The 144179-nt window shown below is 38.2% G+C and overlaps 1 protein-coding gene across 6 annotated transcripts; it reads left to right on the top strand.

The window, feature by feature from the left end:
- The first annotated feature begins 27396 nt into the window (after nt 1–27396).
- GOLGA4 (golgin A4) lies at nt 27397–141609 on the top strand. Of its 6 annotated transcripts, XM_044383295.3 has the most exons (26): nt 27397–27839; nt 43270–43359; nt 48367–48465; nt 53217–53282; nt 62424–62738; nt 66166–66213; nt 67709–67765; nt 73759–73857; nt 74640–74769; nt 76095–76282; nt 76572–76655; nt 78503–78650; nt 89051–89229; nt 91768–91896; nt 94528–94683; nt 96025–100268; nt 101255–101376; nt 101750–101880; nt 116187–116300; nt 116447–116467; nt 116832–116900; nt 119369–119444; nt 126346–126449; nt 131073–131159; nt 138280–138342; nt 140917–141609. In XM_044383295.3, exons 1-25 carry the CDS (start codon nt 27768–27770, stop codon nt 138307–138309), a joined length of 6858 nt encoding a protein of 2285 aa, XP_044239230.1. In that variant the 5' UTR covers nt 27397–27767; the 3' UTR covers nt 138310–138342; nt 140917–141609. The 6 variants fall into 6 exon arrangements, with proteins under 6 accessions (XP_044239230.1, XP_026352498.1, XP_026352499.1 ...); XM_026496713.4 differs by lacking the exon at nt 48367–48465; XM_044383297.3 differs by lacking the exon at nt 76572–76655 and having other exon boundaries at nt 27446–27839.
- The last annotated feature ends 2570 nt before the right edge of the window (nt 141610–144179 follow it).

Here is a 144179-nt window from a genome sequence, read left to right as displayed (position 1 = left end):
AGTCAGTGCTGGCTGTTGGCAGGAGGTCTCAGTTCTTCCTTGTGAGGAACCCTCCATAGGGTTGCTTGAATGTTCTAACAATATGGCAGCTGGTTTCCTCCAGAGTGAGTGATCCCAAAACAGTATGGTAGAAATGCAACGTCTTTCACCATCTAGCCTCAGAAGGCACACACCTTCACTTCTGTAACATCCTATTGGTCACACAGACCAGCCATAATTCAATGTGGATGGGAGTGACACAAGGGCACATATATCAAGACGAGAGAATCTCTAGGGGGCCATCTTGAAGGTCAGCTACCACAGATGGAGACCAGACATGGAGGGTTGTGAGGCCTGGTGAGATTAATTGGCCTCAGGGGTGCAGACAGAACGCTGATGTAAATTGGCTTCATGGACTCACAGGTGCATTTGGATTCCCCAATAGAGTTGGGTCAGGCCCTCAGCACCAGTACATCTTCCTGCAGACTTTGAGGTGGATGCAGGAAGAGGCCTAGCAACGCGGAGAATTTTTTCTGGAGGACCATGAGCTAGGACAGGTTGAGGCCTGCCATATAGCCCCATTGTTAAGCCTATTTCAAACACAGACCCCCTTCCCTGGAAGGTACGCAAAGACTGGACCTAGAAACCTGTGTGACAAGATAAAAGTAGCATCATTATCAGAAGGTAAGAAGTGTGCTTACCCTGATTCAGTGTGACCTTAATGATTAAGGTTTACCTACTTTGACCTCTGAGGTTTTGTTTTTTCCAATAGTAAAAATACGCAATTTGGGGGAAATGTTTTTACTTTTCAATTTTGTGTGTCATAAATCTATAAGGGCTTAAAATGGTATATACAATACCTCCTATAATGTCTGAAGATCTGAATTAAATTTGTGGAAACAACTAGAATTTTCTGGTTAATCATCTTTTGAGGAATTCTCCACTGCTGCCATCTTGTGGCCACTTAGAATAATAACAATTAGAGTGTTGACTTTGGTCTTACCAATCACCCACCAGACAATGCCCAGAGTTCCTCCTCCTACACCTCATCCAATGCTCTTTGGATTCTGAATGAACATTTCCTGTGCAGGTTGCCAATTTGCAAGGCAGTCTATACCTGTGTTGTAAATATTTGAGTATTAGAAAGTTCTGTCTGATACTGAGCCAAACTCTGCCTTGGTCTCATCTCCATCTAATCTGTCCTTTTTCTATTGTCTGTTTCTTTTTCTCATATTCGAAGGTAGTTGCTTATCATATTTCCACATTTTTTATTCCTAGACTGACTATTTCAGCTCCTTTATCCCTCCTTACATGATACGATTTCCAGAGGCCTCATCATCCTGTGCTTCTTTCTCAGGTCAGTTTCCCTAGACGCAGAATCTGAGACAGGGGTTTTAGTGCAAGTGATTTACTGGAGGCGAGCCCTCAGGGTACACCTGTAGGGATACGAGGGATGCTGGATGGAACAAGGGACAGAGCTGAGTAAGTATGTGGTCTCAGCTGGAGACGAGGCTGAGGGTGATCCTCAGGGCAGATCTGGAGCATGACTGTTACCAAAGAGATGTCACCAGGAGATGTGTGGTTCAGCCTTTTGTATTCTACACCTCTCCGTCATTGGCTCTGGGAGTATGGGGAGTTAGGAGCAACCTTCCTAAGGAAAGTGATTCCTGTTCCCGTTGTAAGGGGTTCTCAGGAGCAAGGTACAGCTGGGCGCTGTTAGCAGCCAACAGTCATGGCATCTGGGGAATGGGTGCCTAGGAAAGGGGATCTGTCAACCTTCTGCTAAGATACCAGACCAAGACCCACATATTCCAGATGTGGTCTGACCTGTAGAATTCGAGAGGGCCATTAAATCCCATTCTTCGTAGCCCAGGATCCATAGTCCGGGCTCACATTGGGGCTGTGCTAATCTAACCCCCAAGATGTTTTCCACGTAAAATTGTTCCCAAGCCAAGTGTCTTCCATCAGTGCGTATGGCATGGTGATACCAAAAGCAAAAGTACTTTTACTACTTTAAAATATCATGTTGATGTTTTAAGTTCACATTCTAGCCAACTGAGTTCTTTTTGAACCTAGATTTTATCACCTAACCCAGCACTGCCTGCTGTAACCCACATATATGACAAATATATCTCTTTGATGACTTTCAACGTTCTTGTCCATTCTTGACACTTAATGGTTGGTCATCTCTCAATATCTGGCTCTTCTGAGGTCTGGCTCATTGCCCCTGCCTGAACATTCCTGTTCTGTTGCTGCAACCCATTCAGCATCCCCTTTTAACTTTGGTTAAAAATGGACAGGAGCAGGCCTGAAGCCAGGGCTCAAGACAGTCTGCCAAGGTCTAACAGAAACCTGAGTCTGAGATAAGCAAACAGCCAGGAACCCAACCAAGTTTCAAGGCCATACTAAGTGACCAACACTGAAAACTCAGGGATACCAGCACAGGAGCCCTGAGCCTTTTGGTAGCTTGACAGGAGATGGAGAGGTGTCTGAGAATAACTTAGGGAATGTATTCAACTAATATTAAACTTACTTAAGTGCATTGCAGAGTGGTGTATGATTGCCTTGAATTTTACAATATGTAGAGAATTATCCTTGATAATTGGCCTCCTTCATTGTCTAGGACAATGTTTTCCATGTATCCAACTGCAGCATCAATTTCTGTATCAGATCCAGAGAATGTAGCAGCATGATGCTTTCTCCTTCCCTCTATCCATGAACTAGGATAGAGAGGTCACCCTCATCCGTGGCCTTGGTTGAGGTGTCGGTCATAGCCTCCTCTGCCCAGGCCTCCATCAGTGGAAGGAACATGTGCTGTCAGCAGTCCTGCTACTCTCTCTGCCAGCCTTGTTCAGAACTAATAAATCCTTTCCCCCAGAAGGCACATACGAAATGAGTCACCGTGAAAGGCAGATCAGTTAGGAAAGGCCAGGGACCACCTAAAATCACCTCCTGTACCCTAGAGATTTGTGTGTCCCATCCACCCTTTGAGAAACACCTACTTGCAGTGTATATTCTGAAAAATCATCTAACTATTCCTTGGTAATTCCGTCCTCCAGGCCCTGAGTCACTTCCAGACCAAAGACCTAAAAACCTTGAGGGTAATGGAACTGCACAGTGGAAGCCACAGTAGAAACTTTTTGTATTAATTACTTTGAATTGTGAAATACATTTTTTTTTCCTAGTTAGAGCCATGGAGCTTTACATACGACAAATCCTCTCTTATTTGCTACCCTGTTCACCAAATTCAGTAGGTCTTTACATACTTGGACTCTCCTTACAAAGCAACTTAAACCAATTGTGGTTATCACAAAAACAGAGATTCCAGGAACAAGGAATACACTCCCCAAATGCTGATACAAGGCAAATTCCATACTGGGGTGATTCAATCCAGGCCCTTGATTTCAGAGTTGCTATGTCTGTCCACATTTAAAACAGGTAATTATTTTTAACTAGGCAAAAGCATTCAAGTTAGAAAAGGTCACAGTGAAGACTAAGGTCCCTTTTCATTCCTTCCCTTGGTTCCAGTTCCTTTCTGCAGACGTAAATGTTATTGCCAGTTTCTTGCGCATCTTTAATAGTGGCTATTAAAGTGGCTGTATGCATCCTATATTCATAATTCTTTGAAATAATGTTCCAGTATTGTCTTAAGAAACCTGTGTTCTTTTCATGTCACCTGTCTTAGTTGGGGTTTCTTCAAAAGCACAGACTGAAGCAAGAAAGGGTTTGGGCAAAGCACTGAATTAGGGAGGTGCCGGGTTACAGAATGAAGGAGTGGTGACAGACAAGAAGGGAGAAGAACTAAGACAGGAACATCTGCAGTGAAGCTAGAATCAATAATTTTATTTTGGAAGGGCGCCTGGGTGGCTCAGTCAGTTGAGCATTTGCCTTCAGCTCAGGTCATGACCTCAGGGTCCTGAGATGGAGTCCCGCATTGGGCTCCCTGCCTGGGGGGGGGGGGGGGGGACCTGCTTCTCCCTCTGCCTCTCCCTCTGCTGCTCCCCCTCTCCCCCTGCTTGTGCTCTCTCTCTCTCTCATACACAAATAAAATCCTTAAAAAAGAATTTTATTTTGGGTATATTAAATTTTGAAATGATTTTTAGACATCCGATGAAGAATTGAAGCAGGCATTTGGTAAAATGGTCAAATTATTCCCATGGAGCTGATCACTGTCTAGTTGCTCCAGCAACAAGTCCCTCCTCTGACGTAATCTCCGTCACTACCCAGGCTTTCTTTCCCTGGGATTGATGTCGGTTAACTCGAGACTGAGCATTATAGCTGACTCCATTTAGCGGTACTGAGAACGTAAACGGCTCGGCTTTACTGTTGGTGGCAGATGCTCCCCAGATGCCATTATCACCCCTGAGACCTTTTATTGCATTAAAAAATGGTCCCAGGTGCTGCTTTCCACAAACTTCATACTTATGTCTTCTTAGATGTTTTTCAATATATTAACTAGTAAAGTGGAAGCCATTACCACACTCATTTATTTTTCAAAAGTGTTGTAACAGGAATCGTGGATTCAGCAAGTGAAGCTGAAAGTCATATTAATAATGCATGTTAAGTACAACTGATAGGCACTCTTGTCGTCTTAACATCACTGAGAGTGTGAGACCAAAGAGGCGTACATGTGGCAACATGGTCACGTGCTGCATCCTTTCGCAGGGAGCCTAGTAGTGAACGGACCGGGGAGTCTTTAGCTTTCAGCTTAAGTTAGTGGTTTCTTTAGCATTAACGAGCAGAACAACCATCCGAGGGTGACTCTAACTCAGTAGGCCGCTTTTTCACCCTCCCTTCCATCCCAGTGTATAAGACAATGACCGAGCCCTAGAATCTGCATATTATCAAGCCTCCTAATTGATTTTCGTGTAGGTGGTTCACAGAACATTGTAGGAGAAGCAGGCCTAGAGAAACCTATAACTGATCCTACGGTTGTCTCGCTAACATCCATTTTATCCTGCTCCCAGCCCGTACACGCAGAAGGTAAGTTGTATTTGGTATCCATACTTGTCTGCTCAGCCAGGTGCTCCGGAAGAGGCAGGCCACCCACCCACGGGGCAGGCCCGATTGGTCTCTGGCAGTCACGGTTTTCCCGTCCCCCTTTTCAGGGATTGGCTTAGACATGGCCATGTGATACAGTTCTGACCAATGAAACTGAGGAGACGTCTGCAGGAGGCTTCTGGGAAAGATTTTCTTGCTCTTAATAAAAGACACACTGGAGAAGATAGTCCTCCCCCCCCCCCCCCCCCCCGCCCCGTGGGAATGGCTGTATCCAGGTGTGGAGGCTGGCACTGGGATAGCCGCCTTGTGACAATAAGAAGGAGGCTAGTGCAAAGATGAAGCCTGCCCACGAAGGTGGCAGAGTGGCAAGATGTCACTGAGTCATGGAATTATCCTGGAGCTGTCCTATCCTTGGACTTCCAGGTATCTCCTTGTTGTTTAGCCGGATGAGTTTTTTTTATGTTTTCTGCTAAAATAATTCTGACTGGTCCTCCTGAATTCGAATGTGCACTTTTGATTCAGGGTTTAAGCTTTCTCTAATCTACTGTTGAATAATTGTAACATAGTGTCTCCGTGGGGTCCCTAGAAGCAGAATCTGAGATAGAAGTTCGAGTGTATGTGATTTATCGAGGTTGTGATCTCAGGACAAGCCAGTAAAGGAGAAGGGAGTGAGAGAGGATAGGAAAAGGGAAGAGACAAGTAGTCTCAGGCAAAGTCTGTCCTCGGCCTGATCCATGAGAAGTTCTGGATCTGCGCAGTTTTATATGGTAACTACCACCTACGTGAAGCTATTTACATTTATATTAGTTAAAAGGAATTAAAATTTAAAATTCAGTTCCTTAGTCTCCTGTCAAGTGCTCAGTAGCCACATGGGAGCCAATGGCTCCCCTACTGAGCATAGCAGACAGAAGCATTTCCATCATCACGGAAAATCCTACTGGATAGCTCTGTGGAATGTAAATGATAACACACAATTGCCCCACCTTGATGCTTTTGCATTGCAGTGTTGGTCAGTCATGGCTGTCCTGTGGGGAGTGGTGACATAACCCCTCCAGGGAGACCTGAGGAGGTGGCTCCAATCAGCCAAGGGCAATTCCCCCAGGCAGAGCATGGAAAGTCACAGTACCCGCAGCAGCAGCACCCACAGCAGCTCCAGACTGGCCATTACGTAAAGGGACCTAAGCGAAGTACCAATGATGACTACCACCCTGGTGTCAAGTGGGCATGAGCTGGGATGCAATACTTTTGGCAGAGTGATTAGACAACACTGCTTCCCTGCTAATCCAGAATCTGGGAATTCATCATCTCCTGGGATTACTACTAGGGAGCACCTTTGGTCCATATCCATCCCTGTTTCAGATGTGTACCAACTCGAGATACTCAGATTTCAGGGGGGGCAATGGAGGCTCAGAGAGCAGCCTCTAAGGGAGAGAGGCACACGGCCCAGTGAGTAAGACCTAGAAAAAGTGCCCGAGTGTCAAAGAGGGGTGATGACTCTGCACAGAACATGGATCTGCTCCCAGAACTGCCTCATCTAGCCTCTGTGGCCTACTAGAAAGAACGTGAGGATATAAGTTATGAAGTGCTCACTATGCTTCTGTAACACATTTTCCTATGTTTTTTGTCTGTCTAGTCTTTGCTTACCTCTTCATAGCACACCAGTTTTGTAATGCCATCTTTTTTTTAATGTTTTTTTATTATATTATGTTAGTCACCATACAGTACATCCCTGGTTTCCTATGTAAAGTTCGATGATTCATTAGTTGCGTATAACACCCAGTGCACCATGCAATACGTGCCCTCCTTACTCCGCATCACCAGTCTATCCCATTCCCCCACCCCTCTCCCCTCTGAGGCCCTCAGTTTGTTTCTCATAGTCCATCGTCTCTCATGCTTCATTCCCCCTTCTGATTACCCCCCTTTCTTTATCCCTTTCTTCCCCTACCGATCTTCCTAGTTCTTATGTTCCATAGATGAGAGAAATCATATGATAGTTGTCTTTCTCTGCTTGACTTATTTCACTTAGCATTATCTCCTCCAGTGCCGTCCATGTTGCTGCAAATGTTGAGAACTCGTTCTTTCTGATGGCTGAGTAATATTCCATTGTATATATGGACCACAACTTCTTAATCCAGTCATCTGTTGAAGGGCATCTTGGTTCCTTCCACGCTTTGGCTATTGTGGACAATGCTGCTATGAACATTGGGGTGCATATGGCCCTTCTCTTCACTACGTCTGTATCTTTGGGGTAAATACCCAGTAGTGCAATGGCTGGATCATAGGGTAGCTCAATTTTCAACTTTTTAAGGGACCTCCACACTGTTTTCCAGAGTGGCTGTACCAACTTGCATTCCCACCAACAATGTAGGAGGGATCCCCTTTCTCCACATCCTCTCCAACAATTGTTGTTTCTTGCCTTGTCTATTTTTGCCATTCTAACTGGTGTAAGGTGGTATCTTAGTGTGGTTTTGATTTGAATTTCCCTGATGGCTAATGATTTTGAACATTTTTCATGTGTCTGTTAGCCATGTAATGCCATCTTCTATAAAGAGAAGAGCAGATAATTCAGTCTTTTATCTTGCATGGTTTATTAAAATGTTTTATTATTGCTGCTTTAGAAACATTGCTTTCAGCTCCACCGTTTGCTAGGGAAAGTGACACATCCTTTTCTTCTTCCTCGGCTCCTTGATCAGGAGTTAATTCTTCTCTAGGGAAAAGTCCTCAGATAACACAAGTATGTGATTTCACTCTCCGTGACCTCCCAATACCTGCTGCTGCCAGAGTGGCTGGTCCAGCTCATGTCAGGGCTTCACTGCCCTGAGGACCTGTTCCATCACTGGTTTGGTCTGTGGTGGTGGTGGGTGGGGGTGCAGGAGGAGGTGGCATGAGCCTAAGTCATAGTCATCCCTGAGCAGGAAGCAGAAGAGCTGCTTATTCAGATTCTTCTCCTTGGGTCAAGGATAGAATCCAGAGACTACATGATCTTAGTGGTGTTCTATTCACTCACATTCCCTCGGTGCACACCAGCCCAACTTCCAACTGTGGGCACCCGCAACTTTGTCTGAGGGCTGTTCTCTGGCCACTGAAGCCCGTTTTGCTTACCCGTGTGGTAGGCTGCAGGTGTCCAGGAATTGCTGTCCCTCCCCTCATCCGACACCCACTTCCCACTAGTCTTCAACCAATGATTAATGGAAGTTAGCGTATAAATACCAAAGCTCCTCATCCCTTGGATAGGATATTGAGCGTGAATCTACACTGGCTCTGAGTGCCCCATCGTGATTGCGCTCCAGTTGTCATCATGGTAATTGGCTTGACAGTGTCGGAGCTCCCTTTATTTGACTGCCTTTCCCATACTGTCTCACTTCCCCCTCTTACTGGTGTTTTTTTTAGCTCCTAAATGAACTACTTGCACTTGAGTCATTGTCTCAGCATCTGCTTCTGGAGGGAACCCAATAATGATCCTAGGTAAATTCCACCAGGCCAGTTGTTCCTGGGGACTGCTGCCCAGCCTGAGCCCTAGGACCATTGTCAGGGCACAGGGGCTGGAGCAGAATGCTTTGACTCCATATCTGCCGAATAGTTAGTTTTATTCTGGAGTGAAGATTATTAGCAAGTGCATGAGGCATACAACATACCAGTTGCTCCGTATCACTTTTCCCCCTATCACTCTTATTAGTTATAAAGCTGAAACTTTGTTCTCCAACTCCTGCTGTTTATCTTTCGGCTGGCTCACAACTTGAAAGGAGAGTAGGAGGTTATTAATTGAGTCTCCTGAAACTGTTGCAATAAGCATGGTAGAAAGGTAGCAGTTCAGGATGAGCAAAATTCAGGCAGATGGGTCAGAGGGTGGCTAGATGCTGGCCACTGGCCTGAGGGGAGGAGCAAATCTACATCGCACAGAGGAGGCAGAATGACGTAGGAGGGGGCATACCGGAATAGAAATTCAGGAACAGAGGCAAGGCGAAAGCCAAATAATCAGAGCACTTAGGGATGCTGGGGATGTGATCCTGTTGGTGAGACCAGAACTCATTGATCAGAACTGGATTTCTGCAACCAGAGTGGGGTAACATCATCCATGCTGATGCGGAGCTTATGGGGCCCGAGCTGGTCAGATGCCTCCTTTATCAGGCTATGATTAGGTCTGGGCGCAGGAGGCTGGGCTGCGGCTGTGGGCAGAGGAGAAACAACAAGTAAGGAACAGGATGGTACTCATCCATTCTGCAACTGGATATTTAAAAGACTAGCTCAATTCTATCCTTCTTGTCTGTAAAGGGGTGATACCGTGCTTTGGTAAGCCGCAGAGAGGAAAATGCCATTCTTTAAGATCTTTTCTCAGATTTTGCAGATGTTGATCTTAGAAAGCTCTCTTGCTTAGCTTTTATCTCTCATCTTCTCTGTCAAGGTTCATGAATCATGAGGGGACCTCAGCTGCTCTTAATGACTTCAAATCTGTCCTGTTCCAGACAAGTTAGAGAGCAGGTATGCAGATCAGGGCTCTGTCAGTTTCAAGGGGTAGAACCTAGGGTCTCATGAAATGGAACTGTGGGCTTGTTGCCAGTAGGACTCTCTCTCCATCCAGTTTTCGACACTCTTTGTCCTGCTTTTCTTTGCATGTTCATGTTATTCTCTCTGCAGGCAGACGTTTATGACACTTTTAATCCCCAACTTTACCAATGTCAGCAGAAAGAGGTCTGTGTATCACTTCCCAGGAAGGACACTGATAGGTGCTGACTAGACCTTATGTCCATTTCATGGCCCAGCATATAACAGGCAATCAGTAAATATTCTTTTTTTTTTTTTTTAAAGATTTTATTTATTTATGTGACAGAGAGACAGCCAGCGAGAGAGGGAACACAGCAGGGGGAGTGGGAGAGGAAGAAGCAGGCTCATAGCGGAAGAGCCTGATGTGGGACTCGATCCCAGATCGCCAGGATCACGCCCTGAGCCGAAGGCAGACGCTTTAACGACTGCGCTACCCAGGCGCCCCGATCAGTAAATATTCTTGAATGAATGAATGAAGTTATCATGGCCCATGTGGCAGATACAGCCCCATTGTTATATATTAATAAATTGTAGTTGATGTTTCTTTCTCAAGAGACTGGTTCATGCTCACGCACTTGCATCCCAGAGATGTCTGCTCTCAGTGTGTTGGGGAAACAGTCTCTGAGCCTGCAAGACTGAGAGTTTTGCCAAATTCAGCACGATAAGTAAATGCCAACCTGGGAGGTCTCCTGGACCACAGTCTGCTCTACTTTCTCGGATATCAACCCGGACTATACTGTTGATGGAATTTATACCTGTTGCTGTTTGAATCTCCTCCACACTGAGAACTTAACTATGGAACATAGTTTTCAAACTTATCTTCACAATATCATTGTGAAGTCATTGTCAGATAAGTTCTTATTGTCTCTATTCAATAACTAGGAATGTCTAAGCAGGTCGGTGTTTTGCTAGGATTTCTTTTCCAGAATGTGAGCTCCTTGAGTATTCATGAAGAGGGGTTCCCGTAGTCAGTTATGGTTAGGAAACCTTTGATTGATTCACAATGCATGTTAGTATGTTAAAGGTTCTGGAAGAAACTACAGTTATAAAACCTATATGAACTGAGCTCTTTTTAACGTTGAACAAAAAGATTTTGCAAAACTATTGGATGCTAAACCTTCCGCTTCCGCATCCATCTTCTCTTGTTCCCTCCTGTTTTCCCAGATGATCTCTTTCCACCTAAAACCAGTCCCTTCATCAATGCCCAGCATCTTATTCCCTCCCCCAGCCTCAGGAGTCTTCTTCTTCTTTTTTTTTTTCTGCAAGAAAACCTTTATGTTTCCATTAGGTCCAGGGCTTGGGAGAGGGCTCCAGGGTGGTTAAAAATCTCCTTCGGAACTGCAGGGAGAAGCTCAGGCAGAAGCCCTGACACCGGGGGAATGCCAAAGGGGCCACTGAGCTCCCAAAGCACCCAGTTGTGCTTGCAGGTGAGCCTTCTAGAAGGGATACTCACCCGCCCAGCATGGAGGCCCGCCAGCCCGCGGAGATTTGTCAAGCGGTTGACTATCTTCTTGAGTTTCACCTCCTCATCTAGGAAGCGGTTCTCTAGGAAGTTAAAGAGATGAGGGTCTGCCTGGCCAGAACCTATGGCATGCAGATCCAAAAGGGCCTGGTTCAAGTTCTCCTCCCATATCATAGCAGGTTCCCTGGCATCCGGGGTTTTACCCCACATATCCTGGGACGGCTTCTGTATGTCCTGGAAGAGGGCATGGACCCTGCCCTTGTGGTTCTCCTTGGCCAGCTCCAGGAATAAGCGGCCCACCTACTCCAGAGCCACATCATTGGGTCGAAATAGAAGCCCAGAGAGAGAGATAAGGATGGGAGGGCCACAGATGCATGTTGACAGGTGGCTGACAGTGGCCTCCACCTTGGTGGAATAATTCTGACAAATCTGGGAGTTCACAGTTGGTTGGCAATGAAAAACTATGCGTGCGCACACACACACATGCACACACACACACACCACACAACAGTGTTCACTGATCCCAGAGGCAGAGGATGGCTGAGATGATGGGACAGCTGGAAGAGAGGTTGGAAGGTGGTTGGAGGCTGAAAGAAGGCATGTCCCTGGGTCCTGTCCAAACACTTGAAGCAAGAGATAGATCTGGGGGACTGTCAGGGTGCATCCCTTTATCTTTTTCTGGATTAACACCTCCTTCCTGGATCTTTCCAATCAGCATTTACACAAACTCAAGAGACTAAATCCTTAGCTTTCAATGTGGTCAACGAACCAGCATCCTCAACATCACCTAGGAGCCTGCTACAAATGCAGAATCTCAAGCTCCACCCCAGCCTGCTAATTGCAGTTTCACAAAATCTCCAGGAGATCTGTATGCACATTAATGTGCTCTAAACCACAACCAAGATTCTCCGGTAAAAATGCAAATCAGATCTTATCTCATCTCCACTAGAAACATCCTGTTCTCCCAGATTCCTTCCCACCCTCCCTCCCTTCCACAACTGCTAATTTCCTAAATCGAGTTTTCCAAGGACCCTCTTTGGTAAACACTGGGCAGTCATCGGTCCCAGCTTTGTGACAGCATGTCGCTCTTTGCCCTGTGCATTTTGCACTATGTGATCAGAGTACAGAGTCCACTTGAGGATTTTGAGCTCTGATTAGTTGCAGAAATGACATTCTCAGAGTCAGTCATTTTCCAGTTTGTTCTCAGGTCTACTCTCCACTCTTGAGATTGCAAGGGGCTGACCCTACAACTGTATTTTCAGGCTCCCTTGCCAACTGGGTGCTGCCAGTGGGAAGCACTGGTGGAAGATTGAGGGTGGGAGGAGAGGAGTGTCTCCATGGAGGCAGCACCACTTTCGTGGTTCTGGTCCCGCTCCTGGACTCTGTTAACACCGCCTCCTGCCCTTGGTCCTCCAGTCCCCAGGGATGGTAAGAGCTCCCTGCTTTTGCTAATCTCTCGGTGGCCTCACTATCCCTTGTTTGGCTTTTTGACTTTCCCAATACTTATGTAACTAGTTCCCCACACCTGAGATGGGTTATGCTTTCCTGAGTGGATACTCTGACTGACTGATACATGGAAGTATCAGAAAATGGAGGTTGGGGGAGGGAGAACATTTGAGAAATAGGCACATTCCTTTTTTCTTTTTTTAAAAGATTTTATTTATTTGAGAGAGAGAGAGGAGGCGCAGAGAGAGAGAGGGAGAATTCCAAGCAGATGCTGGCCAAGCACGGAGCTCGATGTGGGGCTGGATCCCATGACCCCAAGCCCACGATCTGAGCTGAAATCAAGAGTTGGACACTCAACCAATTGAACCACGCATGATCCCTAAAGAAATAGGCAAATTCTACTTGACTCGATAGACAACCTTGAAGTCCAGGCCCAGGTAATGGGGCCCAGGAGGCAATGACAGCATATTTGTGTCATGAGTTCTTTTTTTTTTTTTAAAGAATTTATTTATTTATTCGACAGAGATAGAGACAGCCAGCGAGAGAGGGAACACAAGCAGGGGGAGTGGGAGAGGAAGAAGCAGGCTCCTAGAGGAGGAGCCTGATGTGGGGCTTGATCCCATAACACCGGGATCACGCCCTGAGCCGAAGGCAGACGCTTAACCGCTGTGCCACCCAGGCGCCCCTGTGTCATGAGTTCTTACCTACCATCACTCCAATAGCACTTCCCTTTGAAAGCTAATGTCTTCCACTCTGTGGGAGTTGTGGGAAAGTTTTATGAATAGGGAAAAGGGTAGTTACAGAGGACAATCCATCTCCCTGCACGAGTGACTCTGTCTGGTTTTAAGTCACAAATAAATCAGTGCTGTTGTGTAGTTGTTTGGGGTGGGGTCAGAGGAATTGTCCAGCAGAAACCTCTTCATCTGGGAACAGGTTGGGGACAACTTCTTTTGGCTGCATGCATAACCGGTCTGGGTTGGACCAGCTGCTGAGTTGTCATAGTTGGTGGTTAGGGCCTATTGTCAAGTGTCAATATTTTCACAGTCATCCCACATTGCTGAGCTACAGCTCACCCTGGCATCTGTCCCTGGGCCCTGAGAGGACAGGCAATTCTTTCATACATAATGGAAAAAGATACAAGAGAGACTGTCTTTTACTCTCAAAGACCATTCAAGTAGAAGGCCAGTGCATTCTGAATAATGCCCTTTCAAATGGAGGAAGAATAGAATTCTAGAATCACATACTCCTGGAACAGTTAGCGATGGCAGTTTACTGAGTATGATTTTTGCAAGAAGATTCCGTAATGAAATGTAAGCCTCAAGGTCAGAAATAGTGTATTTACTCAGAATATTGCATGTTTGTATATGTATATATATGTATGTTATCATCCTTCAAGTGTTCCATGATCAAGATGACAACTATACTGTGCCTGGAAGTATAGAGCTCAGGCTGAGAGTACAGGGCAGGTAGGAATTGCACACGTAAGGACACTCATCAGCCAAGGTGCTTTCTCCAATCCTTTTCCTCTGGAGGTTAAACCAGGAACTGCCGGTCCTTGGGCACTCCCCTTGGGGCGCTGCTGAACACTCCCCTTGGGGCGTGGTCTAGGGTGAGAGCGCTCTCTGAGAAGGAGTGCTCCTTTATCTTTTCTGAGCCAAGCACACAGCTTGACCTGGAGGTGGGGCCAGTAGAGCTTTTGGCTGAGACTAGAGGCCCCAACTTTTTTTTTTTTTTAAGATCTAATTGGTTTTATTAAGCAATTCATGAATCGGGCAGCACCCCATCTAGCCAATAGAGAGATGCTCCCTAGCTCTGATTTTCTTAAATTACAAGTGTGATCTTTTAAAAACTGATGACAGAAAAAGCCTTATTGTTTACAATTCCCTTCCTTCTTCCTAAGGAGGCAGTCCCTAGTAACCAGAAGTTCTTCTGTTTGCCAAGTGTAAAATCAACTTCCCTGTAACAATGGCCTTTCCCGCCCATGAGGACAGAGTTAAGTGATCAATGTGGGAATGCAAGATTAGAGAGGTGGGGCAGAGGAGGCTCTGCTTGAGGAATGAGGCAGAAATGGCTAGAGGCCCAGGTAGAGGAAGCCGAGCCAAACGGAGCTGACCCATGCCTGGGGAGATGAAGACATCCACCCAGAGGGCCGCAGGTAGGGTGGTTTGGGGAGAAAAGACATGTTTAAGAAAATGAGTAAAATAGTCTGCACTAGAATGTGTAAACCAGAATCTGTTTTCTCCTTAGAAAATTTAGATCCTGGAAATTGTAGATTCTGAACTGAAATACCCAGTTTTTGCTATTGCATAGAGAGGAGTCTGTTTTCCTTTGGAGAGTCAGTTGAAGTCGTATCCTGTTCTGAGACGCAGGCAGGAAGGGGACAGCGCCTGCCTCTGCGGCTCATCCACATGGTTATATAAAAGTATTATACGTACATTTTAAATATTCAAAACATACAGAAACACACAAAGTAAAAAGTGACATTTGCACTCCTCCCATTTTGATTAATTATACTGTTCAGGATTAACCCACCCACAACTAATAGTTTGGTGTGTATCCTTCAATATTTTTCCTAAGCATTTGTGGACACATACATGATTAATAAATTATTTGGTTCAAAAAGAATTCGAGTTTGAAAACAATTTCTCTTTAAAATTATAAAGGTAATGTTCCATTGACTACCTCTTCTTGAACGTGTTAAAATCAATTTTGAATAGTTAACACATGCTTGGGCATGAGTTCAAAAGGTAGAAAAGCACGTGAAAGTAAATGTCCCCACCATTGATACTTAGCTGCTTCGTTTCCTTCACTGGTAATAACCACTGTCATTGGCTTTTTATGCATCGTTTGAGATGTATTTTGTGATATCTATGCCTTTATAAATATATATACACGCACATATGCTGAACCATACGAAATTACCATTTTTGGAGTTAAAAAATCAGCAATTTCATGAGGCTCAACAAAACACATATGTATACACTAATACAATTTTTCGAAGATTTTATCTATTTATGAGAGAGAGAGAAAGAGACAGATCATGAACAGGGGGAAGGGCAGAGGGAGAGGGAGAAGCAGACTCCCCACTGAGCAGGAAGCTTGATGTGGGACTCAACCCAAGGACCCCGACACCATGACCTGAAGTGAAGTCAGCCGCTTAACTGATGGAACCACCCAGGTGCCCCAAGAATACAATTTTTAATGGCACTAAAGGTAGCATGCTGTACAAGGTGTCGTGTACTTTGATATCTCACTTAAAAAATCTTGAGATCTTCCCACATTTGTATGCATAGAGCTGCCTCACTCTTTTTAAACTTTGTGCCTATTATTTTCATGGTAAACTATTATTATTTGAAAACTTACATACAGTAAAACTGAATTTTACTTTTGGTATACAGTTTTCTGAGTTTTAACATATGTGTAGATCTGTATACCCACCACCACCATCAGGAAACACGTATTTCAAGCATATCCATGTAATCACTAGCAACAGCAAAGATAGAGTGTTACCCTCAGCTGCCCTAGGATCTGCCCTCAATCTCCCCTCCTTGTCGCAGTGCCTTCCCTACACCCCAAGACAATAGTTTCTTTGACTGCTGAAGCCATAGGTTAGTTTTGCCTGCATGAAATCACATAGTATACATTCATTTCTTTGCCTTCTTTTGCCCAGCATTATATAAGATTCATTCATGTTGCCACGTGATTACGACAGAGCAAGGCACTCCACAACATTTCATTATATTATGGCATTTTTTGACATGCAGAATTAAGAAAAAACATTTATATAGATTGATCATTTCAACTTTGTTTATTGTAGTGGTTTCTGGGTTTGTGTTATACTTAGAAAGGTCTTTACCACTCCAAGATTATAGAATAAACCAGCCCATATTTTCTTCTAGTGCTTTCATACTTTCATTTTGTAGGTGTGAGGAAGGAATCCAACTTTTTTTTTTCTTCTTCAAGATACTGACTTATTATCCAACTACTTCTTTAATCCTCACAGGAAAGTTATGATAGATATAATAATGTGTCTTCATTTTGCAGATGAAAAAACTGAAATGGAGCGCCTGCGTGACTCAGTTGGTTAAGCGTCTGCCTTTGACTCAGGTCATGATTTCAGGGTCCTGGGATGGAGCCTCACATCAGGTTCCCTGCTCAGTGGGGAGTCTGCTTCTCCCTAACCCTCTGCCCCTTCCCCCACACATGCTCTCCCTCCCTTTCTTTCTTTCTTTCAAATAAATAAATAAAATCTTAAAAAAAACCAAACAAACAGAGAAGCTAACTTAACTTCCCCCGTCACAGAATAATAAATGGCAAAGCTGGGATTTGAACCCAGCCAGTTGAGTTTAATGTCTGTGTGCCTATTCCTTAATGCTACCCAGCCTTTCCATATGGAAGGACTCTACCAACATGATATCTTGTGTACGAGGGGAGGGCTCTTTTTGTTTTTCCTGCAACACAAACACAGTATCCAAATGTTTGCAAGAGTGAATTTGTTTACTTAAGAATCTGATTGTCCATATATACAATGGAATATTACTCAGCTATCAGAAAGAACGAGTTCTCAACATTTGCTGCAACATGGACGGCACTGGAGGAGATAATGCTAAGTGAAATAAGTCAAGCAGAGAAAGACAACTATCATGATTTCTCTCATCTATGGAACATAAGAACTAGGATGATCAGTAGGGGAAGAAAGGGATAAAGAAAGGGGGGGTAATCAGAAGGGGGAATGAAACATGAGAGACTATGGACTATGAGAAACAAACTGAGGGCCTCAGAGGGGAGGGGGGTGGGGGAATGGGATGGACCGGTGATGGGTAGTAAGGAGGGCACATATTGCATGGTGCACTGGGTGTTATACGCAACTAATGAACCATCAAGCCTTACATCGGAAACCGGGGGTTTCCGGGGATGTACTGTATGGTGACTAACATAATATAATAAAAAATCGTTAAAAAAAAAAGAATCTGATTATCAAATGGTTACTTAGTAAGGAGCAAGGAATTTGCCACTTCTCACCTTTATTCCCTCAACCCTTGTCTTTGTTACCAAGACCTCATTCTTGAAATGATTTTTTTCTCAGCTCATTGTTGGGCTTTCCCTTCAAAAGATTTTTCTCATTTAATTGTTACCATCAGCTGTGTAAACAGTGCCAGGACATGTCACGTAAACAATGATAAAACTGCTAAAGCTGACATTGAAGTTTTAAAAATTGAGCAGGGTGTGTCTCAGAGAAGAGAAGGAAGTGTTAAATTTATGACAGTTGGGAGGCCGGGATAAAGAGCAAGAAGGCCTGAGGTCACTTTCCAGTTCTGTCACCGAGATCATATGACTTCAGGAGAGTAATTTTTTTGCTCTTCTTTGTGCCTATTTGTCAAACAGGGGCTATAGCAATGACAATGTAACTCTTCATTTTTCTCTAGTTTACTTACTTTCTGCCTCCAATAGGGATTAAATTAAAAACAAAGATATCCCCCCAAAATTATTTTTAAAAAGGTAAAAAAAAGGCCGTAGGCAGAAAAGTAGGCTAAATTCCTGACAGAGTCATAGCCTAAGTTTAGACGAAGATACGGAGACCTTTCTTTCATGGGCGGCTTTCCAACTGTTTTACGACTATACTTTACATAGACGTATAATGTTCTTTTGCAAAAGTAAATATTAAAAACATAATATGTTTTAAACTGCTCTCATGAAGTGCATTAAAACAGTGTAATGAAGTATTTCAAAGTGCTCCAGATCTGTTTCTTGCTACAACCAAACTGTGTGTGTGTACATATATACAGACCCATCCCTCTCTCTATATCTATACATACACATCCCCCTCCCCCATACCAGTCTGGTGTGTGAAGCTGTACCACTTTCACATTTGAGGACAGTGCTCTGAATGTACAAAAGTAAAACATTTCTTTTCTGACAACCAAGAAATAATATGTATTTAATGAGCACACTTCAGTATCAATCAGTACATCATTTTGGAGCAGAGTTAGAGAACACAGAGAAATCAAGGTCAAGGAAAGTCTGCGCCTCAACAGTAAAGGATCCAGGTGTAGTATGGGTGGTGGTGTGCCGTGGGCTTTAGAGTCACGAGAGCCTTGGGTTCGAATGCTGCTCTACCATGTCTGGGCTGTGTTACTTTGGGTGAGATTCTTAACCTCTCTGAGCTTTGGGTTTTTAATTTTTATCTTAAAAATTTCATACAGTGAAATTCAGTGTTTGTAGTGTATAGGTTTTTTGGGGTTTTGAGAAGTGCACAGAGTTGTATATCTACCACCATAGTTCTGAAATGAGTTCTTTCATCATCCCAAAGTTTCCCTCACTATGCCCTTTTAATACCTCTCCCACCTCACCCCCACCGCTTGCCCTACTCAAGTCCTAGAAAATAGTGATTTGTTCTCTCTCCCTATCATTTTGTCTTTCCAGAATGTCATATAAATGGAATCATATATATGTATGGCTTCTTTTGAGTCTGACTTCTTTCACTTAGCAAAACTTACTTGAGATCCATTTAAGTGGTTGTGGGGATCAGTAGTTGGTTCTTTATATTGTAGAGTAAGTAATATTCATGGTATGGATATACCACACTTTGTTTATCCATTCACTGGCTGAGAAACATCAGAGTTGGGATCATTTGTGTCTTTCGAGGAATAGGTCCATTTTTCTACATTGTTGAATTTGTTGGCCTGAGCCTCTTTGTGATACTCCTCATACTACCTGTAGAATCTGCGGTGATAGCCCCTCTTTAATACTAATAATTAGTGTTTTTCTTCCTCTCAATGAGTCTTACTAGGGGCTTATCAATGTTATTAATCTTTTCTAAAAACCAAAATTTAGCTTTGTTGTTTTTTCTTTACTGTTTCTCTGTTTTCTATTTCATGGATTTTTGCTCTTATCTTTATTGTTTAATGCCTTCTACTTACTTTGGTTTTAATTTTCTCTTCTTTTTTCTAACTTCTTAAGAGTTGGAGTCTTAGATTATTGATTTTTAATCTTTTCCTTTTCTAATATAAACATGCAATACTATAAATTTCCTTCTAAGCACTGCTTTAGTTGCACCTCACAAATTTTGATTTGTTTATTTTCATTTTCATTCATTTAAAACATTTTCTGATTTCCTTCAAGCTTTGTTCTTTGACCCATCGCTTATTTGGAAGTTAGCTGCCTACAAAATATTTGGGGATTTTCTAGATATCTTTTTGTTATTGATTTCTAATTTAATTCCTTTGTGGTCAGAGTACATGCTATATGATATTAATTCCTTGAAATTTATTGACAGTTGTATTATGAATTAGCATATGGTCTATCTTGGTGAATGTTCCATGTGTACTCAAAAAAAAAATGTGTATTCTGCAGTTGGTGGTGGTAGTTTTCAAAAAAGATCAATTAGGCAAAGTTAGCTGACCCAGGTCCTCTATATCCTTACCTACTTTTTTGTCTACTTGTTTTATCAAGGACTAAGAGAGGTATCAAAATCTCCAACTGTAATTCAGGATTTAAAATTTTGTCCTTTCATTTTAGTCAGTTTTTGCTTCATGATTTTGAAGATATGTTACTATGTAGATACATATTTAGGATTATGTCTTCCTGATGAGTTGACCTTTTTGTTATTTTGAAATGTTCTTTAGGGGCGCCTGGGTGGCTGAGTGGGTTAAGTGTCCAACTCTTGGTTTTGGCTCAGGTCAAGATCTCATAGTTGTGGGCTCAAGCCCTGCATCTGCCTCTGCACTCAGCATGGAGTCTGCTTCAGATCCTTTCTCCCTCTGCCCCTCCGCCTCCCTCTCTCAAATAAATAAAATCTTAAAAAAAAAAGTTCTCTATGGGGGTGTCTGGATAGCTCAGTCGGTTTAGTGTCTGCCTGCCGCTCAGGTCATGATCCCAGGGTCCTGAGTCTCACATCAGGCTCCTTGCTCAGCAGGGAGCCTGCTTCTTCTTTTGCCTCTGCCTGACACTACCCCTGCTTGTGTTCTTTCTTTCTCTCTCTGACAAATAAATAAAATCTTTTAAGAAAAAGTTCTTTATTTTTGTAATACTCCTTGTCTGGAAGTCTACTTTATTTGATATTAATATAGTCATACCAGCTTTCCTATGATTCAGTTTTGCATAGTATATTGGTATCTCTGGTGCATTGCTCAGATGTGCTTTCAGCACTGAGGCATTCATTTCACTAGCAGCTAGTAGTGTGGCTCACAATTGTCTTTATTGCCCCCCCCCACCAAATCCTTTCCCCTCTAACAAGTTCTAACAAATCTCTTGTAAGTAAATCTCAGAGTCTGTTACCAGGGGATCTTGATGTGTGATATATGGTATATTCTTTTCCATGTTTTTATTATTAACTAATCTGTGTCTTTTTTTTTAAAGATTTTATTTATTTATTTGACACAGAGAGCGAGAGAGAGAGCACAAGGGAGAAGGAAGGAGAGTGGCAAAGGGAGAAGGAGAAGCAGACTTCCCCGCTGAGCAGGGAGCCAGATGCGGGACTTGATCCTAGGACCCTGGGATCATGACCCAAGCAGAAGGCAGACACTTAATCAACTGAGCCACCCAGGCACCCTTATCTGTGTCTTTATATTGAAACCGCATGCCTTAAAAACAACATATAGTTGGATCTTATTTTTCTATTCATCATGACCATCTCTGCTTCTCACCAAAGTATTTAATCAATTTATATTGAGTGTAATTTTGATATGATTGGGTTTAAGTCTACCATCTTGCTCCTTGTTTTCTATTTGTCACATTTGTTCTTTGTTCTCTTTTCTTTTCATTGCTGTCTTCTTTTTGATTACTTGAGTTTTTAGGATTGTATTTTATATCTTCTATGGGACTTTAAATCTTTTGTTTTATTGTTTCTTTTTTTAGTGGTTGTTCTAGGTATTACAATATGCTTCCTGAACTTATCACAGTCTAAATTAATGTTATACTACACATATAATGTGAGAACCTTATAGCAGTATACTTCCATTTACCAACTTTTTGTCCTTTGTGCTATTATTATCATACATTTTACTTCTTTGTACAATTTATGGTCATGATATTTGTTTTAAGTGGTCAATTTGATTTTTTAAAAAAAGATTTTATTTATTTCAGAGAGAGAGAGAGAATGTGCAAGCAGGGAGAGGAGCAGAGAGAAAGGGAGAGAGAGAATCCCAAGCAGACTCTGTGTTGAATGCACAATGCGGGGCTCAATCCCATAACCCTGAGATCATGACCTGAGCTGAAATCAAGAGTCAGACGCTCAAATGACTGAGCCACTCAGGTGCCCCAACAGTCAATTTGATTTTAAAGAAATTAAGAAAGGAGAAAAAATAGTCTTTCATATTTATCTGCATATTTTTCATTTGGGGAGCTTTTCCTTCCCTCTTGTATATCCATCTGGTATCATTTCTTGAGCACTTCTTATAGTACAAGTTTGTGGGTAAAGAATTTTCTCAGCTGTTCTTTTTCAGAAAATGTCTTTGTTTTGCTTTCATTATAGATGAATGCTTTCTCTGCATTTTTTAGTTTGTTTCAACATTTTTTTTAAAGATTTTATTTATTTATTCGGCAGAGATAGAGACAGCCAGCGAGAGAAGGGAACACAAGCAGGGGGAGTGGGAGAGGAAGAAGCAGGCTCATAGCAGAGGAGCCTGATGTGGGGCTCAATCCCCTAACGCGGGGATCACGCCCTGAGCCGAAGGCAGACGCTTAACCTCTGTGCCACCCAGGCACCCCTGTTTCAACATTTTAAAGATGCTATTCCATGAAGTCATTATTTTTGTTTTCTGAATATAACATGTCTTTTTTTCTCTGGCTGCTTTTTAGGTCTTCCATGCTGTTGGGAAGCATAAAGTGGCATACTTTCAATTCTCAAGGGACACTTTGAAGAGGATGGGCTGGAGTGCCGCAGTCTACCATGGGATCTACTATTGGAAGCTCAGTCCCCTTCCCATGTGGTGTTATTTTAGTCTGAATAGCTCAGGGTGGGATCCATGTGAAGTTAAGGAGTACTGAGTCTCCAAGACTACCTGGATGGTGAAGGAGCATGGGTCAACTTCTGTGGGTAAAGGTAAGAGTTTTCCTAAAGGTTGGTAGAGATTTGCAACGTAGAAGCCAGAAGAGGATGCTCCAGCAGAGGGGTCCTTATGGACAGAGACAAGGGAATAAGATTAAAGTCTGGGAATGGATCGTTTTAAGTTATATCCTATTAAGGATATAATATTTAAAAAACTCCCTTTCTTTCTTTCTTCCTTTCTTTCTTTCTTTCTTTCTTTCTTTCTTTCTTTCTTTCTTTCCCTTTAAAGTAATCTCTACACCCAACCTGGGGCTCAGACTCACAACCCTGAGATCAAGAGTCATTTGCTCTTCTGATTGAGCCAGCCAAGGTTATAACTCTTGAAGAGCTTTTTTTTCCCCTTCAACTATGGGAAAAGTTGTATTTAGCATATAGTTTTTTTGTTTTTATTTGAATATAGTTGGCATACAGTGTTACATTAGTTTCAGGTGTACAACTTGGTGATATGACAAATTTATATGTTACCTATGTTTAGCACAAGTGTAGTTACCATCTGTCCCATTAAATCGCTACTACATTGTCATTGACTGGATTCCTTATGCTGTGCCTTTAATTCCAATGACTTATTTATTTCATAACTGGAAGTCTGTATCTCCCACTCCCCTTCACCTATTTTGCCCAATCCCCCACCCCTTATTTAGCATATAGTTTAAATTTCTTCCTTTAATGTGCCATAATTCCTTTAGTGTTTTTCAGTCTGCTAATAAATTTGATAAGTCTACATGTCTTGAGCAGGGCTGTATGGAAGGAAATGAGAGCTGGGTCCATAAGGATATTTGATATCCCCTCCAAATGCAACTTGTTTTTCTCCTCCCTCCTGATTCTCATCCTACAAAGTCCCTTAGAGGTATAGTACCAAGTACCCAGGGAGACTGCAGTCATGATTTCCAGACTGAGACCAATAACAAATGAAGAGGTTCATGGTGGAATGGGATTTAGTAGAGACTTTTAGAAGAACCTTGGAAGATCAAGGAACACTCCATTTCCCCAAATTTACTTAGAGGGGTTGTCCCTTAGGGGAAAAGGAAAAGCTAATATCTGGGTTACATGAGTTTTATAATATAATCTGAAAGATTTATAATAACTTATATAGTTGTGACTGAATTTTAACTTTACTTATAATTAAATGGAAATCAAAACAAAATGCCATTTGTCATCTTTTTACTGTCAAAACACTTTTAAAAGTATGGAAATGGGGGGTGGGCACCTGGGTGGCTCAGTCAGTTAAGCATCTGCCTTTGGCTCAGATCATGATCCCAGGGTCCTGGGATGGAGCCCTCCATTGGGGTCCCTACTCAGTTGTGAGTCTACTTCTTCCTCTCCCTCTGCCCCTCCCCCTGCTTGTGTACTCACTCTCTCTGTCTCAAATAAATAAAATCTTTTTAAAAAATGGAACTGGGCATTTCCACTGTTGGTAGAAACAAAAATTGGTATTGGGGTGCCTGGGTGGCTCAGTCAGTTAAGGGTGTTGGGATCGAGCCCCACATCGGGCTCCCTGCTTAGTGGGGAGTCTGCTTCTCCTTCTCCCTCTGCCCCTCCCCTCCGCTCGTGTTCTCTCTCCCACTCTCTCTCAAATAAATAAATAAAATCTTTAAAAAAAGAAAAAAAGAAACATAAATTGGTATTCATTTTGGAGGTCAAGTTGACATTAACTATACATAATGAATGGATTCTTCAATTACCTTTCTGGAAATCCACTATTTTCCACAGAACTATACACACAAGTACACAAACATATTTATAAAGTTGTTCACTTTAATATTGTTTAATAGCAAAAACTGGGGAGAAGTGAAATATCCATTAATACGTGGACACTGACACATCAATCATAAATCCTTTATCCATAGTATAAGATACTATGCAGTCATTAAGGAGACTGAAATACAGGTACTGATTAGAAATTATATTCATGGTATACTAATTGAGAAAAGCAAGATGGAGAAGAATATGTATGATCCATTTTTAATAAAACATTTAAATTAAATTAATTAAAATGAAATAAAATAAATTAAAACTACAAATACATAATTACATTTACACATCTCTATATTTTCATTAATAGAGAAACAAAATGGAAAGAATACAAATGATATTATTAATAGAGCTTATTTGGGGGGATAAGATTATACAGTTGACCCTTGAGTGATGTGGGAGTTAAGGGTGCCAACCTCCTGCACAGTTGAAAAATCTGTGTGTAACTTTTGTCTCCCCCAAAACTTAACCACTGATGACCGGTCTACTGTTGACCAAAAGCCTTATTGATAACATAAACAGTTGACTAACACATATTTTGTATGTTATGTGTATTTATAGACTGTATTCATATAATAAAGAATGCTAGAAAAAAGAAAAAAATCATAAGGAAAATACATTTACAGTACTGTATTGTATTTACTGAAAACAAAATCCATGTATAATTTCACCTGTGCAGTTCAAATCTGTGTTGTTCAAGGGTCAACTGAACTTTTGTTTTTGTTACAGTGAGTTATACTACTTTTGAAATAAAAGATAAAAATACAGTGTGATACATACATTAACAGCTTGTGAGACTGAAGTTGTAAAGAGGGGAGCATGATTATGTCCACTGATGTGTGTGTGTTTTTAAGGCTGGTGTTAGGAAATGCTCGAAAGGGAAGATGGCATGTGGGTAGCATTATCAAGGATAGATAAGAAACGTGGAAAAAGAAGAAATGTACAAAGTCACAGAAGATAATAAGTATACTGGATTCATTAAGGTGTTCAAAACTACTATGCATAACCTGGGGACTAAAAAAAGAACGGCAAGGAGGTATACAAAAGCCGGATGTGCAAGGGAACTACCAGCTAATTTGAAATTTCTGGAGGTTTCAAGTGTGAAGTATGGAGAGGGTGTAATGAGAGAGAAAGCAGGAACCAGGCTGCTAAGGGTTTCTTGTACTCCCTGGGAATTTGAATAGTGTCCTGCAGGACAAGGAGGTCACTGATGGGGTTTCAGCAGGAGAGTAACATCAGCTATATAGAAGATTGACTGGAGAGAAGCCAATCTGGAAACTGGGAGATCATTTAAGTGGTGAAATGTAATGAAGATTGAAACTAACTAGTGGCAGGGTGAATAGGAAAGAGAATGAATTTGAGAACTATTTCAGAGTAAAAGAGGGCTTGGTGATTTGCTGGATGTGGGTGAAGAATGAGAGGAATGTTTTGACTAACTTCAACAGTTTTCACTTGGCTAACTGGGCAGATGGAGATGACACCAGCCAAGGCAGAAAATACAGATGGCAAAGCAAGCTTGTGAAGAGGAGAAGATGCAAGAGGGTGAGAAGAAACACAGAAGGGGCAAATTGGGATGGTGATCGTAGGGGGTGTAGTAGCAGATGATTCCAGTTTCAGACATGTTGAATTGCGGTGCCTATGCAGTATTAAGAGAAATTGTTCGGTAGGCAGCTGGGTGTATTACGACTAAGTAATTCTGTGGAAATTTAGTGTCAGGCCCTCTACTAGGCACTGGTTGATTTGTATAACAGTCGTGGTTTTTGCCCTCCCGAACTGGACAGCCTAACGAAGATGCAGTAATCTGCAGTTCAGGGGAGAGGTCTAGGCTAGAGCTCTCAACACAGCGAGGGGGAGTGTCAGAAGTAAGAAGAGAACGAAACTCTTAGAATTTTTAAGTGTCACTTACTATGAGCTATACCCTCTGCACACAAACTTCACAACATCCCTATGAAATACTATTAAAGTGTTATAGATGAGGAAAACGAGGGGCAGAGAATTGAGACTCAGAGGTCACAATCTGGCCTTTGGGCTGAATTTTATTCTAAGAGCTGTTTTGCTGCAGTGATTTAAAATACCTCTGGGTGGATTTGCACTATCCAGTTTGGTACTTTCCTTCATTCTCCATTGTCTTATACCATATGTGTGTCACTCATAATCTTTCTGTCCCTTCAGGCATTTCACTTTGTACTATGTGGCCAAAGGTCACAGTGCTACAACTTTCTTGGTAAATATATAGGTGTTCACTATTAGATAAGAGAGGACTTGGCCCAGCTGTCAATGCGGGGTTCAGACTAGGCCCTGTTCTGGCTCTACTGCATTTAGGGATCAGGCTTTGGAATCTAGCAGAATTTGCTAGTAAATAAAATTTGCTGAAATGTGAAGATCAGCCCATATTCTCTCAGGTTCCTACGAGGCAGTGTGAAGCAATTTGGTATAGCATGCAGAGGTAGTTGCTGAGATGGATATGGGGGTTCACAGATTGCCCAAGTTCAGGGTGCTGGAAGAATTAGGCACATAAACATTAAACTTTCTCAGGATGATTGCAGATGCTAGGGGGAAACTTGGACCCTTTGGAAATCTGTGTATTCCACCAGCTGTGAATTCTTTTCACATTCCAAAGGACCTGGCACTTAGAATGATAAAGATTTTGGAATGAATACATGAAAATATACGACTTCGGTTAAATAAAAAATAAAGACGGATGTCCAAACGGCTGAGATTTTACAATATCGTCCTGAAACGTTTGGACCCTGGGAGTCTGTGTCAGGCACTTCTTGACCTCTGGGAGAGTCCAGGGAAGGAAAGACGGCCCCTCTGGGGAGCAGTAGGAGTTCCAGGCACTGAAGATACAGACTCTTAACTACAAATACTGAACAAAAGTACACCATCCTTCAGAGCGCAAGGCAGGTTCCCTGGATTCCCCGCTTCACCCACCCCAGGCGCTCACACACGCGGCTCTTCGCGGTGGGCCTGTCTACCCTGCCGTCCTTAATAGACGCAGCACCCTCCGTGCGGGACTCTGCAGTGCCGAAGTCCGGGTGTGCGTCACTGCAGTGCTCAGACCAGCCTTGGCCCCAGCTCGGAGGGCATCCCTGCACGCAATGAATTGGAGCAGCGAAGAACACGGCGTATTACTCCCCGCTGCCGCTTTCGGGAGCGACAGCCCGAGCGCGCATGTGCCGGCGCGACTTCGTGCTTGGCCCCTCCGGCGCTCCGTAGAGCTCCCCTGGCGAGCTCCACGTAGGCCGCGCAGGCGTCTTTGGCACACCGTTCACCTGCTGCCGTTGTCGCCGCCGCCGCTGCCGGGGCTGGATGGGGGGCATAGGCCAACCAGTGGCACCCAGAAGAAAGAGACGCGGCGGCGGCGACGCCGACACCCGCAGGACGAGTGTCCCGATCCGCCCGCGAGCCCAAGGAGGAGGTGGTGAGGCCCGGCCCCCACGGTCCCTGGTGTAGAGAAGCCGCCGTCGCCGCCGCGGCCGGGTCTCCCTGGGCACTCGCTCCTCAGGTCTCACACTCAGGACCCCGCGCTGCACCATGTTCAAGAAACTGAAGCAAAAGATAAGCGAGGAGCAACAGCAGCTCCAGCAGGCGCTGGCCTCGACTCAGGTACTATGGCCGCTGCTCTTGTTTAGTTCCCGACACCCCTTGACACAGGTTCGGGGGCCAGGAGGAGGGAAGGTTCTTCCGTGACCTTTGATCTCTAACCTGAGAATCTCCCCCAAACTCCGGACTGAGAACGAGTCCAGGGTGGCCCGGGTCCTGTGTGTTGGGGACCCTCAGCCCCTATCCCAAACTCCATGCAGGGGAGTGGGAGGGGGTGGCCGGATCTCTTGGGACGTCTGACCTCTAGCCTTTCCCCAACGCACGACCCTGGCCTGAGAATAAGTTAGAAGGCTCCTATCTTGCATGACTTTTGACCCCTGTCGAAGGTTCCCCTAGTTCCCCTACCCATCCGAGACCCCAACCCAGGAGTGAGGGTGGGATGGGAAAACCTGGGTCTTTTGTAATATCTGACTTCTTGGTTGAAGTTGCTCTCCCATCACCGACCCGAGATTGAGTACCGAGGGGACTGGATCCCACTAGACTCCCGACCCGTAGTCCAGACGTGAGGGCCGAGGGTCGAGCTATTCCAGGCCAGGCTGCTTGCACGAGCGTTGGACCTGAAAGAGGTGGCAGTGTGGCCGGCGTCCAACGCCCGAGGCTGTCACGAGTTAGTCACTTCGCATAACTTGGTTGATCCCGGACAGGCGTAGGAACAGACATTCGGAGGCCAGGCCGGGGTTCTGCTTATCCCCAGCCGGGCTTCTGCTTCTTCAAGAGTCTTGTTCCCTTTGTTTTTTCATGACTGCTATTGCTTCAGGAAATGACAGTTTCTAGGAAAAAGGGGGCGTGTTAGCAGTGTTAACTTTAAAGAAACAGTCTCCTAGACACCAATGAGAATGTGTTTTGGTGCTAGCAGCACTTGTCTCTTGAGCAAAGATGAGGGCTTCTGCTAAATTTTCCCCAGGCTTTCTCAGTCTCAACAGATTGAGCAATTCTCTCTCCTCAAATTTTAGAGTTTCTATAAGAAAGGCTGAATTTTGATTTATTTGGAGACATTTAAAGATAGTTTTAAAAATACATTTGTCTTATACAACTTTTAAACAACTGTTAAACTAACAATTATTAAATCAACTTGCATTAAAACAACCGTCAACTATAAATTGAAGTTCTCTTTAAAGCTCATGTAGAGTAAAAGTGCTTGAAATGCATTGGAATATGACACTGAACGCTTGTTCATTCTCCTAAGTAAAATGTAAATAGTGATTAAAATTTAGATAGTAAATACCTTACTTTGCATACTATTTACTGCAAGCTTTTCTAACTTTACAAAACACATTTATTTAGAAACAAAAAAATCAAGAGTGAGGTAGAGATGAGATATATGGGGAAACACCGTGTTAGTGAATGTAAAGTAGTTACATTTGGGAATGTATAAAATATCATTGATCCAAGATTCCACCTCTAAATTTATTCTAAGAAAGTTTAGGATGGGGCACCTGGGTGGCTCAGTCAGTTACGTGTCTGCCTTTGGCTCAGGTCATGATCCCAGTGTCCTGGGTTCAAATGTGACATAGGGCTCCCTGCTCAGCCAGGAGTCCGCTTGTCCTTCTCCCTCTGCCCCTCCCTGTTGCTAATGCACTCTCTCTCGCTCTCTCCTGCTCTGTCTCTCAAATAAATAAATATTTTTAAAAAAAGCTTAGGATGTATTAATGATTTAATCTCACGGATTTTTATTTCAGTATTGTGCTAATAGGTAAAAACTGGCTAAAAATAGAAAATTGATTAACAGGTTGTTTTAGGTAGTCTGTTATTATGCAGCTTTTAACAAAAGCCAACATTTATTGGGGCTCTTACTGTGTGACAGGTATTTTGTTTTGTATTTTACACAGATCATTTTATTTAATTCTTACATACACCAAAGAGGTAGATACTCTTACAGATGAAGGAGTGAGGTTCAAAGAGATTAACTGGCCTAACACCCCTATTGTTAGAGCCTACAGGAAAGTAATAACATGCAAAGATATTTGTGTTAAAGGACAGATTAAGAAGCAGAATGTAAAGTGTGATCCCACTTTTGTGGGGAAAATATGTATATAAAGTATATTTATATACAAGCAATGAAATTAGTTTAAGAAGGAAGTGCTCATGAGATATGATTATTTTTGTTATTCATAATGTTTAGTTTTTCTTCATGAAAATGAATTGCTTTTATGCATTAACAGAGGTCGTTTTTAGAATAGTAAAAAAGCTAACGAGCTAACTAATGTATTAGGTGAGACAGTGTCTCTGGATCAAATAAAAGCACTCTGTGTATGAAAAATGTAAAACAGTCCTCTTTGACAGTATGTATAATATGTATATCAAGAAGGTAAAAGTTAACTAGTGATTATCTGCTCACAGAAACTTAATTCTGTTCTGGTCTCAGATCTTGAGCTATTAAGAACCCTTCGGGATGAGACGGTCTAGATTACTGTTTTCAGAGTTAAAAGATTTTTTTTCAAGGGTGAATTAAAAAAACAAAACACAAAACCTTTTTTGATGCCAGTCCTTTCACAGCATTACACTGTCCCTTGTTTTCTTAAGCAAAGGATCTTGAATTTGTATAATATCATTTCTTCATTTTTGAGTATAAATTATTTTGTGTTGAAGGCACCATGCCCTCAAGAATTTACCTGGGTGTGAAAGGCATTTCCCTTTTACCCACTCAAGAGGATTTGTTTGTTTGTTCTTGGTCTACTTTTTGTAATTTTGTAACCTCGCTCTCTATCTGTCACATGTTTTTCTTCTCTCTGCTTTTGAACTGTTGTGGGCTTTGAATCAAGGTATATAAACAACTTCTTATTTTTTTTTTTTTTAAGATACGCAAACTTCTAAAATTTTGTGTGAAATAAGGGCAAGAACCTGAGGGATTCTTTAGCGCAGTGGAGTATATCAACACAAATTTTGAGTGTTTGGAGGCCTTTATGTGCATACTTCCTGTTTCTTAGCTTGCTTTTCATAGGTGAGGTGGCCTGATAGGTATTTTTCCAATAGATTGAGTTGTCAGGCATAGATACTTCTGGGATAAATGAAGCATTTACATCACAATATTTGTAAAACTTTCTAGCAATAATAATAATGATATAGTATAGGGTTCCTTAAGAGTTTGAAAGCATTCAATAAAAACAAGAAATAGCCTTTTAATGTTCCCTAATCACTTCTGTTTGGTTGCTACTAAGGTTATTTGCACCATTCCTTGTTTGAAGTAATTATTTATTCAACACTGATGATGACTTGCAGCCTTATCACTAGTTAAAAATGAAGTTGAAAAAATTTTAAATCAAGGTTCACTTATATTATTATTATTATTATTTATTTTTTAAAAGTAGGCTCCATGCCCAGTGTGGAGCCCAATGCAGGGCTTGAACTTGCCACCCTGAGATCCAAACCTGAGCTGAGATCAAGAGGGGGATGCTTAACTGACTGAGCCACCCAAGTGCCCGCACTTACATTATTATTATTTTATTTATTTATTTATTTTGAGCATGTATTTTGAGTGTGTGCATGAGGCGTAGCAGGGAGAGGAGGGAGAGAGAGAATCTTAAGCAGGCTCCATACCCAGCACAGAGCCCAATTGATCTCAGGACCCTGAGATGAAATCAAGAGTCCGATGCTTAACCAACTGAGCCACCTAGGCGCCCCACTTACACTATTTTTAAACAATGAATATCTGTTTTGAATTTTTAAATTCCTATGTGGTATCTGTCTTGATTGGATGGGGGCCCCCCAAATGTGGAGTGTCCTGATCAGGTGGGGGCCGGTGGCGTGGGCGGTGAAAGGATTCATACAAGGCAGAACAAAGGAGATCGAAGTTTATTGGATATACCTCAAGGGAGTAGCTGGTAGGACAGCAAAACAGACTGCAATGGGAGGCAGTGAGTGGGGGCTGTATTTAAAGCAAGAAGGTGAGTACAAATGGGGATATACAGAATTTTACCTTTTTTTGGTAACTGTGCCTGGTTGTAAGTAGCGCATTGGTCAGTTAGGGCCTATGGATATTTTGAGGTGGGTTGTCTGATGGGCCTGCCTGTATGTAGCCAGGTGGTCGCTGTGGGCCCTTTTGCCTTGATCAAGTTTCTGTTGCTCAAGCTGTTATCTAAAGGCAACCTTACAGAATGAATTGGATAAAATAAACATTAAAAAATAATATAGAATACATTGTAATTGGGATATATGTAGTTCATAAATAAAAATATATTTTTAAATTTTATTTTATTTAATCACTACACCCAATGTGGGGCTCAAACTCATGACCGTGAGATCAAGAGTTGCATGCCCCTCTGACTGAGCCAGCCAGGCACCCCAACATAAATAAAAAATATTTTTAAACATTTTTAGCCTTTTCCAAATATTACTAAAAGTTAAAAGTACAGACACAAATGGACAAATATTGTATGATTCCACTTAGTGGTACCTGAATTAGTCAAATTCATAGAGACAAAAAATAGAACGGTGGTTGCTAGGGGCTGGATAGAGGAGGAACTGGGGAGTTACTGCTTAATGGGTAGAGTTTTGGCTTGGAAAAATGAAAAAGTTCTGGAGATGGATGATGACGATGGTTGTACAACAGTGTGAATATACTTAACACCACTGGACTATACACCTAAAACTGATTAAAATGGTAACTTTTATGTTATATACATTTCACCACAATAAAAATAATTAAAAACAGTAGGAAGTGGGACTCCAGAATAATAGTTTATGTAATAGAAAATTTTAAAAAATGCCCAGAAAGCAGGGAAAAGAGTCCCTTTCTGAAGGAACATAGCCTTACTGTAAATCCAGGTTTACTAAATAATTACCCTCCACCTTGAACTTGGGGAAACCATAATTCCCAAGGAGAACATTAGTATATAATAATCTGTATTTTGACCAGTAGCATATAGTGGCAGTTGATAATTCTTTAGATAGAATGTGCATTAAGTTCTCATATTTTTTTTTTTTTTAAGATTTTATTTATTTATTTGACAGAGAGAGACAGCCAGTGAGAGAGGGAACACAAGCAGGGGGAGTGGGAGAGGAAGAAGCAGGCTCCCAGCAGAGGAGCCTGATGTGGGGCTCGATCCCATAACGCCAGGATCACGCCCTGAGCCGAAGGCAGACTCCTAACGACTGCGCTACCCAGGCGTCCCAAGTTCTCATATTTTAAATAATAAAACAATCCTAGTTTTATGGGATTAAAAAAAATGTGCCTTGAAACTTGAATAGAGTACTGGCCATACAGAGTTCTTTTGTTTGCTTTTTAGTTTGATAGAGCTAGAGGAAAAAGTTCTAAGAGAAGTTTTGTCTTTCTAGCTTTTGGGATGAATTAACCCAGTTTGTTAAATTGTGAGAGTCAAAGATCCCAAGACATGGGTGTAGTTTTACATACCTCAACTTTACATCCTGTGGAAACTGTAGGAGAATTCAAAGGGCATCATCCAGGGCCCAGGCAAGAGAGCAAGGCTGGAAACTGATGTAGAATTCAGTTAATGTGTTAATAATGAAGGTCAGGGCTCTAAAAGGACAGGATTTTAACCAATAGTGGCTGGTTCCTTCACCTTCTAAATCACAAGGTATTAGTAAGACATTCACATTTATTTGTGGAATTCTAGGTGGGAAATGTTCCCTCAGAGTGTTGAGCATCTTTCTTTCTCCTCATCTTCCAGCATCCTGTGTTGCAGTTGAGAAGTCTAATTCCAAGCCTGTTCTTTCTTCATTGTAGTTAACCTGATCTTTGACTATTCTCTTCTTCCCTGATTTTAGAAAATTCCCAATTTTCTTCTTTTAGTTCTTTGTTGTTGTTTTTTGACCCCACACCCCTTAAAAATCTTATTAATCTTTCTGGACAATTTCTTTGTGTATTCTAACTTTCTTTTTATATATTCCCTTTTTCCTGTTTGTTCTATTGTTTTGAGAGATTTTTTCAATTTTTATTACTAGAATAAATTTAATAATTTATTAAATGATTAAATTTATTCTAGTAACCATATATTTAATTTTTACAAATAACACTAGTAAACATTTATTGAGTAATTATTATCAATCAGGTACTTTTCTTGGTTGTATTGCATGATTTCCAAATTAAAACCTGAAATAATATGACATATGACTTGTATTATCCCCATTTTACAGATAAGAAATTGAGGCTAAGGGAGGTAAAGTAACTTGTCTCTGGTACACAGTTAATCTGTGGTAAAGCTGAGATGAATTTAGGTAGTGTGGCTCAGAAGCCCATTGTTTTTAACCACTGTGCTTATACTTGTTGCTTTATTTTACTTTTTAGTAGCAGCTTATGGTTGTTTAAAGAAACTAGAGTTTATCAAAACTCTGAGAGGATAAGCATTATATAGTATATATATATATACATATCCATGTTTGAGTTCTGTTTCTTGATTTATCTGATTTTTTTGGGTCACTTATATTCTTACTGGTCATCTTGGTTGGTTTTGTTGTTGTTATTAAGAAAAATGTCTTGTGATTGTTGGATGTTCATTTGTATTTATGAAGTCCTGGCAGGTGATTTGTTTTGACAGCTGACATGGGTTTTCTCTGCTCTTATGTGCCTCTGCCCTGTGTGGAGAGTGTTTAGGAAAGGGAACAATCAGAGGATCCCTTCTCTGCCAGCCCAAACAAAGAGGGTCTACCTACTTTGAAAGGTGACCATATAATTTATCATGCAAACATTCTTGAGAATGAAAGGGGACACTACTTCTAATAATGATTTTGGAACATAAACTGGCATAAACTGGGTGGGACTGGGGTTGCAGTGGGCAAACTCAGGTGTATTGGTACCCTGCTACTTTGTGGTACCAGCCCCCACTGTTGAAGAGCTAACTCCTACAAGGTAGGTTGCTCATTATATTTTGCAGTTACCTTTGTCTGGAAATATGTTTGGGTTGAAGGAGGCTGACCTCAAGTACCTGTTTGTCACACAAACCCTTAATTAATCCCTGAGAACAATAATCTCCCATTCTAATACTCTAAACCTGTGCTTGCTTCCCCCCCCCTCCCCCATTGGAAGAATTTGCTTCTGCCTCTTCTTCAGCCTTCTGTGCAAATTTGGAGTTACGGCTACCTTTGTCCTGATTTCTCCACCAATTTGAATCCTTTTGCTTTCGATTCTTCAGAAATTTGTCATTATCTTTTCACTGTTGATATTCTCTGTTTTATTCTTGAGTTTTAATTAATCTATGTTTTTCTACCCCCTTTTTTTTTTTAAGATTTTATTTATTTATGTGACAGAGAGACAGCCAGCGAGAGAGGGAACACAGCAGGGGAGTGGGAGAGGAAGAAGCAGGCTCTCAGCGGAGGAGCCCGATGTGGGACTCGATCCGGGAACGCCGGGATCACGCCCTGAGCCAAAGGCAGACACTTAACGACTGCGCTACCCAGGCGCCCCTCTACCTTTTTTTTTTTTTTAACTTTCATTTCAGTGGGTTTTTAGGAGGGAGAGGAGGTAAATGATAGTATTCAGTTTTCACTCATATTAGAAACCTAATCATCATGATGTATTTAAACATAAGTTCAGGGGCGCCTGGGTGGCTCAGTCGGTTAAGCATCTGCCTTTGACTCAGGTCATGATCCCAGAGTCTTGGGATCAAGTCCCACATCCGGCTCTCTGCTCAGCAGGGAGCCTCTTCTCCTTCTCCCTCTGCCAGCGGCTCCTCCTGCTTGTGCTCTCTTTCTGTCAAATAAATATAAATAAATAAAATCTTTAAAAAAATAAATAAAAGTTAGATATGTTAGAAGATGAACTTATGTGTATTTTTTTTTAAGATTTTATTTTTATTTATTTATTTGACAGAGAGACAGCCAGTGAGAGAGGGAACACAGCAGGGGGAATGTGAGAGGAAGAAGCAGGCTCCCAGCAGTGGAGCCTGATGTGGGGCTCGATCCCAGAACGCCGGAATCACGCCCTGAGCCAGAATCACGCCCTGAGCCGAAGGCAGACGCTTAATGACTGCGCCACCCAGGCGCCCCTATGTGTTTTTTTTTTTTTTTTTTTTAAGATTTTATTTATTCATTTGAGAGAGCGAGAGTGAGAGAGCACAAGCAGGGGGGAACAACAGAGGGAGACTTTTAAATTACAAATTCTCAACAAGTGTATATTCCTTCGATTGTAAGGATATTACCTGATTTTTCTATCTTATTTATTTTGTAGACTCAGTTAAGTTAGCATAAACCATGTGATTGGCCTTGAAATATGCTGTTAACAATAGCTAGTATCTGAAGTGTTGAGAATATCAGTCCACTTATTATTCATTATCAACTATTGGATGAGATTTAAGCTGAGAAATAGATCTTTTAATCTGTATGTTTTAAATTTTATTGGGTATCTTGTATTGAACACACTAAATACTTATGATTTTAATTAAAATTTTAAAATAAAATTTTGCTTTTATTTTTATCAAACTAATATGCTACATGGTTTTAAAAGGTGAGGTACTACTGAAAGGATATTATGCAAAAAACCATTGTCTGCTCCAACCCTCCAGTCCTATTCTCCATGTTCTCAATATTTTGTTTGCTCAGATATTTAACTTCATATTTCTAATAATAACCTTTTGTTGCTTTGCTCTTTGTTGAGTTGTGCATTGTAAACCATATTTACTGATTTCCTGCCAAGGAGGAGGATTTTGGGAGCATTGATCCATTGTTTTCTGTTTGCCCTGTTGCTGTTGAGAAGTCCGTTGTCATTCTGCTGCTTTTTTTTTTTTCTGGAGACTTTAGGATCTTCCCTTTACATCTTGTTGTCTGAAATTTCATGGTAAATATGCCTGTGTATGGATTTCTTTATGTATTGTGCTGGACACTCAGTGGGCATTGTATGGTGCCACTCCTGTGCTTACATTCTTGGAAACTTTTACATATTTTTTCTTTGATAATTCCCTCTCCTTTATTTTTTCTCTTCTCTTTTGAGCTGCAGTTTGGTAGCTTTTGTGCCTTCAAGGTAGATTCTCTTTTTTCTTTTTTTTACCATTTATGTTCTATTTTGGGTTTTTTGATTTTGTGTCTTGTGTTTTGTCTTGCTCTACTTTTGAGAGATTTCTTCAACTTATTTAACTCTTCAATTGAATTTTTAATTTTGGCTATCTTATTTTAGAATTTCTAAGGGCTGTTTCTTACTGTCTTTTCCTTTTTCATAGCATTGTTCTTGTTATACAGATATGCTATTTCTCAGAATAATGGTGATTTTTTTTTTTTAAGTTTTCTTTTAATCTTTATTGTTTTGTTTTTTTCTAGTTGCTGTGTTTTTGCTTGTTTCTGGCTCACTTTTTTACTTTGGAAACTTTATTGAGTGCTCTGGGCTTTCCATTCATATTTAAGGGTGAGACACTAAAAGTCTGATGCTGTTTGGAGGTAGCATGTGACAGAGACACTGGGGTTCTCTGCTGGGTTATTATTGTGGGAAATATCTTCATGCTGGTAACCACAGGTCTGGAGGTCATTTGGTTTCTCCAGAGGAGAAAAGGTGAGGGGGTTATAAGCCAAGCTGCCAACCTTCTGGAAGCAGGGCTGATTCACTGCACAGATACCGCTTAATCCCACTAAGGTTAGTCGTATACTTTGCCCTTCACTCCTATCTTACGGTGCTTGGTTTCACCAGTTTGGAGCCTTATTGGCTCCCACAAATAAACCTCTCGTTCTTCAGAGGCTCTGTAAGGTAGAACAGGGACCTGGGGATCTTTCAACCAGTGTTCCTGTTTTTGGTCTTGTCTCTTCACTTTTGCATCTTGTGTTATATTTTTGCTTTAAGTTCTAAGTCTTTTCATGGTTTTGGGGATGAAAATAGGCTTGCTTCTCATTACTATTCTCTTTTGTAGCTCCTTGGGGTTGTAGTGTTCTCAGTTGTGTTAAATCTTTACTGTTCTTTCATTCATATATATTTTTTAAGATTTTATTTATTTATTTGAGAGAGAATGAGCAGTGGGGATGGGCAGAGGGAGAGGGACAAGCAAATTCCCCACTTAGCAGGGAGCCCGATGTCTGGCTCGATCTCAGGACCCTGAGATCATGACCCGAGCTGAAGGCAGATGCTTAACTGATTGAGCCACCCAAGCACCTCTGGTTGAAATTTCTTAACTCTTTGGGAGGCAGAGAAAATAGGAGCCTATACTCCATCTGCTGTGTTTAATTGGAAGTTTCCTTAAATTACTTTTGGGTGAGTGGATTTGACTATATTAAAGGGCTGGTTTTGAGGTAAGCATTTATAACATGAGCAGCAATATTTCATTTCTGGCACTTCTATTTTAGATGTCAGGATGCAGAAGGTGCTTTACGAAGGACATGGTGAAAGCTCTAATACTTTTGGTAATTAGAATATAAAAGTTTATGTGAAGAATTAACTCCAAGTTACTTTGGCCATTCCTGTGGAGCTGGGATATCAAATAGATTGGGGAGAGACTTTCAGCAGGGCGTGATGGGAAAGATTCTGTGGTGTGTCCTTGCCATGATTGATTGTCAGTGGGTGTGGGAGGGAGAAATGAAGCCAGATTTTTTTATGCATGAATAAGGATAACATCTTATCTCTTTGGGGCATAACTTGAGAACCAGGAAATAAGTCAGAAGGCGTCCCAGATTTTAGTGTCACCAACTTCACATTCCACAGCTAATCTAAGTTATTCATAAGGAAGCTTAAAAAAACCCTCATTTAGAGTTTCCTTATACTTATTTTGTCTACAGTTCCAATAAATGTAGTGATCCAGTTTCTAAACTAGTAGCAGGCTAAAATGAGTAGCGAAGACTTACTACAAGTAGCGTATTTACAAGAGTGACAACGTATTTAACTCTTCAATTGAATTTTTAATTTTGGCTATCTTATTTTAGAGTTTCTAAGGGCTGTTTCTTACTGTCTTTTCCTTTTTCATAGCATTATTCTTGTTAAATAAAGAGAAAAAATGTTAAATGTTAAATTATGTTGTTTCCTTTTTTTTTTTTTTTTAAAGATTTTATTTATTTATTTGAGAGAGAGAGAGAGAGCACGAGTGTAAGCAGGCGGAGTGGCAGGGAGAGGGAGAGGCAGGCAGCCTGATGCGGGACTCCATCCTAGGACCCTGGGATCATGACCTGAGCTGAAGGCAGATGCTTAACCCACTGAGCCACCCAGGCACCCCTATGTTCAGTTTTCTTTTATCTTAAAAACATTTTAGAGATTTTATTTATTTCAGAGAGCGAGAGAGTGCGCGTGTGAGTGCGCCTGCGCTAGTGGTGGGGAGAGGCAGAGGAAGAGGGAGAAGCAGGCTCCCCGCTGAGTGGACGCTTCAGCAGCCAAGCCACCCAGGTGCCTCTCCTTTTATCTTTAGAAACTAGAATTAGTTGATTGATTTCAGAAAGTTATAGATTCAAAATGGTTACAACTCATTGTATCTGCAAAGCCCTTCAGGTATGAATGAGGCGTAACCATTTTGAATCTGTAATTTTAGATATCTATATCTCTACCTATGTCTTTTTTTATATCTATACTTTTCTAAATCTAATAATTCAGCTGTCTTGATTAATTCTTTCCATGAAAACTCCCAGATAGTAGAGCCCCTAATGAATAAACTTTGGTTAACATAGTTTTGACTTTAATATAGACCTTTTCAGTAATACGAATATCCAAAATGTGTGTTTTTGTTATCTTTAGATTATATTGTTCAGCCTAGGGTTAATGCTTTTTAGTTTTTATTTTTCAAGATAAAATATAGTAGATATATTTGAGGTAGTCTAGATTTAAGAGTTAGTGGCTGTGTGTATGTACACTGTTCTTATAAGGACAACATGGTATAGTGAAAGCAGTTAAGAGGGTTGTGGAGTCTTAGTGGGTTGAGATCAGCTTTTTTTTTTTTTTCTTTTTTTTAAGTAAACTCTGCACTACACGTGGGGCTTGAACTCAACCCTGCGATCAAGCCAGCCAGCCACCCCCTGGCTTTTTTTTTTTTTAAATGAAAGAATAAACTGGGTCAGGAAATATAACAACTTCTGTCATAAAGATTAAGGTTCTGTAAAACTTTTGTCTTAGAGGTGTCTGTATGTAAAATGGGTGCTTTGTTTTGTCTTTTTACACCATGGGTCCCAGTGAAAAAAATCTGAGAAACAGTGATCTAAAGAATACCAGGGAAGTGGATGAGGGAATTGGAAGACCTGTGTCCTGACCCATCACACAGATCTTGTATGCAACTTGGGCAAGCTACATAAGCATTTTGACCTTCTTATTTTCTCATCAGAGATGAGAAGTTGGGGATGGTAATATCTGCCCTGCTTATCTTTCAGATTGGTTGTGAGGATCAAAAGAGATTAAGTATTTAAAAACATTTGTTGGAGCACGTAGCTGACTCTGTAAAGTATGCAACTCTTGGTCTCAGGGTTGTGAGTTCAAGCCCCACATTGGGTGTGTGGAGCCTACCAATAAATTAAGTATATACATACAAATAAAAAAAAATGTGTGTGTGTATGTGTGTGTGTGTGTGTGTATACATATATATGTATATATATATCTCCAAATATATATATTTGTAATTTTAGAGCACTTATTTATTGAATAGGGCCTCCTAAGGTGCTTTGCTGGGTGTTGCATTTGCCTTGAAGGGTAGATATAGTCTCTGTGCCATGGGGTTGAGAGACAAGTACGCCTAGTATGGTAGTAGTGTGTAGAGGGTGCTGTGGCTGCACGTAGGAAAGCATTTCTGGAGAGAGTCAGGGTGACATCTGAGCAGAGTCTTGATGGATAATGAAAAGTCATGGTATAGGGACAAGCCACTCAAGGTTTATTATTCCCAAAAGTGATTGTATACATTTTCTTATGTTGCATAACAAAATTACTACAATCTTAGTGCCTAATAACGCAGTTGTTACTTCATAGTCTGTAGGTCAGAAGTCTGGCGTGGGCCACTCACTGGCATCTCTGCGAAGAGTTTCACAAGGTGTCATCCAGACTGTGTTCTTATCTGGAGCTTAGGGTTTTCTTCTGTGCTCATGTGGCTGTAGTAGAATTTAGTCCTCTGTGGTTACAGGACTGAGGCCCTTATTTCTTCCTGGCTGATGAAGGGGGCCACTCAGCTCCTAGAGGCCACCTGCAGTTCCTTGTCACTTGGCCCACATAGGCATTTTGTTTTCTTTCAGGACAGCAGGGGTGCATTTCTTTACCTTCTGTGTCTGCCTTTGCATTCTAGACTCTTACTTGAAGGGCTTTTGTGATTAGGCTAGACCCATCCGGGTAATCTTTTCATTAACTCAAAGACTACTGGTTAGAAACTTTAAATATGCCTGTAGAAATCCTTTACTATGTAATGTGAGATAGTCAGGGGAGTGATCTCATCATATTCACAGGGTGAGGGGTCATTTGGGGTCATCTTAGAATTCTTCCTATCACCGTGACTAAAATAGTTTTTCCTGTACTGAAATTGAGGCCAATGGTTAGTTAATAATCCGTTGGTGGGCAATAAAGATATTAATTGTGAGAAATAGCTTAGAAACCTGTCCAGATTTCTCGTGGCCATGAGAATTAACAAGACGAAGTTTAGTTTGGAGGAATCTAAATCCCTTTATATTTTGAAGTGAGGATAGCCCTTTAAAGATCCAGGACCTTCTGATAAATGGTCAAGTACAGTTAGTTTTCTTATGCATGTTTTATATTTTACTATCATACATAATGTATGTGATTCTTACTCTTGCAACTCCGGGGGAAGACCTGCCAGTCATCAGGCCAAGCCTGCCAGGTGGTACTACTTTTCTGAAGACAGTGTGTTTTATGACCTACCTATTCTTCAACTTTGCAAACTTCAACATTTGATTTTGCTAATTAATCCAGAGTGATGAGGTTCTCAGTTACTGATTAGGCTCGCATGAAGCCAAAGTATAAAGATTGTAAATATTTATAGTAGGGGTATACTTTCCAAGTGATTGGATGGTCACTGTCAAAAAGTAGCCCTTTCCTGGTGTCTGGAAAGCTGAATCAATAATTCCTCTGTACAACTGCATAAAGCTTTGTCTCCATTGCTCACCAGATGATGAACTTTAAATTTGTACGTCTATTTTCTCACATCCCTCACTGAGTCATAAGTGGATATATTCATTGGTGGAGCTCAGGTCACCTGCCCTAGATGAGAGGGAGACTGAGTTAAGTTTTCTGAGTTCTAACTTATGGAGTTACAAGAGCTGTTTAGGAAAAAAAAGGGTTATTAAATTTTTGTCATTGTTTTGTTGATATTTCCCCCCCTCCACCCAATTAAATTGTTCCTTTTGATTCTGGTTTTGACAGAAAAATCTCTTTCCCATTCAGTGATTCTAGAAATAAACTCTCGTATGAGTTAAATAGGTGATGGGGATTAAGGAGTGCATTTGTGATGAGCAGCGGCTGTTGTAATATTACACTGTTTGTTAACTGGCATTTAAATAAAAACTTAAAAATGAAATCTTTAATATAGCTTAAGTATGAAGTAAGCATCTGATTGGTGTCTCTTCCCCTGTATGGATGGCCATTTGTCCCAAAACCATTTATGGAACATCTACCTTAATTTGAAATGTTGTGCTTACTATAACGTAAATATGTATGTGTGTGTATGTGCGTACACTATTCCTAATGACCTCTCTGCTCCAGCCTAGCCGCAACAGTATGTGCCCACTTGACAGATCAGGGTTCCGTTGGTTCATTCATTCAATCATTTATTTAACAAATATTTATTAAAGGCCTTTTACTGATGTAGAGCTTTGCAGACTACAAAAGGGTAAGACGTCAAGACTTCTATGTGTAGATGAGTTCAGATCTATTTTATTATGGGTGAGGGAGGGTTTATACTTTCAGGACTCTTTTTAGTTCACCTTAGAGTAGACTTCAACCTTCTAGTTTAAATTTTGGGCCCTTTCTCCTGAGGGTTTTTGTACTGAAAATTATAGGAGTCAGGCTCTCCTTTACAGAACTAAATGGATTGGCATCTTACGATCTAGCTGTGGTGTGCAAGGTAGACTTAAAGCAAGGCCCTTAACTAGAGAGATGTTTACTTGTGCATTACATAGTATTGAATATTAGAGCTGGAAGGCACTTTAAAGATTGAATTGACAATCTTATTTTTTTTTACTGAACTTTTAATTTTGGAATAATTTTCATTTATAGGAAAGTTGCCAAAATAGTACAGTTTTCATATACTCCTCAGCTGGTTTCACTTTCCCCTGATGTTATCATCTTATGTTAACATCACAACCTTGTTTTATATATGAGGACACATAGCCCTCAAAAAGTTAGTTTAGCTAAGGTCGCAGTTCTGGTTGGTGGCTAAGGTCACAATTCTAGTTGGTGGCAGAATCAGACCAAGGACCCAGTAGGCAACCTAGGTCTTCTAGTTGCTTGTTTTAGGTATTGTTTTCTTTTTCATGTGTTTGTTTTTTTCCTTTCTTTCATGGGGTTCTTTGGCATGAACTGAGAGAAGGACTACACAATACATAGTCCGTTAGCCAATGTAGTCTTTCTAATTTGTGCAATAATTTTTAAATCTAGGCTCCCTCCAATTCTTCAACACCAACAAGAACCAGGAGCAGGACATCTTCATTTACAGAGCAACTTGATGAAGGTACACCTAATAGAGAGGTAAGTTTGGAATTTCTTCTTTAATAAACCTCTTATAAGAAGCTTATTAATCTAAAATGCAGGCTACTGTTGATAATAAAATGGAAAATTATTTTGACAGGTCAATTGTTTAATTGCTAGTTATTTTTATTAATAACATTAGTATTGTTTTTTTGTAAATAGTAGTTATGCTTTTGTAAAGTATGTTTTCTTTGAGAATCTTAATTTGAATGGATAATATACCTTTATCCTCTGCCTTTAATAGTTGAGGCTTATCATAATTTAATAATAATTTGTTTAACATAGCGTCATATAGGGAAAAGTTCTATATTTTTAAGCTGTTGACTAGAATCTGTGAATTTAGCTGATTCTGTGAGACTTGTAGCTAGCTGCATAGCTCAGATTAGATTTTTTTGAACTTCTTTTGCTGTGAACATGTGAGACAGGTTCAGAAGAGAGTAAAACAGAGATGCAGAAACCAATGAGTTATTATGAAGTAAATCTCATGTAACCACCACAGGTTCCAAAAGGAACACTGTTAGCATTAGAGCGCTGTGTTCTTCCCCCCCAAAGATTACTATCATCCTGACCTTTTGGTATCTGTTTCTTTCCTTTTCTTTATAGTACCACTTAAGTATGCCTTCTGTTGTGAACATTATAAACATTTGGGTTGTTTACAGTTTGGGGTTATTATAAATTATGCTGCTGTGAACATCATTGTACATTTCTTTTGGTACACATGTACCTGCATTTCTTTTGCTTTGTACCTAGGAGTAGAACACAGGGTCAAAAGGTATATAGAGTTTTAACGCTTTAGAAGATAATGCCCATTGTTTTTCAGAATAGTTGTAGAACTTTACTTTTCCACCAGGAGTTTCTGAAAGTTGCTGGTGCTCTCTTTTTAATTTCGGCCATTCTCATAGGTGTGTAGTGTTCTCTTATTATAGTTTTAATTTGCATTTCTCTGATGGCTAATAAGATTGAGCACTTTTCATCTGTGTATTGGCCATTTGGTATCTTTTTTTGTAAAGTGCTTGTTTATGTATCTTGCTCATTTTCTCTTGGTTTGTCTTTTATTGATTTGTAGTTCTTTTTTATATGGTTTGGATAGGAGTTTTTTTGTTGAGGTATAATTGGCATATAACACTAATTTCATGTGTACAGTGTAGTGATTTGATATTTGAATACACTGAAATGATCACCACAATAAGTCTAAAGTTACCATTCATCACCATATATAGTTACAAATTTTTTTTCTTGTAATGAGAAGTTTTTTTTTCTGTGTCTCGATGTTTCTTCTTTTTCTTTTTTTTTTTGTTTCAAGTTTTTATTTAAATTCCAGTTAACATATATAGATAGAAGCTTTTTATTGGATATATGCCTAGCAGATATCTTCCTCTGCTCTGTGGCTTACCCTTCTATTCTCTTCATGGTGTCCTTAGATGAACCAAAATTCTTAGTTTTAATGTATTCCAATTTATCAATATTTTATTTTCTTGCTAGTGTTTTTGTTTCTTTTTAAAGAATTCTTACCCTGAGAGTATTTTCCTGTTTTACTTTTCAAAAATCATTTATTTTAATTGAGGTGTAGTGTACAACATAGTGATTTGACAAGTCTGTCAGTTATATTGTGCTCACCAAAAGTGTGGCTGCCACCTGTCACCGTCTGTCACCATACAATGCTATTACAATATCTTTGACTGTGTTCTCTATGCTGTACTTTTTATTCCTGTAACTTAATCATTCCATAACAGGAAGCCTCTTGCTCTCCTTTACCCATTTTGCCCATCCTCCCATATCCTGTTACACTTTTCACATTTGGATCTACATTCCATTTGGAAATGATTTTTTTCACATGGTGTGAGGTAGGGATCAAGTCTGTGTGTCTCCCCCCAACCCCGCTTGTATGGCTCTCCACTTGCCCCAGTCTTTCCACATTGCTCTACTGTGCTACCTTTTTTCAGAAATTAAGTGTCTGTATTTGAGTGGATTTGGTTCTGGGCTCTCTCTTCTGTTCTCTTGTTTGCTTTGTCTGTCTTTGATCTGATACCACACTGTCATAATAACAGTAGTTTTATATTAAATCTTGTCTTCCGTAGAGCAGGTCTTTCTTGTCTTGGTCAGTTTGGGCTGCTTTAACACACTTGCTAAGACACTAAACTTTTTAGAGACCCTCCTCTAATAGATACATTAATTCATAGGAGATACGCTAATTTGTTACATACAGTGAATGCTAGTGGATGCCTTAGGGCAGTCATTAGGACTTAATTTTCTCTTTGAGCTCTGGTTAAGAAGGACTGGGAGGGTTCTGTGCTGCTAAGGTTAGATTTAGTGCCGCAAGCCAGGAGCTGAAGTGGGGCTCCCAGCACTGTAGGAAAGAGGTTGAGAAAAGCTTTCACTGACTGCTGCTTAGAGCTCTCTGTGGCCGATTATGAGAATCTGCTGTCCCTAGAGAGGCCTCATGACCAAGAACTGAAGCAAACCTCACATTGGCTTATTGTGACTGAGTCAGTGATAACCCCTATATTGCCATAGGTCAGGAAACTCAAACTGGAGCCTAGGGAATCAGATTGACTGGATAAGGAAAGATGAGTACAGAAGGAAGGAGAAAGATAATACCTTCCTCAAAGTGAACCTGTAAATGAAAATTCTAAAACAAATGCTAGGAAGGCAGCCAGTAAAAACAGGAATTGGAATATAAATTTATCCTAGATGAAATTCAAATAATAGACTAGTCTAGAAAAGACTTTAAAACAAATTTTTTTTTTTAAGATTTTATTTATTTATTTGACAGAGCGAGAGAGGACAAACGGGAAACAGTAGAGGGAGAGGGAGAAACAGGCTCCCCGCTGAGCAGGGAGCCGATGCAGGACTCGATCCCAGGACCCCAGGATCATGACCTGAGCGAAAAGCAGACACTTAACTATCTGAGCCACCCAGAAGCCCCTAAAACAAATATCTTTAATAAAATACATGAAGTAATAATTCTCCGAAAAAGAAGATAAACTTATGGGGGAAAACAGACTAAAACTAAAGTAGATTAGGTAGGAAAAACAGACTAAAACTAAAGTAGATTAGGTAGATATGAAAAAGAACCAATTAGAAATCCTTGAAGTGAAAAAACATTGATGTAAAAACATAGAATAAAACTCAGACATGTCCCAATTCATGGGAAAATTCGGGTATTTAAAAAGGATACTGAATAATTCCACCAAAAACTCAGAGAGATAGAGAAATATATATATGAGAGTAAGAGACATGGAGGGTAGATCAGAAACCTTCAACAGATATCTAATGGGAGTTTTATGTATCTTCATGAATGTTTAGACATATAGAACTTCAGTCAGTGTTAGTTCAGCTGATGGCTTCACCTAAGGACCACAGAAGAGGTGAATTAAGTTCTTAATAGATTTGGATTAGAATTTGAACAGAGTTTGAGAGATACGGAATTGAGACAGAATTTGAGAATATTTGGAAATTGATGTGTGTAAGATTTTCATAGTCATAAGAGGCAAATGACAAGGACAGCCAGTGGGAAGAAAGGCTCTTTAGGTTTTGAGGTAGCTGTCAGTGGAAAGTACTTTTGATACACTTGGCTTTTACTTGGGCTAGGGGCAGGAGTGTAAATTGTTGTTCGGCAGCATCTTCCTTTGGAATGTTTGGTCAGCATGTTTTTCTGTACTGGATATCAGCTTTTGTGTTTTTTTCTTAAGATTTCAAATATATTCTTTACTGTGAAATTTTAAATTATTTTGTTTGGGCCAGAGTGACTTCGTTTCAAATGTTAATTTTGGAAGCCTAAGAAGAATGAATTTGTTATAGCCCATAATTTAAAATCACATCCATTTCAAGGATGACCTTTCTGAGTTGCCGGAGAGTTCGGATTTTCAGCAAGCATAGAAACTTGGATAAGATGAGTGCCCAGAGCCAAAGAGGCACCCAGTACCTTTTAGTACACCACTAATACTCATCTTCTAGGACCACATGAAGAGTTAGTGGAGGCTCTGTGGTCATATACATAACTACCATACTAAGATGAAAAGTGTAAGTTCTAAGCTTGTGCAACATTTATTTTCTAAGTTCTTTATGTATATATATATGCACACACACACATACATACATTAACTGCTGTGTTAATATTTGCAAAAGATTAGTTTTTTTTTTAGTTTTTATTTTGAAATAATCATAGATCCATAGGAGGTTTTAAAATTTTTTTTAGGGAGGGCCTGTGTACCTTTTACCCATTTTCTCCCAAAGATGTCTTGTATAACTATTGTCTGCTATCAAAACAGGGGAACTGATATTGGTAAACTGTGTGACATCCACAGAGCTTAGTCAGATTTCAGCAGTTTTACATTTAAAAGTTCGTTTTAATTATAATTTCTTCTAAATCTAATTCATGATATTAATATTTTGGTGTATATAGTTTCTGAAAGAAGACTGAAGGAAAGAAGAGAATACATATTAAAAGAATTAGTATAATAGAATTTATCCTCAAAATTTGTTATATGAATTTCAATCTCAAAAGTTTCCTTTGTACATATTGGAGAACACTATTTTTGTTTCTAAGTACAAAATAAATGATTATTTAAAATTTTATGTGTTTTATCCTCCCCATAAATTTCAATGCTATCTTTTTGAATGTATAGAAATGGTCAATATTTGTTAAATTAAGGCTTTGTGTTCTTTACCATGTATGGTTTTTATTGGTTTAGACTCTTAAACCAAATTGGCAGACATGCGGTGTGCTGTGGTGGCTGTTGCATATATCATTTGTATGCCAGTAAGCAAGTTGGTTAAAGTTGGGATTTGAGTTTCTAAATGGCTCAACTCCTCTCCATTCCTAACCTTTCCAGCAACTTGTTATTTCTGTGGGTGGAGAGATGGTAGGGGTTGTGGTGGTGCAAGGCCATTGTAGTGTTGTGTATGTTGCGTGGAGAGAACACTTTGCAACATGCCCTTACTGTGATCTGTTTTTCATTATTTGTTTTATTTTTATACCTCTGCTTATTACACTGAATGAGACAGCTACTAGCCGGGATGATAGCAGAGCCTGCTTTTCTCTCTGAGTATACTATCTTTGCTTTGGATTCCTCCAAACAGCCTAAAACACAGACTGACAGTGTGGTGAGTCCTTCCACCGCTTTCTGCATTCCCTTTGTGGGGAAGCAAAGTAATTTGGTAATTCTAGAAGCAAATCACATGCTGCTTGTCACTGACTGTCTCTCAAAGCATCTTCAATGCCCTGTTGCTAACCCTGCCCTAAAAAATCAGAGTGAATTGCTGAATTCTGATGGCTGGTGTGTTTTCTGGTAGCTTTTTAACAACAACAACAAAATAACACTGTCTTCATTAATGTAGTGAAGACTGCCTTCACCTTGGTCTAAACTCTAAGTTTCTCTCTAGGGAATGTTTGCACATTAGCTAAAAATGGTATGTATTTCTAGAAATCTCTGTCTTACTATTGGTAGGAGGCCAAGAATATTTTGAGATGTGACTCACATTTTAAGGAACAAAAAAGCATTGTAGGTAAATCCATAATTGAGCAACATTGAGCAGGTAGGTGGATTCTACTGTAACAAATAATTGTACCTTATTTTGGGAGAGTACCAGTTTTCTATATACTAAACATCTGAAAGGAAGAAGTTATTTCATTATTTTTCAATTGACTGAATTCGTATAATTTTGAATCTTGTATATAATTTCACTTTGAGAAAGTGGACTGTTTTCATATGTATGTTAAGTTCTTAATTTAGGAAATTAAGATTTAGAGATGTTTGCGCAGTAAGGATAGCTTTTTGTGTTGCATTGGATACTGACTAAATTGGGATTGAGGTTTTCTTAAGCGATGAGAATTGGTTTAATTTACTAAGTAGCTTGTGATGAAATTGGAACATTTCTGTACTTAATCCATTCAGCCAGGAAAAACTTTGAATGCATATGGTCAGTAGCAATCCTAAGTTACATTCTGAACTTGGGTTTTATTTTTAAAATATTTAGAAAGATTCTATTTATTTGAGAGAGAGAGAGAGACAGAAAACAAGTGGGATGGGGGCAGAGGAAAAGGGAGAAGCAGACTCCACACTGAGCAGGGAGCCCAACATGGGGCTTGATCCCAGGTCCCTGGGTTCATGACCTGAGCCGAAGGCAGACACTTAACCCTCTGAGCCACTCAGGCACCCTGAATTTGGTTTTAGAGAAGAAAGCAGCTGAGGGTTTTAGTGGCGCCCTAGCTTGGATCTTAGGGCAAAGGGTCTCTCCTTCATTCTGACCATAAGTAACACCTAACTATTTTCAAAACTGATTTGAGAGGGAGATGGGAGTCCCAGTTAAAGATAACTTACCAATTTACTTTAAAAACACAAAATGAGGGGCGCCTGGGTGGCTCAGTCGTTGGGCGTCTGCCTTCGGCTCAGGGCGTGATCCCGGCGTTAAGGGATCGAGCCCCACACCAGGCTCCTCTGCTGGGAGCCTGCTTCTTCCTCTCCCACTCCCCCTGCTTGTGTTCCCTCTCTCGCTGGCTGTCTCTCTCTGTCAAATAAATAAATAAAATCTTAAAAAAAAAGAAAAAAAGATGTGAGATGTTTAAAAATAAATAAATAAAAACACAAAATGATATTACTTTTTATTTCATGTATTAGTAACAGAGACTTAAAAAAAAAGAACTTCTCCAAGGCCCACTTTCATATACATAAAAGTAATTTAAGTACCTCTTCTATTGTGAAAAATGCTAATGATTTTAAAATAGAGGCTTTGTAACTATTTAAAAATAATTTAAGTAGACTAAAAGTCTTCATTAATTTTATTTCAATTTTGTTCAGATAAAAACTTACTTCTCTCCATGTAACAAAGGGAAACCATAGCATAACCTATAGTGGAATACAAATTTAGTGAGGGTCTACTTAGGAGTTCATCACCTGTTGACTTTTATCTAATTCAGTTTTTTGAAAAATGACCCCATATTCTAAAAATTGTTTAGTGCTCAGCAGCTCAGTTGTTGAAAGATTGAACAAAACATAATTGAAGATAAATCTGGCAGGGAACCTGTGTATGCTTTTAGATTAAATGCACGTTAGATTAGAAGAATTTTTCTCTTCTTTTAGAATTGTGTTCAGGAAAAAGTATTGGTGACAGTTAAGTATTGACACATGTTGAACTTCTCTCTGGGAGGGCTTCAGAAGTCTTTTTTTTTTTTTTTTTAAGATTTTATTTATTTATTTGACAGAGGGAGACAGTGAGAGAGGGAACACAAGCAAGGGGAGTGGGAGAGGGAGAAGCAGGCTTCCTGTGGAGCAGGGAGCCCAATGTGGGGCTCGATCCCAGGACCCTGGGATCATGACGTGAGCTGAAGGCAGACGCTTAACGGCTGAGCCACCCAGGCACCCCCCCCCCCAAAGTCTTCTTATACTGTAGGAAGTAACTACATAAGGATTTGACAAGCATATACTGAACCTCTACCACCAGTCAAACAGAAGTTGGTCTTGGGGACCAAGACGAAAATACAGGGTTCCTGCCTTCCGAGGGTTTATCGTTTAGTATGGAGACATATGCTTGAAATACAAAGAAATTAAACCTTCACAGAAGAAAATATAGGTGTAGGGAATGTGTTAGCCTTCAGGCAAGCCATATGAAGCTACATAAAAGAAGCTGCATTTGCAAGTTGAGAGGTAAATGAGAATTTGCTGGGCAGAAATGAAGAAGGCATTTTAAATAGCTTCAAAATCTTCAGTTTTGTTTCTACAGTTTGGTAATTTAAATTTACAAGGTAACATGGCCAATGCTTTCTTTACTTGTCCTTCATGTATTTAGATATGGTATAATACATATATTGAAATATATATGTAGGGAGGGAAAGTTTTTAAACATTAGGTTGTGTTTGTCTGATACAGTGATAGGTCAAACAGTTATAGAATAGCTTTTTGTATGGACCATAGTCATAATCAAGTAACTTAGAATAGAATATGGACTCTCTCACCACTCTTCTCCTAACTTAAAATATTTTAGGGAACCATTTCATTTCCTTTCTCCATAATTTAACTGTCTATTAATTTTCAATATATGGACCGAAAGACTTGTCGAACTCTATAAAGTATGTTTTTTTAATTTTATAATGTGTAGTATAGTGTATTTTTAGGTCCAGCAAGCATTAATTATCATGCTACACAAATATAGCCATATATACAACTTGCAGTTCTTTGAAATGGCAGAGAACAGGAAGATAAAAGTTCCCTCAACTTTTCTCCCCTATGTAACTCAAAGGACTGATAAAATTTGATGACACTCTCTCTCTCTCTTTTTTTTTTTTGCCGAGAGAGAGCGCGCGCGCGTATGAGCAGCGGGTAGGCGGAGCAGAGGGAGAGGGAGACAGAAAATCTTTTTTTTTTTTAAGATTTTTATTTATTTATTTGGCAGAGAGAGAGACAGCCAACGAGAGAGGGAACACAAGCAGGGGGAGTGGGAGAGGAAGAAGCAGGCTCCCAGCAGAGGAGCCCGATGCGGGGCTGGATCCCAGAACACCGGGATCACGCCCTGAGCCGAAGGCAGACGCTTAACGACTGAGCCACCCAGGCGCCCCAAGGAGAGAGAAAATCTTAAACAGGCTCCACACCCAAAACTCTTTTTATATTAGAGGGAGAAGGTATTTCAGTTGTTATTAGAGAAAAATCCAAACCCAAAGTGGAAATAGTAGTAATAGTGGTATAAGAACTCTCCCTTGTCCCCCATATCCATTACCCAGTATCCTCAGTTAATAACTCATGGCCATCTTATTATCGTAACCACCCACCCACACATGCACACCTCCCTTCCCCTGTCTCCATCTCTGTTGGATTATTAGCAAATTTCAGAAACCTTATTCCATCTAAATGTTTTGGTATATATTTCTAAAAGATAATGACTAAAAATATATAGCACAATGCACTTATCACACCTAAAAATTAATAATTTCTTAGTATCAAATACCTAATGAGAGAGTTCAAAAATTTGAGAGCACTTGCAAAGCTGAATGCCTTCTCCACTTATATTTAAGAATAAGTAAGGTCAGTTATTTGACCCTTCCTTGGTCTGCTGTGGAATGTAAGGGAAATGTCTAATTTAACTGCCAACTTACTGAAACATAATGGCTGGTACTTACTCTAATGCTTGTTTAAAACTTAGAAGTTATTTTATCATGAGCTACTTATATAGCTCCAATTTTGGTTAGTATATTATGAATGCAGTATAGAATTTTGAATCTCAGAGAATCTCATTCATTATCATGCAACCAATGCCAGTATGGTGTAATCAGTAGGATGTCACTTAACTTAGAACATTCATCATACTAACATAACAGAACAAAAAGCTTTCATATGTGGAAGGTTTTTTAATTCTAAGTTTTTCTGAAAATTGCCACAATAATTTCAATTAGATTGCTGGTTTCAGATGAATGAGGCATTTCCATTTCTCATTATAAAGATATTTTTCAGGTCTTAGCCCAAATAAAATTTAATTTGAGTATTATTTAATCATAGGGAACACTTGACATTACTTCTTTTCTGGATAGTTGTCTATTTGAATGAATTTTGCTAATTGAATCCCTGATGTTACTTTTGTCATGGGGGAAAAACCTGGGGACATTATAATGGGGAGAGGTATGAGATTAGTTTAAAATAAACTTCGCTACATACTAATCTTTGCTATTTAGTTACATATAGCAAAATAAGTTTTCTAAATACTCACCATACTAGTTTTGCCTTGCATGAAAACATTCTAATAAATGAACTAATTTTGTTTGATAAATGTATCTAATAGGTCTTGGTAGTTGGTCTTTGTTCTTAACAGTTTTGTAAAAGCTTAGCTTTTTGTTCCTTTTCTTTATGATGTTTCTTTGTTTTTCTTAGAATGCATCTACTCAAGCCATGAAATCTCCTGACAGTGTTAATGGAAGTGAACCAACAACTCCTCAGGTCTGTTACTAATGTTATTTTAGAAAATAGCAAGTCATTTCAGAGTGTTTGGTCAATCTATATTATTGGCACCTGACTTTCTATTGAAATAATGATGTCCATACATTTCATACAATATGTATGGTAAATCCAGATTGGCTGATGCTTTCTTGGAAACAGTTTTAAGTCAAAGTGGTTCTTGTATATACACCAGTCATGTAACATGCCATTGTTACTCATTTAAAAAATTAGTGGTAGTGAGGAGAAAACTTTCTGGAAAAAAGGTATCTGACTTTATAGTTGTAAAAGATTATGGACAGTTTATATCTAAAGACATTGAGTTACATAATTGAGAAGCTGGGGATATGGAGGAAATGGGATTTCTCTTAAAGTTTGCTCTAATGCGTAGTATTTTACTACTGAAAACTTGTGTTATCTTTGATTTAAAAAAGTTATTTTGGGAGTGCAGCTCAAGTGACATTCTTTTGACTCTTTCCAAAAAAGAAAGAAAAAAATTCATTAAAAACATCATAGTGACAGCAGTGTCTGAGAGGAACGTTTGTTTACTTTGGCTTTGGTGATGATATTGTCATTAACCTGGCTGTTCTCAACAGTCTGTAATGTAGGGCAAAAACATTTTTAATCTGTGAACCTGGAGCATGTATGTAGACAATTTATGAGCTAAATGACTTATGAACTAAATTATGTAGACTAAACATTCTAAAGTATTGTCTAGCAAAAGTACAGATTATAGCTTCCCAAACTCCATGAACAGATTCTATGAACTGAGAACCTCATTCCTTTCACCGGGGGCTGGTCAAGTTCCAGGCATAGTCCAAGTCCTTGAGCTTGTTGACTCTGGCTTTGCCCGGACTCCCTAGTAATTCAAAGTCCTCTATAAATACATCATTTTCTATAAGCGCCATGAAGTAGGGGTAAAATATTTGGATGTACCACTCTAAATGGTACTGGACAGGTCCAGTGATCTTTAATGAATATTATTAAAAAATATTATTTAGAATGCTTATTCTTCTCTCTTAAAGAATAGTCCAAAAAGACTAAATACTGTTATGAATACAAAAACTAGAATGAATGATAACCAGCTTTATAACACATTCAGGAGAAATTTTAAGTTTTCATTAAGGTGGAGAATGAGCATGCATAATGTTCAGGAAGTAAGCCCACTGAAGGCTTTGAACTTTTAAAAAAAAATACAACTATTTTTCTAAAAAATAATAAAATAGTATTTATTGAGTATTTACTATGTGTCTGGCATTGTTAAACATTTTATATATATGATCTCATTTGATGCTTATAACCAGGGAGATGCCTTTATTCAGAGTCTGTTTTTCAAACATTTTTTTAAAAGATTTTATTTTTTTATTTGAGAGAGAGACAGAGAGAGCACGCACAAGCAGGGGGAGCCACAGAGGGAGAGGGAGAAGCAGGCTCTCCACTGAGCAGGGAGCCTGATGTGCGCTTGATCCCAGGACCCTGGGATCATGACCTGAGCCGAAGGCAGACACTTAACCGACCGAGCCACCCAGGTGCCCATCAGAGTCTATTTTTAAACACATTTCTGACAAGTTGGTTGTTGGCTGTTATTAGCAAATTGGGAATAATGTGTTTTCTTGAAGGGGGTAGAATGCTTACTATGATTAGGCATCTTGACAGCAGCAAGAAGTCATAGTTGACACCAAGGTAGATGAAGAGATGGTACAAAAGCAAGCCCAAGAGTTCGTAAACATATAGCTGCCTGTGATCCCTTTATTACGGGGGTCAGACATCCTACATAAATCAGTTGGTTTTGGCACACAATATAATGATTTAACAAGCATTTACTCCTTTTTTCTTTTCAACACAGTGTATTATGAAAATTTTCAAACAGAAATAGAACTTTCAAGTGATCACCTATATACCTACCACCCAGATTCTGTCATTGGTACTTTACTATACTTGCTTTATCCCAAATCTGTCCCAGTATACATTCTTCTATCTGCCCCTCAGTCCATTTTACGGTTTTTTTTTAAATAATTTTTTATTATGTTATGTTAGTCACCATACAGTATATCCTTAGTTTTTGATGTAATGTTCCATGGTTCATTATTTGCGAATTTTACGTTTCTGATGCATTTCAAAATAAGTTGCAAGCCACAGTATCCTTCCCCCTAATATTTTAGCATGCACATCATTAACCAGAGTTCAATATTTGTATTTAATGCTTTAATTACTTTAAGAAGAGAAGAAGGGAAATACCACATATAAGAATTAATTCTCAAGTTAAAAATACAAGTCAAATCAAATTTTAAAGGACCTTGATATGGAACTGACTTGTTTCAGAGGTTTAATTAGTGGTATAATTATGTATATAGCTACTAATGACACACAGCCTAGAGGTTCTATAGTAATGAATCATGTTGAAAATTTACTTTAATTAATTTTTGATTAAAAGGTAGTTACCTCCCTAGATTTTTTTTTTTTAGATTGAAGTATAATTGACATACAATATCCCATTAGTTTCATACTAGGTGTACATCATAGTGATTTGATATTTTTATATGTTAGGAAATTATCCTCGTGATTAGTCTAGTTACCAGAATCTTTAAGCATACAAACTTATCACAGTATTACTGACCGTGTTCTCTATGCTGTACATTATATCCCCCTGACTTCTTTGTTTTATAACTGAAAGTTTCTACCTATTAATTCTCATAACGTATTTTGCCCTCTTCCCCAGACCACTCCCTGCTCTGTTACCCAGTAGTTTTTTCCCCGTATCTTTGAGTCTGTATTGTTTTATTTTTTTTTAAGATTCTACAGATAAATGAAATCATATGGCATTTGTCTTTCTTTGTCCGACTTACCTCATTTAGCATAATAACCTCTAGGTCCATCCATGTCACAAATGGCAAGATTTCATTCTTTTTACGTGGCTAAGTAATAGTCTTATGTATATATTCCTATAATATTGCTATTTATATATAAATAAATATATCTCACCTTTTTCTGTTCATCTGTTGAAGGACACTTAGATGTTTCTTCGGTATGTTGGCTAGTGTAAATAATGCTGCAGTGAACGTAAGGATACATATATTTCTTTGAGTTGGTGTTTTCATTTTTTTGTTTCAGATAAGTACCCAGAAGTGGAATTGCTGATCATATGGTAGTCTATTTTTAATTTTTTGATGAGCCTCCATACTGTTTTCCATAGTGGCTATGCCAGTTTACATTCCCATCAACAGTGCGCCAGGGTTCCCTTTTTTCTACATCCTCACCAACACTTGCTATTTTTTGTCTTTTTGATAATAGCCAATCTGACTATTGTGAGCTGATAGCTCATTGTGGTTGTGACTTGCATTTCCCTGATGATTAGTGATGTGGAGCATCTTTTCACATGTCTGTTGGCCATCTGCATGTCTTCTTTGGAAAAATGTCTATTCAAGTCCTCTGCCCATTAAAAAAATTTTTTTTTGGATATTGTGTAAGTTCTTTATATATTTTGGATATTAATCCCTTTTCAGATGTATGATTTGCAAATATCTTTTCCAATTCAGTAGGTTGTCTTTTCGTTTTGTTGATGGTTTCTTTCACTGTGCAAAAGCTTTTTAGTTTGATGTGATCCCATTTGTTTATTTTAGCTTTTGTTACCCTTGCCTGAGGAGACTGGTCCAAAAAAATACTGCTAAGGCTGGTGTCCAAGAGCTTACTGCCTATCTTTTCTTCTAGGAGTTATGTCCTTTTTGAGGTAAATTTTATGTAAAATGAAATATACAGTCCTCAGTGAGCATTAACTGAGTTTTAACAGATATATATGCCAAACCTGTATGCTAAACCCATACAGAAACTATAGAACCGCAGAAAGTTCCTTTATGGTTCTTCTCCCTCCTAGAGGCAATCTGTTAAATAAAAATTTTTTCCACCATACCATGGATTAGTTTTAGAACTTTATGTAAGTAGTCTCATGTATGTAGCATGTACTCTTTTGTAGAAGGCTTCTTTCACTCACCATAGTGTTTTTGAGATTTCATCCATGTTGTCGTGGTTATCAGCAGTTTGTTCCTTTTTATCCTTGTGTAGGATTCCTTTGAATAGATATTGCACAGTTTATTTACCTATTAATGGACACCTGGGTTGTTTCCAGTTTCCGACTATTATGAATAGAACTACTAAACATTATTGTAAAAATCTTTTTGTGGATGTGTGTTTTCATTTCTTCCTTTTTCTTTTTGACTGTTATAGATTGTGTACTAATACTTTTTGATGATTTGTAGACTAACATATACTGTATATGTAAAATGAGGTGTTTGTTGCATCTTATTTTGACCAAAGCCTTGAATGTTTAACTATCTCTTGTTAGATCATCATCATCATATCGATAGATTAAGATATAACTGAACAAATGTGTACTCAATACCTGCTTTATGGAAAGCACTGTGGCAAGGAGACAGAGATAGGGAATATGGATCCTTTTCTAAATAAGCGTAAAGTCTGGGGTGAGGATGTTAAGTGTAGCAGAGGTAATGACAGGAAAACTTGGTGCTTACTGCATATAACACACTATTTTAAGTACTTTAAATGTTTTCATTCATTTGATTTTTATAACAATTCTACTAGGATAGTAGCGTTAGTATTTCCACTTTACAGATAAGAAAATTGAAACACAGAGGGGCACTTGGGGGCTCAGCTGTTGGGCGTTTGCCTTCAGCTCAGGTCATGATCCCACGGTCCTGGGATCGAGCCCCACGTCAGGCTCCCTGCTTGGCGGGAAGCCTGCTTCTCCCTCTCACACTCTCCTCGCTTGTGTTCCCTCTCTCGCTGTCTCTCTCTGTCAAATAAATAAATAAATAAATAAATAAATAAATAAAATCTTAGAAAAAAAGAAAATTAAAACACAGAGGCCTTAAAACTACAAACTGTCAAGTGGTAAAGCTGGGATTCAAATCAGGGTATTTGGTTCAGAGTCTTGTGTTCTTAATCACTGTGCTGTGATGTCACTGTAGTTATTCTGGGGCATAAACAACTCAGTTGTTACACCAGCATATAAGTAACTAATGGTGAGTCAGAATGCAATAAGCGTTCCAATCGTTCTGATAAAAGCTAAGGCCATCAAGAAAGGTTATTTCTGATGAGTGAGAGCTGAGGTTTCCTAGAAGAGCTGACATTTGAGCTGAGTTTTGAAGGATGTCTGGATTTTCCAATGCAGGGAAATTATGGGCAGTGGTACAGAGGCACACGATGCATTTGTTCCAGGGCGGGAAATTGCCTGTTATGACTCAAGTTTTTGGTATATGGAGGGGTGAATTTACAGAGAAAAGGGTCTTAGGAAATGGGAACCTTGAATATAAGCTAAGGATTTTGAACTTTATATTAAATGGGGATCTAGTTTAAGAATTAGAATGAAATGGTCTGGATGATGTTTTAGGAAGACAGTTCTGTAGTGACAGTGCAACAGGGCAGATTGGGGTAAGAGATTAGAGGAATGGGAACACAAGCCTGCTGCAGGTATCCAGCTGATAGAGGATAAGGGTCTGAACAAGAACAGTGTTGGGGGAATAAAAGGAGGGGTTGAAAACAGAGTCAAACGGGAGACAGAAAGGAATTAAACGTAACTCTGATGTGTTCATTTATTTTTGCGTATACATTTCTCCTTCTCTAACCCCCTTCAGTTTTTTCAAAAATGAATTATAAATCTGTGAATGTCTTTGGTATCAAAACCTGACAACAGTCGGCACCAGTGGGAGTTTAGTTTTTCACATATCAGAAGGCCTGAAGGTTAAGGGCCCTTCTCCCTTTAGTTTCTTGTCCTCCCACATCCTTGACACTGCCTTTCAGCCTCACAACTACAAGTTGGCCTCCAAGAATTGCATCTTCATTGTAGACAGAAGGGAAGACTGAAGACAGGACTAAAGCCATATTCCTTTTTATAAAGAAAATAATACCTGTCCTAGAAGGTTCTGTTTTATAGATTTCTACTTAGTTTAAATAGTACAATAGTGTACATTATTGGCTGAACTTATTACACCTTTGTAACCAACACTCCAATCAAGTAAGAGAAATTACCAGTATCTCAGAAGCCCTTGTGCTCCCTTCCATTCCCTGCTCTTACTCTCAAGGGTAACTTCTATCCTGACATCTAGGTTAATTTTGCCTGTTTTTAAACTTCATGTAAACACAATAAAAATGGGTACTCTTGTGTCTGTCTTCTTTTGCTCAGTGCTTTATTTATGAGATTTGTCTTTATTGTCGTGGTTGTAAATCATTCTCATTGCTGTCTAGTATTTCATTGTTGAACAGACTGCAATTTATCCATTCGGTTATTCATAGTCATCAAAAGTAGCTTCACGTTTGGAGCTCTTTTAAATAGGCTTGCTATAAACTTTCTACTTTATCTTTTGTTGAACCTATTTACACATTTCTATTGAGTATATACTTAGTAGTGAAATTGTGTACATGTGTTTAGTTTTAGTAAATAGCGACAAATGGTTTTTCAAAGTGGACTGCTCTGCATCCTTACCAACACTTGGTATTTTCCGTAGCTTTAATTTTAGCCCTTCTGGTGGATGTGCCGTGGTAGCTCCTGTGGCTTTAATTTGTATTTGGGAAGGTGAATGTTTTTACCTGGGTGTATTGTTACTCTGAACAAAACTGGGGTCTGAAAAGGAAAGAAAGGAAGATTGGATATCAGGTGGGTAGCCAGTATATATTGTTTACCTTAAGCCAGTCATACTTTGGAGTACTGCATATGTATTGATTTATTACTTCTCACAACTACCCTATGAGGTGAGTGTAGTTGTTTTCCCCATTTTACATATGAAGAAACAGAGGCACAGAAGATTAAGTCACTTGCTCAAGGTCATATTGCCAGTAAATGGTAGAGCTAAGACCTGGTCCCCAAGATGTCTGGTTTCATAGCCTGTGCTCTTAGCTACCACATCATGTAATCAGAAGAGTCTGCCACATAAGCTTGTGTATGCCATTCTTATTTGTAAGTTTGTTTTTTTAGTCTCCTTTCTGTAATGATAGTTGTTAATGCTTATTGAGTATTTGCTACATTGTAAGCACTTTGCATGTATTAACTCATTAGTCCTTCTGGCATCCATATGAGGTGGCTGGTATGACTGTTATCATCATATAATTATTTTTATCATCCCTATTGTACAGAGGGGGAACTAAGACTAGTGAAGTGATTTGATCAAGGTCATGTAGAACATAGTGGTGGAGCCAGGGTTTGAACTCAGGCACCATTACTTGACAGTCTACAGGCTGACTCACTATACTCAAACATGTTACTTCCAAATATAGTGGAGGTGGCAGTTAAGTGTATCAGCTTCTGTAACATGTCTTAGGCATTGTTCATTAGCATTTGGCTGACCCTAAAACAACCACTATTTCTAGTGTTATTCAAACTTGCTTCACCTGTTTGTCCTAGGGCAACTTACTGTCTGTGTGAAGTGAAAAGCACTTTTGGCTTAGGTCAGAAGTGGCTGGTAATGGAATATCAGTAAAGCAGTTCTTAAAAGTTTTTGAGCATAAGGGTCTCTCTTCTCCCTTAAGACTTTCTCCATCTTCCTGCCTCCCCCAATATACAGGTAAAACTTAGACATTATGGAAAAAACCCTAGAAAGTACAAAAAAATATAAAAAAATGAAAATTTAAAAAACCACTTAAAATTTTACTATGCAGAACCACTCATTGTTAACTTTTGGTGTTTATTTTTTATGACCTGATTCTAAGGATGTTTATGTGAACATACACATATGTTTATATATATATATATACACATATATATATTCACACATATATATATTCACACATGTGTATATATCACCCTTATGTGTATGTATATGTATATATATATAAATTGAAAAGTACATGTAATTTCTTTAAATCAAAATGAGTTCACAATATGCTTATTGTTTTCTAACTTTGTTTTTCCTATTTAGAAATATCTTGAACTTTCTTTCACATATTATGATTTACATAATGTATCCTCTAGTGGTATACATTTGGGTTTTCTCCAGTTTTACTATTACAAACAACCTGTGATAAATCTGTGCATATGAAGGGGGTGGGGCATGTTATCCCCTTACTTCCACCTTGCCTAATACTATTACTAAATCTCTAAAAATCCATGAGTAAATATTCTTGGTTTGATTTTTAAAACTGTGTACTAAAGAGAATTTTTTTTGTTTTCCTATAATCTCTGCCCACACATGACCTAGTCTTCTCTGAGCATTCATTCCTGGCATTGCAGAGATCTTGTAGGTGACCCTGTGGCATTAATGAGAATGAGTTTGTAGGAAACACCTGTTAAATACTGACTGCTGTCACCTGAACAAAATAATGCAGTTTAAAGCAGCTTGTTGAATTACACTGTTTTTCATGGTTCCTAATTAAATGAATGTGTTATTCAAATTAATTAAGATCAGAGCTCTTTCTTATTACTATTTCTAACATCAGACTTACTAGTCTGTGCAGAGGGACTCTAGCTCAGACTTTTCAGCTGTCCTCCATGATTTTTTAATGTTTATTTTTATTCCCAGTAGACAGAATGATAATTAGAGCAGAGCTGGATGTCACTAGTCAACTCTGCCTGGCATTCTCTTATTAACAAAGCGGGCTCACTAAGCATTACCCTCAGCCCTCACTCCCCTCTTTTGTTGAAGGGAGTGATGAGGAATCAGCACCTCCATACAGACTCAAGGTAAAGCCCACTTGATTTCAGCCACACACTTCACACTTTATATTATATACTCCCCTTTTAGGCACTGGGTATATACTGGTGATGTAGATATCACTGCTTCCAAGAATCTTACCGTTGAGGGGACGAATCCTCACAACATACCTATGAGGTCAGCTGGGAAAGCATGGCATCCGCCTTTTTTACAGATGTGCAAACTGAAGGGAAGTGACTTAGTAAAGCTTGTTCCACTGCTCAGTGACGAACCTGGGACCTATACCTGAGTTCTCTGACTCCGGGCCCAGTGCTTTTTCAGAAATAACCAGATGTCTCTTATTTTTCAGAAAACAATGTATTATGTACAATGTCAGAAATATAAATTGAATTTGTTAGAGCTTTTAATAGATTATTGATGGTGATAGGGAGTACGGAAAGTCTAAATGTGCATTTTAACCACATGTTTCATTGGGTTTTGGTTGCAGTCTGGTGACACACAGTCTTTTGCACAAAAGCTCCAGCTCCGGGTGCCTTCCATGGAGTCTTTGTTTCGAAGTCCACTAAAGGAATCTCTCTTCCGATCTTCTTCTAAAGAGTCTTTGGTACGAACGTCTTCCAGAGAGTCCCTGAATCGATTTGACCTGGACTCTTCTGTGGCCACCTTTGATCCATCCTCTGATATGGAGAGTGAGCCCGAAGACTCAGTCCCTAATTTAGACAGTCTCAGCAAAGAACAGTTGATTCAGTGGTTGCGAAGAATGGAACGAAGGTTGAATACCTACAAAGGAAAATGTTCTGAGGTAGGAGCATGACCTTTTTGCCTATATGAAAAGTTTTCCCATTGTGTTCTGATTCATGTTACTGTATGGCTTTTATTCTTGCGGTTGCCTAAACTCTTAATTCCCTAGATATATTGATTTGAAAGGTGGGTAGTCTGGGGCATTATCTAGTTAAAGATTCTCAGGTGAACGGAAGCCCTTTGGCAAGACATTTAGTAAAATTTTGGAGAAGATCATTGTGTGTAGCTTTCTGGTTTGCACATTCTGTGCCCCTTTTTTACCCCAGTCCCTCTCTCCAATGTTGCTTGGACAGTCAGTGCAAAACGTATCGTCTTTCCTCCTCACATCCCCTCCCTTGTTCATCCTCTAAGTGCTCTGGTTCCAAAATGACCTCTTCTGCCAACCAGATTTCCATTACTACTGATCCCAGTTATGTTCTAGGTAGTCTGATTTTCTTTCTTTCTTTCTTTTTTTTTTTAAAGATTTTATTTATTTATTTGACAGAGAGAGACAGCCAGCGAGAGAGCAAACACAAGCAGGGGGAGTGGGAGAGGAAGAAGCAGGCTCCCAGCGGAGGAGTCTGATGCGGGGCTCGATCCCAGAATGCTGGGATCACGCCCTGAGCCAAAGGCAGACGCTTAACGACTGCACCACTCAGGCACCCCAAGTAGTCTGATTTTCTGACACATTTGAAAGTTCACTCTCATTATACCTACATTTAAACTTTGCGTCAAATGAATCTTTAACTGCTAAACCCCTTAAGGATGACTCTGTCTGTGTGGTCTAAGAGAGGAAGTAGCCCTGCCTCATCTCTCTTTTCAATTCTTCCCTTCAGGATGAATTGTGTTAGTTGCCCTGTGTAGTTAAAACAAATCATCTTCAGGAAAGCCTTTCTGGAGCGAGTTGCCCATGGATTTTTTTTAAGACAACGCATAATGTTTTATGGTCTTAAAAATTTGTAACTCAGCATTGTAGTTAACTTTAATTAATGAATAATAAAGTTCAAGGTCCGTATATGAAGTTAGCCATAACTTCTATTTCCAATTATGGCTACAGTATGGGTAGTTTTACCCTGCAGCCAAAAATAACAACAGAAACCCCTAGATGAAACAAAATATCTTTTTAAAACTATGAAGTACTGAAAAAATAGAAGGGAGATATTAGGCTAAAATCTATCAGCTGGCTGGAATCTAGAGATGTAAACAGGGCATTAAAGCCATCTATTTCATGAGGTATTTGTGGAATCAGGCAACTTTTTCCTTTAATTTATTTATTTATTTATTTATTTATTTATTTATTTATTTATTTTTAAAAGATTTTATTTATTTATTTAACAGAAAGAGACAGCCAGGGAGAGAGGGAACACAAGCAGGGGGAGTGGGAGAGGAAGAAGCAGACTCCCAGCGGTGGAGCCTGATGTGGGGCTCGATCTCAGAATCCCGGGATCACGCCCTGGGCCGAAGGCAGACACTTAACGACTGAGCCACCCAGGCGCCCCTCCTTTAAATTTGTTTTTTAAAAAAGATTTATTTATTTGAGAGCGAGAGAGCGGTGGGGGAGGGCAGAGGGAGAGGGGGAGGATCTCAAGCAGACTCCCTACTGAGCACAGAGCCTGAAGCGGGGCTTGATCTCATGACCTTGAGATCATGACCTGAGCCAAAATCGGGAGTTAGGCCCTTAACCAACTGAGGCATCCAGGTACCCCATTTATTTTTTATTTCTGTCCAAGTTAATAATGGTCCTGAATTTGTTGTTGTTGTTGACTTACCCATGGCTTCTAAGTTTGAAGCTGGGGCAGTAGTATAATTAGTATTTAAGTATGCAAGACACTGCATTTTATGTTTATAGTGCCCTTGAATTTTACACTGTCTCTGTGATGTAGATATTAATTACCTCTGTTTTGTAGAATAGGGATTAGAAACTCCTGGAGACTTAATCACAGAGATTAAGTAATGTGCTTAAAGTCACACAGGTAGCAGTCGACAGACCGTGGATTTGATTTTAGGTCTTTCTGGTGGTTTTCACTCTTCTGTGCCACCCCAAGTCAAGTCATGCAGCTTATTAGGGATGAAAAGAGCGCGTGGTCTTTGTCTCTGTCTTTCCCTGCCACTATAGGGAACCAGGATAAAATAGTGCTATAAGTGACACCTAATTGTTGGGTTACTCTTCCACCTGTCCTGCTTCCTGCTTTTTGAATACCATTTTCCTATCCGATAATAAGAATACCTATCTTAAGGTGATAAGAGGAGAATGAACGTGGTCTTTGGCAGAATTTTTTTTTTTTCTTCTTAATTGCTGGACTCACCTTCCCTTGCTGCCTGCCTCTCAACTCAAGACATCAGCAGATATGTTTGGGGGCACATAGCAACCTTCCAAGGGAAATGGCAAGGCTCGGAATAGCAGAGTACTTCCTCCTAAAGCTGTAGCCTGTGTCTTCAGAGTCCTCTTTGTATTTCTGAAGTAGGGTCCAAATAATTCAGCGGAGCCATGTGCTTATTTTTCAGATGAATAATGCTAATTAATAGGTTTAAAAGATTTGTTAATCCATACTTTATCAGGTTGTGCTAGAATGTTCTAATATCCTATTTAATTAGGTTAAATGTTTAATCATCTTTTTAGGACCAAAATTACCAGTTTTCATTTTTTGGTTATAAGTTCCTTTGTTTCAGATTTTTACTCAGCCATAGTCACAGTTCCTATAATCAGAGACTTTTAGAGATGAATTACATGGTCTATAATAGCCCAAAGTAAGAATCACCTGATGAGCTTGCTAAATAAACACATATCCCGTCCCTGCTCCCCCAGTCTCATTCACTTACTTTGGGGTGGGACCCCAAAATTTCTCTTCCTAACAAGCTCCCAGGGGATGCTGTTGGTGGTGGTACTGGTCTGTGATTACAGTTTACCTTTAGGCAAGTTGGCTTTAATCCCTCCCCATTCATGATTAAGTACTGAAATTTAAAGATTAATTTATTTATTTGAGAGAGAGAGAAAGGGGGGGAGAGAGAGCACGCGCGCCTGAGAGGGGGAGGGGCAAAAGGAGAGGGGGGAGAGAGAGACTTTCAAGCAGACTCCCTGCTGAGTGTGGAGCCTAATGTGGGGTTCAGTTCCATGACCCTGAGATTGTGACCTGAGCTGAAACCAAGAGTCGGACGCTCAACTGACTGAGCCACCCCGCGCCCCCTAAGTAGTGAAATTTAAAGGTGTATATGTCTGAGATGAAATCAAGTATAGATTTAATTTCTTTATTTATAGTTAAGTTACATTTTACTTTTTAGAAACATATTTCTTATGTTTGTTTTGGCTGTATATGTATCTAACTAGGTTGAATTATCTGTAAAAGGATTCTTCTGATTTGTGTATTTTTTGACTTTTGTAAAGTTATTTTAGCAGCGTTTAGAATATTTAGGAATGACTGATGTTATTGGTGACCTTGTCTTTATTTTAGTTTGTTATAGCTTATCAGACTCTTCAGAGAGAGAAGAAAAAGTTACAAGTAAGTGATATCTGGGCTGTAATATTGATTCATACATAATTTAAAAATTAGAGTCTTATAGTAAGATAGTTCTGACCCTCACTTTTAATAATTCTCCATGTGATCCACGTATTTAACCTATTTTACTACTGGGGGTTTTAATAAAGAGAGCGAGTGAAAAATTCCACAGATTTTACCTCTGGTAGGGATGGGCTTTTTTGAGTTTTGGATCCCTGCAGTGTTTAAGATGTTTGGATTTAAGGCATGATGGCCTCTTTCAAACATGCTTTCTAGTGTCTCTGTCTGCAGGTTGCATCTTTGTTTTAGTGGTAGAGATACACAACCTTCTAAGCTTTCCCTTCTGTTTTTGAAATACCTGCAGACATCTCTGTTCCTTATCATTCTACCAGGGTTTGAACACAAGCATCCTCTCTCTTTTTTCCTGAGGCTGCTGCTTGTAAAGCTCTTGGTGAAGTATGTAGAGAGAGGGGAAGCCATTAAGCTCTTCTGGGTGACCCACCTCGGCCCCACTGTGTCACCTTGTTCTGTGGCTAAACATTTCCCACCAGGTATCCCAGGTGATAATTCACAGGTCAGAGCTTACGGAAGTATCACTCCACTTCAAACAGTGCCATCAGTGTTTTTTTTTTTTTTTTTGTGCTGTGCTAAGATATATAAATATTTATCATTTAGAGTCATACTTTAGATACTTAGAATCACTTAGAATCATGTCTTGAGAAGGATGGAGAATTATGTTCTTTTTTTTGTTAGGGGATAGCATTCTGTATCTCTGTTGAATCACTTATCATAAACATTTTTAAATCTTTTAATGGTAAAATATATAGAAAATCATGCACAAAAAATATAGTCTGATTTTTTACATTAAAAGTTATTTAAAACAGTTTAGCATTTTGTTCCATCTGAAGACACTAATTACATAGCCAAAGTCATTTGTAAAGTGAGTTTTGGTAAAATTAATTTCCCCATATACATTTTCTTAAAATATTTAATCTACCATAAATAATCTCCATTAAGTACAACATTAAATTTCCTGGCTTTGGTCTGGAGTATAATCAGTTCAGAATGGTAACATCTGTTATTTATTGCTGATTCAGTGTTCTCATTGTCCATAACAAGTGTGAAAATTAGGTTATTACAAATAGAGTTTTTAGTTTGTTTGACAATGTTTTCTTAAACATAAGGTCTTTTGAAATAGAGGGTAGCTCTGATTTAATCCATTGTATTATTAATACTCCATAAATTCATACTCAAAAGTTCATCTAATTCTTACTGTCTGGGGGTACCTTGCTTGTGTCTCTGAATTGTCTCTGGATTTTTATTTCTAGATGTATGTGATTCTACCACTAAGTGGCAGTAGAGAACTGTGGTTGCCTAGTCCTAGTGTAAAGGACGTTGAAGATGAAGTTCAATGACTTGTGCTCTTTTTTACTTGCTTTTCATTACTATGTTATGCCGTTGTTTGAACCAGCTTTTTTTTTTCTTTTTAAAATTAAAGGGTATATTAAGTCAGAGTCAGGATAAAGCACTTCGGAGAATTGGAGAGTTGAGAGAGGTAAGTTGTAAGTGATTAATGCTTTGAGAATTAAATCTCTCATATTTATCAGAACTCTTGTACTTGTTGGGATAGTTTCATATACACTTCGTTAGCTATAGTAAAAACCAACCAGCCCAACCCCTAACACCAGAGATCGATTCTTACGGTTTTTATTTGTGTGGTTTCCTAAGATATATGCTGGTGGAATTTATGACATAAGAATGCCTTATTTAGCAACAGAATATCATTTGCCAGCTGGACAGTCAGTGGCAACTTCCAAGGCTAACCTGTCTCTTCTATTAGGTACTTGAGGCCCCTTTCATTTTTCCTAACCAATAATCTTGATAAAATTAAATAAAAGTTATGTTCATTGTAATTTTGGGGGGTAATTTTTACAGTGAAATATTAGAGTCCAGGCAAATATTTATCATTTGGAATCATACTTGACTCATTTTTGCTCCTTTCCTGTCTTAAGAAGGATGGAGATTATTGGCTTATATTGGCTAGAGGGTAGGATTCTGTGTCACTGCTATATCACTTAAACATTTTGAAATCTTTTAATTGTAAAAATATTTTAATCGTCAAGTACAACAAATATAGAAAATCATGCATAAAAATATACAGCTTATATGTTTATGGTGAACACTATTGTAACCACCACCAAGGTCAAGAAATAGAATGTTGCCAGTCACCCTGAGAGCCCTTCTGTGTTTCCCAAACCAGTCATAGCCCTTCCCTTTCTTCAAAAATAACTACTGACTTTTGTTGTACTTCCTTGTGTCTCTTTAAGGTTTTATTACCGAAATGTGCACCTCTAGGTACTATAATCTTGCCCGTGTAAAAATTGTTTTGATACATCTTTGAAGTCTCCTGAAATCTATACATCCTCCCTGCATGCCTTTTCCTTACAGTTCATCTGTTGAAGAACCTGATGATAAATTAGAAGACCCATTTGCCTTATTCCAGCATTATAAACACAACACTCTTAGAATAACAATACTATCACCATTAGTTATGGTTACTGAGATTAGTTAAATAAAGTTTTATATACTATTTCCGTTTTTCTACCATTTAGAAATCTTTTTCCATATCTATACTATTAGACCTTAAGCCATTACATAAGTATTCTTTCATTTTTAACCCTTGTGAAAACCCTCTTAGGAAATACTTGTCAGAGCCACAGATTGACAAGTTTTAGTTCTTTTTTATCATCTGCCTACTTGTATTAGTTTTCTATTGCTGCTACTGCAAATCACCGCAAACTTAATGGCTTAAAACAGCACAAATGTCAGAAATTTGACACAAGTCTTACCAGGCTAAAATTAAGGTGTCAGTTGGGCTGTTCTTTATTGGAGGTTCAAGGGAACAATCTATCTTTGCCATTTCTGGCTTCTAGAGGCTGTCACGTCCTCTGATGCATAGCCTCTTTCCTCCATCTTCAGAGCTATCAGTGTTGCATCTCTGCCCATTCTACCGTAATCACTCCTCCCCTTCTCTTTGAACTCAGTTGGGAAAGGTTCTGATTTTAAGGACCCATGTGATTAGATTGGGCCCACCCAGATAATCCAGGATAATCTCCTCATTTCAAGGCTCTTAATTTGATCACATCTGCAAATTCTCCTAATATGTTCCAGTTTTGGGGATCAGGACTTGGAATCTTTGGGGCCATATTCTGCCTACCACACTGCCTTTAGTCAAGACTATAGTCAACAAAATGGCCAGGAGACAGCTAATAAGGGAAAGGAGGAGAAATAAGGGGCCTAGAGCTCATATAGTAAATTGCTGTTTGATGTATCTATCCTATTTTTGTAGTAGCTAAGATATATTTCTGAATCATAATCCTGGTTGCAGTTACATGAAGAGAGATTTATTTAGTAACTTATATGTAAATACTAGGTAGATAAGTGAGAGTCTGGATATTTTAAATTTTGTTCACAAAGAGAAAAATTTCCTTCAACTAAATAGTATAACCCATAAAATTATGATTAGTATTTAGTTAAACATTCAGAGTGCTGTAAGTCATAAAATGTTTTTATTTATTTGGAATTAAAGTCTGAATAGAAGTTACATACCGTTTCATTAGTACTTCATTGACTTAGACTGGGCAAAACAGTATAATGTGCCTTATTTTGTTACATCAAGATATTCAAGGTATCAGGAAAGATGTCAGGTTTGAGGTTGGTGTTGAGAAGAGTAACTACCATGAATTCCAGTCCTTTGGTGAAACCTCAGATGCAAGGCCTTCTGGTCAAATGTCTGTGATTTCATATTGTTGGAGCATTCACTGTATCCCCAGGAGTTACAGCTTTCTATAAGTTTGCTGTGGCCAAACCAAGAAAGAAGGCATATGGAGATTTCTGCAGAAATTATGATTCTGTGAAAGAGTTTGAGGAGATGAAGAAGGCTGGTATCTCTCAGGGTATAGAATAATTTTGGAATGTAAAGAATTTCTTTGGGTTGAGTTCCATGGAAGTTTGTCACTCTCTTGTGTTTCTGAACTATAAAACAAGAATATTGGGTTATGGAATAGTTTCCCTTTGTAAGTAAACGACTAACAAATACTGTGGGCAGTAAAAAAAAAAATTTTTCCCCCCAGAAAATAGTCCTTAGTATATTTTATATCTTCCTCATGTTGTGATGAGTATATGCATGAGTAGAATCCATGAACATCTCTCCTAATATTTTTTGGAGAAGAAAACAGAACAGCTGTTCTATATAAGCAAATATTTTGTCTTATGTCAATTTCTAGCATATTAGATATCTGTTGATGAATCACATAAAGAAGTAAAAACATATCCAACAGATACCCTGTAATTTTCTTTGCCTGATTTTGAATCTTATAACATCAACAGATATTAAATAGGAATATCATACTGTGAGAAGCTATGAAAATTATGAGTTCATCTAAGTGGATAGGGTTCTCTGATTTCGTTTTAAGGCCAGTTAAATGAGGAATAAATGTAGACATTGTCTTAGATATTTCTTCCTTTCTCTGTCCTTCTGTCTGTGCATGGTATGTTCTTTTTCTAGGCTCACCCAGATGCAGCTCGTTATAAGCAACTGCTGTTCTCAAAGCTAACTTCAGGGTGGGAGCGTTCGTTTTTTGCAGCTTGAAACACATCCGAACATAATGGGTAGCATAGGGCTGAGATAAAATATAGTTAAACAGTTAATGTATTTGATACATTCAACATATCAGGATTTTTCTCTAAGGATATAATCAGAAAGACCTTGCAAATCATATGCATAAAAATGTTAATTCCAAGGTTTCCAAAATTTGGAAACAGTGAATGGCCAAGAAAAGGAACATTATTGAATTTGTTGTTATATTTAGTAATATTACGTAGCCATTTATTATTATTGTGCTAAAAAGTTCAAATAGGATAGATATACACTTAAGATCTAATCAGAAGAAATTGTTGGAGTAGGAAATGACTCTAGATAGTAGGGTCCTGTTCTAGAGCTAGTGACATCCCTATCATGGAGTGTTGGACAGTTGGCTAGCCAGTGTGTGGACTGTAGTTGGGACATAAGTAGACAGTCTTAAGTTCCTATGTAATAGTAGTCTTTACTGTTTATGGAGTGCTTATTGGTAGAATAGGGTAAGGTAGCAGGGGAAGGGAGAAGAAGTTATGATTAAAAGATGTTGCCATGTATCCAAGGACTTCTTATCTACATGGGGAAGTAAAAACATTTAAAACCTGAAAACTATCATATAAATTGAGGAATTTTTGTTGGCTGTTAGGGATAGCATGTAACAGAGTCTTATATGGTAGGATGTAGAAAATTATTTGGAAGAAATGAATTTTAGGAGATGTGCAGCTGTTTCATATTAAAGAATTGGCTTTTGAAAAGTCATGGAGGACAGTGCTTTCCACACTTTTGGATTTCATGGACTGAAAAACTACCTTCCAGTTCCTTCCAGATATGGGGGAAAGGAGAATTGCCATAGACCTGCAAACTTTCTTTTAAAGATTTATTTATTTATTTGAGAGAGAGCCCGAGAGAGCGAGAGAGCGCATGCACACATTGGGGAGGGGCAGAGGCAGAAGGGGAGAGAGAGAGAATCTCAAGCGGACTCCCCACTGAACTGAACTGAAACCAAGAGTCTGATGCTCAACCAGCTGAGCCACAATAGATGCCCCATAACTTGCAAACTTTTATTTTTTCAAGTAAGGACATTGAGAAGAAGAAACCGAATTCTTTTATTGTCATTATTTCATGAAAGAAAGTTTTTTGTTTTTTGGATTTTTTAAAAATTTTTAAGTAATTTCTACACCCATCTCAGGACCCTGGGATCAAGAGTCACATGCTTTTCTGAGTCAGGTAGGCGCTCTGAAAGATTTTTTTTAATAACAAAAAAGATTAGAAGGACATATTCTCAGAGTAGAGGACAGGACAGTTGTTTAAATGAAAGAAAAACTCTCTCTGTTGGCTTTCTGTTTGTTATTTCACCATGGATCAGTGAAAACTTCATTCTGGACCTGTCCTGATTCAAAGACTGGCATTTGGAGATACTGCTGTGGGAGGAGTCAAGCCAGGAGTCTTTAGTGAGAGGAACAGGGCAGATGGGATCTTGGGGCAGTGTAGGTGTGGCGGAGAATAGAGGACAGTTAGTGCTTCAGTGTTTTGAGAGTTAGTAAATTTGAAACAATGCAAAAGGAGGGCGTTGCTTGTAAGTCCTTGAAAGTATTGTTTGAGGGGCGCCTGGGTGGCACAGTCGTTAAGCATCTGCCTTCGGCTCAGGGCGTGATCCCAGCGTTCTGGGATCGAGCCCCACATCAGGCTTCTCTGCTAGGAGCCTGCTTCTTCCTCTCCCACTCCCCCTGCTTGTGTTCCCTCTCTCGCTGGCTGTCTCTCTCTGTCAAATAAATAAATAAAATCTTAAAAAAAAAAAAAAAAAGAAAATATTGTTTGAGGAAAAATTTCTAGCAAATGTGTAAGGGATAGATTAAATCAGAGGAAGACTTGAGGTAAGAATTCTCTCTAGAAGGCTACCAAAGGAAATTAGTCATTGAAATTATAAAAGATCTGGACTATGGTTATGGATGTGGAAAAGATAGGACTTAAACATTGTAGAGAAAGCAATAAAAGAATTTGTTTATATGCAGGGATCAACAAAGTTAGGAAGAATGTGACTTTGAGTATTTTGAGCTCAGGGAATTAGAAAAGTAGGAATCCTAGAAAAATAGAGGGGTTTTGATGGGATATTTCATATGTTCCAGGTGTTATTCTCTAGGATTCTAATGGAGTAAGTGTAAGGAAGAAGCACCGAGGACACAGAACTGAGTCCAGGAGGATAGATGCCCATAGGGTCCATGAGGCAGGTAGAGGAAATTAAGAGATAGGGGTATAGGCAGGAGCCTGAAGCCACAGAGAGCCGTACCTCAACTGAGGAGGAAATTATTGGTGACTAGTGTAACAGAAAGTTAAAGATTATTGGATTTAGTGAGGAAGGCTCATTGATGACCTAAAGAAAGTAGCATTCTAAATAATTTCAGGAACTTCAAATTTTTCTGTTTGGTGATCAACTAGTTCAGCGTTTTTATTTTACAGATGAGCAATCTTCTAACTTTGACTATTGACTGCTTTTGTGTATTGGGAGGAGGAGGGTTCTATTGGCTATGGCTATCTGATAGAAAACAATGTAGTTTTAGATCAAGTGCATATAAGGTAGCACAAGTAGTAAGATGTCTTAAAAGTAGGATAAAGTTTTTTTTAATCTTAATTAATTGTTTTATCCTCTCCACATTATCATTAGAGAGCAGTCATTACAGCTCTAAAAATAGCACTTTCTTTTCTTGGATCTCATATTTTTTAAGGAACTAAATTATCCGCTGGGATAAATACTGATGTTTTACTTGCTGATTCTTCTCTAATTATGGTGCTGATACCTCATCTTAAGAAAAATGCAAATCTGAATTGACCATGTTTTTTAAACTTTGAAAACTTCAAATTTGTATTTTTTTATTTTTTACTGAAAACTACTTATAAAACCTTTTATGTTTTAGGAGCTCCAAATGGATCAGCAAGCAAAAAAACATCTCCAGGAGGAGTTTGATGCATCTTTAGAGGAAAAAGATCAGCATATCAGTGTTCTCCAGACTCAGGTAAAAGATTAAAAGAAAAGAGTGGAATTTTTAGATAAAGAATAATTAAAGGGGTTTTGATGGGATATCTCACAGGTTCCAGATGTTACAAAATGGCCTATTTTTGAAACTCTTGCTTTTCCTTAGTTATTTTTCAGTATAATTTTTTTTTTTAAAGATTTTATTTATTTATTTGACAGAGCTAGAGACAGCCAGCGAGAGAGGGAACACAAGCAAGGGAAGTGGGAGAGGAAGAAGCAGGCTCCCAGCAGAGGAGCCTGATGTGGGGCTCGATCCCATAACGCCGGGATCACGCCCTGAGCCGAAGGCAGACACTTAACTGCTGTGCCACCCAGGCGCCCCTCAGTATAATTTTTTAATGTGTCTTTTGGCTAACTATGATATCATTGAAAATAGCAAATATAAAAATCAACTGCATTGGGAGTAAACATTTTATTTTGATTTTTCCTCCCACTATAGTGAACAAGAATATCTTTTACTCTGTTCCCTCCGTGTTTTAAAGAAAGTACTACTATAAGAAACTATAGTTTCTCTCTCTCTCTTTCTCTCTCTTTTTTTTTTTAGAGAGAGAGCGAGTGTCTGAGAATTGGGGGGAGGGGGTTCGCACAGAGGGAGGAGGAGACTCTTAAGCAGTCTCCATGCCCAGCACAGAGCCAGAAGCAGGGTTTAGTCTCACAACCCTGAGATCATGTACTGTGCTGAAACCAAGAGTCAGACACTTAACCAACTGAGCCACCCAGGCGCCCCTCATTTTTTTTTTCTAAGGCATGTTTCTTTTTTAGGTTTCTCTGCTGAAACAGCGGTTACGAAATGGCCCGATGCATGTTGATTTACCGAAACCATTCCCTCAGATGGAACCACAGGCTGAAGGTGTCTCTAAAGAGAACATAGACAGTGATATAGAGCCAGTTGGTAAGCTTCATGTTGTCCCAAGGTGAATTTAAAAACTAGAGGAGGATGTTGACAGTTTCCAGGGCATGCTGTGGGCTGAGGTAGAAGCCCCCCAGGAGAATGCTGCGAGAGTTTTTGTTGCTTTGTGTCTTTGCTTGTTGTTGTTCTTCAGGAGAACAAAGCTAAGTGTTTTAAGACTTGAAAGTCTGTGAGTGGCACCACATTGTAATTAAAATTCATTCTAAATTCATTCTAGTGTTCTCTTCAGTAGCACATATACTAAAATTCATTATATTACACTATTGTATTGATAGCAGTAGCTAGACTTCATATAAACAGGTCAGTTCTGTTTAAGATTAATGAATTTGCTATTTTCATTGTTTGGCTACTTCAGTTTTTTGTGTTTTTTTTTAAAAGATTTTTATTTATTTGGCAGACAGAGAGAGGGGGAACACAAGCAAGGGTAGTGGGAGAGGGAGAAGCAGGCTTCCCACTGAGCAGGTAGCCTGATGTGGAGCTCGATGCGGGGCTCGATCACAGGACCCTGGGATCATGACCTGAGCCGAAGGCAGACACTTAATGACTTAGCCACCCAGGTGCCCCAGCTATTTCAGTTTTTAAGTAATGTTGCTTATGTACTTCTACATTCAAAGATATCTGTGTTTGTTCTATTATTTGCTTTCTAATTAGAAAGGAATAGTTAAATTTTGTCTCAAAATCCAATTATAGCCCTCCATACTCTTTGAGGTTTTAAGGTACATATTCAGTAAAATTCCCACTTTTTATTTACTGGCTCTTTCTCTCAGAGATATTTATAATAAACTTTTAGTCCAGCCAGAGCCAGAGCAAGATGCTGAGCAGCTGTCTGAGCAACCGGGCTATGAAGGGTCCTGAAATTCCCTTAGGGTATGAAAACTTAACTCATACCTGTTTGGAGAACTCTTCCCAGGGACAGATTAGAATGCATTGGAAAAAATTCTTCATTCATCCTTTTGGGATGGGAGCCAGGACACAGAGGGCACTTTTGAATAACAAAAGATGGTCATCAAACTGTTTTTTAAGGAGAGTGAATTCAGTTAATGTTAGTTGACTACTGAGTGTGCCATTTGGGGTAGGGCTGAATCATAGGGAGGTGACCGTGCTTCTCAGTGTCTTCGGAGGCAGATGATACAGATAGTGAGTGAGAGTCGAGGTTGGGAAGGGTACCCCTCCCTTCTCCGTCTGACTCAGGGGATAGTGGAGTACTGGGGTGAGAATACATCCCTGTGTGCTAACAGATAACTGTTCCCAGAGAGCCTTCTGTTCCTTACTGACCACCCTTGCCTGTGCTGCTTTATTGTTGATAGTGGTAGATGGAGCTTCTGCTAAAACACTGGAGGTACTTCAGCAGAGAGTTAAGCGGCAAGAGAATCTCCTGCAGCGTTGTAAGGAAACAATTCAGTCACATAAGGAACAGTGTGCGCTATTAACCAGTGAAAAAGAAGCCCTGCAAGAACAACTAGATGAGAGGCTTCAAGAGCTAGAAAAAATGAAGGTAAAAGAGCAAATGGGTTTGGTGTCTGTAACCCTGTAAAGCTAGATCCACAGGTCCCAGCGTGGCCTTCACCTCCCTCCTCTGCAGAGCCTTCCCCTTCCTCCATAGACAGCATGGAGACGACTCCCAAGTGCCCTGGGCTTCATAGCACTTGCACCATCCTTTTCATATGTCCTGTATACTTTCCTCTTACTGGACTGAGAAATAGCCAAATTAGATAAAATGTTTAGAGTTCTCATATAGGAGAAGCTTTATTAGAGATGGAAATGAATTTTTAAAATTTTTTTAGGAGCTTCATATGGCTGAGAAGACTAAACTTATCACTCAGTTGCGTGATGCAAAGAACTTAATTGAACAGCTTGAACAAGATAAGGTAAACCAATAAACCTTATGATACTAAAATTTGTCAAATTTTAGGATTCCCTTTTGGAAGCAGTTAGAAGCATTTAGGCTTATTACTTTCCAAAGTTACTATAGCTGCTTCCATGAAAAATCTTTTTGTTGTAATTTTGAAATTTAAGTAATGGTTAGCATTAGTTGTGTATCATGTGAAGCTGATTCTCTCTGATTTTTTGATCCCAGTCAGCATTTTGATTTATAGATTAGAATAACTGTTGCAAAAGAAATCTGTTTACAGTACCTAACTACTTTAAAGAGAAAAGTTGAATTTTTTATAGTTAAGGCATTACTAAATGTGAATAATATTAAGTATTGTCTTCAACGGAAACAGGTTAATCTCTCAGATAAATTGCTGCTTTACAGCTGTAGTATTTTAAGTGGCCATGCAATGAAAAACATGTTAGAGCTGTTCTGCTTTTGAAATGTATTAGCAGTCTTTTCATTCTATGATGTCATTTTGCTAGATTCTACTCCTCACACTTCATGAAGGCCTGCTTAGAAAAAGTGAACCCACCACCTAGCTTCAAAGTTAACATCTCAGGGCTAATGTTTTATCTGTACGTGCCCAGCCCTTATTATCCTCAACCCAGAATTTACTTTGTTAGTAGAGCAAATCCAAGAAATCTCATAATTTCTTACATAAGTATTTTGATGTAGTTTTAAAATAAAAGACTCTTTTTATTTTTATAAAAATGTAACTACATTATCATGATCACATCTAAAAATTTAATAATTCCTTAGTACCATCAGCTATCTAGTCAGTTTCAGATTTGCCTGTTGTCTCATACTTTTTTCCATTTTTTTGAATCAAGATCTAAGTAAGTTTCTTTCATTGTAATTAGTTGATATGACTCTTAAGATTTCTTTTAATCTATAGGTTCCATTGCCTCTCTCTCTCCGTGTCTCTTTTTCTCCATTGTGATTTGCTTTTTGATGTAACTGAAGACCAGCGATCTTGTTTTGAAATTTTGTGTAATCCCCACTTACCTGGTCTTTATCTTTCTATTAATATGGGCCATCTGGAAGAGTCCCTAAACCAAGGTTTGACAAACCCTGCAAGTAAAGTAATAATCTTCTTAAGACCATAAAATAGCTGTCACAAAATCTTATTTTTCAAGAGACAAGTTGAACCACCCTATTTTTTGTTGCAAATGACTGATTCAGGATATAATATTTGATTCTTTTCCCCCCTAGTGACCTTCATTTTATGGGTAGATTGTCCAGAGAGTGGGAAGACAGTAGCAGTTAGCAAATTGGAGGAGTGGGGGTGCCTTACGACAGTAGTGAGGAGTGGCGGTGGGACCAGAGACTGTCACAAGAGAAACGAGAAAAAGCAGGTAGATCTGTACCACAGTCTTGGCCCATCTTCGTGGCAGAAGTGAACTTCCACCCTTAGTAGCCTCTGAGGCTCTCCCCATGTTCCAGCGCAGATCAATAGCATAGTTCATGGTGGCCCTGAGCCAAGTCCAAAGGCTATATTTTGTTCATTATAAACTGTTTACTAAGATAGGGAAAATTATAGCAAACATTTATAGAAAGATTATAAAGTAAATCTTTTAATACTCACAAGACTAAACTTTCTTTAAAATAATTTTTTATAGTAACAAATAATCCTGATCTGCCGAGGAACCAGAATTGTGATACTCTGTTGTGTAGTATAGAGTGCAGAACACAGACTTCGGTTTGTGAAATGCTAAAATAATTCTAATGCTGTACTTAGTAAGAGATATTATGTTTTCTGCCTTTTAAGTAAGTTTGGTATGTGCTGTTGATGATGCAGTTTTGTTATTCAAATGCTTTAGTGTCTGCACTTCCGTCTAGGGAATGGTAATAGCAGAGACAAAACGTCAGATGCATGAAACCCTGGAAATGAAAGAAGAAGAAATTGCTCAACTCCGTAGTCGCATCAAACAGATGACTACCCAGGGAGAGGAGTTACGGGAACAGAAAGAAAAGTCTGAAAGAGCTGGTAAGAACTCAGGGATTATTTGTTTTATGTTAGAACTCAAAAGTCATGTAAAGTACTGACCAACCAACATTTAGAAAAATTAGTTAAATATTGATACTGATACAGAGATTCTGTGTAAGATGCTGAACTGTTCCTTAGAGGGCGCAGGGGCTGGTAAACTACGGCCTATGAGTAAATCTAGCCCGTGCATGGCCTATGTGTAGGACTCTCAAGCTTAGAATGTTTTTTACATTTTTATGTAGTTGAAAAAAAGAAAAAGAATATGTGACAGAGACCATACGTAGCCTGCAAAGCGAAAAATATTTACCATCTGGCCCTTTATAGAAACGTTTGCGGACTACTGCCTTGGAGTATCAAAATTCAGGTTTACGATTTTGGAACTCTCCAAGTAGGCACAGCATAGTATATATTAAATAAATACTACCTTATAGATAGATGCTTCAGGGTAAACAAAAGGGTAAACAAAAAATATAAGGTAGAGTATAAAGAAAGTATAAGATAAGCCTTTTAACATAACAGCATTGTGTTTTCAAAATAAATGCTAGGCTATGAAAGTGTGGAGACCAACATAGTATTCCACAAGGTATGATACTGAGTAATGCCAAGAAAGAGAGGAGAGGGCAGAGTGAATGAGCATTTCAGGTTAGTGAGGGTGTGAGTTTTGAGTTGGGCCTCGAGGAATGAATAGAATGGGATCTAACCAGAGAGGTGGGGGCAATACATATTCCAGTTACTACAAGGTCATTGCAGGCACAGTGACTACAGTGGATGTATGAATCAGCTGCTAACAGTTCTTGCTCAAGTGGGAAATAAAGTTGAATCTGAAAGAACTGACTGTTAAAATTTTAAAAGGTGAGCAATTGAGCTTAGACTTTGGTGTACAAGGCAACAGGAAACCAGTAATAGGAAAGCATAATGTGACGGAAGCTAGTGTTTTATGTAGACAAGAAATGAAGTGGGAAGTTAGACCTAAAAGCAAAGGCAGAAATCTGGGCATGAGGGACTGAGAGCTCTGGCCACCTTGGCTGGGATGAATCAAGGAAAGAGAGGAAGAGTAGAATCTGCAGAATTTGGTGTCTGATCAACTTGCAGGGGCAGAAGAATAGTAGAAATCTAAGATGACTCCAAGGTTTTAAGCTTAAGAGACTAATGAATAGTGAGAAGTCAGAACAGGAAATCTAAATGGGGAAGTTGAGGAATGGAGTGAAGTGATGAGTTTACTTAGATACTTTGAATTTTGTCAATCACGAGCTTTCCAAATGAAATTGTCTTATAAGAATTTGGAAAAGAAGCTAGAGCTTTTTTTAAGAGTCGGTAGCCTAAGGTTGAAGGCTGTGATTAAATCTGTAGGAGCGGCTGATTTCTCCAGAAGATTAAGCGTTACAGAGGTAGCGGCCGCAGCGCTGCAGCTGCTGGTACCTTTGAGCGTGTGCACTCTGCCGCTGCCACTACGACTAAGAGCCAGCATGTAGCGTTTTATGCAAGGCTCTGTTATAAATGCTTTACTTGTTGTATTCACTTGCGTGTGTACTTATTTAATCCTCTCAGTTTCTTTGAAATAGGTACTCTTATTACAAATAGGAAAACCCAAGAATGTGGAAGTTAAGTAGCTTGCCTACGTTCATGCACAGAGAATAAGTGTATAGTCAGGACTTCGGTCCAGGCATTTTGAGTCCCGAGTCTCTGCTCTTAACCATAGAGATCTTGAATTTGGCAGAGAGAGATAAATGAGGGGGAAAAAAGTTACCCAAGAAGTCATAGGAATTGTGGGTAGTTATGCTTTGGGGGTACTATAAGAGGCATTTCCAGAAGTGATCTTCGACTTTGGTGAGGATTTCATTCCCAGGATGCAGTTTGAGAAATGATTTTAGAAACCAGATTGTAAGGTTTAAGATGGGAAATGGATCTGGAAGAGAGAGCTAGTTGGTTGATACCAAATGTGCTCATAAAATCTCTTTGCAGTTGTTTTATTAATAAGTGGTTGGGGAATTTAGTTAATGAATTTGTTCCCAGTAACCCCAAGAAAATTTCCCTCAGGAGAACATTAATTGACAGCAACTCTCAGAATATAATCTCTGAGGAATTAACCTGAAGCAGTTTGAGAGGTGTGAGACATTGTTAAACAGGTTTGCTTTCAGTGAATAGAAAACCTAATGCATCGTCTCAGCTTCTCACATCAAGCCTTTCCATTTTTAGGGCTGCTTTTGTTGACTAATGTAGCCAGTCAAGAGAAAATAGTGTTGTTTGGGGGATTAAGTTTTCTTTTAAAATTGTAGTGTATCTTGTGGGAGGTAGCAATCCATGACCCAATATCAAGTTGAAAGAAGTGAGTGACAATCATGGAACACTACGTCAGAAACTAAGGATATACTGTATGGTGACTAACATAACATAATAAAAAATGACTATATAAAAAAAAAAGGTAGACAAAATACACAGTTAATTCACATGTAGGTTAAACATTTATTTCCCAGGCTCCCATTCTAGTCAGTTCATTAGTTAGTACAGCCTTCCTTCTTTTGCTTCTCCAGAACATTAATTTTGTCTTTAAATGCTATTTTCATAAAACTGTATTTTTGTAAATATTTCATAGCTTGTAGGTTGAAACTTTTCTGTTAATAGTACCATAAAAATATCAAAAATTAATAAATGAGAGAATTATGATTTAGTTATTTAATAAAAACATTAACTTTGGAAAGTCTTTGGATCACACAGTTTTAAGTGCTTTTATAGATATTTTAAGAATTATATTTGTAATCCTAATTATTGGACTGTAACAAAGTTAAAACAGACTCATTCTACAATGAAGACACTGCCTTTTAAATCTATAATGAAAACTGGTCTTGCATAACAACTGCATTTCATCTAATGATCGTAGTTAAGGCTGCACATAACTCTTGAAATATAAAATGTTTAATTGAAATATAAAACGCATATGCCAATTGACAGAAAAATTCCAATTCAGTGCTAAAAGTAGGTACTTTTTTTATGTAAAGGAAGTAGAGTTTCCATAGTCTGTGAACATAATCTGGCTCTTGGAGAATTCTACTCCTCTATGAAATATTTGTCTTTCTCTTTCTTGAATTTAAAATTCAAAGACTAAACATATAAGAGCTCGCCATGGGAAAGAAGCATTAACAGCATTAACATCATTAAAGCTTGTAGTTGTTAAAGATTTTTAAAACTAAATTTGTCTACATAAAACAATTATAAAAGAATATAACCTCTCTTAATTAATTTTCAGTTGTAAAAATTTAACCCTGGTATATTTAGTAGTTCTTGACATGTGGCTATCAGTAGACAAATAACTCACTTTTTTGGCTCACCTATTCTGGCGGTAAAAATCCGCTCAACTACATTTCCCACTACTTCCCACTACTTTTCTTGGAAAACAATCTATTGCGCTGGTTCTCATAGTTTATCTAAATGAGCTGTGATGCGTCCCATATGTTGGAGGACACGGAAATCTAAATGTCTCTGATTTTAAAAAGAACAGTTCTGCCATAAAAGATGGAAACTATGTGAATATGGTGATATGCCCACTTTACATTAATCAACATGTGTAGTACTTATTCTGCTCTCTAGAGAACTGTTGGGCATGGTTTTTAAAGCACAACACTATAGCATTCTTGTTTTGTTAAAATTATTTATTTTAGTGAATAAAGAAAACCAAAAACAAATATATTTGTTAGAAGCATTTTACTACCATTGTTGATAGTTTTCCTTTCTAGGTGTCACTTAAGAACAGATGGCCACATCTTCAAGTAATCAGATTTTAAACTTAGAGAGGTCTGGTGATTCAGCTTAAGTGCATAATGCTATATTTTAGATGCTAGGTGTTATTACTAATTGTCTAGAATATTATCTCCTCAGTGCAACACTGGTACAGAATATTAATGTTGCTAAATTTTGCCCTAGGTTTTGGCTGTTCTGTGTGTGTGCATGTGTATGTTTTAAGTGGGGTAGGAGGTGGATGTAGCCATTTATTAATATAATGGATTGCAGAAGCATTGGAACAGAGAGAAAATGAAAGCACATCACTGTTGTTTCAGTACACTTCCATTTAGTCTTTCCTCCAATCCTTATTTTTCTATTATTGTAATCCTTTTGTACATATAGTTTGTATGCTCCTTTTTTTCCAGCTCGCATTATATTGAGTACTTCTACGTGTTGCTAAAGTACTAGCATATTTTAATGGCTGTGTCAGAATGCACGTACGTCACTTACTTAACCATTTTCCTCTTGATCATCATCTAGATTATTTTATATTTTTGCTATTATGAATAATACTCTCACAACTGTGATACAGCTTATTCCATATTTGAATTTTTCCTCAGGATAAATTCTTACCCATGGACTTCTAGTCTTTTTTGTAAGTTAGTTTTAGGCATTTAAATATAGCTATTACAAAAAACCCACACCACAGTGTTAAGTCCCCCGCCCCCCAGTAAATGTTCTTGCCTACAATTTATGCAAAGTGAATAAAATATTCTGTTTGGATTAGGAAAGTTTCCAGAGTGCTTTCCAGAGTATCTTTTGTAAATCCTGTTTCCCTTTCATTTACCCTGTCTTTGCCTAAGTCATGTGTTTTATATGATTGGCTGCATTTAAAAACTTAGATTAACTCATAACATTCTTTGCTTTTTTATTGTCATGTTGTGTTTGTGCAGGAAATAAGTTTTTTATTCATTTGTGTAGTATAGGCCTGGTACATCAAAGACATTCAGTGGAATATATTTATTTGACATTGGAAGGGCCCTCTTAAATAGAATTTATGTATTTAAGTAATATGTAAGATTTATGCATATTTATATAATAAACAAAAATCAGATGTGTATTTAAGTGCTTTGTTAGTTGCTGATAATTTATGTAACAGAGTTTTCTTGGAGTCTTAAGTCTCACAAAACATCTTATTTTTGTGCATCCACACATGCCAATAAGTGAATCATGGTGCCTTTCCCAAGCCTTGTATGAACAGGACTGGGGTAAGGGCTATTTTTTTTTCTTATCATGGGTACTTAGAATAAGCTTTATAAAGAAAATTCCATGTTTCTCAGGCAAAAAAGTATGAATCAAAGTAGAATTTATGTCTGTCATGTTAGATAAGTAATATGTACATATTTTGGCACTAAATGTATACCTGATGGAAAAATTTATTATTTTAAATGGAATTAGATTTTCATTCATTATAGGTGGTTTATTTAATAGCCATATATTTGTGGGTACTTGATATATTTCTACGGTGGCAGCTGTGCATCTTTGTATTTACATATTCATTGTCATCCTGCACTTACGTCCCTGGCAGTGTCAATGTTACTGGAAAGCATAGGAACACATTTCTTTGCTACAGAATCATATTTCCTTTTTTTCTTTCTTTTTTGAGTAAAGTTGACATACAATGTTACATTAGTTTCAGGTGTACAACATAATGATTGGACAAGACTATACGTTATGCTGTGCTCAGCACCCGTGGAGCTCCCATCTGTCACCATGCAGTGCTGTTACAGGACCACTGACTATCAGAATCACATTTTCAATTCAACTAAATTTACTTAGCTTTAGCCTAATATTTTTCAAGATTAGCCTGATGTTTTCAAGGTATTTAATAGTTAAATTTGCATGGTTAATGTAAAGGGGTACATGAAAATTTGGATAAATCTGTAAAAATTTTTAAAAGTCAAAGCACGGTCAATCTGTAGGATGAATCTTGTTATGAATTTCAGAAAGTGGCTTAAAAAGTAGATTTCCATTGCAAATGTGATACTAAATTTCTAAAGCCCTGATTTATATATAAGTATTGCACTATCTGGTTTGTGCCACTGGGTGGTAGTATTATTTTCATTTTTGTAAACTCTAGACAAGTAGTTTTCAAACTTCTTGATATCAGGGACCTCTTTACACTGTTAAAAGTTACTGAGGATTCCAAAGAGCTTTTGTTTATGTGGGTCACATTTAGTGATATTTACTGTATTAGAAAACAAAACTAAGAAATGAAAAAAATTTTTAGTTCATTTAAAAATAACAATTATAAACCTGTTACATATTAATCTAAACACTTTTATAAAAATTACCTATACTTTCCAAAACAAGATTTAGTGTAAAGAGTGGTCTTGTTTTACATTTTTGCTAATCTCATTGTTTGGCTTAATAAAAGTGGATTTTCATGCTTATTTCTGTGTTTAATCTGTTGTGATATGTTATTTTGGTTGAAATATATAAGGAAAATCTGCCTTTACACAGATATGCAGATATGTATTTAGAAAAAAGAGGCCCTCATAGACCCGCTCAAAGGGCCTCAGGACCCTAGGATCTTTGGACCACACTTTGAAAACTGCTGCTCTAGACTTTTGCTTTTATTCACAAAAGAGGCTTGATGATGGGTGGGAATTCTGATAAACAAAATTGATTTTATTGCTTTCTCTGTTAATTTGCATTTCATTCAATTTGTAGTACTATCTGTGTTTTTGTTTTTAGTTTAATAACAAGCATTTTAGCAGTTTTTTTTTTTTTTTTTTTTTTGCTGGGGTAAAGACATGGGCACTGGCTAACTTATTCTTTCTTGATGTGATTAATCAGCTTCTTAGGATCAACAGTTAATCTGCAGGTTGGCAGCCTCTCTGCACTTTTTCATCTGTGTTTATTCTGTGCAGAGGAAGTAAAAATGGGTCTTTCTATCCTTACAGTCAAGTGTCCTCTGGGATAGTGCAACAACAGTAATGCTCCCTGGATCTCGGAATTCTTTCATTTGTTATTGCAATGGGTAAGGATGTTGAGGATGAGGAGGGACAAAGGTGGTGAAGTGGCAAAAGCAAACATCACATTCTTCCTAGCTTTACCTAAGGTTAATTCCCTATCGCCTGTAACTACGTCAACTGCCTTTGTGAAAAATTGTCTCCGTGTCACCCAGTGCGTGGCTTATGCTTGGCAGATGGCAAACATCCAATCAATGTTTGATGAATGAATGGTTGGATTATTGAGCTGTACATCGCCATCCTTTCCCATTTAATTCTTCTAGTGAGCATTTATCCATTTTTATAATCCCAATGGATGTGACTGAACTTCGTCTGAAGTGGAAAGCGAGGAGCTAGCGATAAAAGGCTTTCCCTGCATTTTCCTTTTGACAGAGGACCATTCTTAAGGTTTATTAAATTTTTGCCTAGAAATATTTTCAAAGTTTTTTTTTTTTTTTAATAAAAAGTGCCTGAGATACATTGAATTTTGCTTTGGAAGAACACAGTGTGTTCTTGCAACATTTGGCAGCAGTTCGTGCTTAGCCTTCCCGTTGTGTGTTGTGACTGTAGTTTTCCTGCACTCTCTTGCATGTCGGCAGAGGACTTGTCAGCTGTGGCTGATGCACGCTTTCTTTCTCCCCACTCACTTATCCTTTGTTGGTAATTGGAAGATAAATTATGTAGACATTGACGACATACTTCTTTTACTCACATTAAAATCCTAGAATAGTTTTATTTTGGAAAGTGTGGGAAATTCATCTTCAGAACATTACAGCCAACAGACACCACTTTTCTGTATCTGATGGTTGTAAGATCAGAGGGTGAGATGTTTCTGGTTAGTAAGTAAACACTCAGTATATTCTCCTTCAACATTGAAACGGGATTCATTGTTGGAGGCAGACTTCCTGTAAGGAAGTGGCTTCATTTATGGTACAGTGTAGAATCCAGAATGAGTTCGAAATATGTTTTCTGTGTGTCAATATATGTGATGTGTTTTAATGCCCCCCCCCCCAATACTTAACATTTCCGTAAAGCAAGGTGGAGATGGAACACAATTGAGTTTTTCTGGTCTGTCAGAGGTATAAGTAACATGCTGTATTTTGTTGAGAGTTAGAAGCCATCAGCAATTGATTGCTTCATAAATTCTGATTTAGTAAGATACATTATTGCCCAGCTGAGCTGGATCAATGTCAGCATTCTTAGAGTTCTTAAAAATAACGCAGGGTAAAGAATGTTCCTTAAATATAATTTTCAAGTTCTGACATCAAGCTAATATAGTTAAGTTGATTAATCATCCGAGGGAAAAGTTGAATGCCTCACTTCTTGCATTTGAATGAGAATGTTGAATTAAAAGATATCAAAGATTTCTTTCTAGGTATAACATTATGTGGTTCTCTGACATGGTAGCAGAAAGTGGGAGAGAGATTAAATTTAGATGAAAAGAACTGTGGAACCAGATCTATCCTACTTTAATCACTGTATGATGGATAATCAAGTGACTTAGGAAAATGATTTTAGTGGATGAAACACTAAAATTAGAATATAATATGGGAGAATATGCTAAAATTTACTTAATGTGGCTAGAAAACTTAATTATTGGAAAGTTATTTCTGAATAGCAGCTTTGTGATGTAGATTTTTCTCAAAAATTCTCAAAAAGTGAGAGCACTGCATCTATTTTTATACTGTATTGGATTGTGGAAAAGTTTTTCATTTAAAACTCAGTTTTGTTAGAAGAGTATCAAAACTACCTTCAGGTTTTCCAGAGCCTAATTTAAGAGATTTCTGTAAAGTGCTTCAAAGTCCTAAGATACAATTTGACATACTGAATAATAATAATGATGAAAAGATAATGGTGACATTCAACCATCAAAAAAGATTGTCATTTCTTTTCCCACTTTTCTGTTTCCCAGATTTAAACCTTCAACACCAACTGAGCAGTAAGCCCTTTGTTACAGAATTTTTCTCCCATAATTGATCACTTATTTCTAAGAAATTAGGAAACTGATTTTTAAATTAGGAAACTAATTTCTTGTTAGTAGCAAGAGGTATTTCTTTATGCTTGACACTAAAATTTATAGTAAAAGAATATCTGAATAAAACAAAAACAAAACTACATTTTTCTTTAAATATTATATTTTCCAACCTAATTATGTCTGAGAATAGATCAGGAATCTTTAAAAATGGTTTCAGCTAATTAATATTCCTTTGTAATTTAGACCTTATTTGAGCATCAGTTTTATCTTTTGGACATACAAAATGAATAAATTGGGCAGGCTTTTTTTTATATCAAAGAAAATGGTTGCTAAAGAAGTTATTTTTTTTTAAATATTGAGCAGAGTAAGTTGTGTTTCCCAGTTGTTACCAGAATTCAGCCTTTCTTTTGTCTTTTTCTGTACTAATACAATTTACCATTAAGAATATGCTATAGAACAGATATTTGTCTTTAGGCATGAAATTCCTGTGCTCAGTCCACCATCTGTTAAGCCCAGTTGTGGTTAGTAAAAGGACTTTACTTTTTGAGATGCCATAGGTTGAAGTTGTACCTTTCTTATACCACTGAGGGTGAAAATGTCTCTCACCTGGACATATGTTTCTTGATAGGATTAAAAACCCATCTTGAAAATTTATGTTTTGTTTATAGTCCATCCCTATGGTAAAGGGAAGTCTGGTGTCTTTTGTGAGGACTAAAGAAAATAATGTAGGATGATAGTAGCAGTGGGATTTTGAGAGCATATCACTATGCCAGTGGACAAAGAGAGTATGTATAGTGCACACATGCATACACATACACGCGTATACACACAGATACATATTACACACAAACATACACGGACACATACATATGATATTTTCAGTGCCAAGTTCCAGCTGTTGTACCCATCCTGTCTGATTTTATTGGAAGCTGGGTGAGCTGTTTGGCCTTCTTAAAGATCATACTACTGTACCCTCGATGATTGTTTTTGTACGGCCTGAATTCTTACCTCACACAAGAACTCCCTGCTGGGTTGTGCCTTTCTATATACCGTTGAATCAGGTAAAGATTTCTTTCAAGTTAATAGCCCTGGTTTGAAACTTATGCAAATAGTGGGTTTCATTTCAGAATACATTGTTTAAATATGTGATTCAACTAGTAAATGGTAAAACAAAAACCAAAAAACTCTGCTCTTTTATTAATTATATGGTTAAGAGGTTTTTAAAAATAGAATTAGTCAAAGAATAATTTTTCTATTCTTAAAAATGTCGTAGTGCGTATATAATAATATTACCTAATTATTGATAATAGGTAAAAACTCTATAGCAAACAAAAAAGCAGTTGAAATTATATCATACAGAAGTAGGAACAAGTCTTCATTTCTTTGAATGTGTTATTTGTGGGTTAGAGAGAGTGGGGAGCCATCAATAATTTAATTTTTTTCCAAACTCCTGAACAGTTCACATAAGCAGTCTTAAGATCTGAATCCAGAAGTCAGTGACAAATTGGTTTCAGTAACTGGACACTTCTTGTGGCTTTGTTGAACAGCTCGGAAATATCTCTTGGCTTAAAACAAAATGACTATTTTAACCTGTCTTGCTACTGCTGCTCTTAGTTCCCATAATGAATGTAAAACACTTTAGCTCAATGATAGTATTTCTTGAGATACTTGTTTTCTGCTGTTTTCATTTATAGCTTTTGAGGAACTTGAAAAAGCTTTGAGTACAGCCCAAAAAACAGAAGAATCACGGAGAAAAATGAAGGCAGAGATGGATGAACAAATAAAAGCTATTGAAAAAACAAGGGAGGAGGAACGCACCAGTCTTCAGCAGGAATTAAGTCGGGTGAAACAGGAGGTTGTTGATGTGACGAAAGTAAGAATAATTCTAGATTGTAACAAGCTACAGCAATTTTGAAACATAAGTCTTATGTTTTTCCTACAATTTTTGATTGTAAAGAAGAGTTAATTTATGTTTTAGACCTTGATCATTTCATGAGTTCAGGATATAGGAAAAAAATCACTTTGATAGAAAAAAGAATTTATATCTTTTTGGATATACTTCCCAGAGATAGTCTCTGCATTTAATTTCTCTTTTATGTTTTATAATCCTCTCTTTAAATTTTTTAACACAAAAGATGGCATGTTATATATACTGTTCCGTGTTTTGCTTTTCAGCTTAATATGTCCTTATCATTGACAATGGTAATGATGCTGCATTTGTGGGTTTTTTTTTTTTAATGCCACATCTGTTCTAAAGACCACTCAGGATTTCGCTGTAGGAACATTTCATAATTTAATGAATCTTCTACTGATGGATATTTAGGTTTTCATTTTTTGCTATTGCAAATGGTGAATATCCTTATCGTATTTGTTTACCTGTGTGTTATTTTAGGATAGATTCCTAGAGGTGGAATATTAGGCAAAGATTATGTGTATTTTTAATTATTGTATAGTTGCTATGTGCTCTATGGAGGACACTTTATACTCTCACAAGCAGTGTGTTACCTCATGAGGATAGTGTTAACCTAGCTTTTTAAAAATCTTTTCAGGCTTATCAGTTTAAAAAAATGACATTGTGGGTTTGTTTTTTTTTAATTTTATTTATTTATTTGAGAGAGAGCAAGTGAGCAGGGGAGGAGCTGAGGGACAAGCAGACTCCATGCTGATTGTGGAGCCTGACGCAGGGCTCAGTCCCATGACCCTGAGATCATGACCTGAGCTGAAATCAAGAGATGGACGCTTAACTGACTGAGCCACCCAGGTGCTCTGACATTGTAGTTTTAATGTGCTTGTCTTTTTACCAATATGATAAACATATTTTTATATGTTTTAAAGGAATTGGCAGTTTTTCTCTTTGAGTTGGTTGGTCAAATCTTTAACTTATTTTTCTATTGGGCTGTTGGTCTTACTGATTTGTGGATGTTTTACACTTATAGTAGGAATTAGTTCTTTGGATATACAGTGCATTTGTCCAAATAATCTGCTCGCTCGCTCTCTTTTTTTCCTTTTTTTGAGAGAGAGAGAGCATACACATGAGTGGAGAGCCCAGCATGATCTCATGACCCTGAGACCTGAACTGAAACCAAGACACTCGGACACTTAACCAACTGAGCCACCCAGGCACCCCTGTCTTTTTAAAATTGACTTTGTTTATGATTTGTTTTAGCTTTGGGATTGGTTTATTTTGGGGGAGGACTAGCAGCGATTTTTTTTCTTTTCCTTAAATGTTATCTGGATTTTTGTTCTGATTTAAAAATACATTCTCACTGAAATCATTTTAAAATTCTTTTCTTATGGCAGTTGTATGCTTTCGTTTTTTTACTATTAAATCTTTGATCCAACTGGAATTTATTTGGTGTTAGGAGTGAGGTAGGGATCCAACTTTAATTTTTTTCCAGATGACTACCAAGTAGTCTTCAAATCATTTAATAATCCATGTTTTTCCTTCTGGTATGACATACTATCTTTATTTCACACTAAATTATTGTGCTACGTATTGGTCTCTTTCTTGAATTCTCTGTGCTGTTCCATTGCTTCTCCTGACTATGTGCCAGTATTACACTGTTACAATTACTCAGTTTTATAATATGTTCTATTATTTGGTAGCCTCCCCTTATTACTCTTATTTTTCAGAAGAGTGCTGGCTCTTCTTGCATGTTTATTTTATCCAGTGAGCCCCTCCCCCCCATTCTCTTGGTAATTTTAATCAGTTATATTAAACTTTTAGATTTAGGGAGGTTTGACATTTTTAAAAATTAAGTCTTCCTGTCCAAGAAAGAACAAGGCCAATACTTCTTAATAAATAATATATGCATGGAAAGCTAAGCATCATTAGATTGGTGTAGCCAGGGCAGCTTGACCATAGTGGAGTGCCCTCTTTGAGATCATTCTTATTCCTCCTCCTGTACTTCCCCATCATGATTGGTGGGGAACATCCCTGCAAGATGTGGAAATGCTCTAACCCACTAGGACTTACTACTGTAGCAACAGCCATCCTTGTCTTAAATGAGAAATACTTGGGGCGCCTGGGTGACTTAGTCAGTTAAGCATCCAACTCTTGATTTTGGCTCAGTTCATGATCTCAGGGTCATAAGATTGAGCCTCATGTCAGGCATGGAGCCTGCTTAAGATTCTCCCCCTCACCCTCTGCCCCTTCCCCACCCTGTTCATGTGCGTGTGCACTCTCTCTAAAAAAAATAAAAACATAAAAGGAATAAATGAGCAATACTTGATTGGCTTTTCTTTTAACTATTGAGACTTTGCTGACTTTTGATTTATGTGGGAAATATGTTTTGATTTTTTTCTCTTACGCTATTGGCTTGATGATTAAATTGTAATACAGTATTATTTAATTGTAGAGTTACATATTTTATTCTGGGTGTTTCACTTTAACTATTTGGCTGACTTTCAGAAATCCTCAGAACAAATTGCTAAACTTAGGAAGCTTCATGAAGAGGAGCTGGCCAGCAAAGAGCAGGAACTGACTAAGAAGTTTCAGACCCAAGAAAGGCAATTTCAGGAGCAAATGAAAATAGCTCTTGTAAGTACCTGTTTTGTTTTTGTTATAGGTAAACTTTGCAGCTTTATAAAGTTATTATCTCCTCACTCCTGCCTTTTGGCTTGAGGTCAGGCTACTGGCAGCCTGGACCTTTGAGTGTGCAGAGAGGATAGGATATAGGCAGGAAAGAGGGCTGTCAGAGCTTGTTAACTTGGTATTGTGTGAAAATTATATTAACTAACAAGCTTTCATTAACCAGTTTATTTTGTTTGTGTGTCATCCCTCTCACCTTGGCAGTAGGCTGTGATTATAGAGAAGTAAAGGGGAAGATGGGCTAATTGAAGCCATGAATCAGTGATTTCATAACTCAGGAAGAATGTCTAGAAACTCACCAGACTGAATATAACAGACTTCAAAGCTCAGAAAGTTTTGTTTGAAATGCATTTTAAAGAAGAAAAAATGAAAGTGACCAAGTAGTTTTCATTTTAAGTAGAATAATTTCAGTAGTCATTTTCAAAAAAATAAAGTAAAATTTTAAAAATGACTGACTGGACTAACCAAAATAATATCCAGAAGAGCAAAGATAAGATTTTGGGGAGTAGTATAATTTGGAAGTTAAAAACAAAAAAAAAATTTTTTTTTCAAATTGTGAAAAGCCTTTTGTATAGGTTACCATAAGAAGTATTAGTGCCAAAAAAAGTAGTATTAATGCCAAAAATGTAGTTTGTTTTTATGTGAAATAATTACCCATGAGATAGTGTGTATAATTTAAAAAACTTTCAGTGCAAAAGGATGAGAAATAGTATTTATAATTTTAATCTTCTTTTTTATTTTTTAAAGACCTTATTTGTTTTAGAGAGAGTGAGCACAAGCTGGGGGAGGGGCAGAGGGCGAGGGAGAGAATCTTAAGCAGACTCTGTCCTGAACACGGAGACTGATGCGGGACCCTGAGATCATGACTTGAGCTGAAATTGAGTAGGGTGCTTACTGACTGAGCCACCCAGGTGCCCCTATTTTTTATTATTATTATTATTATTATTATTATTATTATTATTATTATTTCAGTACACTTTATCCCCACCATGGGGCTCGAACTCATGGGACCCCAGGATCAAGAGTCACATGCTCTGCTGACTGAACCAGCCACGCGCTCCAGTCCAGAAAGGATTTAAAGTAGTTTATAAGAATTCTTAAAACTATAACAGGACAGCATAGGGACATAAAAATTAAAGAACAAAGCAGGACATAAATGAAGCCGGGAATTGTTCTAAAACATTCCTGTCATAAAGATCTGTGTGTTTTCATGCTGGAATAATTGGCCTTTGGGGACTCTGAGACTTGAACTTTGGCCTTGTTAAAACTGCGTTCTAGAACTGATATGCTCAGATATATTCTAAGTAGAGAGCAGGGTACAGATACACGTGAAGCATGCGCACACATGTGCACTTGCTGCTTTCTGCTCCCTTTTCTACCTAGTTCCTCAAAGAAGTTAGCTTTGCATTGATAGTCAAGTTCAACAGACTATTAAAATGCTGTCTTTTATTTTTATGGGCATAGAGAGATGTACTTATTTATTTATTTTTTATTTGTTTATTTTTTAAGATTTTATTTATTTATTTGAGAGAGAGAGAGACAGCCAGCGAGAGAGGGAACGCAAGCAGGGGGAGTGGGAGAGGAAGAAGCAGGCTCCCAGCAGAGGAGCCCGATGTGGGGCTCGATCCCAGAACGCTGGGATCACTCCCTGAGCTGAAGGCAGACACTTAATGACTGAGCCACCCAGGCGCCCCAGAGAGATGTATTTAAAATGTAGTTTACATTAGACAATATAGTGTGTTTAAAATGATCTTTTAAAATTGATTAGAAACTAATATTCTCTTATCAATCTACTTATAAAATGGCACAGTGCCTTTCCTTAAAGCAGTATGCTTCACCAGAGTGTGGTGAACTGAAAATATTGCTGCTGGCAACATGAACTCTATGTAATAGATACGGCTAAGTATTCTTAATTGGAGTCCAACGCCACTAAATGTTAAAAGTGCTCTCTAGAGCTTCTCTTTTCAAAGCAGTAAATGGTTTTTAACATAGACGTTGATATATAATAAGGGCAATCAAAGAAGAAGCTTTTCGGAATTGAGGGAGTGGTAAAAGAGCCCAGGTCATCTGAGAAGAGTTATGTAGGCTTTTATAGATATTTCCTTGATCTAATCTATATATTCACATGTAATCTGATTCGGATTTGGTTTTCTATGTGGGGTTCCCTAATGAGGTATTTCTCACAAATTATAGAAACTTACAATCTGGTTTCTTGGCCTAGAGTTGAAATAATCAAACTCTGGAGTGCAGAGAAGATGTAGTGACAGTTTGGGGACCCTTGACATTAAGCTGTATTTTGCAAAATATTTTAAGTAGTGGGAAAATAGCAGGTGTAGTGTGGTTACTGGAACAAAATTTTTCTTTTCAGTAGTAATTGTGGCAAATATTGACTAGACCACACTGGAATAACCACAGTGCTTTGTTTCTGCAGACTAGGGCATGGGAAAAGAGAGGTGATGATACTGCCTACCTCATAGGGCTGGTGTGCAGATCAGATGATGAAAGACGTGATTCCTGTGGAAGTGCTTTGAGAATGCTGAAGATTTATGTGGGTCTAAGGTGGTATTGTTTTTGGCACAGGAAAAAAGTCAATCAGAATATTTGAAGATCACCCAAGAAAAAGAACAGCAAGAATCTTTGGCCCTGGAAGAGTTAGAGTTGCAAAAGAAAGCAATCCTCATGGAGAGTGAAAATAAACTTCGGGACCTTCAGCAAGAAGCAGAAACTTACAGAACTGTAAGTTTAAATAATACTCAGGTTCCAGAGTTGTGGAATTATTTATATATAGAAACTATTGTTATCTCTCCAGTCAATATAAAGTTGTGAAGAACTTTTGTTTTACTGGGTTAGATTCACATACATGCACTTCATTTGCAGATAATAAGAGCTTTTCCTGTGAGTGGTTTTAGTGTTTGCCACATGGTGCTGCTGACTCTGCCTTTAGCTGGCTGTGTTTCTGTCAGCCACCCACTCTGACTCTTTGCACTCAGGCTCTGCAGCATCTCCACTCCGTTGCTTACTTGCCCTTGATCTTTAGGAAGTGACCTTGCTTTGTAGGCAGCACTTGCCCTGGCTTCATCTCATGTCATGTCCTAGACATACTTCGTTCTGTTTCTATCACAGTGTAGGCACCCCAATGCCCTGCTTTTAACATAAAGTTTTCCCATATCAAAACAATGGTGAGCAAATTTATATATATGTGAACAAATTTATATATATGTCTCAGTGTGCACATTTTTAAGGCTCTCTGGGCCTTCCCTTAGGAGTATGAAATGTATGACCTGTTTTGAATAAATTGATGTTTGTCCCATAGTTCTAAACTGTACTTTACTTTTCCATTTCCAACATTTATATAAAGTGGTATGGTGGAGGGGAATAGATAAGATACTCAGGAGGCCTAGATTTTTCCATTTTCTAGCTTCGTAAATTAATTACACCTTAATTTCCTCATCTGTCATATGGAGAAATTGGATTTGGTAATTCCTTAGGACCTTTTTAGCTCTGATGTTGCATGGCTCTGCCTTACTTAGCTCTTTTTCCTTTAGAGTCAAGATCGACATTTTCATGAGCCAACAGTAATCTTTGGTAAAATTTAAGTAGCTTCTTTTTGCAAAAAATTTTCTAAGTAATCATTTTTGCAGTGGAAAAACCAGATACATTATTTATCTTCCAAAATTAAATTATGAAGATAATAGAATACTATTAATAGGCCTTAAAAAACACACAGGAAAAAATAACCATCTTCCTACCAATAGTTACTATTATCTACTTTATGATTTATTTCTTTTTGACTGTCCATTCAGAATATTCTTGAAAATATGGGTGATTGAAATAGTTACCCAAGTAAGTAGAAAGAATCCAAAATTTTAAGTTGTGTTAAAATAGAATCTTCTCTTTGTTACACGATTCCGTTAGGAATTGAGCACAGATTTTTTGTGCTTTCTAGTGTTTGGCATGATATATAGAGTTATTTTTCTAAGTTTTAATCTTTTAACAGGTGTAGACATTATGTCATGTATATCTTTGCTAATAAGCAAGTCTGTACTTTAATAAAAATACATCTGTTTTTATTAACAGAGAATTCTTGAATTGGAAAGTTCTTTGGAAAAAAGCTTGCAAGAAAGCAAAAATCAATCAGAAGATTTAGCTATTCATTTGGAAGCTGAAAAAAATAAGCACAATAAAGAAATTACAATCATGGTTGAAAAACACAAGACAGAATTGGAAAGCTTGCAGCATCAGCAGGATACCCTTTGGACTGAAAAACTCGAAGTCTTAAAGCAACAGCATCAGACTGAAATGGAAAAACTTAGAGAAAAGCATGAACAAGAAAGAGAAACATTGTTGAAAGACAAAGAGTGTCTCTTCCAGGCCCACATAGAAGAGATGAATGAAAAGACTTTAGAAAAGCTTGATGTGAAGCAAACAGAACTGGAATCGTTGTCTTCTGAACTGTCAGAAGTATTAAAAGCCCGGGACAAGCTAGAAGAAGAACTTTCTGTACTAAAGGATCAAGCAGATAAAGTAAAGCAGGAGCTAGAGGCCAAGCTAGATGAACAGAAAAGCCATCACCAGCAGCAAGTCGAGAGTATCATTAAAGAACAGGAGATGTCTATCCAGAGAACTGAGAAGGCATTAAAAGATGAAATTAATCAACTTGGGCTTCTTCTGAAGGAAAAGGACAAGCATTTGGAAGAGCATCAGGCTCATGTGGAAAACTTAGAGGCAGATATTCAAAGGTCTAAAGAGGAACTCCATCAGGCATCTGCTAAGCTGGCTCTTTTTCAGTCACAGCAGAGTACTATACACGATCAGGCCAAAGCATCGGAGGAGCACTTGGCTCAATTGCAGCAGAAGTTGTTGGACTTGGAAACAGAAAGAATTCTTCTTACTAAACAGGTAGCTGAAGTTGAAACGCAAAAGAAAGTTGTTTGTACTGAGTTAGATACTCACAAAATCCAGGTGCGGGACTTACTGTGGCAACTGGAAAACCAGAAAAGTGACATGGAGGAAAAGCTGCAGTCTTTAACCCAACACTATGAATCCCAACTTAGAGATACTAACACAGAACAGGCACAGACAAAGCAGAGCTTGATAGAAAAGGAAAATGTAATTTTACAAATGAGAGAAGGACAGAGCAAAGAAATTGAAACACTCAAACAGAAATTATCAGCCAAGGAGGACAGTTTTAGTGTTTTACATGAGGAATATGAAACCAAATTCAAAAATCAAGAAAAAAAGATGGAAAAAATTAAACAGAAAGCCAAGGAGATGCAAGAAACGTTAAAGAAAAAATTACTGGATCAGGAAGCCAAACTTAAAAAAGAGCTTGAAAATACAGTTCTAGAGCTTAGTCAGAAAGAAAAACAATTCAATGCCAAAATTTTGGAAATGGCACAAGCTAACTCCGCTGGAATCAGTGATGCGGTGTCAAGACTGGAAACAAACCAAAAGGAGCAAATAGAAAGTCTCACTGAGGTACATAGACGAGAACTCAGTGATGTCGTATCGGTCTGGGAAAAGAAACTTCATCAGCAAGCTGAAGAACTTCAGGAAAAGCATGAAATCCAGTTACAGGAGAAAGAGCAAGAGGTAGCAGAACTGAAGCAAAAGATCCTTCGAAGTGGGTGTGAGAAAGAAGAGATGAACAAGGAACTAGCATGGCTGAGAGAAGAGGGCATTAAGCAGGACACAGTAGTAAGGGAATTGCAGGAACAGTTAAACCAGAAGTCTGCTCATATGAATTCTCTCTCACAAAATGAAACGAAACTAAAAGCACAACTTGAAAAGCTGGAGGTTGACTTGAATCATTCTCTGAAGGAAAATACTTCCCTTCAAGAGCATATAGTTGAACTGGAGATACTGGCTGAGAAAGATAAGCTGAAGGTTTCTGAGTTGACTGACAAGTTGAAAACCACAGACGAGGAATTCCAGAGTTTGAAATCTTCACATGAAAGAAATGAGAAAAGCCTGGAAAACAAAAGCTTGGAATTCAGAAAACTGTCCGAGGAGCTAGCAGTTCAGCTGGATATTTACTCTAAGAAAACTGAAGCCTTGTTACAAGCTAAAACAAATGAGCTAATCAACATTAGTAGTAGTAAAATTAATGCCGTTCTCTCTAGAATTTCCCACTGTCAGCACCACACAACAAAAGTTAAGGAGGCACTAGTGATTAAAACCTGCAGAGCTTCTGAATTAGAAGCACAGCTTAGACAGCTAGCAGAAGAGCAGAGTACACTCAATAGTTCTTTTCAACAGGCTACCCATCAATTAGAAGAAAAAGAAAATCAGATTAAGAGCATGAAGGCTGATATTGAAGGTCTTGTAATGGAGAAGGAAGCCTTACAGAAGGAAGGAGGCAACCAGCAACAGGCTGCTTCTGAAAAAGAGTCTTGCATCACGCAGTTGAAGAAAGAGTTATCAGAGAACATCAATGCAGTCACACTGATGAAAGAAGAGCTTAAAGAAAAGAAATCTGAGATCAGCAGTCTTAGTAAACAACTAACTGATTTGAATGCTCAGCTTCAGAACAGCATCAGCCTAACCGAGAAAGAGGCAGCAATCTCGTCACTGAGTAAGCAATACGATGAACAACAACGTGAATTGTGGGGTCAGGTGCAGGATTTATCTTTGAAAGCTGAGACTCTGAGTGAAGAGAAGATCTCTGCTCTTGAACAGGTAGATCACTTGTCCAACAAATTCTCAGAATGGAAGAAGAAAGCACAGTCAAAATTCATACAGTATCAGAGTACTATTAAAGAATTGCAAATGCAGCTGGAGTTAAAAACAAAGGAAGCCAGTGAAAAGGATGAGCAGATACATAGATTGAAGGAGGACCTTGATCAGCAAAGTGAGAGATTAGTATGTTTAAAGGGTGAAATGGAAGATAAGAAGAGCAAGCAGGAGAAAAAGGAGTGTAATTTAGAGGCTGAGTTAAAAACTCAAATGGCAAGAATTGTGGAATTAGAGGAGCGTCTTACTCAGAAAACAACTGAAATTGAGTCCTTAAATGAAGTGCTTAAGAATTACAATCAACAAAAGGACACTGAACAGAAAGAAATGCTTCAGAAACTTCAACACATTCAAGAGTTAGGAGAAGAAAAGGACAACAGGGTTAAAGAAGCTGAAGAAAAAGTCTCAAGACTTGAAAAGCAAGTGTCTTGCATGGAATCTGAACTTGAAACCAAGAAGAAAGAATTGGAACATGTGAATTCAGGTATGAAGGGCAAAGAAGAGGAGTTGAAGGCACTGGAAGATAGACTTGAGTTAGAAAGTGCTGCAAAGTTAGCTGAACTGAAGAAAAAAGCTGAACAAAAAATTGCTGCCATCAAGAAGCAGTTGTTATCTCAAATGGAAGAGAAAGAACAGCAATATAAAAAAGACACAGAAGGCCATTTGGGTGAGCTAAATACAAAATTGCAGGAGAAAGAGAGAGAAATTCAGGTCTTAGAAGAAAAACTGAAATCAGTGGAAGGTCCACCACAATCAGAAGCATCAGTTGTACCCAGATCTGCAGAATACGTGGCAGCCTGTGTGGAGCAAGAAGCAGCAGATCCCCAAGGCTGTGTGCAGAAGGCACGTGAAGACAAAATCTGTGCTTTACAGAGAAGTCTAATGGAAAAAGAAAAGCTGTTGCAGAGGCTAGAGCAGGAAAAAGAAGAGACGGTATCTTCTCATTCTGAAATCCAGTGCAGATACCAGGAGCTCTTAATAAAGATAGAACACGCCAAAGCAAAGCAGCATGAGGATCAAGTTATGATAAATCATCTTCAGGAAGAACTTGAAGAAAAAAGCAAGAAATATTCCTTGATAGTATCCCAGCGTGTGGAAGAAGAGGGAGGTAAAAATAACATAGGGGCAAAGCAAAACTTGGAAAATGTGGTTGATGATGTCCAGAAAACGCTCCAGGAGAAGGAACTAGCCTGTCAGATCTTGGAGCAAAAGATAAAAGAGCTGGATTCCTGCTTAGTAAGAGAGAGGGAAGGGCATAGAGTTGAAATGGAAGAGTTGACCTCAAAATTTGAAAAATTACAGGCTTTACAACAACAGATGGATGGAAAAAATAAACCCACAGAAGCTTTGGAAGAAAGTGCTGAAGAAAAGTCCAAATCACATGTAGTCCAACCCAAATTGCCTGGTAACATGGAGGCCGAGCACAATGACCTGGAATTTAAATTAGCAGGGGCAGAGCAGGAGAAGCAGAAGCTGGGCAAGGAGATTGTTAAGTTGCAGAAAGATCTTCGAATGTTGCGGAAAGAGCATCAGCAAGAATTGGATATCATGAAGAAAGAATATGAACAAGAAATGGAAGAGAAAATCAAGTAAGTTTTTCAGCATGAATAATTTATTTATTTGTTTGTTTATTTATTTATTTTAGAGAGAGAGTGAGTGGCAGTGGGGGGACAGGGTGGTGGAGAGGAGAAGGAAAGAGAGAATTTTAAGAAGGCTCCAGGTCTAGCATGAAGCCCAACTTGGGGCTCAGTCTCATGATCTGTGATCATGACCTGAGCCGAAATCAAGAGTTGGACACTTGGGCTGCCTGGGTGGCTCAAGAGCCTTCCACTCTTGATTTCGGCTCAGGTCATGATCTCAGGGTGGATCGAGCTCCACACTGGGCTCTGTGCTCAGCACAGAGTCTATTTGTCTCTCCCCCTGCATGCACATGCTTTCTCTCTCTCTCTCTCTCTCTCTCTCTCTCTCTCTCAGATAAATAAATAAAATCTTTAAAAACAACCAAAAAAGAGTTGGACACTTAACCGACTGAGCCACCCAGGCACTCCAGCATGAATATTTTTAAGACAGTCCTTTTTAATTAAGTCCCTTTTACTGTACCTAATACTCCTAAATTTCACCTACCCAAACTATGAAGCATACATTGAGTAAGTTAAATGCTGAGAAGAAATAAAAGCAATTTAAGGCAAGAGGCAGTGTTATTTCATGTCCATTTAGAGGGACCATTTTTTGCAGAAACGATTATGCTTATTACATGCATATCCCAGTAATTTCTTTTCGTTTTACTATTTTTAGTATTAGCATTATTATTATTTAAGATAGATGTGTATGATGAAAATTTTAAGTGGAAAAGAAGACTTCTCACATCCCCAGGACCACTGTCTAGAGATAATCATAGTTTCTGTATCCTCCTAGGAGTTTTCTATGCCTGGACGTGCACAATACATGCATATGCACCCTTAAACATGTTTTTATACCAATGAGATCTTGTGTGCACTGTTGTGAAGACTAGGTAACTCTGTACAGCTTGTTTTGTGTTTGACAACAGTTAACTCTTTATATTCTTGTTACACAGACAGGAGCAGGAAGATCTTGAGTTGAAGCACAATTCCACATTAAAACAGCTGATGAGGGAGTTCCATACACAGCTGGCACAAAAGGAACAGGAGCTGGAAATGACCATAAAAGAAACCATTGGTGAGTCAGATTTTAAATTCAGCAAAGAACAAGTCAGAATCAGCAGAGACTATTTATAATTTAAACTTATTGTCTTCACTCTGTGCTAAGTGCTTTAAGTAATTAAACTGGAGGAAGAAATGATTCCTGTCCAAGAAAGTTCTCTAATGGGAACCTGTGCTGCTTGGCAGCAGCTTGCCTTTAGGAGAGGAGGAGTGGGTGAAAGAACCTGAAACATTAGCTAATTAATTGCCTTATAAAGACATTTCTGCTCTGTGAGAGGGTACATATGATGTTGATTTTTATCAAATTTAATTTGGAACTGAAATTGGTACGTAGATACTAATTCTTGCCTAATGTGTGTTCTTGTGTGTGTCCATTTTTCATGTATTAGATAAAGCCCAGGAAGTGGAAGCTGAACTTTTGGAAAGCCATCAGGAAGAGACAAATCAGTTATATAGAAAAATTGCGGAGAAGGAAGACGATTTACAAAGAACAGCCAAAAGATACGAAGAAATCCTTGATGTACCTTATTTTCTTTCTCTTTTTTGAAATTTAGCTGTGCTGAATTTTATGGTGGTGCTAAAGATTGGGCTGTCAGATTTCCTGCTTTTCTAATGTAGAGAGGTTTTGCTTTGGCTCAATATTACCCAAATTTAATATTCACACTCTATGCATATTTATAGGGAGTCTGATTGATTTCTGCCAGGATCATAGTTTCCTGATCAGATTCTGCTAACCCAGCAGTTCAGTCCACTTGGCAGGTATCGAAGCAACAGTGAGTTACTAAGGGGAAGAATGGATTCTCTTCTCATCTTTCTCTCAGTCAGACTAAATTGTAAGAGAGACAGACTAAGAATTGAGACCTTGTACTTGGGTGAGGTCTAAGCAGTGAAACAGTTAATGTGTTTATGAGTGTGGCCACCTAGCTGGGATCTTTCCAGGAGGTCCAGTTAACTTTACTCCATCCCAACCCAATTTTCACAGTTTTTGTTGCTCTCAAGAGAGAAAAAAGGTGGGGAAAATAATGGAATGCGTCAGCCAAATCTTTTATATTTAGTGGAAGGTTGGTTCACTGTACTACTCTACTAGTGATGGATAAGCATTGCCATTTCTGTGTGTCAAGAGAAGCCATGAATGCCAGTTAGTATTTTGGACTCCAGAAAATTTTCAAATGTAAAACTATGTAAAGTATACTATGTTGGGATGCAGATTCTTTAGTTACTCCAAGGTTTATTTCACTATATGCCAGGAACCATTTGATGATTAAGAATGCATAAATCAGAGAATCATGCCTCAACAGACTACAGCAGCAGAAGTCTGAGCCGGGAACAGAGTGTAATAATAATTATTTTAAAGGCAATTGAAAAGGCCAGAATTCCAGGATAAGGCATATGCATAGAAATGCCACCTTTGTGTAATTTTTGAACGTTAGGTCTTATTATGAAAAGGTTTGAATAATATTACTCACATTTTCTTATATTTCTGTAGAGTGTATATGTGCAGAGCTTTAAAAAAAACTATGTTTCTTGACTGATTAGAGAATATTGGAATTGGAAGATACATTGTAGTTGGTTTAGTTTCTTTTCTTTCTTTTTTTTTTGCAAAAGGCAAAGCAAGTTCAGCATAGTTAAGTGATTTACCTAAAACTTCAGCGTGAGTGGGAGAGCACTGACCTTTCATTAGCGTCATATATTCTCACTAAGAAAGGAACTTGGGGAAGGCAGTAGTTATTTATCATGGATAAGTAAGTCAGGGAGCTTCATTCGCAGGGAAGGAACTGTGCCACAGCTAGAATGTTCCCTTTTGTGAACTACTTCTCTGTCTCTGAATGTATGGGATAGCAGACCAAAGACCTTCCAAGGTCATGACAGACCTCTGTAGGTAGAAGGGTGAGGGAACAAGGAGGCAGGTAAGAAAGTTAACCTGTGGTATGGTTCCTCCTTGAAAATTGGGTGTATATTAGGGAAATTAAAGGAATGATCCTCTTAAGTTTCAGGCTTGGAGATAGGAATTGGAGTGGGAGGGAAGGAGTTGGATGGACTCATCTCCAAAACCCCTTCCTGTGCCTTAGACCAGCACTGTCCATTAGAAATAGAGTACAGGCCACAAATGTGAGCCATATGTGTAATTTAACATTTTCTAGTATCCATCTTAAGAAAAGTGAAAGAAACAGGTGAGCTTAATTTTTTAAAAAGTTTTTTTCAAATTCCAGTTAGTTAACATGCAGTGTAATACTAGTTTCAGGTGTACAATATAGTGATTCAACACTTCTATACGACACCCGGTGCTCATCATGGATAGTGCACACCTTCATCCCCGTCGTCTATTTCACCCATCCCCCCCACCCACCTCTCCTCTGGGAACCAGCAGTTTGTTCTCTATAGTTAAGAGTCTGTTTCTTGGTTTCTCTTTCTCTCCCTCCCTCCCCTTTTTTCCCCCTTTGCTCATTTGTTTTGTTTCTTAAATTTCACATATGAGTGAAATCATATGGTATTTGTCTTTCTCTGACTTTTACTAGGTGAACTTAATTTTATTTTATTTTATTTTTTTTTAAAGATTTTATTTATTTATTCGACAGAGAGAGAGACAGCCGGCGAGAGAGGGAACACAAGCAGGGGGAGCGGGAGAGGAAGAAGCAGGCTCATAGCGGAGGAGCCTGATGCGGGGCTCGATCCCAGAAAGCCGGGATCACGCCCTGAGCCGAAGGCAGGCGCTTAACCGCTGTGCCACCCAGGTGCCCCTGAACTTAATTTTAATAGTAATATGTTAACCCATTATATCCAAAATATTATCATTTCAATATGTGGTCAATATAGAAATTATGTATGTATTATTTCTTTAAGATTCGGTGTGTTTTTACGTTTGCAATCCACATCAGTGTGGATTAGCTACATTTCAGGTGCTCATAACCACAGTTCTGGGGTAGCTTATGGCTACTCTATTGTACAGCGTGACCTCAGACTTTCACTGCCAGGTCTAGGGCTGACTTTGATAAATAGGCAGTTCCCATCTGAACACCCCAAATATAAACTCTGTCTTGAAGCATTTCTTTTTACAAGTACAGTTATTACCAGGGTGCCGGTGGCTCAGTTGGTTAAGTGTCCAACTCCATCTCAGCTCAGGTCTTGATCTCAGGGTCATGAGTTTGAGCCTTGCACTGGTCTCCACACTGGGCAAGGAACCTACTTAAAAAAAAAACCCAAAAAACTATAAATATTACTAAAAGAGATATTAGCAATTCTTAGCAAATGCTATATTCCTTTGATTCTGAGATATATTCTCTACCATTCTCCCATTTTAAAATTTCCAGAATTAGAGGTTTTTTAAGGGATTTGTATGTTTTACCTACTAGCATATTTTCCCACTCTGGAAAGCTATTATCAGATTGATGATGTGTCTGAATGATGACATTGTAGAATGTTGTATTTTTGTCATCCATTAAAACGTGCGATTTGCTAATAGCAAAGTGGAGCACAGAGACATTTTCATTTTCCCACCTTTACTGTCTTAGGTAACATCCTTACTATTCTTTCCCCTATTTGAAGATGCTGGGAACTTTTGTCATCCTTGATTCACACCGTCTGTCTTTCTCAGCCCCTCACACATATGCATCCTCACACCTGTTAGGGCATGAAATCTGCTTATCTTCTCTGATTTATGAGGCAGAGAAATCATCTGTTTCCCTTTAATTGTATGCAGCTAGCATAGCCAACATAAGAGTCTCAGCACATAGATTTTCATTGAGTCATACTGCATTTTCCTCTCCTCTCAATGCCGCCGCTATTGCCACCGTCTGACTGCCATCTTCCATTTGGTCTGGTCTTTTGTATTACCCAGCTGATGTCTTTGCTGCTGGTCTTTTTTCTAAGGTATTCATCTCTTCTTGTCAGAGTTATTTTCTGTTTTGAAATGAGGATGGGATCATACCACTTCTCCTAAATACCTTCAGTGGCTTCCCATCATCCCAGTGATACCTCTTCCAGTTCATTCTGTGCTGGACGAACTCAGTTTTACCTTGTTCTTCATCATATTTTACCTTTGGTCATGCTTTTCTGTGTGCCTAAAGATAACTTTCTCAAGCTTTGTGAATAAGTGAGTTATTACCATCTCTCAAATTTTGGCTTTAAAAACAAGTTTTCAATTTAACTTTTATTTAGAAAGAAAATTTTTGAATCAAGTCTTTTCACATAGTTTAAAGATCAAAATAATATTAAAAAGTATAGTTAGAGAATGGTCTATAATGAAAACCCATTCCTGTTCTCTGTATTCTACATCTTGCCCCTTTTCTCTCCACAGGTAACAATTCCTCTCTTTTCTTTTCTTTTTTCTTTTCTCTTTTTTAAAGATTTTATGTATTTGAGAAAGAGAGTGAGTGTGCATGAGTGGGGGGAGGGGTAGAGGGAGAGAGAGAATTTCAAGCAGATCACAGAATCTGATGTGGTGCTCAGTCCTATGACCCTGAGATCATGACAGGGGTCAAAATCATGAGTCGGTCACTTAACCAGTTGAGCCACCCAGGTGCCCTGTTCTTTTCTTTTTTAAAAAATTCAATTTACTTAAGTAAAAAAAAAAACCAAACAAAAACAGTTCATCCATTTCTCCCACCTCTCCATGCTCTACCTCTGGCAGCCACCAATCTGTTCTATCTATGAGTTTGGTTTTTAAATTTTTACTTATTTATTTGTAGATTCCACATATAAGTGAGATTGTTATGGTATTTGTTTTTCTCTGTCTCACTTGTTTCACTCAGCATAAGGCCCTTGAAGTCTGTCCATGTCACAAATAGCAAAGTTTTATTCTTTTTTATGGCTGAATGATACTTCTGTGTGTGTGTGTATACATACATACATATAATAATTTCTTTATCCATTCATCTGTTGATGGACACTTAAGTTGTTCCCGTATCTCAGCTGTAATAAATAATGCTGCAGTGAACATTGGATACATATATCTTTTTGAGTTAGTGTTTCTGTTTTCTCTGGATAAATACTCAGAAGTGGAATTGCTGGATCATATGGTAGTTCTGTTTTTAATGTTTTGAGGAACTTCCACACTGTTTTCCATAGTGGCTGCACCAATTTACGTTCCCATGAACAGTGCACAAGGGTTCCCTTTTCTCTGCATCTTTATCAGCACTTGTTATTTCTAGTCTTTTTTTTTTTAATAGTCATTTTAACAGCTGTAAGGGGATATCTCATTATGGTTTTGATTTGTATTTTTCTTTTCTTTTTTTTTTTTTTTTAAGATTTTTATTATTTATTTATTTGACAGACAGAGACAGGCAGCGAGAGAGGGAACACAAGCAGGGGAGTGGGAGAGGAAGAAGCAGGCTCCCAGTGGAAGAGCCTGACGCGGGGCTCGATCCCAGAACTCTGGTATCACGCCCTGAGCCGAAGGCAGACGCTTAACGACTGAGCCACCCAGGTGCCCCTTGATTTGTATTTTTCTGGTGATTAATGATGTAGAGCATCTTTTTATGGACCTATTGGCCATCTGCGTGTCTTTGGAAAAAAGTTTATGTAGGTCTTCTACCCATTTTTTAATTGGATTTTTTTCTTTTTGCCATTGAGTTGTATGAATTCTTTATATATTTTGGATATTAGCCCTTTATTGGCTATATTAGCCCTTATCAAAATATCAGATGAAATATTTTCTCTCATTTTGTAGGTTGCCTTTCCAGTTTGTTAATGGTCTCCTTTGCTATGCAGAAGCTTTTTAGTTTGATGGAGTGCCAGTTGTTTATTTTTTGCTTTTGTTAGACTCAAAACCATTGCCAAGACCTGTGTCAAAGAGCTTACTGCCTATGTTTTCTTCTAGGAGTTTTATGGTTTTAGGTCTTACATTCAAGTTTTTTTTAAGATTTTTATTTATTCATTTGTCAGCAAGCACGAGCAGGGGGAGCAGCAGGCAGAGGGAGAAGCAGGCTCCCTGCTGAGCAGAGAGCCTGGTCACGGAGCTCCATCCCAGGACCCTGGGATCATGTCCTGAGCTGAAGGCAGGTGCTTAACCTACTGAGCTACCCAGGCATCCCATAGTCCATTTTTAAAAAGATTTTATCTATTTCTTTGAGAGAGGAAGAGAGCACGAGCAGGGGGAACAGAAGTGGGGGTGGGGGTAGAAGCAGGCTCCCTGTGGAGCAGAGAGCCTGATGCAATGCAGGGCTTGATCCCAGGACCCAGAATCATGACCTGAGCCACAGGCAGACGCTTAAATGACTGAGCCACCCAGGTGCCCCATTTTGAGTTAATTTGTATGTGGTGTGAGATGGTAGTCCAGTTTCATTCTTTTATATGTGGCTGTCCAGTTTTCCCTGCACAATTTAGTGAAGAGACTATTCTTTTTTTTTTGAAAGATTTTATTTATTTATTTGACAGAGATAGAGACAGCCAGCAAGAGAGGGAACACAAGCAGGGGGAGTGGGAGAGGAAGAAGCAGGCTCATAGCGGAGGAGCCTGATGTGGGGCTCGATCCCAGAACGCTGGGATCACGCCCTGAGCTGAAGGCAGACACTTAATGACTGCACCACCCACACGCCCCATGAAGAGACTATTCTTTACCCCATTGTATGTTCTTGGCTCCTTTGTTATAAATTAATTGACCATATATGCATGGATTTATTTCTGGGCTTTATCCTTTTCCATTGATCTCCATGTCTGTTTTTATGGTAATATCATACTGTTTTAATTACTATAGCTTTGCAAAATAGTTTGAAATGGGATTGTTTTCTTAATTTTCTGATAGTTTATTAGTGTATAAGAATGCAATCGATTTTTATATATTGATTTTATATCCTACAACTTTTCTTAATTCTTTTATTGGTTCTAACAGGTTTTTGATGGAGTCTTTAGGATTTCCTATATATAATATGTACTCTGCAAATGGTGACTGTTGTACTTCTTCCTTTCCTTCTTTCCAATTTGTATGCATTTTATTTATTTTTCTTGCCTAATTGCTCTGGCTAGGACTTCCAATACTATGTTGAATTAAAGTGGTGAGAGTGGACATCCTTATCTTGTTCCTGATCTTAGAAGAAAATTTGGCCTTTTCTGTGCCCCCTTTGTTGAGAATTTTTATAAATGGATGTTGAATTTTGTCAAATGCTTTTTTGGCATGTGTTGAGATAATCATATGATTTCTTTTTTTTTAAGATTTTTATTTATTTATTAGAGAGAGCACAAGCTAGAGGAGGGACAGAAGGAGATGGAGAAGCAGACTCCCTGCTGAGCAGGGAGCCTAACACAGGGCTCAATCCCAGGACCCCTGGGATCATGACCTGAGCCGAAGGCAGCCAGTTAACCTACTGAACCACCCAGGCGCCCCAAGATAATCATATGGTTTTTATCCTTCATTTTGTTAATGTGTATCAATCACATTGACTGACCTGTGGGTATTGAAACATCCTTATATCCTTGGAATAAATCCCACTTGATCATGGTGTATGATCCTTTTAATGTATTGTTGAATTTGGTTAGCTAATATCTGTGTGTGTGTGTGTGTGTGTGTATGTGTGTGTACTTGTACAAAACAGGCATAGTTTTATTTCTGTTTTTGGTTTTTTTAAAATTTAAATTCAGTTAATTAATATATAATACATTATTTGTTTCAGGAGTACAGGTCTGTGGTACATCAGTCTTATATAATAGCCAGTGCTCATTACAACACATACCCTCTCCAATGTCCCCTCACCCCATTACCCTGACCCCCTACCTCCCTCGCCTCCCTACCTCCCTCGCCTCCAACAACCTTCAGTTTCTTTCCTAAGATAAAGAGTCTCTTACGGTTTGTCTCCCTCTCTGGTTTCGTCTTGTTTCATTTTTTTCTCTCTTCCCCTATGATCCTCTGCTTCTTAAATTCCACATATCAGTGAGATCATATGATTTTAATTGTCTTTCTTGGATTGACTTATTTTGCTTAGCATAATGCCCTCTAGGTCCATCCACATCGTTGCAAATGGCAGTATTTTTTTGATGGCTGCATAATATTCCATTGTATATATACACCACATCTTCTTTATCCATTCATCTATCGATGGACATCTGGGCTCTTTCCATAGTTTGGCTGTTGTGGACATTGCTTAGTTTGCTAATGTCTTATTGAGGATTTTTCTGTTTATGTTCATTAGGGTATTGGCCTGTAATTTTTGCATGTGTGTGTGGTGTCTTTGTCTGGTTTTGGTATCAGGGTAATGCTGACCTCTTAAAAGGAGTTTGGAAAAGTTCCTTCTTCTATTTTTTGGAAGAGTTTAAGAAAGATTGGTATTTTTCTTTAAATGTGCAGTATATTCAAAGTGAGGCCTTCTGGTCCTGGACTTTTGTTTGTTGGGAAGTTTTTGATTACTGATTCAATCTCATTACCAGTAATTGGTCTGTTCAGATTTTCTACTTCATCATGATTTAGTGTTGGTAGGTTGAATGTTTCTAGGAATTTATCCATTTCTGCTAGGTTCCCCAATTTGTTAATGTGTAATTTTTCCTTGTAGTGTCTTATGATTCTTGTATTTCTGTGGTATCAGTTGTAACTTCTTTTTGATTTCTGATATCATTTATTTGAATCCTTTTTTTCCCAGTGAGTCTAGACAAAGATTTGTCAATTTTGTATTTCTTTTTAGAGAACCAGATCTTAGTTTCATTGATGAATTTTCTATTGTGTTTTTAGTCTTTATATCATTTATTTCTGTTCTAATCTGCTATTTCCTTTCTTCTGCTAATGTTGGACTTCTTTCATTCTTTTTCTAGTTCCTTGAGGTGTGTGTAAAGTTAGTTTGTATATTTGAGAATTTCATGTTTCTTGAAATAGGCATTTATCACTAGGAACTTCTCTCTTAGAACTGCTTTTGCTGCATCCTATAAATTTTAGTATGTTTTATTTCCATTTTTGCTTGTCTCAAGATTTTTAAAAATTTAAACTGTTACTTAAATTTAAAATGTTTAATCTCCACATATTTATGAATTTTCCAGTTTTCTTTTCTTTTTTTTTTTTTTAAAGATTTTATTTATTTATTTGACAGAGATAGAGACAGCCAGCGAGAGAAGGAACACAAGCAGGGGGAGTGGGAGAGGAAGAAGCAGGCTCATAGCGGAGGAGCCCAATGTGGGGCTCGATCCCATAAGGCCAGGATCACGCCCTGAGCCGAAGGCAGATGCTCAACCGCTGCGCCACCCAGGCGCCCCGAATTTTCCAGTTTTCTTTGTGTGTGTGTGTGTGTGTGTTTTTAACATAAGTTTCAGGTATACAACGTAGTGATCCAGCTTCTCTGTTACGCTACACCCACCATAGTGTAGCTACCATCTGTCAACATACAATGCTATTACAATATCATTGACTCTATTCCCTGTGCTATCTATGCCTTCCAGTTTTCTTTGTGTAATTAATTTCTAGTTTTATACTGTTGTGGTTGGAAAAGATGCTTGATATGATTTCACTCTTCTAACTTTATTAAGACTTGTTTTATGGCCTAATATATGATCTATCTTAGAAAATGTTCTGTGTGCGCTTGGGAAGATTGTGTATTTTGTTGCTTTTGGATGGAATGTTCTGTATATTTCTGTTAAGTTCATTTGGTCTAATATGTCATTTAAGGTTATTATTTCCTTATTGATTTTCTGCATGGATGATCTATCCATTGATGTAAATATGGTGTAAAGTCCCCTACTATTATTGTATTGCTGTCTGTTACTCCTTTAGGTCTGTTAATCTTTGCTTTATATATTTAGGTGCTCATACGTTGGGTGCACAAATATTTGTAAATGTTTTGTCTATTTTGTTACTTTGACCCCTTTATCACTATGTAATATCCTTCTTTGTCTCTTATTTTACAGTCTTTGTTTTAAAGTCTTATTTTGTCTGATATGAGTATTGCTACCCTGGCTTTTTTTTTGTTTGTTTCCATTTGCATGGAATATCTTTTTTTTCATCCTTTACTTTCAGTGTGTGTGTCTTTGCATCTAAAGTGAGTCTCTTGCAGCATAACGTAGATAGGTCTTGTTTTTAATTTATTCAGCCATTCTGAGTCTTTTAATTGGAAAATTTAATCCATTTACATTTAAAGTAGTTATTGATAAATATATGCTTATTGCCATTTTGCTCATTGTTTTCTGGCTGTTTTTATAGTTCTTCTCTGTTCAATGCTTCTTTCCCTGTTTTCTTGCTTTTTATTTTGGTGACTTTGTTTGGTGATATGCTTATATTTATCTTTTGTGTATTTACTGCAGTTTTTGCTCTGTGGTTACCATGAGGCTTACATATAACAACTTATAACAGTCTGTTTTAAGTTGATAACAATTTAAGTTTGATCCCATTGTAAAGCCTAACATAATCACTCCTTGACATTTTATGTTTTTGATGTCACATTCCGCATTTGTTTATATAGTGTATTCCTTAATTCATTATTGTAATCATAATTATTTTTACTACTTTTGTCTTTTTAACTTCAGACTAGCTTTACAAGTGATTATACAGTAGATGAAACAACCACCTCTCTCAGTCTTGAAGGATTGGCCTCATGTAGGAGATGAACCTTATTGTTCAACCCTGCCTCAGCTCTTGGTTGTTTCTTAAACCTTTGAGCTTGTCCAAGCAACCTATTATATTTTTAATAGTTCCTAGTAGTTGAGGATGTGCCACCAACCTGTCAGGATTTCAGAAGGGAGAATCTCAGCACCTAGATTCATGCTGATTGGAAGCCAGACGCTCAGGCATCAGCTTTTAAAACTATGCAAACATATATAGTCCTGTGGGACTGCAAGCAAGTGTAAGCCCTGCGGGCCACCAGAGGCAAGCAATCTGGAGGTGTACCTTGAGTGGCAGTCACAAAAATCAGGGTTCCAAATGAGTGTATAAACTCTTTTCTGGGTGACATTGGCAAGCTAGAGCAAGGCAGAGAAAGGGGAGCACTATGATGGCATCTACAGCCTGTGTTCCCTGAGAGCATGTCCAAAGGCCACAAAATGTATGCCAAACCTGAAGCCTGCCCCTCAGGCCAAAGCTCCAGGACAAGCAAAGAAGCCTCCTTCACAGAAAGATTGGGGGTTATACTTCAATCCACTGTGTCCCAGGAGTGGTAGTCTGCCAAGAACCATCTCTCTAATTGCTGTAGCCCCATAGGATCCAGGAATGCAAGCCATCTTGGCCATCAGGCCCAGGTGATCAAAGGGTGCCTCTTGGGCAGTAGTGGCAAAAACCGGGACAGCAGACACATGTAAAGCTCCCCTCCAAGAGACACTGATGCTCTGGAGTATGGCAGAGGGTGAGCTCAAAGATGGCCTGAGGAAAGGATTACATGTGCATGTTTAAGTAGAAGCCTTCCTCTTAGGCCGCAGTTATGATTAACCAATAGGCCTCCTTCACACAAAGTCTGAACTCCTGTGTCTGCTGTCTCTTGCTGTGCCCTTGGGGGTGGTTAGCTATTTAAGATTTTCCTGTTGGTTACAGCCCTGTGGGACCCATCCAGCACTGTCCACCAGAGCCAGTATGGCGGTGTTCCCTGGCAGCAGCTGTGAAAATTGGGGCACCAGATGGAGCTATGAGCTCCTTTCTGTATGACATTGATTATTACAGTCTCATGGACTAGGAATACAAGCTCCCCTGGCCTCCAGAGCCATATGATCAAGAGGTGTCCCCCTAGGTGGCAGCTACAAAAATCAGGGCACCAGATGCCTGTAAAAGCTCCCTTCTGGGAGATACTGGTGCTCTGGAACATGTCCAAAGGAGCGTGCAAAGATGGCACCCGCCTGTCTGTGTCCTGGGAGAGTATTCCAGGAGGCTCCTAGGTGTGTGTTAAATTAGATGTCTGCCCTTCAGGCCAATACTTTAATAGAAGCAAGTGAGTCTCCTTCACTTTGAGTCTGGATGCAATTGGCCACCTCTGAGCTGGGCCCTGGGGTGGGTGAGTCCAGGCACAGGAGCCCTATAAGAGTGCTTTCTCACATCACTAGTTTTGTGAGTCTCAGGCTGTGAATCTTATTGTTTTTCAAAGTTAGATGCATTGGGGGCTTGTCTCTCAAGTATATATCTTAAAAGTTGGGATGCTCAATGTGGGTTTCAAACCCTTTGGTCCTCAGGGAGAAGTTCTGGGTTTTGAGTTTCCTTCCAGTTGTTGGCTGTCATGTTGGGGATGGGATTTATGACAAGGTTGTGTTTTAGCCTTTCCTACCCACTTCAGTGTGTGTGTTTTTTTTCTTCAGTGTGCCTGATGTGTAGCTATCACTCAGCCAGGCTTTTTTTTTTTTGAGAGGAAATGGTTCCATATGTAGCTGTAGACTCAGTGTGTCCATGGGAGGAGGTGAGTTCAGGATCTTTCTGTGTCACCACCTTGAACCAGAAATCAGTGATTAGTTTCTTCCATAATATTGCACTGTTTTATGTAAACAGAAACAAAAATGAAATATGTTCTTATTTTTTCCCTTTTCTACCCAAAAGTTTGCTTTTTGAATATTCTTTTCTGCACCATCTTGTTTTCACATATAGTGGTTTTTAGAACCCCTTAAGTGGAATTAATTGCATCCGTGTTCTTTTGGTACTCATCTGTATTCATTACTTCACTTATAATATGAATTTTTGTCATACATACATATGTGTGTAGGAAAATATTAATGTGTATGTCCTCTCTCCTAGATTGTAAGCATCTGGTGGGCAGGTATTTTGTTACTCATCTCTAGTCTTGAAGACCTAGCCAGATACTTGGCACGTACTAGACACTTGGTAAATTCGAAGGAGGTGACATGTGGTGGGATAGGGAAGAATCCATTTGGGAAAAGGGAGTGATGATATCTCAGAGGTAGAGTTGAGCACTCATGTGAGCTTGAGTAATAGCCTGGTCCCAACTCAGAGCAATCCCACTGGGAGGAAGTAGCTGGGCTACATTTGATATAAAACTGGTTTCCTTTTGACATTGACTATATATTAGTGATTTGGCTTTGGCATAATAACTAGTCTTTCAAACATGATTTCCATGGATGTGCATTAACATTCTATTTAACTGGTTATCCTTATTGTTTTTACTTTGAAATAAGCAATACTGTTTTTTTTTTCTCCTTGTTCCTAGTTGAAGACTAGAAAGCTTTTATAAAGGAATTTACAAAATTGTTTCTAAAATTAGAAATAACACAGAAGGGATTCTTTCCTAATTCTTAGAGGGCTTGATTTAGATGGTATCCCACAACTATCAAAGGAAATGTCAGGCATAGCTAACTGTCAAATTAAAAATCTGGGCCTAGGGGAACCTGGGTGGTTCAGTCAGTTAAACGTCTGCATCTGCCTCTTGATTTTGGCTCGTTTCATGATCTCAGGATTGTGAGATTGAACCTTGTGTCAGGCTCCATGCTCACTGCGGGGTCTGTTTAAGATTCTCTCTCTCTCTTCTCACACCCCTTCCCCCCTCACCAAATCAAATCAAATCAAATCTGGGCTAACTGAATAAGTAGGTGTAGAAGTGATCCTTTCAAAGGTGACTAAACCACATTAACACAGACATCCACACAGGATATGCCATGGTAGACTAAAAACAGTAAACCAAGACTGGGCAGTAACATATTTACAGGAGTTTGTGGTTGATGGTGTTTAGGGATTGAGGCTAGGTTCAAGTGAACCTCGGTGGGGGAGATGTCGAAGGAGGCTGGTTACTAGACATCTCTCCTTTGCTTATGTTGCCAGAAGGAGTTTGTTCTTTTTCAGTTAGTCTAAGTTTCATGACCAGTGGTATTTCAAAGTAAATTTTCCAAGTGTCCTTATGCTTCATTGGCTTATTTTGTGCCATGGGGCCTCTCTCTTTTTGTTTGCTTTTGAGGATGATGTTTCTTGGTTCTGTCAAGTCAGCTTCTGTTAAATCAGATACCCATTTGTTGCTGTTTTTCCTGTTCAGTCTCTTACTCAGCAAACACTTGTCCTGTCTTCATTACTCAATCTGATCAATATTCCAATTCCAAATGTTCTTTTAGCACAAAGGTTATTTATTATAAGATTTATAAGAGCAAGAAGAGGTCTGGACTGCTCTGTACAATAAATCATGGCAGTTATTAAGACAAATGAAGAAATGTAGAGTGGGCAATAGCCTTTACTAGGGCAATCAAAAAAGAAGAGAGACATGATTTGTATACCAAATTTTCTAAGTAAGATTTTTGGACCAATAAGTCACATATACTTTTGCAGCCTTGTCTATTTTTTTGCAAAGTACAGGGCAAATGGAGACATTACATGGTTACTAATACATTGGACAATAATCTTTTTTTTCAAAAATAGACTTTAGTTGAACATTTTTGGGGACAGATGTACAGATGTTGAGGTTTGCTGAACCGGGACAAAGAATCATTTCTTCATTTACACAGCTTATCCAAAGGGCTGGGAAAAACCTCCATAACTTCTTGTATCAGTAAGTTGCCGGCTGGTTGATCAGTGCTGTGCCTAACAGTATCTACTAGTTTGTATTAATGGATATTTTCTGGAAATCAAATCCAAATGTGGAAAAGGGCAGAGTCCCTAACACATAGGCTCTGTGTTCAAGTTCTGTCACCACACTGTTACATACCTGATGGTCATTCAAGCCTGGGAACCCTAGCTTAAGGGGAGAGAAACTGCTTGATGGGCTTTATGGGGTGGGGACAGAGGGAGTGAGGGGGGGAACAGTAATATTACAGGAATAGCAAGCATGGTGTTAAAAGTGGGGCATGAAAGGTGTTTGAGCATAGTCACGAATGACGATAGAAACAGTGGTTTGTGTCTCCAGAAATGTTTTAGTTATTTGTTTCTTCTTCAGAGGTAGTTTTCTCTATACTGTGTTTCTTCTACGATGTTCTTTTTAATATGTTCATTAGCACTTTTTTTTTATCCTAAAGGCTCGTGAAGAAGAAATGACTGCTAAAGTAACGGACCTGCAGACTCAACTGGAGGAGCTACAGAATAAGTACCAGGAAAGGCTGCAGCAGGAGGAGAGCCCTGCCAGCGACAAAGTGAGAGGAACTAGACTCTCAATCTTACCACTCTCTTAAGACTAAAACACTAAATTCTTATTTTCTTGTGATTTCAGGGTTCCATTTTATTGTTTCTTATAGATTTTAGTGTAGTATATACTCATTTTTTTCTTTTCCATTTTCAGATAACAATTATGGAGTTACAGGTAAGACTAGTTCTTCACTGAATTTGACTAAAGACAGTATATTTTCAGCAGTATTTTGTGGGTTTTTTTTTTTTTTTTTAAGATTTTATTTACTGATTTGAGAGAGAGCATGAGTGGGGGGAGGGGCAGAGGGAGAGGTTCAAGCAGACTCTCCACTGAGCAGGGAGGCCCACCCAGGGCTCTGTCACAGGATCCTGAGATCATGACCTGAGCCGCAGTCAGGTGCTTCACCGACTGAACCACCCAGGAGTATTTTGTGTTTTAAAAGTTAAAACATAAAGATAATTTACCAAGCAGTGCAATAGTATATCCAGGCAATGATGAAACCCATATGCATTTCAGATCTGACTTCTTGTTCTTTCAGACACAACTAGCACAGAAGACTACTCTAATCAGTGATTCAAAGTTGAAAGAGCAAGAGTTCAGAGAACAGGTACAGGTTTAATTGCTGCCTTTTATTTTGAACTGACTGCCTTAATCTATGTTCATATGTACTTGGATCTCATTTAGCTAATTTTTAAAGAACAAGTGATACAATACTGATTTAATAGCTGGCTTTGCAATTTTGTCTTACACAGGAAATTTTATTTCCAAATCTGAAGGTGCTGGAAGATATCTCTTAAATTCATGATCACATGTATTTTTTTTTTTAAAGATTTTATTTATTTATTTGACACACAGAAATAGTAGCGAGAGAGAGAGCACAAGCAGGGGGTGTAGCAGGCAGGCAGAGAGGGAAAGGGAGAAACAGGCTTCCCGCTGAGCAAGGAGCCCAATGCAGGGCTCAATCCCAGGACCCTGGGATCAGAACCTGAGCTGAAGGCAGCCGCTTAATCGACTGAGCCACCCAGGCGCCCCCATGATCACATGTATTTAAACAAGAACGTTTACATCTTATTCTTTCTAGTACTTAACATCTTGGATAAGAATTTGTGTTTTATTTATAATAACTTAAGTCTTAAAAAAGATGTTTTTGCTTTTATCAGAGGGAAAATATGTTGACATCAATCTTTACTACTTTTTCCTAGTAAATTGTCTTGATTTAATAAATTTTGTCCATGTATTATCCAGTAATTAGATTTAAATAGGACTATGTATATATGTCTAGAAGGATGCATAAGCATGAAAATACCAGTGTATGTGTAACTGCGGTGCATCATCTTTAGTAGTCTTTTTTCCCCAAATTCTGGAGGGATAGTGATACAAGTCAGCAGGCTGTTTGAACGCTACATCTCCGGGGATTTTCTAGTTTTTGTTTTGTTTTAAAAATTTATTTGAGAGAGAGCATGCATGTGCAAGCGGGGGAGGGACAAAGGGGGAGGGAGAGGGAATCTCAAGCAGACTCCCTACTTAGCGTGGATCCCAACATGGGGCTCAGTCTTACAACCCTGGGATCATGACCGGAGCTGAAATCTAGAGTTAGACACTTAACTGACTGAGCCATCCAGGCTCCCCAATTTTCTAGTTTTCTTAAAAGTCATACATATAAAAACCTTGACGATTGTTGAAATTAGGTGATGGATAGGTACATATAGGCATTGATTGTACTATATTCTCTGTGGTTGATTATGTTTGAAAACTTTCACAGTATTTTTTTTTAATCATAAAAGTAGATGCCAAGTCCCAGTGTTACTTTTTTTTTTCTACTTGCCAGTGGTTTATCTTTTCTCATCTATTCTCGAGGTTACTGCTTTAAAACTCCCTTCTTGTAGCATTCTCAAATCTTCAAACTGTGCTAGCATATCAATTTTTGTATTAGTTATTTTTATGGTGGTAAAATACACATAACATAAAATTGGCCATTTTAACCAGTTTAAAGTGCACAATTCATTGACTTATGTAGTTCATTCACAATGTCGTGAAACCATCACCATTATCCAGTTCCTGAACATTTCATCACCCCAAAAGGAAACCTCATACCCATGAAGCAGTCACTCCCCTTTACCTCCTGCCAACCACTAATCTCCTGTCTGTAAATTTGCCTGTTATGAGTATTTTATATAAATACAATCACATAAAACATAGCCTTTCTTATCTGGCTTATTTTACTTAGTATGATGTTTTTAAGGTTCATCAGTGTAGCATGTATCAGTACTTTATTCCTTTTTATGGCTGAATACTACTTCATTTTATGAATATACCATACTTCGTTCATCAGTTTATGAATGTTTGGTTTATTTCCACCTTTTGGCTATTATGTATAGTGCTGTCAGGAACATTGTGTACAAGTTTTTAGTTGAGCACCTATTTCCAGTTCTTTGGGGGTATATACCCAGGAGTGGAATTGCTAGATCATTTGGTAATTATATGTTCAGCCTTTTGATGAACCACCAAAATACATGGTGGCACCATTTTACATTCCCACCAACAAAGTTATATAAGGATTCCAATTTTTCCACATCCTCACCAACGAGTTTTTTGATTATAGCCATAGTAGTTGGTATGAAGTAGTGTCTCATTATGGTTTTAATTTGCATTTTTCTCATGACTAATGCTTGGGCATCTTATTATCTGCTCGTTGGCCATTTGTATGTCTTATTTGGAACAATGTCTGTTTAAGTCCTTTGCTCATTTTTTAGTTGGGTTATTTGGTTTCTTCAGTTGTATTCTTTATTCTGAATACAAGTCCCTTATGAGATATGTGATTTGCAAGTGGTCTTTTCACTTTCTGATAATGTCCTTCGAAGCACAAAAGCTTTACTTTTGATAAAGGCCATCTTATATATTTTCTCTTTTGTTGTCTGTGCTTTGGTGTCCTATCAAAGAAACCATAACCATTTGTATTAATTGTATTCACATTCTGTCTTAAGTATTAAAGAATTTAGTAGCTATAGCAGTCTTTTTTTACATATGATTTCCATATGAATCTTATGATATGATTTGAGTATTTGTTACTTTTAGATTCACAATTTAGAAGACCGTTTGAAGAAATATGAAAAGAATGTATGTGCAACGACTGTGGGGACTCCTTACAAAGGTATGAATGATCTCTCATGTTATCCATGGTTATCTCTTATTGCTGGGTTTATGGAGGAGTTTTATTTTTGTTTTTCCTAAACTGCTATTTTACCTTGTAATTCACCACTAACAGCTAGTTTTAAGGAAAAAATGACAGTAATCTAAAACAAAAATAATGCATATTTTTTGCAAAAAAAAAAAATCAAACAGTGCTGCAGTGTGTAAGTGGAACTGCAGGTTTCCACTTTATTCTGCGCTCTCCGGATGGAACCAACCTAGTGGGAATTTATGTATATTTTCCCAGACTGTTCTGTATGTATGCAAACATTTAGTTAATCTACTAAATGCACTCATATAGACACAGTTATATCTTTTAGATGATTCTGTTTTTTACTATTACCATAATGTTACATTACTAAATTTAAACTCGCATTTATGGAGAAAATAATTTCATAAAAATTCTTATATTCAGCATAGGAGAGGGTGATTTGGAAACATTCTCTTGATTGAAGTAATACATGCCACTTACAGAGGATTTTAAAGATGAACTTGAGTGTTTACATAGTTGTTCCCTTGAGATGATAGTGATCTTTGAATAATCTCATAACAATTTTCCCTTCTGTTCCACTGCGTCACTTCATTAAGAATAGTTTTATTTTGCTAACTGTTTTGTAAAGATTTCTGCTTTTTCAGGGAAGCACTAGGGCATAAATCTAAACCATTTTACATTCCTTTGTGTTTTTGAAAGCTCTTACTGCAATTAAATAATATATTATACAATTTTAATTAAATTAAACAAGGACTTCCTTTGGATTCTCTCCAAAATGCTCTTCAAAAACAAGAGAAAACCAGCTTGGAAGTGTCTCATGGCTCATTGCGGAGAAGACTCTTGCTACAAGGATTGTTTGCCATATCTAAGTCAACACATATTATTGTCAGCTCAACTGCTGACTCAGTGCTCAGCAGTGCGTAGAGAATAATATTGATTCTTTTCATTAGTTTCAACTTAAGATATTTATAATTTTCTTTTTTTCTCAGTTTTGAATTGTAAAATGAACACACATGTACAGTTGATTTAATAACTAACACATATATAAGTCTCCTCTACCATCCAAAAGTAGAGCATTCCTGTGATAGCTTTCATAAGCCAAAATGGTGTAAAACAAAGAAGCAGTTACCATTAATTTATATGAAAAAATTTTTTAGCATTCCCGGGCCCAAAAAATATCCTTTCTTAGGCTTTTCTGATACCTTAGGACATGTCTTGCTAACAAATACACAAAATAAATCGAGATAAAGCACAGATGCTTACACAGACAGTTGGGATCTATGGCAGCTTGATGTTGAGGAAGGAGCTTGGTGGAGCCACTCTTGCTGCTGTGAGTTTGTGCTGCTTCTATAAGGGCTCGCCGCAGAACAAATGCTCAACACTATTTCCACTTTTCGCCTTTTTTATAAAAGCAAAAAACCTCTTCAGATTTTTTCGGTTAGCAAAGACAGGTACTAATGCAGGTTTTTGTAAAAGCAAAGTGGTGTAACATGAATCTTCAAGAGGCAGGGGATACCTGTGTAACACTAAATGCCAGGCACTGTTCTGTATATCAGCTCATTTAATTCTCTCACCAACCTGGCCAGTCTAGTTGAATATGCACATTGATCTCTTCACCATGCTACCTCTTTAAAGAATAGAGTGGAATGAGCATCCACTACGCAGGAAGAAATAAAAAGTTACTAGTTCTTCAGAAACCTCTGTGTAGGCCTCTGCAATAATAGCTTTATTCCTCTCCTCTACTGATTTTTTTCCCCCTGATTTTATGTTAATCATTCTCTTGTTCTTTATTGTTACCAACTATGTGTATATTTCTAAGCAATATTTTGTTTAGATTTTGCTTGCTTTGGAACTTATTGTAATAGAATCATACAGTAAGCTTGTATTTTTTCTTTTGCTTGATGTAAGTTTTGAGGTGCATCCATGTTGTGTGTAGCTCTGGTTCACTCATTTCCATTTATTAATTTTGTACATTCTTGTACATGTCTTATGTGAAAGATTTTCTCTATACAGCTAAGACTGGAATTGTGGAGTCATAGGATATGAACATTCTTGTGCACATCCTATCCTAGGCTGGCCAAACTAGGTACAATTTGAAGATAATGTAGGAAACTGTTTTCTATATTTTTTTGTACTAATTTTCATTCTCACCAGCAGTGGATAAGAGCTCTCATCACTCCAGCTCCTCAGCAGTGCTGGATTTATTAAGGCCCTTTAATACTTCACTTATTAAATCCTGTGCTGTGATTTGTAATTTTAATTACATCTCTATTGTTAGTAATCAGGTTGAACATCTTATTTGATTGTCCTTTTTTTTAAAGATTTTATTTATTTATTTTATTTATTTATTTGAGAGAGAGAACAAGAGAGCAAGAGCGTGCACGGGCAGGGGGAGGGGCTGAGGAGAAGGGAGAAGGAGAGAATCTCAAGCAAATTCCATGCCAAGCATGGAGCCCAATGTGGGAATCAGTTCCACGACCCTGAGATCATGACCTGAGCTGAAACGAAGAGTTGGACTCTCAACCAGCTGCGCCACCCAAGTGCCCCGATTGTTCATTTTGTATTCATTCATTTTACCTGTGTATATTTCTTTTGTAAAGTTCCTCTCCATTTCCTTTTTATTTTTATTTTTTTAAAAGATTTTATTTATTTATTTGACAGAGAGACAGCCAGCAAGAGAGGGAACACAAGCAGGGGGAGTGGGAGAGGAAGAAGCAGGCTCACAGCGGAGCAGGGAGCTTGGTCAATCCCAGAACGCTGGGATCATGCCCTGAGATGAAGGCAGACACCTAACGACTGAGCCACCCAGGCGCCCCTCTTTTTTATTTTCTAAGATTATCTATCATTTTCTTATTGATTTGTAGGAGTTTTAAAAAAAATTCTAAATATTAATCCTTATTTATATGTATATATACACATTATAAAAACAAGGATTACTGTTTAGAGTATTATATATATATAGTAAACAAATTGTACTAGTTGGTGTTTTCTTTCTTTAATGTCTTCCTTTTGAATTTTTTATTACGGAATTTTTTTAGACATATAGAAAACTAATGATATATAATGAACACACATGTACACATCAACCACCCTCCAGAATTATCAAGACATATCTAATCTTGGTTCATCTGTACCCCAGCCTTTCCTTTCCTTAGTCCATTAGATTATTTTAAAGTAAGTCCTATATCTTATTTCATATGTAAATATTTTAGTATATATCTATACAGAGAATTCCTTAGAAATAACCATGGTATTGATATCACACTTAAAAATTTCATAGTAATTCCTTAATCAAATAACCAGTCAGTATTCAAACTTACCTGTACTTTCATAAAGGTTTTCTGGTAGTGGTGGTGGGAAACAGTTGATTTCTTTGAATCAGTAGCCAAGTAGTACCCATACTACTTTGATTGAGAAATCACTTAAATCTCTTTTTAAAACCCTAGATTCTTTGTCCCTCTCCCTCTCCCTTTCTCTCCCCTTTTGTTATTTATTTGTTAAAGAGGCCAAATTACTTGTGCGTAAATTTAAGGCATTCTGAACTCTTGGTGTTCCATCCCCCCGTAGTTAGAATGAGGGGCTTGGTCAGATTTAGATTTGTGTTATTGGCAATAGTACCTCCCAAAGGGAGCTGAACTATATGTTGTTTCACATCAAAGACACATGTCTTTCTTGAAACCGCTTTCACACAGTTCCAGGTGTCATCAGTCTGACTTATCACCTTTCACCTTTGATTTTAGCACCCAGTGGGGACCCGTATGCCAAGATCTGTTGTTGCACCAGTCATTGTTTTACGGTGATACTCACATTCTCCCATTTCTTGTGCAGATATTAACTGGAATTCTTCTGTAAATGGAAATGTTCCCACATTATCTGTGTGGTTACCTTGAGATATAGCTCTTATAGGGAAAGCAGGATAAGTTCTTTTTACCCAATTTAGTTATTCCATATTTTTGAGGGTCTGTTTTAGCACCTGTAGTCTGTTCCAGTGATGGATTTGTCTGTGCCTGCTCTAACACTTCACTCTATTAGTTATGATGACTTCATAGCCTATCTTGCTGTTTAGCTGGGGAAGCCCTCCCACTTTATGTTTTTCAAGAGTGTCTTAGCTATCCTTAGCTCTTTGGATGTCCATTTAAGTTTTAGAATCAGATTATCAAGTTACATTCACAACACACACCCAGACCTGAGAGGATTTTGATTAGGATTGCATTGTGAATTTATTGAAAAATTGAAGAGAATTGGCACCTCTGTGGTATTGAGTCTCCAACCCACAATTATGATATCTTTCAGCATTTACATAGGTCTTCTTTAATATCTGTCAATAATGTTTATTGTTCTGAGTAGTTCTCTTATACCTCTTTTGTTACATTTATTCTTAGGTGTGATTGTAAATGTAAAATTAGTTTTTTATTTTCCAATTAAATAAATGCATGTACAGTTTTAAAGAAAATCTTAGCCAAGCCTCCTTTTAACTAAAATTATCTGTAATACACTTAGTTGATTAAGATTGTGTTAAGTGTAGTTAAATGGATTTTCCAGTTGTACATTTTGGAATTGGGCCCAGGTAAAGTATTGTATTAAAAATGCTGAGTAGGGGCTCCTGGGTGGCTCAGTTGTTAAGAGTCTGCCTTCGGCCCAGGGCATGATCCCAGGGTCCTGAGATTTGAGTCCTGTTGTGAGCCTGCTTCTTCCTCTCCCACTCCCCCTGCTTGTGTTCCCTCTCTCGCTGGCTGTTTTCTCTCTGTCAAATAAATAAATAAAATCTTTAAAATAAATAAATAAAATAAAATAAAATAAATTAAAAATGCTGAGTGGTACTCAGATAAAGTTATTTGGAAAGACTCACAAGAAGCAATGGGTAGACAATCTGGCAAGCATCTTTATTTGAATAACTAATTTCCACTCTCATTGCTTAAAACCCAAAGTAAGAATTATAAGAAGAGGAAGAAATTTCTTTTATATGCCACTGTTAGGGAGAAGACAGGAAAGGGTACATGCATTGAAAAACAGTACTAATTTACTTGTCCAGGAAAATGGCTATACACAAGTTATCTACATGTTTATAATAATAAAATCAATTATTTTCTGAAAAGGGTACAACATTGTAAACTCTTACATTTTGCATCAATCTAGAGGAACGAAACACTTAAGTATGATATATAGATAAATGGCTTTTGAAGAGGAAATAGTGCATTATCATTATTCAGTTCTGGTTGCACTGTATTTGCAAAGTGCTGTTTGAGTGATTTGGGACTTTAAAACGGTACACTTTTGAAAAATGAAATATTCCAAACATACAAATGCGTGCAAAGTAAAGATCAAGTACAAAGACTGGTTAACACCTATGAATTCGCCCTCTAGAACATTGCCAGTGCTCCTTGGGCTGCTCTTCAGTGTCCTGTCTCTCTGTTCTCTCCCAAGGGTAACCACTGTTAACATGCTGCAGCATATACACAGTTACCTAAAACAATTGACCTTAATGTTTTACATGTTTTGGGCTGTATAGAAATGATATACTGTATGTATTCTGCATATTCCTGCTGTTTTTTCATGCAGCATTATGATTTTGAATTTCATTCTAGAAGCTATGGTTTAACCATTTTGAATGCTGAGTTTAGTAATAATACATTATATCTGTATACCATATTTTATGTATTCTCCTGTTGGTGGACCTTTGAATTGTCTCAGTTTTGCTTTTATAAACAGTGTAACTGTGAACATTTGACTTCTGGTGTACATGTGAAGCATTTCTCTAGGATGTATTGGTAGGAATTGAATTTTTGCATCATAGAATATGCTCGTCTTCCACTTCTTGAAGTTCTCAAAGTAATGCCAAGTTGTTGTCTGTAGTGGTTGTATCCGTTCACAGGCAGTGCCCAGGCATTTCCATTGTTCTGTATATTCACAGGTGCTTGGTATTATCTGACTTTTAGGATTTTACTAATCTCATATGTGTAAATAATACTCCATGAGATTTCATTTGTTTGTTTCTTTTTACTAAACAAATGCTGGTTTAAATTCTAAAGCCAAAGGAAATGTAAAGTTACAATGAAAGACTACTGTCAACTTTGGCGTTTAGAGGTTCACGTATTGTTCATCATCCTGTAATGGAAATCTTATTGTATTATTTTGCTGCACAGTGTGATTTCCTGTATTCAGTTTTTTAAAAATCCAGGGTTATCAAGGTATAAATTTACGCATAATATTCAGTGTGATTTCATATACCTGAACTGTATTTATTGTTTACTTTTAGGCTGAAATGGGGCTTGGTTAACAGATGGACTATAACTTTTTATGACCGGCTTTAAGATGTTGAACCAGAATATTTGAAAACCACTAAAATGGCATTAATATTTCATGCGTTTTTGAGTTATTTTATTTGTCCTGTGTATCCAAAGAGTTTTGAAAACTTGATTTAAATTTAAGTGCTTTTAGATTTGGAATACTAGAAAAACTAGAATTCTGTTCTGAGATACTAAGTTCTTAGTAAATAAAAATGATTACTGATTTTAGTCATTGTAGAATATCTGAAGCCAACCACATAATATTGAGGAGAGAAATACAAGTTTTAAGAAATCTTTATATTCCCTGAGTATAGTCTTTTAAAATTGCCATGCCAGTAGGAGGAGGAAGAAAAGATGTGAGAAATAAAATTGTTATAATAATTCTTATTTTCTCTTCCAACGGCAAATACCAATTGGAATGCTGTGTATGTATATACAATACTCTGCAGTACAATATAAAATTAATACAAGAGGGATGCCTCACTTTATTCCTTTGATTGATCTTTAGTTTGTCTAGTGTCTAAGTAATAAGTGGTTTGTCTGGTTTTTCTTTACAACTTGACCGGGGTTTTTTTATTTGACAGGTGGCAGTTTGTACCATACTGATGTCTCGCTCTTTGGAGAACCTACCGAGTTTGAGTATTTGCGAAAAGTGCTTTTTGAGTATATGATGGGTCGTGAGACTAAGGTATAAATCATTTCTGGTGATTTGGCATGTGGCTTAATTTAAAAAGAAATGTGCCCACTTTTAATACTTTAGTACGCATATTGATTGTATTTTTACTGTTGGCAGACCATACATGCTAATGATAGATAATAGGTAATTGTGTTATTGTTCTTAGTTTACCAAAATGAATTGTCAGATCTTGCTTATATTTGTTACAGTTAAAAGATATTAATTTTAAAAATACTGTTGGATGATGCTGAGTACTAAAAATTGAAATTTCATTAACTTAATACTTTGTGAAACGTGTGGCTATTTTTATTTTTGACCTCAAATCTTAGAAGAGTAGATTTCATTTTCATGGAAACTTTAGGGTAATGTTGAAGTATTAGAAATGGCCATAATTAAGAATTAAGTAGTAGACTACATAATTAAGTGTCGCTTGGAGATATTTAGAAGTATTTTACTTTAGTCACTATGAGAAAATCATTCCTGTACATATGGAATATCAATCATTAACATTACCACATTATATAAGTAATAGTGCTCGGCTAAATTTGTTTTCTGGAATGTCAAATTTATAGTAAGGTTCTTGAGTATATAGTCTTATCTTTTTCTTGTTTGTATCCCCTGCAGTGTTTTTTAAAAAGCCTATATTGGACTTTTGGTACATGTATCTTGAATTGAATTGAATATATTTATGGAAATTCATGAGCCTTTTCTCAAAATTTTTCATTTAAAGCAATTTCTTTTCAGACATCGCTTCACCTTTTTACCTTCATAAACCTTTACATTGTCCATATACCTTGGCTGAGAATGGGATCATGAGTTTTCCATTTTTAGAAGCAATTGGTATTTTAACTTATGGGTCTGCAGGGGTTACTAAGTCAAGGAGTGCCAGACCAGTTCAGGGATTAATTTGACAGATATATTTAAAGCCTAGAAAGTAAGAGCATAAGAAAATCTCTTAAAAGAATATGAATTTATGGATTATAGATTCGGCTAAACACTAGGCTATAAGTCATTTGAATCCTTAATATCTATAGAAATCTCATTTCATTGTATCAAATAGTTTCAAATTAAAGTAATATCTAGTGTGATCCAGAAGATGTAACTCAGGAAGGGTATGTTAATTCATAGTAATTCAATTTTTTTTTCTTAAAGGACTTTTTAAAAAATTCAAATAGTAGCTAAAGCTTATTTTCTGCTTTTAAAAAATAAAGCTAATGAAATACAATGATCTCTTATTAAGTCGTTATTAGATAGTAGCCTTTAGCTGAGGTGGGGTAGATAATTTAATGTTACCTTGTTATTGCAAGGAAGGGAGAAGGGTGTATTTTTTAAAAAAAAGTAGCTTCTGAGAACTTTAGCTATATTGGTTCATTTGGGAATCTAAAGCTGTGATCCCGTGTTGCTAAATAAATGATTTAACCTTTTCTTGATCTGTGAAATGAAGAGACTGGCTTCCTCAAACTGTGTCTTCTGGAGGTTGCGAACTGTGGAGGATGAGATCTCTACAGAGTTTGAGTCCTCCTGAAGAAAGACCCAGCACAAGCATTGATGTGTTCTGGGGCAGTGCCATTCAGCCAAGTGCAAGCTTGTGCTTTCAGGGTTGTGCAGCTTGTTTTAGGCTGTGATTTAGGAACCAGCTGGAAGGGGTGTCCTCAGGGCACAGGCAACCCTGTCTAATACCTGACTGGGACTCTGTGTGGCAGAGTGTTCTCTCTGGTCTTTTATCGTCAGCATTCAATGCATCTGGTTACTACAAATGATTAGGCTGTCATTCTGCCATCACATTTTACAGGTAAATGTAGAAAAGCCATAGCAGATACTCAGCTTAATTTACTGCTTATTTATTGAGCACTTGCTGTATGTGGCCCTTTGTTTATCACCATGATGGGTAGAAAAATGAAATTTGACACTATCCCTAATTTTTTTTTTTTACACCATCCCTAATTTTAAGGAGTTTACTGTATAGTAGGAAAGCGGACCTGTTCGCAGTTAAGCATAACATGATACCGACTGTCGTTGGGGCTGTTAAGAGAGGCACAGAGTTCTCCTTTTACTTGTGGGAAGGTCAAGGAGGACATTGTGGAAAAGCAGGTGTATCTGCTGGGCTTTAAAGCCGGGTCGGGGGTATGTGGAGATGGTTAGATTTTAATAGATGAACTCAGACGGGAGGAAAACCTAGACAGGAGGTCCAAAGCAGGAAGTTGAGTGTGGGTTTTGGAATGACAAGTAGTCTGGTCCAACTAAAACACTGGATCTGTGGTGGAAGTGACTCCTTTTAGGGCTGCACAGAGTATGGAGGGCATGGAATGTTTTCAGAGTTTTACCTGTAGGGATTGGTGGGGGGTAGTTAGCCCTTGAGCAGAGATTGAAAAGAGCAGAGCTGGTTTTAGACATATCTTTTACTAATTTGCTTAATCTCTACACATTAATGAAGAATTTGAAATGGAGGCCAGGTTGTGGTTTTAGAGTGAGCCAAAGTATATTGTGGCTTTTGTGATTTGATCCTCATCTGTAGTCGTATCTTGTCCAGCAGGATATGTATGTCATCCCACCTGTGTTTCTTCATCTGCTTTTGTACACAGTGTTCCTTATTTTATGAGGCAGATGATTCATTTAAGAAGACCACATGTAGGACACACATTCTTATGGTATGAAGCTAAAATAAGTGTCCCTTCTTTCTTCTGTCCTTCACTTTCTTTTTCTTGGGTTTTGATCCTCCATGCTAAATTCAGCCTGTTTTCCTTTTCAGTAGAAAGTGTTTCTCATCCTAGCCTTTATTAAAGCTTCTCCCTAAAGAAAACCTGGGAGAAGATGTCACCTCTAAACCAGGTGGCTCATTTGAATTTTTCCTTACTTCCCAGGGCCTGGGGATATTGCGTATAGAATAGACAGTCTGAGTTCTTTCCCAGGATATGGCAAAGAGCCTGGGCTTCTCTGTTTAAGTCTTTACTGGGTAATCTGCTGCAGTTTCAGGATCACTGATGAATTTAGAGGTGGGTTTCTCATTAACATTATCTAGAAACGTGAAGAGACAACTAGCAACAGTTTGGGGTTATCTTGACAGACGTGTTTCTGTATGCATGTATGTGGTTTCATAGTGAATATAAGTGGACTTTTGGGTACTTCGAATTTTACCAGCTATTGAAATTAATTCCCAAAAGCAATCTTCATAGACAGTAACCAAAAACCACGAAAAATTGCTTCCGAGTGTTAACGAAAAGAATACTGAAATAGTCACTACTTCGTATTTCTCTTGTCATTTTGTGCCACATATGCTTAGTTTCTAGACTGGTTTAGCATGGAAGATTCCGTTATCTCTAGGCAGTACAGTTTAAAGGATGAGGATTTTGTAAAATGCTTTTGGAATTCTTCAAGAACTGTGTTATTTTAAATGGTATTTTTTTGATCCTCAAAATGGCAGAGGTAAAGATGAAAGGAAGGAAGAGGGCTGAAATTTTGCTGTGTATGGGGTTTGTGGTAGAACAACAGTATTAGTTGAAATAAGTATTAGAAGTATGTGAAGTGCCTTGCCTAGGCTTGGCACATAATAGGAATTTTAAAAACATTAGTTTCTTTCCTTCCTGGAGATAATTATACATATACATTATGTATGATGTGAGTTTGTAAAATTTTTGGTTAACTCCGTTATGTCATCTTTTTCTCAGTGACCTTCTCTAGTCCCGGCCCCCTCCCGTGTACACACACACACACACACACACACACACACAGTCTGTGTAACTGTGAATGAAGAATGTTAGAGTGAGTTCTCTAGGTGACCCTGCCATCCTCTGTGGGAATCCTCAGGGGAGAGCACTGGCACCTGAATTTGTATGTAAGCACTGAACTTGTTATCCTACTTATTTCGTGAGTGTATCTTATTTCATAAGGTATCTTCTTTCCTCTCTGTCTCCCTCAAAACATCTCATCTTGATACAAAATAGGGAATTTCCACCTTTGAGGAGAATTTTCCACGAGCTTTTGGGTGACAGTCTGACTTACGGTATATTCATTTAGATCTGCACAATTTATGATCTTGTTTTGCAAGCCACCATGTGTAATGTTTTGATTCATCATGTTTTCTACCAAACAAAACATCTTGTGTTTATTTAAAATGTAACTTGTATCTCTATTAGGCTGATGTGCTGCATGTTGTAAAAAATACCTACTAAGCATGTTCATGTTCATGCAGTAGCCCATGTTTATGAGATATATGATGTGATTTAGTTAAAGCTGAACTTGGGAGTATCTAATTCTGATTATTTAGAGCATATGTTTGGCAATACATCACTTTCTAGATAGATTTCTATAAATAAAAAGCCTAATAAAATCAATGAGTAATAAAGTTTCATCTTAATTGAGACAAAGGGCCAAGAGCATTAGAACTTTATATAGCTTCATGCTATTGTAATTGCATCTTCTTGAAATATCAACCCAGACGTTGTGAGGAGTCCTTTTAAATTGAAATTCTAGTGTTGGCTGTTATTTCCTTGACTAATACCTTCACATCATACTTCTTTGGTTGTGGCTTCCATTGAGAGCACTAAAGAATCCCACCAGCAGAACATGTCAGAATTGGGTGAGACTTCATCTGCTTCACTGTCTATTAGTGATCATCTCTTGTTGTTTTTCTTGTAGACCATGGCAAAGGTTATAACCACTGTACTGAAGTTCCCTGATGATCAGACTCAAAAAATTTTGGAAAGAGAAGATGCTCGGCTAATGGTAAGCTCTAAAAGTAGGTTACAGATAGAAGACGGCTTTAACCCATCTTTTTACATCCTGTTTCATTCACAGAGACTTTGAATTGGTAAAAGACATTTTAAATGTTTACTTTTTATTTTACTGCAGCCTAAAAAATGAGAATGAATCTACATTAAGAAAGTTTAACCAAGGGCAAATGTGAATTGATGTCCTCAAGGAAAGAACAGTCTTCTTCAATAGCATATATGAGGTTGACACCCATATATGCTGTCTATGGGATTTCCAGAACTTGGGCTATTTGTGGGAAGTACAGAGAAGGCATTTGTTCTGGTATTTCCAGTAATAACTTTTAAAATCAGGTTACACCATGATGTTTGATGTTCTATATATTACATCTCTCTTTCCTACTTTTGTTGTTTTCAAATACAATAATTCTGAATGAAGAATTTAAGCATTTTTGAGTTTTTGACATACCAGCAAGGGTATCCTGGTAGATCACCGAATTATTAGGAACCTTTGTGTGAAGTCAGCTGTAACTGAAATGAAACAAATATACACTTCATAAATTATGCAGAATTATTTGCATGCCTAACTTCTTTTTGCCCTGGGCCAGTAATTCTTTAAGAACATCCATTCTAAGCAGAATGTGAAATTTGTGAAGTCTCAGGTCCCACCCCAGCTTTCTCTTTCTGCTTCCTTTTCTTGTCTTGCTGGTAGCCTGCACCACCATTCACATCCTCCCCCGTTCCTTTGCTTGTTTCACGATCCCAGCACCGCTGTTCTCTTCTCCCTCCTCATTAAAGCAAGCTAAGATCTTCTCCTTTATGATGGATTAGCCCATGTCTGAGTATCTCCAGTAAGAAGGACTAAGTCAGTAAACCTCCCGAAGCATCCCATATGATCTCGACAGAGTATGTCTCTTACAAAAGTCCTTGCTTACCTTGAACCCCAATCTTCCTTCCTGTAGTGGTTACCAGTTTGTCTCGTTCTAACCCATGGAACTCAACCATAAATCTGTGGATAGCCTGAGTGGAGGACTTTTCCTCTCCAGACCAGACACCCTGCACCTGTCAGTCATTTCTTTCTTTCTTTTTTTAATTTGCCCATTTTATTTATTTTCTTTTTAAGTTAGGCTCCACGTACAATATGGGGCTTGAACTCGTTAGCCCTGAGATCGAGAGTTGCATCCTAGAGTGCCTGGCTACCTCAGTTGGTAGAGCATTTGACTCTTGATCTCAAGGTCATGAGTTCAAGTCCCTTGTTGGGCGTGGAGCATAATTACAATAAAGAAAAAAAAGTTTCATTCCTACCAACTGAGTCAGCCAGGCGTGATGCTTCTCTCCTCTGACGCATTATGCAGGGCCAGTCCTGAAGGAATCCCAAGCCTCAGGCACATCCTGACCTCCTCTTCCTTGCTTTCTATAAAGTCATCCCAGCATCCCTGACCTTTGTCCCAGTACTCCATTGCATATTGTATCGTATACCTATTGTATATTTTCTGAGATAGTTGCAATTATTTTGGTTAGCATTTAAGTGTTTTTTTGGAAAGCATTCCTCCCTGTATCTAGTGGCCTGAAAAATATTGTTATACCTCTGTAGTTATTTCTGTTGATAAATATTTTTTATAAGAAGTATATCACTATGATAGGCCGGTGATGGGTATGAAGGAGGTCACATATTGCATGGTGTGCTGGGTGTTATATGCAAATAATGAATCATGGAACACTGCATCAAAAACTGTACTGTATGGTGACTAATATAACAAAAAAAATTATAAAAAAAAAGAAGTATATCACTATGATGTATGCCTTTGGTCAGTAGAATGTTGTTTTAAATTATAGCAAATGTTAATTCTAAAACCATGTAGTTACTCAGAGTAGTTTTCCTCCTCATTGAACCAAACAGCTGTGTCTTTGTGAAAATAAAACTCTCCAGTGCAATTGGAACCTGTCGACATGATTCTGTCATTATGATCCAGTTTAAGAAAATATTTTTAAATGATCTAATATACCTTTGTTCGTTCTCCCATGGCCTCTTTATCATCTTGATGTTGCGGTATGGCAAACTCTCCTCTTACTGTTGGGCTACATTTTATCATGGCTTTGGCAATATGGCAGGAAATATTCCCCTTTACCCCTTACACACATGCAGTCTTAGACTGGTTTGTCTTGAAAGAAATGAATTGAATTGATATATGTAAATAGTGAACCATGTAGAGAAAAACCTTTTAAAGCAGATGGAAATTTTTTTTTTCCTGTTAACTAAAAAGAAATCTTTGAAAAACATTACACTCTTTATTCCTGAATAAAGTGGTATTCATTCTAGATAGGGATGAAATGGTAACTGTTCGTTCCTTCCTGAAATAATCCTGCCTTGTCGCAGAGGCTGACCTGCTTAGGAAGAAAGTCCCACTCTTTCCACTACTACTTCAAGCAGAGTCTTATCCATTATTAGCTTTTGCTTAATGAATGAGTTCAGTCAGCAATCACCTACTCTTCTGTTTGTTGTGGCAGATACAGGAAAATTGAAGACATGGAAGATAATTGTTGTTGACCTTGTGGGAGCCTTTAATTTTAGGGAGAAGAGGTAGCACCCATTCATTGTGCACAAATAAAAGATATGTCTAGTAATATAATTCAAATAATAAAAATGGATGCTTAGGAAATATGAAATAATATATAATGAGCATGAAGTAAGGCCCAAAGATGGCTTGTAAATCAATTTGAGTCACTTTTTGTTGGTTTGAGATTCTTGGTACTTGAGAGTGATTCATTGTTGTTTTTACATTTGATGAAAAATTATGGTTGTTGATGATTGAGAAAGTTGAACCAAGAGACACATTTGCCTTTAAGATTGTTATCATTCATAAAATGAGCAATAAGAATCATTGTCTTAGAACAAGTCGCTTGAAATTTTAACTTCTTACCCCTGTTCAGTGAGCTGTAGCTGATTAAAACAAAACACTGCAAAAAAGAGTGACTTACCTTTTTCTAGTAGTTAAGATATCCAATAGAAAGGTATTTATATCTTCAATGTGAATACGTAAAATATTTTTCCAATAGAAAAATATATAACTGTATAGAAAACAGGTTTTTTAGGGGTTTATTATTATAATAATTATTATTTTATTTATTTATTTGTATTTATTAAATGAGCATTTAAAAACTGGTGGCATTAGCTTTAAATGTGTGTTCCAGATGAATCTTTTCAGTGATTTGTTCTAAATGTGCAGCACAGTTTTCCTTGTATTTAAAATCAGCACCTCGAGTGCTTTGTTATTTTAGCTTTGGAGGCTGAAAAGCTGGTAAAAGTAAACCAAAACAAACCCAAGCACATTTCAGAGCTGCCTTCCCATCCATTAATTTTGGGAGTGCTCGAGACAGAGTGTGGACCACACTTTGTGCTGACGGTGTGTAGGCGGGCCAGTGTTTGCATTATTTAGTGGGTGTTGTAGGAGGAATGCAGTCTAAAACTTTGCTTCATGACTCTGATGATTATGTATTTGCCTTTTGGCATTGGTCAAAGAATTTCTGTGTCTGCTGGTAAGCTATTTCTCAGTATGAGCAAGGTAGGAGCAAGAGTAAATACAAAAGTCTTTGACTTGTCTAATTATTTTTTGCTGAATAAAACTGCCCCATGAGTACACCAGCAGCTTTTTTTTTTTTTTAAAGGAGAGTGTTATTATTTAGGATAATTTTATTAGAAAGTTTATTTCAATCAGGTGCTAACTCATCTTTTGGAATTTAGAGGTTCTTTTTATATAGACGTCTCTTTTAAAAAGTGTTCTTAGAAATTCATTTTTCTTGTTAGGGTGCTAGCAAACTGAATGGCATGTTTCACCTAGACAGCTATTTTCTTGATGACTCCATTGAAGAAAATCTTGCTCTTCTGTTGAAGAAGATTTGGCTTATTTTCATTTCCCATCCACTCTTGTCATTTTTAAAAATTGATTTTCTTTTGACTTTCTTTTTGCTTTTCTTTCACACTGATCCTTTGTGTTGTGTCAAGTTCTTAATCAGTCCTTGCCCTCCACCAGTCTTGTACTTAAGTTAATGTTTCTCACTTTTTCCCTTTGGTTGGAATTTTAAGAATCTCCTCTGAGTCAATAATTCGTCTGAGCTTTTCAGCATTGTTGGATACAGAAGTTTTTCATCCCAGAAGAAGCTTACCTTTGCTTTTTCAGGGGCTTAGTAGATGCATGGAAGGTGGAGCAGGAAACAGGTGCAAATAGGTACCGATGCAAAGTGAAAAATACTATACAGATAAAGTACGTATTGGTTGTCTCAAAAGTGGTTTTGACTCTTGATCTTGTTAGAATTATACAATATGTGGTGATTGCAAAAGGACACATTGCGAACAATTCAGAATCATATAGAGAGGCAGACCTTCATGTTTTCAGCTTCCCAACACTTTCCAGGCACTTCATCTCTGTTAATAGTTTGGTGAATATCCCCAGGCTTTCTAATAAGCTTTATAAATATATTATTTATAATTATGTTTTTTAAATAATAATTTCTTATTAGGTTATGTTAGTCACCATACAGTACATCCTTAGTTTTTGGTGTAGTGTTCCGTGATTCATTATTTGTGTGTAACACCCAGTGCTCCATGCAATATGTGCCCCTCCTTAATATCCATCACTGGCCTACCCCAATCCCCCACCCCCCTCCCCTCTGAAGCCCTCAGTTTGTTTCCCAGAGTCCATAGTCTCTCATGGTTCATTCCCCCTTCTGTTTATCCCCCCTTCATTCTTCCCTTCCTTCTCCTACCAATCTCTCTGCTATTTCTTATGTCCCATAAATGAGTGAAACCACATGATAATTGTCTTTCTCTGCTTGACTTATGTCACTTAGCATAATCTCCTCCAGTCCCGTCCATCTTGCTGCAAATGTTGGATAATCGTTCTTTCTGATGGCTGAGTAATATTCCATTGTATCTATGGACCACATCTTCTTAATCCAGTCATCTGTCGAAGGGCATCTCGGCTCCTTCCACAATTTAGTTATTGTGGACAATGCTGCTATGAACATTGGGGTGCATATGGCCCTTCTCTTCACTACGTCTGTATCTTTGGGGTAAATACCCAGTAGTGCAATGGCTGGATCATAGGGTAGCTCAATTTTTAACTTTTTAAGGGACCTCCACACTGTCTTCCAGAGTGGCTGTACCAACTTGCATTCTCACCAACAATGTAGGAGGGATCCCATTTCTCCACATCCTCTCCAACATTTGTTGTTTCTTGCCTTGTCAATTTTTGCCATTCCAACTGGCATAAGGTGGTATCTCAGTGTGGTTTTGATTTGAATTTCCCTGATGGCTAATGATTTTGAACATTTTTTCATGTGTCTGTTAGCCATTTGTATGTCTTCATTGGAAAAGTGTCTGTTCATATCTTCTGCCCATTTTATGATTTGTTTATTTGTTTCTCGTGTATTGAGTTTGAGAAGTTCTTTGTAGATCTTGGATACCAATCTTTTATCTGTAGTGTCATTTGCAGATATCTTCTCCCATTCCGTGGGCTGCCTCTTAGTTTTTTTGACTGTTTTCTTGGCTGTGCAGAAGCTTTTTATCTTGATGAAGTTCCATGAGTTCATTTTTTCTTTTGTTTCTCTTGCTTTTGGAGATGTGTCATGAAAAAAGTTGCTGTGGCCGATGTCAAAGAGGTTGCAGCCTATGTTCTCCTCTAGGATTTTGATGGATTCCTGTCTCACATCAAGGTCTTTCATCCATTTGGAGTTTATCTTTGTGTATGGTGTGAGAGAGTGGTCAAGTTTCATTCTTTTGCATATAGTTGTCCAGTTTTCCCAGCACCATTTATTGAAGAGACTGTCTTTTTTTCCACTGGATGTTTTTTCCTGCTTTGTCAAAGATTAGTTGCCCATAGAGCCGAGGGTCCATTTCTGGGTTCTCTATTCTGTTCCATTGGTCTGTGTGTCTGTTTTTGTGCCAGTACCATGCTTTGTGATTATAATTATGTTTTTAATCACTTAAATATTTTATAAAGTGGCAGAATGCAACAGTTTGCTTTTTTCACTTAACATTTTCATTTTATTCCACCTCATTACAAATTGAGGTACCTTATTCTTTTTACTGGCTGATTGTATGATTATGTGGATGTCCTACAATTTAGTTCACCAATTTCCCATTGATGGACACTTAGGCCATTTCCAGGTTTTCAATACTTACAAGCATAGACATAGGGATTTTATATATATATATATATATATACACACACACAGACATACATACACACACATACATTTTTGCCTACTTCTGCAAGTTTTTCAATAGGATATTGACCTTATTGTGTTGTGTGTGTTGCAGATATTATTTTCTAGTTTGTGTTTTGATTTTGCTGCTTCTTACTAACTGCACCATTAAATATAAAAGATAAGTAAAATGATTCTTCTGACAGTTATACTAAGAACAGATTCAGATTTTATAAATAACACCCCCCCTTTTTTTTAACTGATGCTGTTTTAAAGCAAACCAGAAAGCTAATTAATAATCTTAGATTGTGACCATTTTAGATAAGACAAAGAATTTATTTAAGAAGGTTGTTACAGTAAAAAGTATGTTGAGATTGGGTCCCCTTGAATGGAAATTTTGGTTTGGGTCATCATTCCTGAAACCATTCCTGACAATATACTGTTGAATTACAAGAGGGTTATTCAGTGATAAAACTGATATATATTAGGAATGGCAATTCAACATATAGACATACTGTATTCACATTCATCAGCATTTTTCCCCAAATTTTTGATGGTTAATTGAAATTATATAAATCAAATTTTAATGTGTACTTTAATGGAATTGTGAGAGAAATCTTTTTATAAAGCAAATAATCATACCCAGTTAATCTACTGTATAAATATTTACTTAAAGTGTGAAGTATCTTTAATTACGTTAAGTTTTTAAAGTAAAGTTGCAAACGAAAGCTACATAATACTATATTTACCTAGGATGGGAGGGAAGTGTCAGATTCCTTTTACTTTGCCTATACTCCCTTGATTTGAGGAGATTTGAGAAAATGTTAAGTAAATTCAGTTAATCCTTTGAAGTTCATATACCCATATAATCTCTGTGTTATACTAAGTCTTAAAAACTAACCCAATAAGCTTTTTTTCTTCCTGGCTTGTAGTATACTTCACCTCGCAGTGGTATCTTCTGAGTAAACCATCAGTCTGTGCTTAGTTAGCATGTGGTGAGTGAAGAATAATGTCTTGTGTCTTTTGTGCAAAAATCAAATGCATTGCATGATACTAACCATTTCGCTAGAATTCTTTTGCTCTTTTGTTTAATGAATATATGGCTATGCTGTGGGTTAATATAGGTATTTTCTGTTAATTCTGTCTTATAGATTAATAATATATAGATTTCATAATCATCACCACCAGTAAGAGTTATATAATTTTAGGAAAGTTTGCTTAATCTTTAAATAATAATTGAAAGTTTAAAAATTGTTCTTTAAATTTTTATTAATTCAAAAAATTTATGTATTTTATCATCTTTTTTGTTTTTATTTCCTAAGAATAGTCTTGGAAGTTAATAAAGATTGTGAGAGAGAAATGAAAAATCATTTTCTAGATAGAGGTGAAACAATATATTTCACGAAACCAGAATTTAAAATATTGTAAGGCCCACTTATCAAGGCCAATCTGAAATAATGAAAATTAGTAAAGTTGATTTTTAAGTAAAAGCAATTTTATTACTTCCTGGGATCATATGGCATAACAAGCTAACATCTGTTCTGAGGAGACCCTTGGGCAGCCTGCTTCGATTGAATGTGGCTGTTTGTAGGTAGCATATTGCTATTAGGAAGTGACGGCATCTAAACTGTTGGGATGCGGTTAACTGTCTTCACCATTTAAACACCCTTGCCATCAGCTGCAGGTATTAGTCATGTTAGTCGCTTGACTTGGCACCCCCTAACATTTAGGGTACATCTTTACCTCTGACTTCGCTGCAATTTTTACAAATGACAAATAAGCTGGATTGCAATTAATAGAGCTTAATCGAATTAAGATAAAGATTCTCTGTGATTGTTAATTCAGCTAGGATTCAGCTAATGGTATCAAGGTTTAAAATGCCAAATATACAGCTTTTCTTTTTTAATCTTTTAGCTTTAAAAATCATTTATGCCTGCATTTGAGTCTCATTTTGATGCTAGTGTATCAGTTAACCTGCCTTAATGATTATCTAGAACTGCCTGTAGTCTTGTAAATCCCTTAACATTTTCCTTTTTTCATGGTATTATAAGTACTGCATCATGCTTGTCTTTATTTCATTTTAAATACTATCATTTATCACTGGAAGTGTGTATTAAGTAGCATTTTATCAATTGATTAATTGATTGTTTTTTCAACTTTTACTTTGAAAAATTCCAAACACACATTTTGTAAAAATAATGCAGTGAACACCTATATACTCTTCACCTGTATTCACCAATTCCTAACCTTTTGCAAAATGTTGTCACTTGCTCTCTCACTCTTGCTCTTTCTCCATATATATCTTCCCCTCTGTAACGCTTGACCGTTGCTTGCAAACACTTGTGCTTGTAAGCATTTGACAGTTACTTGCAAACATAAATAAATACTTTAGCAAATATCTTTAAGAACAAGGGTATTTTCCTACAAACTCAACAATACAATTATCACTCTCAGGAAATTTAATATTAACATAATACTGTTACCTAGTATATAGTAAATATTCACATTTTTCCAGTTTTCAAATAATGTCTTTCATAATTTTTAAAATTCCAGATCCACTCAGAGATTGCACATTGCATGTCATTGTCATGTTTTTCTAGTTTTTTTTTAAACTAGAAAAATTCTCCCAGCCTTTTTTTTTTTGGTCTTTCACGACACTGGCATCGTGCAGCATTATTGAATCATGCATGAATTTCTTTTCCCACAACAGCACAAGCTAAGGTTTCAAAATAATAATTGACACAGGAATTTAAATATGACAGAAGGTCTTTTTCTCATCTTCTGTAGGTTTCTAGGACCAACATGACTGTTGAGCAAGTTTTATAAATAATACACTATTGGCAGCACATCACAAGTATCAATCAGTGGCTTATATTATTCACTTACAAATTGCGAAGACTTTAAAACTTTCTCTTTTCACTAAATATGTATAAAAAGTTTATCTCTATTAATTTTATTTGGTTATTTATTTTTGTGGCATTTTAACTTAATCTGGCTACTGGCTTTGAGCATTTTAATCAGAGAAACCTTATTAGAATCATTCATTAGCATCATTTCTCTTAGCATTTTAAGTTTTTAAAATTGAGTTTGTTAATTTCCAATGAGGCATAGCTTTTTTATACCAAAATGCTGTTTGTCCTTTGCTGCCATGCATATCATCCTAGGAGAATTGCAATATGTAGAAAAATCAACACATTAGAAAAAACGGAAGAACTCTTTGTCCTCTTTAAATCTGAATAGCTGTGTCCTTGTGGGGTTCTGCCAAGTCAGCACACGTACTCCTGGCTTCTCCAGGTGTGACCAGTAGCATTCAGGGCATGTGAAAGGTGGCGGTTCCAAATGTCACTGAAACGTCCTGTTTTTCAGGATCGCTGACCTGTAGGATCTGTAGATCAGATCATTCCAAGAACATTAATATTTAGAAGATTTTGTTTTAGGATTTAATATTTAGAGAGTATTTCTACTTCAATCCCTAGACCATAGAATATAATTTTAACTTGAAAAAACAAGTCTGCCAAAAAGTTTGCTTAAAAATTCTTTTTCTTTATCCTCTTTCCCTTCTTTTCCAGTCGTGGCTCCGATCATCATCTTGAAGAAACGGGGTGGTGGCGTTGGGCAGGCGTGGAGCACTGTCCGTGTTTGCCTCTTTGAGAAGCAAGCTGTTGTTCAGGGCCCATTATGGAGCCAAAGACCAAGAGAACCCTGACATTGGCCCGCAGATAATTGCAGACTGCCTTTCAGATCGATTATATCAGTGGAGAAATGGTGATAGTTTTTTTCTTTTTGTTGGGAGAAGTTTTATGTTGTTTAGAAGATATTTTGAATAACTCAGCCTGACTTATGGGCTCATTTAATGTTCCTTTCTTCCATTCTTTTTGTCCCTCTTTTTAAAGAACTGCTTGCCTTTCCTATTTATTTTTAGGGGGATTTCTTTTTAAAGACTTGTGCAATACATTTTGAGGTGAAACTTAGTAGATTTTTTCTGATAAATTAGAGCATTTAATTGAGTATTTTATCCACATTGATTTGTTGAATATTTGCTAAAGACTAGTTCTTTAAGCTATACATATGATAAATCCAAACAGCAGTACCTCATTGTTTACTTAGCTTTTGTACTTATATTTTTCAGAGGAAATACTACTACTGTAAATTGTAAATAGTCAATATTGTATTGTATGCATACTGTATTGTATGCAGATCTGTGACTGTTGGCAATGTCATCTTGGAAGAACAGATAAATAAAGTTTATTTACTATATAAAATTTGCTTATTGTGTTTTTTTTACTATGTTGAAATCTATTTCAAAATAGTTAAGAAAAGATGTTCTATCTGGATGAATATTTTGAGGAACTGTTTGTCAAGATAGCTAAATGCTAACCATTTGGAAAGATTTTTTATGTTCAAAATTAGCATGATCAAGTTAGAAGAAATACGGTAACAAAAAATACCTCACGGTGTGTGTGTCAGGAGTCTGCCAACTTGGGGGTGCCTCCTCCCTTCTGGAGTAGACCATACTTTGATTCTTTTTAAACTTAATGAGAGCATCTCTTGGACAGCAAGAGATGGGAACTGTTCAGAGGGTTTCATACACCCTTTATATTCTAGCAAACACAGTATTCAGTATGTAGGTATTACCTAACCTCTGCCTCTCAATTATCCAGACAGTGTGGACCTTCATATTGCTGGTGTCTCTTATAGTGTGATAAAGAATGGGAAGCTCGGAGGGGTAATGACCAGTGGGTCTTCCATTCTAACCCATAGCTGACTTCTTTGAGGACAACTGTTTCAGCAAGGGAAGAGGGTCTTCTTACCCCTCCCCCCCTTTTTTAAAATCAGGATTCACTTAAGGGGCAAAATTTTGTGCCACCAAAGGGTTTCTGACAACAGACGTGACTTCTCACCTTTTTAATAAATCTTTTCCTGAGGTAGAAATTGTGGACTCCGAGTGAAATTTGTAGACAACTTCCTACTAACTCGTTTATAGAGACAAAAAGCATATCAAAAAGTGTGTAGGAGGTCAGCACACTTTTTCTAGAAAGGGTCAGGGTCAGATAGTGTTATCTGCTTTATAGGCCATATAGTCTCTGCCACAATCCACCCCCCTCCCCGCCCCTGTCACTGAAGTACAAATACAATCATAGGTAATACATAAATTAATGATCACAGCTATGTTCCAATAAAACTTCATTTCTAAAGCAGGTGGCAGGCTGGATTCGGCTCACAGGTAGTGGTTTGCCAAGCCCTGGGAAGGTGAACAAGCTGGATCTTAAACATGGAGTTGGGGAAAGAGTGCTCATCAGTTAATATCAGGGGTTGCTTGTTTTTCCTCAGTGCAGGCTTACAGCCTCTCTTTCAGAAAGAAGTACAGCAAATTCAGTTCACCTTAAGAATGATGGTGTCATTTTCTCAATGACCTGTTTCAGCAAGAGGGATCAAGTCTTACATTAGACTCTGTGTCAGGGTCTCAACCCACCTGGAGCATTTTCTTGAAGACCCCCCCCCCCCCCATCCCTAAATGATGCCTGGGAAATGACAGAGTTTTCCAAAAAAATACTACAGGACATGATTGCATCATAGCTTGCAGACCACTGAGTACTTTGCCTTGTACTCTGATTGTTACTTGCAGGCAAGGAGGTTTGTGATGGCTGAGGGTCAGCCCAGGGCCACAGAGAGAGAGAGCTGTGATTCCAGCACTGAGATCCTGACTCTGGGGCTCTGAACCCAAGGCTTTCTCCAAGACCTCATGACTGCGGGACACAAAAAGGTTGATGGAGTAAATTTATTGCCAGGAAACTAGCATTTCACTTTGAAAGGTGCTAGATGCTAGTAAGATGTTACATTAGCAAGGTTTTGGTAAAATTTTCACTTGTAGCTATAGGAATTAATTTTATAGTCACTTTGTTCAGGTCAGCTGCATGTGAATCTTGGTAGACAACTACCTTTTTGTTGACTTGTGTCTTCGTCTGTTCGTGCTGCTATAACAAAAATACCACAAACTGGGTGGCTTATAAACATTGAACATCTATTTCTCACAGGTCTGTGGTCTGAGATGTCCAAGATCGTGGCACTGGCAGATTTGGTGTCTGTGATGGCCCACTTCCTAGTTCGTAGATGCCTTTTCTCTCTGCCCTCACGTGGCAGGAAGGCAGGAGCTTTCTTTCTCTGGCCTCTTTTGTAAGGGCATCTATTCCATTCAAGAGGGCTGCACCTTCATGATCTGATCACTTCCCAGAGACCCCACCTCTTAATACCATCACATTAGGGGATAGGGTTTAACATGAATTTTGGGGGGGACACAAACTGTCAATCTATGGCAACTTGAAAATTTTTGAGTTAGGCATTTCTGAATTAAAGGACTTGAACATCATTTATGATTTTCTGATGTGTAAATATTTATTCTTCTTCTTACAAAAATTCACTGGTCGCAGAAACTACCTGTTGAGGAAGGATGGACAGATGCTAGAAGTGTTCTCATGCCTTTCTGTTGCTGCAGGGCCCAGAGGATGGGGATGGCTTTCCTGTAGCTTCCTTACCCTCCACAGCAAGCAGGGGTCTAAGGCCGAAAGAGAAACTCTGTTGGGACTGAAGTTGTTTAAACAGGAAAGACCTTTTCATTTTGTTTTCTTTTTGATTCTGAAAGAAATTTTGGGTTCATTGTAGACAATTTGGAGAATACATTTTAAAAAAGAGAAAATAATCTTCCAGAATCCCTCACCAGGAAAAAACCACCATGGGGTGCCTGGGTGGCTCAGTCTGTTAGGTGTCTGCCTTTGACTGATCATGATCCCAGTGTCCTGGGATTGAGTAACACGGAGGGCTCCCTGCTCAGCAG

Source organism: Ursus arctos, unplaced genomic scaffold, assembly GCF_023065955.2.
Source record: "Ursus arctos isolate Adak ecotype North America unplaced genomic scaffold, UrsArc2.0 scaffold_20, whole genome shotgun sequence".
NCBI lineage: Eukaryota > Metazoa > Chordata > Mammalia > Carnivora > Ursidae > Ursus > Ursus arctos.
Note: the sequence above shows the minus strand (reverse complement) of the source record. Positions and strands in the feature narration are given on the sequence as shown.

What these genes read in the sequence shown, in the direction of transcription:
- GOLGA4 (XM_044383295.3), top strand. Translation starts at nt 27,768, where the DNA reads ATGTTCAAGAAACTGAAGCAAAAGATAAGCGAGGAGCAACAGCAGCTC. An exon ending in TGATGGGTCGTGAGACTAAG is followed by an intron (nt 126,450 to 131,072) that starts GTATAAATCATT and finishes TTTTTCTTGTAG; the next exon opens with ACCATGGCAAAGGTTATAAC. An exon ending in GAGAAGATGCTCGGCTAATG is followed by an intron (nt 131,160 to 138,279) that starts GTAAGCTCTAAA and finishes CCTGGCTTGTAG; the next exon opens with TATACTTCACCTCGCAGTGG.